General features: G+C 42.5%; 1 protein-coding gene across 1 annotated transcript; it reads left to right on the top strand.

The window, feature by feature from the left end:
- Nucleotides 1-27,470: 27,470 nt before the first annotated feature.
- Nucleotides 27,471-139,795, top strand: LOC126184241 (uncharacterized MFS-type transporter C09D4.1-like). The gene is made up of 7 exons (XM_049926611.1): nucleotides 27,471-27,784; nucleotides 43,356-43,586; nucleotides 47,011-47,152; nucleotides 64,994-65,196; nucleotides 67,303-67,406; nucleotides 93,963-94,073; nucleotides 139,507-139,795. Exons 1-7 carry the CDS (start codon nucleotides 27,482-27,484, stop codon nucleotides 139,793-139,795), a joined length of 1,383 nt encoding a protein of 460 aa, XP_049782568.1. The 5' UTR covers nucleotides 27,471-27,481.
- Nucleotides 139,796-144,179: the final 4,384 nt, after the last annotated feature.

The following is a 144,179-nucleotide window of genomic DNA, read 5'->3' as shown; positions in this document are numbered from 1 at the left end:
TGAACAAAAATATAAATATGATATGCACTACATACTACTTCTACCAATACAAATTTTTATACTTTGCTTATCAATTACTTGCTGTAATACAGAAAAGCAGGGTTTGTTTTGCTTGCATATAACAGAACTTAAAGCATGTAGCCAAGAGCAGAAGTACAATATGTACAGAAAGACTATAAGCTCTGGAGAAGGGACAGCACCATGCAGTACTGAGCACATCAACACCAAATTAGCAGCGACAGTGCTAGTTTATCTGAGGGACTGCTAAATGTATCTGCTATCGAGATTCTCAACTAGCAGTGATGAGGAACTTGGCTTTCTCAATAGCAGCACTGTGTGCCTGATATCTCGCGGAAGAGTGAACCACATGGACACAGTTGATTTCGAAGATAGTGACACAGACTAGCGTATTTTTTCAGTTGTGTCCAATAGAAAACTGTATACAGGGTGGTCCACTGACAGTGACCGGGCCAAATATCTCACGACATAAGCGTCAAACGAAAAAACTGCAAAGAACGAAACTCGTCTAGCTTGTAGGGGTAAACCAGATGGCGCTATGGTTGGCCCACTAGATGGCGCTGCCATAGGTCAAACGGATATCAACTGCCTTTTTTAAAATATGAACCCCTATTTTTATTACATTTCGTGCAGTACGTAAAGAAATATGAATGTTTGGACCACTTTTTTCGTATTGTGATAGATGGCGCTGTAATAGTCACAAACGTATAAGTACGTGGTATCACGTAACATTCCGCCAGTGCGGACGGTATTTGCTTATTGATACATTACCCGTGTTAAAATGGAGCGTTTACCAATTGCGTAAAAGGTCGATATCGTGTTGATGTATGGCTATTGTGATCAAAATGCCCAAGGGGCGTGTGCTATGTATGCTGCTCGGTATCCTGGACGACAACATCCAAGTGTCCGGACCGTTCGCCGGATAGTTACGTTATTTAAGGAAACAGGAAGTGTTCACCCACATGTGAAACGTCAACCACGACCTGCACCAAATGATGATGCCCAAGTAGGTGTTTTAGCTGCTGTCGCGACTAATCCGCACATTAGTAGCAGACAAATTGCGCGAGAATCTGAAATCTACAAAACGTCGGTGTTGAGAATGCTACATCAACATCAATTGCATCCGTACCATATTTCTATGCACCAGTAATTGCATGGCGACGACTTTCAACGTCGTGTACAGTTCTGCCACTGGGCACGAGAGAAATTACGGGACGATGACAGATTTTTTGCACGCGTTCTATTTAGCGACGAAGCGTCATTCACCAACATCGGTAACGTAAACCGGCATAATATGCACTATTAGGCAATGGAAAATCCACGATGGCTGCGAAAAGTGGAACATCAGCGACCTTGGCGGGTTAATGTATGGTGCGGCATTATGGGAGGAAAGATAATTGGCCCCCATTTTATCGATGGCAATCTAAATGGTGCAATGTATGCTGATTTCCTACGTAATGTTCTATCGATGTTACTACAAGATGTTTCACTGCATGACAGAATGGCAATGTACTTCCAACATGATAGATGTCCCGCACATAGCTCGCGTGCGGTTAAAGTGGTATTGAACAGCATATTTCATGACAGGTGGATTGGTCGTCGAAGCACCATACTATGGCCCGCACATTCACCGGATCTGACGTCCCCGAATTTCCTTCTGTGGGGAAAGTTGAAGGATATTTGCCATCGTGATCCACCGACAACGCCTGACAACATGCGTCAGCGCATTGTCAATGCATGTGCGAACATTACGGAAGGCGAACTACTCGCTGTTGAGAGGAATGTCGTTGCACGTGTTGCCAAATGCATTGATGTTGACGGACATCATTTTGAGCATTTATTGCATTAATATGGTATTTACAGGTAATCAAGCTTTAACAGCAAGCGTTCTCAAAAATGATAAGTTCACAAAGGTACATGTATCACATTCGAACAACCGAAATAAAATGTTCAAGCGTACCTACGTTCTGTATTTTAATTTGAAAGACCTACCTGTTGTAATGTTGTTGCTTTAATTTGTTCTGATAGCGGTGCTGATATTCAAGACCATAAAAGTGGGTTAACAGCTATGAGCTATGTGAGGAAGTTAACCTTGCATTACTGTGCAACTGTTTCACCAGGTATACAATCTAGCTTACCAAATTCCCAACCAGACTAACATTAATTATAATCTTTTAGTACTCATCTTACGATAACCGGTGATATATACATAAAAAGACAACTTAAATAAAAGAAATAAATCAGTTTATATTTGGACATTTATTTTAACATTGATCATTGTTCCGTTAAAATTTCAGCATATCAAACTTGATTCATAACTAAATTGGAGCCTTATTTAGGATTGTGAAAATGTGAGTTTGTAATCTTACGGAACACATCAAATGGGGAGCCAAGATTAGGAGACTACATACCACACTTCATTCATAAAATAACACACGAAGAACGTTGAAACATATCCGAGAGGAAATCAACCACAACCAACCGATTCAATTTTCACCCAAAGAAGTTACGTTCGTAGCGCAATCCTGTCCGTCATGAAATTACCACACACTGGTATACTAAATTCATACTAACTCTCTGTGAAATCTTCCCAAAAAGAATAGGTGAAGGCTACTTTGATGCTTACACCACATGCTTCACGTGGTCAACTTGGTTTACTCAAAGAGTGTAACTCCACAATAATTTTGATAATTAAAATAAATTACATTGAAACGCAATTTACAAAAGAAAAACCTCGAACTGGTTACTATCGTCTTACTATTAACCTGATGGGTCAAAGAATTGTATAATCACGTGGTACTGGTCTCACAAAGTACACCCCATGTAGGTTGAACATAAAGAAAAGTTGCTATATTGAAAGATATTGTGAAGACGAGACGTTATAATCTCACGCACATTTGCATTTAAGATTGATGATCTTATTTAGAGTTACTGATCAACACGTGGTTCCACTTTACTCAGAAACCAGTGACAAAGCAACTACTGGAAGATATTCTGAACTTCACACTCGAATTACACTGTGTTGCAATTTAAGATAACAGTAGATATTTTAGAGCTAAACCTGAAATGAAGGTGATTAAATTTTCAGTTAGGCTGAACTTAAGAAATCCATTGTCCTACGGACTTAGCAGACATGCGCTTAGCCGGAGATCTTACCACTTCAGACGCTCGCTGCGGACAGACTGACCTGGGCCCCTCCCGAGCGTGCTTAACAGATACAAACGGAAGTGACTAGAGAGGCAGCTTCCTATACCAACATGACAAGGGACGGACAGGACCATACTAAGAATAGAAACCTCTCTGCTTTTAGTAAGCGTAGCTACCTGTTCCGACGTTGGTCCTACTGTTCTCTAGCAGACAGGCTTGTCTGCTACCATCAAGCACGCAACTAGAAATACATTTGCTCATTCATCCTCTCACACAGAAGGGAAGGGGGATGACAGTATCTTATCATATACAGTATATAAAAAAAAGCGGATGTAGGTTCCGCATGAGACTGTGTGAGATGAATTACAAAAAAACTCTGTTTTAAAGTGTAATAATGTGACAGATCGTTCTTGTTAATGTGTAAAAGTAACACGTTTCACTGCTCAGTCTCCTCCCAGATAGTCAGAAAAACCACAGTAAATTTAGAAGAGGAATTTATGCCATAAATGACAACAGATTTAAGAAATTAACATGAAAGGAATCCAACAGAGACCTTTCATAACCCCAACGCCCCGGGAAAAGACTGTGCAGGGAATTTTTTGGCCATGCTAGGGCATTCTCAAGCAGGCTTCTCACACCCAACATAAACCAAAAATGTAAAGAAAAGGCAAAAGGTCACCAGCTACTTGCTAAAACACAATAATTTCAACACATCTTTAGAGTCTAAAAATTTCAAAGAGAAAAAAACAATCTGTGACACCTATTTAAAAGATAGTGTAGACTTAATTCGGTCATCAAGTAAAAACAATGGTCCCTGTGTCATTAATATGAAAACAATTTCTGATTGTTACCCTCATGGAGTTCACCAGTATTTGCTCATTGCAAGAGCCTACTGATTTTTGTGTGACAGATGGGTTGATTGTTATATCAAGAATATATAATTGATACTGTATACAGTTTTCCCACAAAATGAAGTCCACTGTCGTTTCGATTTTTGAAGGCAGTGCAGCAGTCAAAGCGTGATTGTCTGATGGAAATATCTCAACATGAAACAACCTACTGTTTGCAGTAGAAGATATTCTAAACAGCGTTGAAGACGGTGACTAAATTCATGTGTTTGCACTGTGTGACAACATAAGATGGCAAACGATTTGTGCTGCAAGTCAGAATTATCTGTGATTTAGTCCCTTTGGTTTCCTCTGTAATATATTATAATGTAGTTGTACGCTAAAATTAGAATTACAGAGAGAGAGTGAGTGAGAAGAGAGACAATGTGTGTGTGTGTGTGTGTGTGTGTGTGTGTGATTACGCAATTTCTCTTTTTAGAAACACTATGTATCTTTGAACTTGGCGCCATTTTTATGCAACTCAAATGAAGCTTACGTAATTTCACATTTGCATTGTGACTGGCTATCTCATTTTAATGGCCACTAAAGTGCTACCTCTTAAATGGTTGGAGATGGAAAAGGGAGGGGGCCAGGAAGAGGAGAGGTGGAGGATGGGGTACAAAGCACAGCTGGCCTAGTTCTGTCATCTTGCATTTTTTTAAATTTCCCCACACCACTGCGATGTTGCATTTTTAAATTTCCCATGACCTCCGTCTTGCACATTTTTAATTCACCTCATATCTATCTTCCATTTTTTTTTTAATTTCCTGTCACCGACATCTTGACTTTTTGAATTTTCTGCAAGTGTCATCTTGTAATTTTCGGCGGTTGCAACGCCGAATACTGGCGGAAACTTGCACAGTGTGCTGGAGGATCGATAGATACATTACTTTCTTCGATTTCCAAGTTTCTTAACAACTCTCCATGTTACCTGCTTGTATGTGCTTGCATCATCCGTGAAAAGACAGAGAGCTTAAAAGTCGTGTAACATGTCGCTTATAAATGCTGTGAGCAATAATCATGGCTATACTGTTAGGAACATAATGGTAGCACCATTAGAGTTTCTCACTAAATGGATCGTCCAGTTCGTGTCCCACCGTTATCTATCCCCAGAAGCCTACTGCATCTAATGACCTAGATGTCAATGGAATTTAGGTGTATATAATTGCTTCATACTGTATAAATTTTATTTTAGGTCTGTACCTCATTTTAACATTTCCTCATAGTGAACACTTTTTGATAACTTCGATCATTTAAAATTGATAAATGGTCCAAATTAACTCTCAATGAAAATGGAAGCGTTGTGTATCTTGCTGTCATAAGGACAAAACATCAAAATATCTCTGCCCATCTTGCGAAGAGTGAAACAGGGAGGTGGTTTTATGGCTCCTGTGATCCCAGGCATTACGCAGGCGACTACTAGCGCTCTGCAAACAATGGTGGCAGATAAAGAGGATTTCCTCGTACGAAATTCGCTTCTTACTCTCAGCGGCCTCGTTCGGTGATGACTAAAGTTCACGTCTGACATAGTCATATGACATAGGCTGCAAGGACCTGATTACTAGTGACAAACAAAACGATGCATTTACTCACAATACTTCCCAGAAGCTCTGGTAGAACGAAATAACACTAAAGCACACTTTTACTGTAACACAACACAAAAATAGTTTGATGCGACTGTGGGTCAAAGGAATATGTGGGAGTATAAAGGCTAAGTTAGATTAAATAAGACACACAGAGTAAATTACAGACCACCATCTGCGACACTTCGTCCGGTAGGTATAGCGCGATATACGGTATCCAATTCTATGCAAGTCCCATAATGTAGCCCTAAATTCAAATGTAGATATAGCTACAGAACCACATATACCTACGATGGTGGTCTGCTGTCCAAAGTTATAACACCATAAAAATTACGTACTGATTTCGGAGAAGGGAGAGTACGAGTCACATTAAGTCTAGAGTAGCAATCATTGCAGAACGAAGGGAAGTAATATCAATATAGAATTACTCAACTGCAGAGCGTCAAAGGAAAGATCCAAAACGTAGACTCACTCATAAAATGAAATAATGTCCACATACTACCATGTACAGAAAGCTGAAACCAGAAGTGAACAGCAACAAAATTCTAAATTCGGGCTGGAATGCCTCTCTCAAAGATAGGCTAGACACCGATTGTGAAGACATGTCTGAAGACGTAAATAATGCGATACTGTGTAGTGAGGCTAGAAGAGATTCTGAATTTGAAAGAATTTGGATGAAGGTTAATGTGAAGGGTGGAGGAAATATGGTAAGTGCATGCTTTTGGAGGCACTTGAGTCAGAAACAGTAGCTACAGAACAATTCAAAGAAAACTAGTGGGATGTCACGTGTAATAGTAGTGTTAAAGTATTACAAGGAGATTTCAACTTACCAGCTATAGATCGCGAGTCTCAAATGATAGGGCGGTAGTAGGAACAGGGACTCGTGTCACATTGTTCAAAATGCCTTATCTGAAAACTGCCTTGAGAAATTAATGAAACAACCAAATTGTTAGGGTAACGTCGTAAACCTGCCTATAAACAGACACGATAATTTGTGTTCAGTGAACGTAGGCCAGGGAATCCGTTATCATAATGCTGTTATGGCGTCATCGACTACGGGCGTTGATAGAAATGTTAATGAAGGGAGACTTTTTGCTTTTTAAGAGGCCTCAAGAAAATGATTTCGTATCATCTTAACGGGTAACACGAACAAAAATTCAAAAGTACTGTGCGCTTTGGACGTGTATCTGTCGCGAAAAGTTGAGAACGATGATAAAGACTAGCTGTGGTCCAACACTCTAGTTAGAAGATTGTACCGGAAGCAAAGAAAGCCTCATCACAGGATTAAACGTAGCAAAAATATTGACAGTCGAAAACTGAACGAAGCCAAAATGGTAAAGTTGACACGAAATCTGTGGACATCATACGAATGTACAAAAGACCTGGATTTATAAACATCGGATTGCACAGGAAGAGTTCATCCAGCTGCGTGGAAAACACAAGTTACGTAATCTGAATTTTAAGGTTATAACCCATTCTTCTCTGTACTATTAATACACTGCTTTAAAGCAATAGATTGGTCTGATTAAGGTGCCGTCGAATTTACAAATACGATATGGCCTACACAGTAGAAGATGGTTATAAATGGCTGATGAGAAAGAGTCTTTCTCGAGTCTGTCATATGAAAAATTTAATTTGTTAAATGATTAATAGATAAAAAGAAGTGAAATTGTAGTCAATATACCCAAAGAATTAAAATGGAAACAATTATTAAAAGGCAGTTTTTCTGAAAATATTGTCTCTCTAGTCATTTGAAACCGTCCCTATTCATGTCTGAAATGAAGCCATATCAGGACCCTTTCATGTACTACTTGTCAGGAATTTTTAATTTACGTTCATTTAACCCAGCAGGTTATACTGTTGCTGTTTGCTTTAGATGAATAATAGGCGGAAGAAGATTGCCTACGGAATCACTGCGTATTGATTTCATTTTACTAAATTTCACATCAGCATCCTGTGCTATCCTTTCAACATATTTCCCATCAAGAATAACTTCCATAAGGTGTGGAGAAATTAGTAATAGGACGTCTGTTTGTAACTAGAGACTCAGGATAACTGTTCTTATTCTCTCTATGTAGAGGCTCAGTAAGTCTGAGATGAGTTTTATTTTTTGCACCTGGTCTGGGCCCTGTGCTGGCTGTAAGGAACGAACTTGTCACCCCTTAAAAAGTACGCTCTGTGATTGGTTAAGTAAAGTCCTATGCAGGAAACCGTGAAAAGTGCCACCGACTTTTCTGTTCGAATTTTCGGCGGGAGCAAGGGATTGTCTTTGGCAGTTTGTTGGTGTTCACCAGATTCGGTGAGCACCTGGTAGCACCAGGGCGTTTTGATGATTGGCCAGCTAACGTCGCCCCCCCTCCCCCCCTCCCCCCCTCCCCCCCCTGTAAAGTAGCGCTGGTCAAGTTACGATTAACGTTGGTTTCTAAGAAGTTTGAAGAGAACACTTACGCTGTGACGGCGAGGAGATTAAGAGGTGCTCTCATGTGTGATCCTAGTATACGTTCATTTTGGTTAGGTCCAGCTCAACTACTCCATAATTCGATGTAGATGTTCATTCAGTTACATAAATTCAACCTCCAAGAGTGTTAATATTCTTTGGGAACATGAGCAGAGATGGATTTTCTAAGCTGAGTTGCTTTTCCGTTTCTTTGCAAGGTATGAATGCAGTCTCATGGACCTGACTGTTACAGAGTTTTAAACTGAGTAGAATGAATACCAAGATCGATATTTAAATTTACGGATGACGACTTTAACGATTTTTTCTGTTTGTTCTGGAGTGAATAAGCTGTAGGTCAACTCTTAACACTGCCACACTGGTTTTCTAAGCCAGTTTTTAAGCACTAGGAATGCATGCAAGTCAAGGGAGACATTAGTAGTTTGAGAACCTGTCAGGGCTATTAGAACCTTCACCAGTATGGTGAATTTCATGTCCAGGAAATTTTCGTTCACCCATGATGGCTTTCCCTATTGATTGTGTCTTTTCCTCCTGTAATTTAGCTATATAATCTATGTAAATGCTGAGATTCTTCATGTGTTTAGAGCTGATAATATTACCTAGTGTATCCTTGTAATGATCCTTTGCCAATGCTAATATTTATTGGAAGGCCACTACTTTTAAGGAACCGTAGCGATAAGTTTGTTCTATTTTTGGTAGATGGTGAGTGAGTTTTTTAGAGGAAACTTAAAAGGCAGTAAATGTTAAATCTCATGGAAAGTAATTCATTTATCAATTTATCATCCCTCCCCCCTCACCCTCTGCCCCCCCCCCCCCCCCCGCCTCCCACGTGCATTCCGCCAATTTCCCACATCCTCTGTAAGATCACTAAAGCGGACGTCACGAACCTACAGGTAATCTCACCGTCCTGCAGCATTGCTAGTTAGTGGTAATTTCAAATGTTAGTAAAAGTTTTGAAAAAATATTAGACATCTCTATTTTTAGCCTAGAATATGATGGGGTACTTTCCAAAAACAAATTTCTTGCCAGCTGCTACGAGAAAAACTAACATTGTAAGAAATATTGAAGATTTTTTTTTACTTGAATTTGTGGAAAAACAGAACTACTGAGATATTTGGACTAAAAATACTATGAGCATTGACAAAGTTTATAGATTCATGTGATGTATATTCTATCGTGAAAACATGAAAGTATTCCGAGAAAAAAATAAAATACCTTGAAAGGTTTCAAACTGTTCCGCCAGTGTTACCTAAAATGTCGTCGCTGATGAATTTGCGTTCTGTTGAACTCTGTAGAAAATTCCAGCGAGAAGGTTGTTAAGAAAACTATGAAATTAATTTTGGTAACATCTGAGACATCGTTATTGTATCATGTTACTTATGAACGCATTTTATTTATGAGAGACTCCGTGCACGACATCGCCCGAGTACTTGTATGCCATCGCCTGGATTTTAGTTCCGACGGCTCGCTTTAATACCACCGACAGTATTCCCTACCTCTGGAAAATATTTTAGTTGCTGCTCTTACTGACCCTTGGTCAATGCACCCATCACACAAATCACCGATGTACGATATACAAAAGAAACTGCAGGTACTTTCAGCCCAATATTCCCGTTGACGTTGAGCAAAATATACTTTTGTGTGTGGTTTTATGAAATCGAATTTTTTTGAAGTGTGCAATAACACAATTGTCCACAGCACTCATTAAATGCATTTTATACAAAACTTTGTTCTTAGTGTTGCAATATTATGTATTCCATTAAAATTTTTGCCCGTCATTACACTTTCGGAATCGGTATAAAGTGGGGGGAGAAGACAAAAAACGGACGTCTCTGAGCCAGAATAGTTTATTTTTCGCGTAGATCACACTGTACTTTTCTAGCAGCCGGACACTATGGCGTAGTACCGACAATTTCTATGCACTAACTTTTTGTCAAAATCTTCAAATTCCGTAATTTCTTTTTAATTTATATTCCTTTCTTTGAGAATCAAAACATGTACTCACATTTAGAGATTCTTCCAATGTAACTGCACTGTTAGCACAGAATACAGTGGATTCGGGGATACGATAAGGTTTTTTGTGAACGGTTTTGTGAAATTTATATTATTCCTGGCTTTGTCACTGCTGGTCAGATCAGTAAAAAATCTTCAATACGTTTCATACGGCAGTTTTAGATTGTTTTAGAATGTCTTTTCGCCTTTTACGCACACCGACCGAAGCAGAGCTACACGTAGGCCCTTGCTTCTGCGTTTCCCTCACTACCAAACATGTCTATGCACCGTTCCGCGGAAGACAAACCATACGTGAAAGCACAATATCGCACGGAAACGCAGAACATTTGGCTAGCACTGACCTCCTGCCTGTTGTGGCAAACAAGCAATGCGGCGGACGAATCACAGCGCTTACCGCCGGCAGACTGCAGGGAGCGCGTGTGTTCTTGAGGTGTCAAATTTCGTGAAGCCCGCTCGGCCACTCTAGTTACGACAATGCCTGCTTGAGAACTGAATAGAGAAGTCTGATACAATCCACTCTCTTTCGTCTCGTGTTAAATCATAATCCAAATTCCGTTGCGTTTGTAACGTAATTTACTGGGTCATACTCTTTTCACGATTTCATGTGTCATTGCACGTCAGTAGAATTAGGAAATGAAGTACTTTAGCTGCAATAAGTCCGCGGGATATGGTAAAAAGGTAAATAAGTAACGAATAGTAGAAATTAGATTATAAAAGAAGTATATGAACATCTTTTAGTGCGTCAGATCTAAGATGGCTATGAGGCAACAATAAAATCTATGAAACAATGGTCCTCCCTCAGTGAAATCTATCATGATTTCTTTTAGAAGTAGTGGTAAAATATGAGGTTAGTTACAAAGTTTTGTCTGTAGACCCATAAAGAGGAGTATCTCAGTGTTGTGCAAAATTTCTAAAAACAAATAAAATCAAACTTCATTAATTAATCAATATAATGATTGTCATAAACATGTAATTATACACATATAAAAGTAAATTAATTAATTTCTAGGTCAGTGTTGTCGAAAAATATCAAGTAAAAACTCTTTACAATCTCTTCTACACTCAGCTAGTGCATTACACCAAACTGACTACGTACGATATTATAACATGTGCTTCAATTCATTCCGCTAAAATATTCGTTGTTTAAAACTAAGGAACTGGCTACCAATTCCTTCTTAAAGCTCTCCTTAAATCGTATTTTAAAAGTAACTAAAGCTCTTATAATTTTTGGCAACTCATTTAAAATTTGTGTTTTTGAATCATGGAAACCTTTATGGACTAACTACCTTTTAGTGTTTACGTAGAATGTTCTTATTCCCAGCACTGATTTTGTGAAATATGTTGTTGACTGATATTATATCTCATTGAGGAATAGGTGTACTAAGAGGCTGCAGTCAGCACACCTGATTCTTTCTATAGGATTCCGCAGCACGTGTAACACTAGTGTGCTGTGACACAAACTAATGTTACCCTCTGAGAGGATTTGGGAATTTTGACCGCATGTTTGTCTAACGGATAAGGGTATCGGACTGCAATTTTGAATATATTGGAATTAATAGAAAAACTAAACAGGCTTTAACTTTGGGGTTAATGAAAGTGGTAAAATTCATATACGAATGAAAAATCGAACGGTCGCCAGGCCAATTAGGCACATTAATTTGAAAATATATGTCTAAGAAAATTGAATAACACATAGGATACAAACTGACACAGGGCACTCTGAGCTATCTATAGCAGCAGTCACCAATAATGTACATACTAGTAATCATAGAAAGAAAAATCGTACCAAACTCACACTAATAAGAGCTACTCTTAATATTGTTACTTAGATCAGTACTGAAATGTTCCTGCAAGAAGTGCAGAACTAAAATTGGCCAGGATGGGCTTCTGACTTAACTGACATATAAACACCACCATTAAAATAAGTAATACCACACTCATACTGTTTGTACTCCAATTTATAGAAATATATCAGATTTCCTTAGTAGTAATAATAGTCCATTTATCTTTTTAATATGTTTAGAATATGATGGGGACTCATAAACTAGTATGGTGTCACTAGTCAAGCTCTAAGATTACTTCAGTAGCAAAGACTAATTCAAACAAAATTAACCCTCAGCTTCTCTTGGAATAGTTTATATTTTTACTTTTCAAGGCAAATTATTCAACACTGCGCTCAATTAACTTCATAAATTCGTTCATGATAGTAATCAAATCTAAATTAAGTTTCAAATGAGTATAGCTTAATGGCCTTTTTTTCCTCACCTTTGAAGCTGGTATTTAGACAGTAACATTTACGTAATCTGGCACAGTACTTTTGAAATAAGCTGAGAGTACTTTAGCAAAATTCTAACTTACTTCACTTTTGTTGATCCGTGCACATTTGACAATGATAAATAAATCATTAGTTTATTTGAAATAGGATACTCGGTTTTATAAACACTTAGGAGGGGACCCTGCATAGGTTCATGATCAGGATAGAAGATACGCTCCCAAACACAGTTTTATAGCATTTGGATTATTATTAAAACACTCACACGAATTAACTGGTCCATGCTCTGATACATGTCTTTTGCATGAAGTTGGTGGAGCAGTGGTGAAGTTGTCATGGCAAGCGACGTGGCAGCTAACTGTACTTACTGTTCATCATGTTTGAATGCTCTATAAAATTTCTTCTTGGCGACGGTTATTCAACTTATTAGAGTCATTCTTTATTGCCGAGCGTACCAAGCAACAGCCAAATCCACATCCGAGGCAAAATTCCATGCAAATCTGCCTCCAATTGCCTCCCTTGGCACCGTCTATGTGTACCGTGCAACAGCTAGCCACTGACTCCGTACTGTTCATACCAAGGAGCTGCCCAGTTCGACTGCCAAAACCACCTTTTACATCGCGCCGTGCCACTTCCGTTGTGGAAGGACTTCACTTCATCTTTTACATTTTACAATACATGTGCCCTAGCATGAACCAGCTTCCAATACACATTGTTTATCTTATAAACTTACACAAATTATAAAATTTCATTATTTTAAACAATCATTTATCTTTTTCCATATATAAATTACAAACTTTCATATATACATTACAAACTTTAAACTGTCAGAAATCAGTGACCTTAACTAACAAAGAATAAACACTTCATAATTGTTGATACACAGATACATAATATAAACCTACTTCTAATCGATACATGTGTTACACACGGTCTTTAATTCATACCACAAGTAATTTCTATTAACGTTTTTTGATTAAAAAGCTTTTGCTTATGCTGATAAGTTACTCATAAATACCGTAATGATTTCCCTTACAGTGTTGCCACACGAATGATATGTTCTGCAACACAGAATTAACATGATAATGGAAGAGAATGCCATATTAAACTCTCAACTTTCATTGTCAGCGCCTCGAATTTCTTTCACAGTTGGTCCCTGAAGGGGAAACTATTTGCTGGGAGCTCAACGATCAGTTAAAACTCTATGCCAGGTCAGGATTCGAAACTAAATCACTATTCATTACGGACAGTGCTGTCCCTGGTGAACTATATTAGTATCCTGTACGATGGACTAAAACGTCACCTCTAAACTAGGAATCTCCATAAAACATCACACAGCACTGGTGAATAGTTTACACCTACGAGTGAAAATATATCCTGCAAAGTGGCTGCAACAGACCCTGATGTTAACAGCAGGGCGGATTATATTTCTAAAGGTAGAGGCGAATGATAGGGAGGAGAAAAATTAGATTTCGAAGTCCCATCAGTATCGAGATAAACAGAGATGAAGTACAATATTGCGTGACACGTCAGAATGTGTCCCAGTTTTGAAGAGTTCCGCGCGTCTCCCTGCCCCAGTTTACTGCAGCCTATGAATTTAATAGTCCTCTGGACGCCTTCCTGTCGAATAGCAGTGAATGGCGATAGCTAGTCTCTTCCAGACTGCGACGTCGCTATACTTCAGAGGCGGGGCAGTGTTACTCATTATTGTCCACTACAGCAATTCGAGATGCTTGACAACTTGTCGCGACGTGAAAGCAAACCTCATACGCTCCACGCCTCTGTCCTGGTGTCCTGTGAGGAGGAGCCTTACGACTTGAAACGCATTTTAGTTAAGCTCGATAAAAATATGTGAAGAAATGCCTTGAGGCCAGTTGCAAGAAACATCCCGTTATTCACCTAAGGTTATTCACTCCAATCACAGGAATATTATTCACTGTGACTAGACTGGCATATTAAATACGCTCGTTCCTGAAAAACCTGAGGCAAGCAACTGAGTTACAGAAGGTGCATTGTTGGAGATAGAGCTCTCCTGGCGTCGCGAGGAATGGAATAGTTCGACGTGTCTCATGACTCCGATGTCTTCCGTCCGGTACTCGGCGAGACAGTCGAGCACGGGATGGGAAAGACGGGAATCTGATAGCCGCCAGATCCTGTGCGTCCCAGCCATTCGACATCACATCCATGGTCTTACATGAAACTGGATAAAATGTAACAACAGCAGCACCATAGTTCAACTACTGTGGTTAAGAAGGTGTTGATAAAGGGGTCATCGTCGGCTATCGGAGATTCTAAAACGGGATAGACGACCCATAGCACGGAAAACTACTCGATAGTTCAATAATGAAAAACAGCCGTCAGTGACCAGCCGTTATACCCCGATCCACTTTCTCACTGTGCTGCACAGAAGCCTCAACCGTCCACGTATACTTCCGCTCACCACGCATCCCAGCACACAATTCGCATGGGTGCAAAAGAACCGCCATTTGCACCTACTATCAATCGAAAAATATCATTCTGATCAAGTAACTACGGTGGCCACGCGGGATTAGCCGAGCGGTCTCAGGCGCCGCAGATATGGAGTGTGCGGCTGGTCCCGTCGGAGGTTCGAGTCCTCCCTCGGGCGTGGTTGTGTGTGTTTGTCCTTAGGATAATTTAGGTTAAGTAGTGTGTAAGGATAGGGACTGATGACCTTATCAGTTAAGTCCCATAAGATTTCACACACGTTTGAATATTTTTGAGCTACGGTGGCATACGGCAATGACGGATTGCAAGTACACCTAAAACAAGACAAGGTGATACATCGCAAATTAACCACCTTGGTATTAGTACTATTACTGCACAGAGTAATACGGGTACCAAGTTATAAAATTTGTAATGGAGTTCAGCCACCTTGACGTAAGGTAGGCTGGTTACACCACGATTAGCGGCGGACCAAGAAGCACGGTAATGCAAGACAGACGGGCAGCACAGTCTGCAACTCTGCAGTAGCTGAGTGAGAGAGAGCACACGCAGCGGGAAAACAGATGAGGACAGTGACTAAGCAAAATAACATGAACGCTCGTTCGCGCGGCTGGATGCCGCAAGAAGCAACAGACACTGCTAGGGAAAACACTGAGACCAATTTAACTAGCTGCTAAGAGAGAATTAAAGAAAGGGTAGCAGAATAACGAGGTCACATGCAGTCGTCGCTATTAAACCGCACGTCACAGAACTACGGAGAGCTCTTTAAATATCGGAGCCCCAGATCCAAGTAGACGAGAACGGTTCAGATCAATGGGAACTGTGGAATCCATGTGAAGACATTCTGATCCATAACCGTACTGTTTTAGTGAGTCTTGTCTCAGTTCAACCAACGCAGTATCAGCCAGCCGTGGAGTGAACTCCACTGATGAACTTCATGCTGTGTCACACCAACCACTACTGATGGGAGAGCTGATGAAGTACCAGTAGTAGTGCAGTACCAGATTCTGTACTCTCCGAGTGTGGGACGGAAGACGACGACCAGGGATTCTGGTGGACCACTATCCGGTACGCCTAAGCGTATGCGGGTGCGGGGCCTACCAGGCTGGCAGTACTGGGTTCAACGCCTGTCGCCTACACCACACCGCGGATGGGGTGGTCCAGGGAAGAAGAGGCACGGGGTGGGATCGAGTACACTCCCTCAGCCGGTAGCAGCCATCCATGCTGTACCAGGCTGGGCTAAACATCTGTATCGACGCAAGAGCAACGACGTATTGCTAGGACGCAGGCGCAAGGACTGGCGCAGCGTCCGACACCGAGAGTCTGTCCGTGACCAGGGCAGGAGGCAACTACGGCCAACTGTGCAGCACCCTTTGTAAAATTGTCGCAATAAACAGGTCACTGAATAATCATGTTTTCTTCGCGCCACGAGCGTTTCCAGACGATTCCTGACATCGCGCACAAGCGTCATCCGCTCGGCCCCTCTGTAAATTTGCGTCAGAAGTGTCGACTCCGTTATTTTCACCTGGAGGTTGGGCATCGGAGGTGCTCCGCCTCAACGATTGCCATAGATCAATGTAGCGAGAATCCAGACGTCGCAAGAGCAACTGTAACGTGGTGAGCATCATAAAACAGTTTTCCTTTCATGGTGGCTATGTCACGTGTTGAGTTTGTAGAAGGAATATGTTGTCATCATTTCAGTAATATGTGGATATGAGATGGTGGAAATAATAATTACGCCAGCCGGTGTGACAGAGCGGTTCTATGCGCTTCAGTCCGGAACCGCGCGACTGCTACGGTCGCAGGTTCGAATCCTGCCTCGGGCGTGGATGTGTGTGATGTCCTTACGTTAGTTAGGTTTAAGTATTTCTAAGTTTTAGGGGACTGATGACCTCAAATCTTAAGTCTCGTAGTGCTCAGAGCCATTTGAATTATTTGAAATAATAATTCTACGTAATAGTATTTGTAAACTGTGTTCATTAGCATGTGTCAAGCTGGTTTAAGCCATATGAGTTGTGTCAGTGACTGGGTCACGTGTAAGTGTCAGCGTTAAGGTGTGTAAGAAGTTTGATCTAGGGTGGCTAAAGGGTCGAGTGGACCGTAATTCATTGTTATTTACGGATTATAGTATTAACATTGTTGTCTGTTCTGTGTGTACTGTCACACGTATCTGTTACGTATTGAGGTTTAGAAGATAGTAGTACATTGCACTAGAATGCCAGACACAAGGTCGGTTTCTACCAGTGAGGCAACAGCCGAATTAGCAGATCAAGTATCACATTTGCTAGAAGAGAATGTACAGTAGAGAGTGCGTCATGAGGAATTAATGGCACAATTAGAGGCTTTGCACAAAATTCACAGCCAGGTTCGGGTGAAACAAAATCTTCAGTAGGGCAGTGTCACTTTGCAATAGATTCTTCTTTAGCTCTCTTGATTACACCTTTCTCTGGGACGACAACTGAGGATGTCACGTTATTTATTAGTTATGTCTTGGCTACAGCCAGAATGTGTAATTGGTCAGATGAGGTTCTGTTACGGATGGCTAATATATGCCTTGTTGGTGTAGCGAAGACGTACGTCATGTATCATGAAACACTTGGTAAAGCAACTTCATTTAAGCAATAAATTGAAGGTTTGCGGCAGAGGTACCGTAAACAGAATAGTCCTAGGTTTTTTAGAGAACAGTTGAGTGGGTTAACACAGAATGTAAATGAAACAGTAGAAAATTTTTCAGACCGAATACGTAGGCTGAACACTCATACATAAGAATTAATGGGAAATCCAGACGCTGATTGCGATATCCTGCGGGAATTTGAGAATAAGGATTTAGATGTGGTTTTTTAGGGGTATTCCTGCGGAATTTTCACGACGAGTTAGGATAGGAGATCCGGATGATTTAACTGCATCATTGCGTATTGCCACCAATTTGCAGAAAGTAGATAGTGTGACGCGAGGACCCACAGATAAAAGGTTGTTTGTTACAGAGAAAACTGCTGTCGTTGTGGAAACAAGGGACATGTCAGAGCACAATGCAACCAGGTACATTGCTTCGGGTGTTGGCATTTTGGGCATAAAGTGAATGAATGTAGGAGTAGAAAGCGGAATGGCAGGAACAAACGGCAGAACGCGTTAAACCGCACCGGGAATGTTTCGTCCGTCGGAAAGCATTCCCACGAAATAAAAATACTGCAGAATTTATGGCAGAGATGGATTGTTGTTTCATGGGAATTATAAATAGTAAGAAGTATAAATTTTTGGGCGATACATCTAACATTCTGCGTGGTTTCTGTTTGTTTTAAGTCGTGTCTCCCTACCACTTTCGCGCAACGACGCTCTGAGCGTGTTTTTAAGGGAATTGACTAGTTTGAACCTGGGACCTGTGGCTGGTAAGGAGACGCCAGACCACACATGACATGTAGAGTTCAGAAGAGTTCAGTGAGACTAGCGATGATATAACCAAATACTTAATGATTTCTATATCTACATCTACATCTACATTTATACTCCGCAAGCCACCCAACGGTGTGTGGAGGAGGGCACTTTACGTGCCACTGTCATTATCTCCCTTTTCTGTTCCAGTCGCGTATGGTTCGCGGGAAGAACGACTGTCTGAAAGCCTCCGTGCGCGCTCGAATATCTCTAATTTTACATTCGTGATCTCCTCGGGAGGTACTAGTAGGGGGAAGCGTCAGCTCCACTGCACTCCCTGTAAAAGAATCTTAATACTAACTAAATTTAGTGGAAGGGGTTCAAGGCTTTCCTATTTTTAGTTAGCTGGTAAAATAACGTCAAAAAAGCAGTTAAGTTTACCATTGGAAATTTTATTCTACTCACAAAACATTATTTATAAATTGCACTATTGATAAAAGGAAATGTTTTAATACAGGATGATAAAAACCAACTGCGTTCAACAAAAATGTGAACGAATATTCCCTGAATGGGTTTCCAAGTTCTACAATGGATTGAAGGATGACCTATGCCATATCACATCTATAATCTAGGTTTAAATTAAGTTTCACAAAAGAGAAAACTATCAAAATGGTCTACAATGACCCTCAATTATCTTTAATTACTTATCTAACTTGTCGTAAATTACAGTGGCTGATGTGGCTTCTCAATAATTATATAACAGAAAAATCATTGTGTTTCAGATTTTAACTTACATAGCAAATATGAATACCATGAGCTTCAATTGACGATCAACACTAATATTACGTAAAAAGGGGATGTAACAGATGAGACTTCTGCAGTTCTGAGTGAAGCCTTATGTGCGCAAAAATGCGGCATCACGTGCGTTCATTATCTTGTCGGTGTTTGTCAGGGGGCGGCGGCCGGCGCAGCTCCATGCATCTCGCCATCTCGGAAGCAACTCTTTTCTAACTTCTCCTTACTACAATATACCGAAGTTGGTTTAAAAAAAAGCTATCTGGCTGTGTTTTCATCTGACCAATCAGGGTCTCAATATTAACCTTAAGCTCCGCCCACAAAAATTCTGTCTATCCAATGAGAAACGTTATACTTTTCGTGGTGGGGCAATATTTTTAAAGTTTGCAACGTAACAGAGACGCGAAAAGGCTCACGCTAAAACTTGCAGCTGGTGTGGCCCTTTTAGTGTTATCACAAGATCTATACTGTTCTTCTGGAGGGCTCTATCTTTTAACATGGGCTGGGGGGTAGTCCTGGCGGTTACTTTTCGTGGTGGGGCAATGTTTTTTAGGTTTGCAACGTAACAGAGACGCGAAAAAGTCTCACGCTAAAACTTGCAGCTGGTGTGGCCCTTTTAGTGTTATCACAAGATCTATACTGTTCTTCTGGAGGGCTCTAGCTTTTAACATGGCCTGGGGGGTGGTCCTGGTGGTTAGCTGGCGACGTGGGTGTCCGTCCCTTATCGTAGGGCCTTCTAGCTTAACACTGTTCGGCTCTCAGCTTCTGTTCTCGTTTCTCCCCTCGGAACTGCGCCTGTCTCTCGGTGGGAAGGTATGACATGCATTTAGGCATTCTTGTGTTAGTCTATGGTATTCCATTTGCTCACTCGTTACTCGTATTACTTTGGTTAATTTAATGTCACGATTTATTCGGACCTATGTGACATACTACTGGATTTGCTTATCATGTCAGGGTTTTCATGGAAGGTGTTGGATTTGCTTGACACCTTACATACAGGCGCAAATATTTCTGTGGTTAATCTAGGACCTCGTGGGTAGGAGAAGATTGGCGACTCGAAGGTATAATCTACGTGGAGTAGGAGACAATGTTGTGGCGCCATTAGGGGCAACACGACTCGTTTTTCATATTGGAAATACGGATTCTGTGAGCAAATTTAAGTACTGCCGTCTGTGGGACAAGGTTATTCGGTGATTCTTGGGCTTGATTTCCTGGATAGGCATAATACTAAAATTAATGTTTAGCAGCACACAGTGGAAATTGGCGAAAACTTGTTTTCAATGGGTACGACAGCTGTAAGTGTTACAATGTCGCAAAGTGCCCCGTTACGTAAGGTGTTGCCAAATGAACTGCGTACAAATGCATTAAGGATAGTTACGCATGAAATAGTACATGCTGGTACAGGGAAGTTAGTTTGGGCATCGGTAGACGCCGATGTTCCACAGGAAAGATTGTGTGTGGTTGAGCCACTGCAGAACAATGAGATATTGGATGAAATGCATTGTTATATAAGGAGGAGTCTTGCGTGCATATCAGATGTTAATGGGGAACTGATGATTCCGGTTAACGTGGATAATCTCGGGGCAGATGAAGTGGATCTCTCGAAAGGCTTACTTGTAGCGAACTTAGACGTACTCGACAAAGAGGATATTGATGGATCACACGGTGTGTGAGTGTGAAATCTTATGAGACTTAACTGCTAAAGTCATCAGTCCCTAACAAGGGAACCTCCCCATCGCACCCCCCTCAGATTTAGTTATAAATTGACACAGTGGATAGGCCTTCAAAAACTGAACACAGATAAATCGAGAAAACAGGAAGAAGTTGTGTGGAACTATGAAAAAATAAACAAAATATACAAACTGAGTAGTCCATGTCCAAGATATGCAACATCAAGGACAATGAGAGCCGAGGAGCGCCGTGGTCCCGTGGTTAGAGTGAGCAGCTGCGGAACGAGAGGTTCTTGGTTCGAGTGTTCCCTCGAGTGAAAATTTTGCTTTCTTTATTTTCGCAAAGTTGCGATCTGTCACTGTAATAAGTTTAGTATCTGTGTTTTGCGACCGCACCGCAAAACCGTGCGATTAGTAGATGAAAGTACGTGCCTCTCCAGTAGGAACCGAAAATAATTGATCGCAAGGTCATAGGTCAACACAGGAAAACACGTCTGATATATTCTATACGACACTGGTGACGGCATGTGCGTCACATGAAAGGAATATGTTGTCGACCCACGTAACTTGCACACCTGGCGAATGGTTAAAAAAATTCTTCTACCTTGCCCAATTTAGGTTTTCTTGTGGATGTGATAATCACTCCCAAAAAAGTGATGGGAACATAAGAGTTTGTCACATAAACTGCAACAAATTAATGCAAGAGTTTCACAGTCGCACAGTTTTCCCTGTGCTCTGTCAAAACATATGTTTTTTACGTTTTCAAATGTTTCCGTGCGTAGACCGTCAAATCCTGCATATGTCGAAGCAAATCTGAACATGTCCTGGAATTTTGGAGAGCGAAGTTGATTATGTGTGAGTGCCTGAACTTTGATAATTGTGTAAAAATAAAAAATTAAATTTTTTACTCGAGGGAAGACTTGAACCAGGGACCGCTCGTTCCGCAGCTGCTCGCGCTAACCACGGGACCACGGCCCTCATAAGCCTACGTTCTCCTTGATGTTACCTACATTGCGCATAGACTACTCAGTTTGTATATTTTGCTTATTTTTTTCGTAGTTCCACACAAGTTCTTCCTGTTTTCTCGATTGATCTGTGTTCAGTTTTTCAAGGCCTATCCCTGTGCCAACTTATAACTAAATCTGAGGGGGGTGCGATGGAGAGGTGCCGTTGTAAGCTTACACACTACTTAACCTAAATTATCCTAAGGACAAACACACACACACATGCCCGAGGGAGGACTCGAACCTCCGCCGGGACCAGCCGCACAGTCCATGACTGCAGCGCCACAGACCGCTCGGCTAATCCCGCGCATCACACGGTGATCATGGCGTCAAACAATCTGTTAATGCAGATATACTACGGAACAAGGTTAGTCACATGAAGGATGGAGAATGGGAAGGCATGGAAGCTTTATTGTTGCAGTATATAGATTTATTTGATTCGAATGGTCCACTACCAACAACACTTATCACACAGCATCGTATTCCAATAGGGGATAAATCGCCAGTGTATAAAAAGCTGTACAGGATTACAAAGCATCTACAACCAATAGTAGAAGAGTTCATTGACCAGCAGCTGCGTGAAGGTATCATAGAACATAGCGATAGTGCTTGGTCCAGCAATATAGTCGTGGTCTCCAAAAAATCAGTTGACGGTACAAGAAAGTATAGACTTTTTTGCGACTGTCCATTTTTAAATGCATGAACTACAACGGATGCATATCGAATTCCTAGCGTTAATGATACGTTAGACAACCTAGGAAATTGTAAGTATTTTTCAACGATAGACCTTCGAATCGGTTACCACCAGATGATAGGCATAAGACTCCGTTCACAGTCATTTCTGGACATTACCAATATCGGTGAATGACGTTTGGTTTGAAGAATGCTTCTGCTACTTTTCAAAGGTTACTGGATGATGTCCTTCGTGGTTCAAAACTCAAAATTCGTTTGGTCTACCTGGTGATGTAATATTACATTCAAAAACAATGGAAGAACACATTAAAAGTTTAAATAAAGTGTTTAGTAGGTTAAGAGCAGCACGTCTTACTTTAAGTGTAGAGAAATGCCATTTTGCACAAACCTAAGTAACGTATCTATGTCATATTATTACAAGAGATGGAGTCAAAACAGATCCTAGGCTTGCATCAGCCATACGTGATTTTCCAGCGCCAAAGACTACTAAGCAATTGCAATCTTATCTTGGTTTGTGTAATTACTACTTTAAATTTGTAAAGGGTTTTGCTCAAATCGTACGACCATTAACCAGGTTGCCTAAGAAAGGAGTTGGTTTCCAATGGTCACCACAGTGTGAAGAGGCTTTCGAGATACTTAAGAAAATTTTTATGTCAGATCTTGTGTTAGTGTTTCCTGATTTTGAACGTGGTTTCATATTGGCACATAACGCATCTAATATCGCGTTGGGTTGTGTATTAAGTCAAAATACAGGTGGAAATGAATGTCCAGTGGCGTATGCTTCCACGCAGTTAAATAAAGCAGAAACAAATTATTCCACAACAGAGAAGGAAATGCTAGCTGTCATTTACGGAATTTCATACTTTCGTTGTTATTTGTATGGTCGGAAATTCAAAGTCGTTGCGGACCATGCTTCTCTCAGATGGTAAGTACGGTTAATGGATCCATCAAGCCGATTGGCGAGATGGGCACTGAAATTAAATGAATTAGACTAGAGATTGAAAATACCGCTTCAGTTGTAAATTTCTTTTATTATCAAGACCGGTTTCGGGCTCTCATAAGCCAATCATCAGGTGTCTCAACAGTTCTGTGGCCACCGAGCGCCACGGTGGACGTGTAATGTGAGCGGTTTGCTTCCTATGAGCGCAGAACTCCCTATTCTGCGCTCATAGGTAGCAAACCGCTCCTAGTACACGTCCACCATGGCGCTCGGGGGCCACAGCACAGTTGCGACACATGATGATGGGCTTATGAGAGCCCGAAACCGTCGTGATAATAAAAGAAATTTACAACTGAAGGGGTATTTTCAACCTCTAGTATAATGCCCAGTTGTGAATGTTCGTCCAACAGGATAATTTGTAAATGAAAGTCGATTATGAAGTGATTCATAAATTGGAAGCTTCAAATAAAAATGCTGACGCGCTAAGCAGAAAGGTTGCAGCTTTACACGTAATAGATTTTGATCGGATGGACAGGATAAAGTCACAACTAGCTGACAGAGAGTGTGCATTGTTTTGCATACAGCCACAGTTTGAAATACAAGAACTACAAAGTGCGGACCACGCGTTGTCATTCCTGCAGTGCTGAGACAGGAAGTGTTCTGTCAGGCTCATGACCATGTATTATCAGGTGACGGAGGTAAACGTACAACAGATCGACGAGTAGCTGAAAGATTCTGGCAGAAGACACATCACAATGATGTAGCGCAATATGTAAAAAACCTGTGTTCCATGTGTGCAACTATTGGATTTAAGTCATCAAAAGATTGAGTTACAACGACTACCTGAAGAAGATAGACCATATTCTTTTTTAGGGTTAGAGATTCTGGGACCTTTTAACAAAACACCTGCTGGGAACAAATTTGTTTTAACAATTTTGGGTCATTTTCACGGTATTTGGTTATTTTAGCTACTCCTGATCAGAAGACTAGTACAGTAGCACAGGCAGTAGTGAACAATTGGCTACTGAAGTATGGTATACCTGAAACTGTTATTACAGTCCATGGAAAACATTTTGTATTTGAACTGCTGAAACAACTATGTCAGTTATTACAAATTAAGAATTTATGTACCAGTCCATTTCATCCACAAGAAATTGGGTGAACTGAACGAGTTCACCGTACGTTATCTAAAATGTCGAGCCACTGCACTGACTCACAGCATTTAAACTGGTATGACTACTTTAACCTAATCGTCTGTGCCTACATGCAAAAGTTTATTCTGGAACGGGTCTCTCGCCATACGAAGTTGTATATGGTAGGAAAATACCATCACCTTTCCATGTGCTGCTACATAAACTGGATCCACAATGTGAACCAGTGAAAGAATTTGCAAAAAAGGTTAAAAGAAATTAGGAAAATGGTGAAATACGACAATACAAAAGTGTTAGAAAAACAAGAGTGTACTGGGCAAAGAGCAAGTTAACTGCCACAGTACAGAATAGGACAATGGGTATTGTTAACTAATCCTTATACTCTAATAGGCAAAACTAAGAAATTTTTGACTAAGTATCAAGGACCGTACCAAGTTGTTGAAATGACTTTGCCGGTCAACGCAAAATTGCAGTTACCAACAAGAACTTCGATAGTGCATGTCAATCAAGTCAAACCATTTAAGGGTGTAGTTGACGCCTTGTCGCAAATCTCTTCAAACAATCCCGAAAGATCAGATCATGATGATGAGGATGAAGTTTGGTTTTGGGGCGTTCAACTATGCGGCCATCAGCGCCCATACAAAGTCCAATTTTTACATAGTCCAATTTTTTTTGCACAGTCCAATCTAGTTACCATCGCGGACGATAATGATGAAATGATGAGGACAATACAGACACCCAATACCGGGCAGAGAATATCCCCAACCCGGCCGGGAATCGAACCCAGGACCCCGTGATCCAGCGGCAGCGACGCTAGCCACTAGACCACGAGCTGCGGACCTGAAACGTCAGAAGGACGAAAGAAGAAACTACCTAAGAAGGATATACCTTATTCACCTACATCTAGGGGTAAGTAAAGTAGGATTCTCCAGTGTAATCCAAGTATCATGATAGTTGTTACGTTAGTATGATTTTTTCTTCTATTATACTGTTATGTCTTTAGTTAGTTCTTTAAAGGAGGGAGGGGAGTGATGATGCTTAACTTTCTCTCAGGTTACGTGCCGAGATGCTGGCTAGAAAAATTCTTCTGTGCGTATCACTGCTATAGGCTTAATGACACAAAGGAGATATAATACAGAATCAACCCCTACAGAATGGTATCCTGTTCGTTAGAAAAGTAGATGCCCTACTAACAAGCCACAATTGGATAATTGAGTTTGAATTTGGTGTTTGGGGCGTGAGCAATGAAGTGAGAAGACTACAAGACAGGTTTGTTGCACCACAGAGAGAGGTGGATAGAGAAGGACTGTTGGAGGATATGAAAAGTGAGAACCAGGAGTTGTAACTCTCGTATGAAAAACTGAGGACTCAATTGCAACAGCTACACGAAATGGTACCGTGAGCATCAGTACCAAAGAAGCGAGGTTGGTTAGATGCAGGAGGAAAGCTGTTAAAAATGGTATTTGGGACAGAAGATAATGAGGATATAGAGAGCATCCGCAGTAAGATTCAGAGTGTACAAGAATTAGAGAGGATATGAGAACAAAAGTAAAATTGCACACGACGCAAATAGGGAATGGAATATTGAGGAAGTATTAGAGAGTATCACAATGTGAAACGACTGGAGCTAGTGACTGAATCAGAGTCGAATAACGCTAAACAGGTTCACCTGTAAAGAGAAGAACAAAACGGCTGATAGAGCTGATTGGATTCAGGACCTGGAAAGACCACACTACATTAACGCTGCAACAAAACAAATAATCTTCTTTGGTTCTGTTTAAAATAACAAGCACAAGATAGACAGTCTAGTTCGAAAGAAACAAGAAGAAGGAAAACAGTCCTTATAAGTGCGCGTAGAGGATGATGGGACAGATTTATTTGAGGTGCAGTTTACGATGTACTCGTACATCTGCGACAAGATTTCAAGTTCAAAATTATGATGTATTTAACTAAATAGAAGTCCTTATAAATGACATTACAGATACAATTTTGAAAACATATTACTCGAAATTGTGGTGCAATAAAGAATCAGAGACCTAGGACGGTTTTGCTTCAGATGCTCAAACGGTAAGCCATCTGAATGCATCAAAATTGTTTGACGCCATAAATAAGTCTGAAAATAGAGCAAGCCTTGTCCTTGAAGGTTTTAGGATAGAAAATACTCGGCAAGAAGTTGAGAGCGAAGCATTTCGTCGATTGCGAAGTCTTTAGAGACGAAGCATTAACACAGAGGGAACACAAAGACGTCTTAACGAAGGTACTCTTCCAGCAGTCGTCTGAAGGGATTTGAGGAAACCACGAAAAACCTAAACCAGGGTGTCCACAAGGGATCTCAACCCTAAACTTCCCGAATACAAGCCCAAAGTCTCTAGAACTGCGTCATGCCACCTTCAGTACTAACCTCTATTGTATGTAAAGGAAATTAGAGCAGCAATTTGAGTAAGAGTAGAAAACTGGCTAAACTTAACTAAATTAGATATGTGGTCGCCACTAACGCACTGGGCACGAGTTGTGGCACATTCAGTATGCCATCTGACTATCTAAATAGCGAACAGATTCTGGTTTCCGTGATAAGGTTTAATGACTGCGTATAGTGACCTTGTATTTGTGTGCTCGAGCTGAGAAACAGAAGCGGAACGTCTTATGGGTTTGCTGTGTAGCTCAGTAGTAAAGAACTTCACGAAAATCAGTAAAGTATTTCACTAAGTCTTAGATTACAACTGCCTGCTGAAGTAAAATCCAGCATGTGCTCTCCCAGTGACTTATTAATCTATGCCAACACCGAAGCATTGTCTTTCTGTCGTATATATGAATGAATGACACTTGCGCTGTTTACTTTTCAAGACCGCCACCTACTTTGGGGAGAATTGTACGGAGATTCCTGGGCACACATCACGTGCTACCTCTTTCGGTTGAGAAGGTGGGGCAGCTGGGACAATGTAGTTAAAAGCGGTTGTGGCTTTGCAGAAGGATTCATTATCTCATAACCACACAGGGCTTCTGCGTGAGAGAGCGGCGACGATGGCACTGAAAGGTGACTATACAGGGATTCATGCCCATGGCAAGGCAGCTGAACAGCTGCAACCGGTTGACGATGAACAGCAGACGAGAGTTAAGGTCTACCGCCGACGATGGTTAATGCTTCTGATGTACGTTCTGTTCTCCATGTCCAACAACTGGCAATGGATGCAGTACACAATAGTCGGAAACGTTGTTCGAAAATATTACAATGTGGACAATTTCGCTGTCGACTGGACGTCTGTCATATACATGCTGGCGTCCGTCCCTTTCATCTTCCCTGCGTCTCTCTTCATCAGTAAGAAGGTACGTAGTCGGAGTTATATTTAGTCAGTACGCCATACTGAAAAACTGTGACTCAATTTTGTTAATGTTGGTTGAAAAATTTCAACTGGGCATGCTAATGAAACGAGGTAATTTTTCCTTTAGTGTACATAACTACTTTCTGTGTGCTCATTTTCTAGCACAAGTCACTCGATGCTATTTCAATAACTGCACTGATTTCCTGTAGCGTGTAGTGCCGTGTTTATCTTGCTGAGAGACAGAAAGGAGAAAGAATAACCCGGTGTCAACATATGGACTACTCTCGGATGGTAACATGGAGGACACAGAGCTTAATCTGCCGGAATGATCGACATCAGACGTGTCATATTCCGTCATTAGATGAGATTCTGCAGAGAGGTATGGCAGCTAACTCAGGGCAATGACATACAGTCTGTTGTTGACAATCAGGATGTCACCAACTCTTGTCCCTTTACCATCTCTACACTGATGGTGAAAATTCTTCTGCCACCGGTATTAGAAACTGCTACATGGGACGGAAGATACCACACTAGCACACGTTAATGACATAGTTTACAAGACGAGTAACCTTAGTTCAAATCTGTTACAAGGTAGCTGGGTATGCCCAGGTATGTATATATTCCAGTCTTCTAGTGGTCCATCTCCTCCTCCCACCCTCTGTCCCCACGTTATAACCATTGCCTGCTCTTCGAATATGGGGTGTCTAGGAAACCGGCTTCTCGGATCGCTAGACAACAATTCAAGCAAATCGTATTAATGACTTTTATTACGAAAAGTAGATGACAATACTTAACTTTGTGTTAAACAGATGCGCCGCAAGCAAAGGGCGACAGACAAAATAAACACTGTTCCTCTGTATATACAATTCCTTAGTCGCTGATCTTGAAGTGCCTAATCTTGATGTTACTGCAGAACCGGCGCGACCAGTCGGCGCGGCGCTTATGTCCTCTTCACACAGACGCCGCTGCCGTCCAGGAGAGGGGTCGGTCAGCGTGCAGTTGACTTCACAGCCACGTCTTCTCCACAGCCCTCTCTGCTCTCTCGTTTCCGACAGACGTGCCGGAGCTTAACTTTACGCTGTAACAGGATATTAGGTGGAGTTACTCTCTACACTGACAACTGAGTTAGAGAAATTATGAAAAATCTTCACCGATACAAGTGACTTCGAAGTGATTAAGACGAGGGACTCGCGTTCGGGACATGCAAAGTTCAAATATTTTTCGGTAATACGGATTTAGATTTTTATAGTTTACATAAATCATATCAGGTAAATACAAGGATGGCCTTTTCCTGGCCAGTCCTTCTCCACAGGAGTTACCGCCCAGTCTACAGGGTGTCCCAGCTATCTTGTCCACCCAAAATATCTCTGGAACAATAACAGCTATTGGAAAACGACTTTCACCGGTATCAATGTAGGGCTGGGGCCCATGAATGTAAATATTTGGAAACATTCTAAAACGAAAGCATATGTGTTTTTTAACACAAACTTATGTTTTTTAAATGGACCTCCTATATTTTTTCTTCAGCAATCCATAGCATGACAAAGCACATACACAATGGAGTTGATTGCATTGCAATATTCCCATTACATCCCGAGATACTAAGACGCGAAGTTGACGCTTGAAACACCCGACGTGCGCTGCTAGCGCACGTCCTGAGGCTCTGGCGTGAACCCCATGCTGCCCGTAATCGCGATATGATTGACACGCGTATTATTTGTTTCGGACCTCTTGATAAGTATGGAAGTGTGATTACGCATGTCAATCACATCGCGATTACGGGCAACATGGGGTTCACGCCTTAGCCTCAGGACGTGCGCTACCAGCGCATGTCGGGTGTTTCAAGCGTCAAATTCACGTCTTAATATCTCGGGATGTAATGGGAATATTGCGATGCAATCAACGCCATTGTGTATGTGAACTGTTCGGATTTTAGGTGCAAAAACAGTCTCCCTCGTTCGGATTTTATGTGCAAAAACAGTCGCCTTCAAATAACTGCGGACTTTAGCCTAAGATAAGTTTTAACCATTTGAAAAAAATCTTGCTTCGTTAGGAGGTTTCTGAAGTGCGTCATTTCTATACCTTAAACCTGTATTAATCGGTTCAAACTTTGCAAGAAGGTAGATAAATTCAAAAGAAAATTTTTTATCCAGTAAATAAGATTTATACGTTGTCGAGATATGATGATTTAAAGTCGAGCTAAATGTACCATGTAACATTATTCTCACGTGAACTGAATGCGCGGAAACGGTTTAACGTGCGTCAAATAAATAAAAAAAAATGAATTCTTGAGATAAAGTTGAAAACTCTCTTTCAAAAAAGTAGCTTCATTTGGATTTTAAGTGCAAAAAACATGTTTTGTGAGTTTTTCTTACTCACGCCGCTTCTGTGTTTCAGACTTCTGCGAATCGAAACAAATTTTGTAAGAAGGCAGAAAGACACATGTAATTAACGGTCGTAATCTTGTTTTCTGAAGGCTTTATCCGTTCCTACGATACAGCTTTCCAAATTTGGACATAAAATGCACGTAAAATGCGATTTGACGCGAATCGTACGCGCTGAGATGTTTTAAAGTGATAAAAATAATAATAAAAATATGTTCTTACAGTAACTGTAAGAAACGGTGGCAAAAAGTTTTCATCGTTCGGCTTTTACATGCGAAAAACCACGCCTTTGAACATGAAACAGTGTTTCGTAGAAAAGCGTTACAAATTAAGCGCTGCATTTGGATATAATTTTAAAAAATGGTTATTGTATTTGATTATTGTTTCGTTGCTAATACGTTAAAAATTTCATTCAGCAGTCGCTTAAAATATCGAAAAATCTTTGGACTTGCAAAACAATGCATGCACCAAACCAAAATAATGTTCAGCCCCATATAAAATGATACACTGTTCGATCGAGCATTTAAAGCTTTATAGATGATCACTCAGAAAATTTAAACTAACCAGAAAATTACTATAAAAGTAATTATCAGACAAAAGGTCGCCTTATTTCTAACCAACAGAAAATGTTTTACTGCATTTTCTTCAAAAAATAGTATGCTATCTCGTTGAAAATTTATTTTTGAACAAAACAAGCTTAAGTTCGTCGGTTTTCATACAGGATTGAATAGTTGATCGTATCTTGTAGTGAATACATTGTTTCATAGTTCTTCTGCTTATTTCAGCCAATCATACTCATACTTAATTCGGCTTGGTTGTTGCAACATTTCGCACCAAAATAATTCACGTCAATTTTTTATGGTGATGGTTTCTTAAGATTCAATTTTTATAATTTGACACTTTAAACAAACATTATCAAGAATTTGAAGATAAGAAATAATTACAAGCTGTATGCTTTTCAATAGTTTACTATTTGTTGCGCGAAACATTCATCTTGAGATATAGTAAACTTTTAAGTAATTTTATCTACGCAATACGGTCGAATCGTAAGTTTATCTACCCGATATAAACTATTTACATACATTATTATCATCAACTCCGCACAGTATTTAATATTTCGTTCAGTATCGTATCTTTTTTTGTGCACTGTATTAAGTATTTACGGTTGTTTTCCGTACGTTTGTGTATACAGTCTCGTGCATATATGAATAAAACGTGTGTAACTATAAAACGAAAAAATTAAAAAACAATAAGAAATTAAACACAACAAAAAATTAAAAATGTAAAACAAAAATAATAAAAACTGGAGAATTAGAAAAAAATTAAAGTAAATAAAACAAAAAACCTCCTGTTGGTATGTGAGCTTGATGTAGTGAGGCTTGTGCACTCTGAGGACACAGAAACCTATACTGGACAGGTTCAACCATACCAGGCAAGTATCGACTGGCATGGACAGTACCCATTTCATGTGCCAGGCTGGAAACGGTGACGCGAAATGTGCGGAGCCACTCTAGCTAAATATCTGTTCAAATTAGATCCCTGCCATTCATGAAACTTAATACTGTAGTCTGCAACATAGCTGTCTGTTGATAAGAACCTCTAGTGAGTGTATTTAGATTTTGCATCTGATACTTTTGTATCTAACAGTGATTCGGATTTCTTGCTTAGCCCAAGTACCGACACAGAAGTAAGATACCCAAGGTTCATATCACAGCATAGGACGCCCCTGCCCCCGCGGGCATGGCGTGTGAGCGAGACCCACGAGAAAGAAACGACAGCACGTGATACTGCAAGTCTTACAAGTGCCAGCAGTCATCTCTAGAAGGGATCGAGCAATTATTTTAGACGAGTTTAATAATTCTTAACTGCGCATTTAAATGTATACAAGCTCTCGATAGCACACGACTAAGTTAAGACCTTTAGTGGCTACCTTTTGATTGGCATATTGAGTTCCTATGGGCCTGCACGGAGCCGAGCGTTCAAGAATTATGGCGGACAAGGCGACTAGTGTGACGTCACAGGTTCGTTGCGCGACACATATTTTTAGTTGGCCCCTCGTGTGTGCCTATCTACTGACGCGAGAGTTCCTGTAAATACCGCAGCCCCGCATTTGTCCGGCAGTTCTCGCTATTCTCTGAAGTGGTCGATATGCACCATTGACAGTAGAGTGATTCATCTGCCCTGTGTTTACATTTTTTTGATTCGCATCGCTCCCTGAACTGTTTTCACTCCCTTACGTTGACTTCCGCCACTTTCTGGACATTTCCTCTGGCTGCCCATTCACTTAGTGAACTCTACTGACGTCTACCACAGGAATCACCTGTTTGTTCCACCGGTCTCTGCGTCACCGCCAGTTCAAGTGATCGTAAACCGTGTTTACCTATGCAGAGCAAGGCAGAAAAGTGGCGACGAGGACTTGCTCACTGTGAAACCATTTAGTGTGAGGCATGCATCCTGAATTCCTAAATATATGGCAGCAGCAATTGCAGCAGTAGTTGCAGCAGCAGCAGCAACAGCAGAACAGGAGTGAGAATTCCAGCAACAACAACTGGAATTGCTCTTACAGCTACCACAAAACCAATAACAGTCTGCAAGCTGCAGCATGTCGCCCCATCCCTCCCCCCCCCCCTCCCCGTGCCTCCCTCCACCACTCAATCATTCGCTTGCTCCGACGAGGCAAACTGGAGTTCGGAAGTTTATTTACGTGCTTCACCGCCAGTGACAGTGATCGTAAGCGATGTTATAACTATGTAGAGTATGACAGAAAAGATGTTATTGGACTGTTTGTATTAGCCCACAGCAAAGTTAACATTATGAAACTTACTTTGACAGTTCGAGATCGCTGCACTTCCTACATCGTTTGCTATGCCTGTTGTTGTGGTGTATCCATAAGAATACAAACAGAAGAACCTTTTTTTTTACATTGTTCAAAGAAAATATGACTTCGGCTTTGTACTTCACAATATGCAAAGTACACTTTTACGTGTAGCAGCAAACCACAATACTGTTTCGCTTGATTATTGTAACAGAACACTTTGCTAGAATTTAATCATTTCTCAGGTAAGGTAGGAAGTGTATTATTAAACAATACAAACTGAATTTCTGTGAGTTCACCTCCTGATTAAAACTGAGCATGAACAGAGTTGAACTAAAGCAGGGTGCGTTATAATTAATTTCGAAAAGCGATACGGGTGGAATCATACTATGACAGTAGCTAAAACGTTCGGGTAATTATGTGTCCGCAGACAATCCAGTTGGGATATATTTGCGAACATGGGCTTACGATCCACTACTGACTTCAGTATAAAATTATTTCCTAATGACTACACATGTGTTTGAAACGTAAACTTTTCGATTAAATTCTCATCTAAATGGTCTCAGATTTCACGTATGAACACGCCAAGAAGACAAGGATGATATCATTCGCAGACCACGTGCATAAATCTGAGTTACAAGACGCCAACAGAGACAGTTTTCATCTGTCGTTCCTGTTAGAGTTGAGGAGAAGCGTGGGCTTATAACTTGGGTGGAACCAAGCCAACCGCCGAAAAAAAGGCCAATGGTTTTCGGTGCCAAAGAAGAGGCCACTTCCAAACGGCCACTGTTTGGGAGCTGATGAGTCGCAACTGCATTTTCCGTGAAAGATGAGCCTCTGCTTGAAAAGTGATCAAATTCATCGTAACTTCCAACATCTAGTTATTACCGTTTAGAAGTTTTTAGATGATGACAAACGCTTGTTGAATTTCTGAGAACATCCACATCACCCCCAAACTATAGCGGAGTCTGCTCGCTTCCGTAATCCACGTTGTATCATGCGTGCAAATTCTCCGTGCGTAGCAAAGCCCTGCCGCGATTTTTCGTCTGACGTCTCCCAAACGCATCGAATAGAATGGAATTTAGCACACTTCAACAATTATTGTTTCAGTATTCAGTGTTCAAACACCATTTCTCAGTCATGATTCGATGGGTATTGCAGTCAGCTTCTGATTACAGTTGTGCCGATGAATTATTACTCTAGCTCATTATCGGACTGAGCTAGCAAGATTGATAGCTTATCAAATACCATCCCATGTGTGAAGGGAATTTTATGTTTTCTTCTCATAAGATATTCTCCATGTAAAATTCTTTAACAATGTACACAGTTCCTGTTAATCAAAATTGTTCACAGTTCTTTAGCCATGACCAGCCCAACAGTAGATTGTGTGTTGCTCTCCACATGCACCTGGCACAGTGAATTAACCTGGGGTTAATTACCTCCTAAGAGTTAAAATTAAGTTTTCTGACCGGTAAAAACAAAAGGGTACCATTACGTTTCGGTACGAAACTAAATTATTTTTAAGTTGTCATTACTATTATCCCTATTTTGTAAGATTGTAATATTGACTGATTATGTTAGTCACGAATAACTACATTTTTTAAAAAAGTATTAGCAATAACGTGTGAGACAGTGAGGTGGAAATTACAGCTTATGAAACGAATGTATGAGCACCTTCTTCACATAGTCCACCTAGCACACACTTTCTCTGTGCGATGCATTTATGACAGTAAAACTGAGACATGTGCATCACACTTATTTAAATATTTCATGAAACAGCCTTGTCCGAGTTGTAAGTGGTTCTTGCAGTGGATCAAACCTTATTTCATTATTCATTTCACAACAAATAATTATTTAAATAAAAATAAATTTTTAATGTGCCCAGTTTTTAAACTGGACTAAAAATACAAATTAATTTCCCCTACCTCCATACATATTCCTAATCCCATAAATGTAGTTTCGAATATTTCTGAGTGTGAACTTCTGAGACTTAAAGACGTGTAAGGCTTAAAATGAACAACGTGAGACACGTGTAATAGAAAACTGTAAGGAGGCGAACTATTCATGCATCAGCTAGTAAGTAGTGTAATATTACAGAGATGAACTATCCATGTATCAGTTATGTATTGCATGCGACCAACGTTCCTCTTTTTAAATCTTACAAGTATTTTCATAGCTATTAAAAACACAGAACCGTAAATTTTCAGGGCTATCTGTATGGGGTTAGGAATCTGTATGGGACCAGGATAAATTTTTATACGTTTCAACCCATTTTAAAAATGTGGTATATAGAAAATTTATTTTTATTTAAATAATTACTTTCTGCCTTTGAACCGTGTGTGTGAGTTTCCAATGGATTTTAAACGTGTTGATGAGATTATAAGAAAGACAAATGTTAAGTCTGAGGTTTGTGTCGGTGTCCTTTCACTTGATAATTTCTGAAATAGAATAATGGTGTATCTACATGCTGATGATATATCAATCTACTTCATTGTTATTTTCCCAAAAATAAAATAAAGAAGGAAGCAAAATTAATTAAAATTTTTTATAATATTTTTATTTCAATACTCAGCTCAATATCCTGCCCCACTCTCTTTGTCCATCACCTCCTCTCCTTTTCTTTGTCTATTACCTCTTCCCTCCTCTCTCTGATCATCTCCCACTCCCCCCTCTCTTTCTGTTCATCTTCTCCTCCACCTCTCTCTGTCCATCTTATCCTCTCCTCTCTTCCCATTTGTCTCCTTCTCCTCCACTCCCTATCAATCCTTACCCCTGTCTCTTAATATCTGCTCCTCAACCCTCTCTCTGACCATCTCAGCCTTCCCTTTCACACTATTCATCTCCTCCTCCCTCAGCTCTCTGCTCAGCTGTGCCTGTACGCAAGTATGCCCACTGAAACGCATTTCGATACCACCCATACAACTTACTGGTCTTGTGGAGCACCCTAGATGTCAGGCTTTACCAAAGTCTTCCACACCCACCTCTACCGAACAGACAGACAGGAATGCGACTTAAAAAAAAAACGTGGTAAAAATAACCGAACAGCACAACACAATAGTAACTATCTAATGGCTACTATATTTCTGTAGGGTCGACACAGTAATAATATTATTACTATTATTATCATTGCTGGCAGCTATCATACACAAAGCATTGGAAATTTGAAGTCTTCCAATTTCCACCCGTTCAGCAGTAAGGAGTCTAGGAATCAAGTGATTTGAAAACTAAATGTAGAGCACCAATTTCAACTTGATTGATGAGATGAGATGGGATGAGAGAGTGATGATAGTATGGCATTGTTGGCCGGGAGGCCCCATGTGGGGGAGTTCGGCTGCCGTATTGCAAGTCCTCTTTAGTTGACGCCACATCGGCGACTTGCGAGTCAATGATGATGATAACGATGATGGACACACAACACTCAGTCCACTGCCAGGAATCTAACCCGGGCCCCCTGCGTGGTAAGCGGTAACGCTACCGCTACGCTACAGAGGCGGACAACTTGATTGATTTTAAATAGGGACGCAAGCTTTGGGTGAAACAACTGTCGCTAGGGTGAGGAGAGATGCAGAGGAAACATGTTTTGTAACAAGTGCTTACCATAGTGAGGATAGTTATCATAGTTATCTTTTTTTTCTGAGGCGTTGCAGGTAGCACTCACGATGCGCTCAGAATTGCTTCATCATTTAATAATAAAAATATTCTTAGAAATAAGCATTACCAGCACCAGTTGTCTCATTGCCTCATTAGTTCATGGCTTAATTAAGACGTGTGGACACCAAATGTAATTTATCTTTCGCCATTTCAAAAGTAAAAGGTTTCAAATAAAATTCATTTTCATTCTAAAGTTTAGTTAGGCCCTACCGTTGATGATGGTCAGGGGATGGGGGTTGATAGCTAATACTTGAGTGAACTCAGAAGTAATGATCTCAGAAAGGCTGGGTGCCACTGAGTTAGCAGCTCTGGAATCGATACACGGTTACAATATTGCTGTCCAACCTTGGAAGTAGTATCGAAGGAATGCCCTTGGTCCAGAGCACGTCTGTAAGTAAAATTTTGGTTACCGTGAGCGGTTACTCTTGCTGAACAATTCTGGAGTAATGGTTCAAATGGCTCTGAGCACTATGGGACTCAACTGCTGTGGTCATAAGTCCCCTAGAACTTAGAACTACTTAAACCAAACTAACCTAAGTACATCACACACATCCATGCCCGAGGCAGGATTCGAACCTGCGACCGTAGCGGTCGTGCGGTTCCAGACTGTAGCGCCCTTAATCGCTCGGCCACTCCAGCCGGCGCAATTCTGGAGTACATTAATATGGCATCCGTGTATGATCTGTTTATTTCAATTAGCCACACCAGCACAACCGGTCGAAATAAATGTTGAGTAATGGACTACACTCCTGGAAATTGAAATAAGAACACCGTGAATTCATTGTCCCAGGAAGGGGAAACTTTATTGACACATTCCTGGGGTCAGATACATCACATGATCACACTGACAGAACCACAGGCACATAGACACAGGCAACAGAGCATGCACAATGTCGGCACTAGTACAGTGTATATCCACCTTTCGCAGCAATGCAGGCTGCTATTCTCCCATGGAGACGATCGTAGAGATGCTGGATGTAGTCCTGTGGAACGGCTTGCCATGCCATTTCCACCTGGCGCCTCAGTTGGACCAGCATTCGTGCTGGACGTGCAGACCGCGTGAGACGACGCTTCATCCAGTCCCAAACATGCTCAATGGGGGACAGATCCGGAGATCTTGCTGGTCAGGGTAGTTGACTTACACCTTCTAGAGCATGTTGGGTGGCACGGGATACATGCGGACTTGCATTGTCCTGTTGGAACAGCAAGTTCCCTTGCCGGTCTAGGAATGGTAGAACGATGGGTTCGATGACGGTTTGGATGTACCGTGCACTATTCAGTGTCCCCTCGACGATCACCAGTGGTGTACGGCCAGTGTAGGAGATCGCTCCCCACACCATGATGCCGGGTGTTGGCCCTGTGTGCCTCGGTCGTATGCAGTCCTGATTGTGGCGCTCACCTGCACGGCGCCAAACACGCATACGACCATCATTGGCACCAAGGCAGAAGCGACTCTCATCGCTGAAGACGACACGTCTCCATTCGTCCCTCCATTCACGCCTGTCGCGACACCACTGGAGGCGGGCTGCACGATGTTGGGGCGTGAGCGGAAGACAGCCTAACGGTGTGCGGGACCGTAGCCCAGCTTCATGGAGACGGTTGCGAATGGTCCTCGCCGATACCCCAGGAGCAACAGTGTCCCTAATTTGCTGGGAAGTGGCGGTGCGGTCCCCTACGGCACTGCGTAGGATCCTACGGTCTTGGCGTGCATCCGTGCGTCGCTGCGGTCCGGTCCCAGGTCGACGGGCACGTGCACCTTCCGCCGACCACTGGCGACAACATTGATGTACTGTGGAGACCTCACGCCCCACGTGTTGAGCAATTTGGCGGTACGTCCACCCGGCCTCCCGCATGCCCACTATACGCCCTCGCTCAAAGTCCGTCAACTGCACATACGGTTCACGTCCACGCTGTTGCGGCATGCTACCAGTGTTAAAGACTGCGATGGAGCTCCGTATGCCACGGCAAACTGGCTGACACTGACGGCGGCGGTGCACAAATGCTGCGCAGCTAGCGCCATTCGACGGCCAACACCGCGGTTCCTGGTGTGTCCGCTGTGCCGTGCGTGTGATCATTGCTTGTACAGCCCTCTCGCAGTGTCCGGAGCAAGTATGGTGGGTCTGACACACCGGTGTCAATGTGTTCTTTTTTCCATTTCCAGGAGTGTATTAATTAATTTAAAGCGGAGACCGACAGGAAGGGTACTGTCACTTTTCCTGTAAATTCGTCTGAATTTCTAGAGTCTACATCACACTGAACCATACAATGAATGTATGTCTGCAATTCCTATAACGACCAGCCGGCCGTTGTGGCCAAGCGGTTCTAGGCGCTTCAGTTTAGAACCGCGCGACCGCCACGGTCGCAGTTTCGAATCCTGCCTCCGGCATGGATGTGTGTGATGTCCTTAGGTTAGTTAGGTTTAAGTAGTTCTAAGTTCTAGGGGACTGATGACCTCAGATGTTAAGTCCCATAGCGCTCAGAGCCATTTGAACCTGCAACGACTTGGACAATCAGTCGTGAAGTGTAAACAGTGTAGAACTCCACCGTGGACGTACCTAAGACGATTCTGTATTGTTATCCAAGGAGGCGCTACCAACATCACTGTGCAGTCGTGTTATGAAACATAAGCGCTTTACAAACATGTACCTCACGCGTATAGCTCACTGGAAACCTCGGACCACCTGAAATATTCGTTTCCTACCATTGGTTCCTTACCTCAAAATACTCCACTTACGATCAAATCCAGCGATACTTACTATATCGAGCTTGTTCTGCTGTTTTTCAGTTCCACGCGCATTAAATCAGTCATTTTCGCATCCTTGTGGCTACAAAGGAGCGGATAACAGCTCGCTGTTCTTGTACGATGCACACTGACAGCGGCGCGACCGTGCTGCATGCACTACTACGTAGGCACATGGAGCTCGATTACGTGACACAGCTATACCGAATTGTTGAGGAGCCATCATCAATCCCACAACGTAATATTTCGTTGTGTCTAAATCCTCCTGGAAGTAATAATAAAATTCCAATTATTTAATAATACCCCATCAGTTCAGAAAGTTTCGAGAAAAATTAAGAAGGTATTAATGCCCGAAGTGTTCTACAGTCTCCCACAACTTTGATTACAACGCACAGTAAGTTTTTCAATTGGTGCGTCACACTGGCTTGAATGTCATTCATGTTGTCCAAGTTTTTGATCCTTCATGTGAATTTCTGCACTTCGTTATTTAGCAGAAGGTTCTTACTGATAACACTACATCTTGTACCCGTGATGAGTTTTGCCAGAAAAGAACTGCCCGCTATTTGCAGTTCAGGCTAGTCACGGCATGAGTCCACGCGTCGATGATTTTGTTTGGGAGTCAGGGTGTGTGGGACAAACTTCGCACACACTTTTCTCTTCTTGAAGATAGTCTAGAGAACGTTGTGAACACTTAATTTTTGCTCCACTGCAATTTGTTAGCAACTACGTTGACACACGACCACCGCACTTCCAGTAATTAACACTGCCTAATTACAACTGACTGGTCGAATGTGCATCTGCTGTTTACTGCTGTTAGTCTAAGCTGCCACTGTAGCTGCTGTACTGACGTCACTGGTACGCCATGAATAAAATCAGTATCGAAACATTTTGGACGGATAGTGTACATCCCATTTTATTTTTATTACATTTCAAAGCGAACCGAAGACCCGGCCGTAACAGGAACTAACTTGGTCGCCTGACTAGATACAGTCACATTCTGGTTCAGCGGTATGCTTCGTTGTACTTGTAGTGTAAGCACGTAAAGTGATGGCGAAAGAGCCTTCGCGACAGCTTTCTGCTAATGTCGTTAAATGGGTTAAAGAAGATAAGGAGGAAGGAGTGACAATACTGACGAGAAAGGTACTTATGGTAAAGCTGAATAAATCGATGTTATGGCAGAAAGGACACGGTAATAAGTGGAGTAGGACTCAAGTATCTACCGCAAAGAACAAGGAACAAAGAGCACACAATAAGTATCCCATTTACTTTATGGACAAATGTGTTATTAGACAGCGAATTCTACAATATCATGAACAATACAAAGGAATACTAGCTGTCCGTAAACTTTACAGCTTTTGTCATTCTGTTTTCAAAATTACTTCGAACAGATGTTAAAAAAGGAATCATCACATATTAACGAGGCGATATAGTTTAAAAAAATATTGCGTTAAGTTTATACGAATAATGAAGCGTCAGAGTTAAAGCATTCAGTGGCTTCTTCAAACGAAATATAGTTTCATATTCATTAAACTCTGAATAAATTTTGTCACAACGATAGTATCCGAAAAGTATTGGTCAGTACTTCAGTGTCGTGCTATGCAGAGTATAGGTCTACAGACGTGTGGAGTGTGAGGTGTAAGACTGCTGGTCTGTACACTGTAACAGTCTCCTCTCCCTGTTTTTAGGGCATAAACTTGACGTTGCTAGTCAAGTCTACAGTTCACTTTGCCAGGTACTTGTTTCTGTTGCATTTATGAGTGGTGTAGCTAGTATACAACTTCCCAAACAGACTGTTGTCGCCTTATGGCTGCCTACTGTATTAACACTCTTGACTGAACTCGCAAGGCTCGCCCCCTTGCAGTTACTATTCACGTCACAATATATTTCTTCACCACTCACTGCTCTCGTCACCTGACCTTCTTCCTAAGGTGCGTATGAATTTGTAAGCCGAGTGGCTCACAAGCGGCTCGCGTGCACCATTCTCCCAAGCGTGTACGTTGCTCGTGAGCTGCTTGGCTTGAGCCACCAGATGTTGGTTTCTCCGGTGAGCACAAAGGGGCGATCGAGCTTACTGTGAAAACGTCACATGAAATGAAGGAATCTCTTAACGAGGAGTGAATGTACACTGCCTGCCAAAAAAGTTATACACCAAGAAGAAGAGGAGGAAACGAAATGAAACTTCACGGGTTAAGAAGGTTTGTGATTTTATTACAGTGATTGCAAAATCGAGCCTCTATGACTTGGTCGCATGCACTGATTCAGTTGGGAAGCTTGTCATAAAGCCCTTGTATCCTCTCCTGAGATAAGCTAGCCCATAACTATTTTAGGTGTACTGGGACGGTGTTGATGTCCGCGCTTGTCCCACACATGTTGTATCGGACACAGATCTGGGAATCTTGCTGGCCACTAGAGTACCTCAACATCATGCAGACCGTCCATAGACACACATTTCTTATGTGGACGAACATCGTCCTGTTGAAAAGTCGCATCTGAATACTGTCACATGAGAGATGACACATAAGCACACAGGATGTCCTTGACGTACCGTTGTGGTGTCATAATCCCTCAATTCAAAAATGTTCAAATGTGTGTGAAATCTTATGGGACTTAACTGCTAAGGTCATCAGTCGCTAAGCTTACACACTACTTAACCTAAGTTATTCTAAGGACAAACACACACACCCATGCCCGAGGGAGGACTGGAACTTCCACCGGGACCAGCCACACAGTCCATGACTGTAGCGCCTTAGACCGCTCGGAATCCCTCAGTTACTGCTAGCCGGTGGCTCCCCACACCATGATGACAGAAGTAAAACCGCTGTGCCTCTTCAAAACATTGGAAAAACAGGACCAGGTCGGCACCATACCCGCCACCGGTGGCTGTTTGGGATAGTACAGGATCACGATTCGTCTATCAACACAGTGTAATGCCATTCATCAACAGTCCATACTTCCCTGTCGTGGCGTCATTCGAATTGCAACCGTGTGTGTTGTGGTGTTAATGGCAGCCTACTCGTCGGACGGCAGTTCCCTAGGCCGGCTACTGCTAGTCTCCGATCAATAGAGCGGGAAGGCAGAATGTAGCAAGGAGTCCATTACTTGTTCTAGGGTTTCTAGGGACACCTGTGGAAGGGTTACTATATGCTTGGTGCACAATACGGTCATCCGTCCTTGTGGTAGTCAGACGTGGTCGACTGGAACCTTGACAAGAAAATGCCTGCCCTCAAATTCCTAAGCAGTCCAACATCGGACCGCTGTTACCTTCGAATGCCCCAGAAGTCTGGATATTGCACGATTCGACCAGCCAGCCAAATGGGGACCAACAATGAGGCCCCTTTCAAACACTGCAAGTATCTGATAACGCTGTCCGCTGTCTCATACGAGTACACGGCATTTCCATGTAATCCACAGTGATCAATCAATATTTGACGTTATTCATGCGCCTTATATTCCCCCATTGGACATGGAAACAACAGTAACAGTGAACAACAGTAATGCAATATCTGTCAGGATAATTTCAACTCTAATAATTTAACTACCCGACGATGGCGTGTACATGTTCGAAGTTACTTACATTGACGGCTGTCCGCCTCCATAGCTGAGTGGCCAGCGTAGGTGACTGCCAAGGTGAGGGCAAGCGTTCGATTCCCAGACTGCCAAGGCTTTTCGCTTGGTGGTTGGCTTGGTACAGGATTCGCTCAACCTCATGATGCCAGTTGAGGAACAACATGATTGAGATGCAGCGGCTCCAAGGTCTGGAATGTCGGAAAAACGACAGGGAGAGCGGTGTACTGACCACAGGTCCCTCCATACCGCATCTACAAGACGCTGCATGGTGGAGGATGACGGGCGGACGGTAGACATCCTTTGGGCCTATAGAGCGAGGAGTAGGAACTCTATTTGTTACTGTAGCTTGAAAAACGGAGCTCTACGTTAGTCTCTCATACTAGGGGTTGTGCTTTTGGAAGCTGCATATGGATTGCAGGGTCTGTGGTTGTGCCTGGCGGTGGGATCTGCACTAAACGCGGCGGGCACGTGGCTCAAGGCTGTGGAGGCGGCAGGGGCGGTGGCGCGTTTCTGGCTGCTGTTCGCTGGCCAGACGCTGGGAGCCATCGCCCAGGCCTTCATGCTGCCCGTGCCACCCGCGCTCGCCTTCATCTGGTTCGGCCCCAAGGAGGTCTCCACTGCCTGTTCGCTCGGCGTCTTCGGCTACCAGGTAAACCTCTCCTTACAACAGAAATGGCGCAGTTCTAAGACACCGGACTCGCATTCTAGAGGACGCCGGTTAAGACGAATTCAGATTTTCCTTATCTTTCCTACACAGCTTAAGGCGAATTTCGTGTTAGTAATTTTGAAAAGGTGAGAATGTGTTCCGTCCCTAATGATCTCGACATAGACTCGACATTCAAACCTAATCCTCCTCCCTACCTTCATTTCTAATCCGAGATCTTAGGAACTGGGGTGAAATCGTAAATACAAGTCGCTGTACGGACCCGTTATTTGAAATGCGCGATACTTACCGTAGATTTAACATATTACATTCATCCGGAATGTGCTTGTATTCTAACTTTTCTTGACCTACTTTTTTTGTCCAGGCCACCTAACTCATTGGGTTTCTAATTAGTTATTTCTCTTTTTAAAAGGGCTTTGGTCGGTACGTGCACACATCATATAGTGATCTAAAAGATGTCAAAAACGTACCAAAAAAAAATTGTTCAAATGACTCTGAGCACTATGCGACTTAACTTCTGAGGTTATCAGTCGCCTAGAACTTAGAACTAATTAAATCTAACTAACCTAAAGACATCACACACATCCATGCCCGAGGCAGGATGCGAACCTGCGACCGGAGCGGTCGCTCGGCTCCAGACTGTAGCGCCTAGAACCGCACGGCCACTCCGGCCGGCCAAAAACGTACAATTACAAGAAATATTAATTACATAATTACTAATAATTTGTAAAAAGAACTTGCGGGAATGCGACCGGGCTACGTCTTCGATAACTGCCGCTATTTCAACATAAGGACACGCCATAACTTTCCAAGACACATGCAAAGAGAGAGCGGTGTGTAAAGAAATTTAACCGTCGGTACGCGGGACTGCGCCGACCGAGAACCATAATACGGCATATGTAGAAAGACAACACGCAAACCGTTAACAACTAATGCCACCACACAACGGGTGAGCAAGTAGAATTAACTCTATCCCCATGTTGATTGACCTGCTCTCTATCTGGCTACACAACAGACGGGAAAGGTAATGCTACTTGCTCACCTTCTGGTAATTAATATTTACTATCGACAACTTCTGATGCAGTTCATACTTGGTTCTGTATTAGGGTCAGTTGTTCTCGGTGTGTGTATGTGCAAGGGGTTGGCCAAAAACCGGGAACACTGCGAGAAATTCATGTTTGAACACAAATGCAGATGCTAGGAAAACCTGCGGGTCACGCTGTTGCATTTGACGACAAACGGCTCCTGTGCAGTGTCCACAATACACGTGCCAGTAGTGGTCAGAACAGTATTCTGTGTAGTATGAGTGCATTATGTCCGAGCTAAGTGTGTTCACACGTGAGCAAACTGTTGGTGCTCGTTTGGTGGGTGCTTCCGTAACCAAGCTAGCCGAAATGTCTGGTGTTCGAAGTGGCACCTCAAAAAAAAAAAAAAAGTATGCTGATGGGGGGGGGGGGGGGCGCGGCCCTCAACTGGGCCGTCATCAGCGCCCGTACAAAGTCCCAATATTTTTACACAGTCCAACTTTTGTACATAGTCCAATCTAGCCTCAGCCACAAATGATGATATTGATGATGAAATGATGAGGACAACACAAACACCCAGCCCCGGGCAGAGAAAATCCCCAACCCAGGACCCCGCAATCCAGAGTTAGCAACGCTAGCCATTAGACCACGAACTGCGGACGCGAAAGATAAGAGGACGACAGTGGCAAAAGTCACTACAGAACTGAATGTCGCATCGCGAACCTTGTTAGCACCAAAACAACACGAAGGGAGCTCAAGAAGCTGGGAATTGGAGGCGACCTGGAATTCCAAAACTGCACGCTAGTGCTGGAAATGCCCGTGACCGACAAATGTGGTGGGGGAGCCATAAAACCTCGACTATGGGGCAGTGTAAGAGCGTCATTTGGTAAGATGAGTCTTGTTTCATACTATTTCCAACTTCTGGTCCAGTTTACGTCCCAAGAGTGAAACATGGCGGAGGCTGGGTGATTTGTGCAGACATATCGTTGTATTACATGGGCCCCACGGTTATTCTGTAACGTCGCATTACCACTTAGGATTATGTGACCGTGTTGGCTGATAAGGCCCATCCCACTGTACAATATTGGTTCCCCATTGGTGACGCTATGTTCCAAGATGATAGAGCCCCTGTTCACACAGCTCTCAATATTATTAAACCCATGTCATCTGCTATGGAGGGAAGGATGCGTGATCGCTACCCACCTCTATCATCGTTAGCTGAACTTGCCATTAATTTGCCTTAAGAACGGTATAAGATTCCCTTGAAAACCGTATAGGACGTGTTATTAACCATTTGCAGACGACTGGAATCTGTTTTGAGCGCCAACGATGTTTTCATGTACCGTACTAGGCATCGGAATGTGTTGTTTTTGTATTGTTTCCGTATTAATTATCGTCCACTCCTTCTCTCTCTCTCTCTCTCTCTCTCTCTCTCTCTGTGTGTGTGTGTGTGTGTGTGTGTGTGTGTGTGTGTGTGTTTTCTGTCTTTCGGCACATGCCGTATAATGGTTTTTGGTAGGTATTACCTCACCTGCTAAGGGTTTAAATTTCCTTGCACTGCAATCTCTCGTTGCATTTGTTTCTTGAAAATGACACTGTCTTCACCTGTCGAAATATTAGCTGTTGTCGAAGAAATCACGCTTCTGCATTCCCGTAAGTTGTTCCAACGTTTTATACTCCGGGAGTAACTCAGTTGTCATACTCATAACCTATTTATTTTGTTTCACACTTCTACTATCATATTTTAAAAAAGTAAAAATACCCGAACACTACCTACATTGCTCAATCATAGAAGATATTTATGAGTGTTCTGAAGGTATAAATTGCCTACATTCACGCCAACGGAGATTTTGCTTGAAGATTAGTAACTTTTTTACAATTATTGTTGATGAACATGAGAGGTTACAAGCGGTATATTTTGCCATAATAGATAACTTACTGTGAGGTATATAGTGGTCGGGGAGTTTCTTGTAATACATTATTAACAGTAGGCTACTGTAAACAGAGATTGTATCCTATTAACGTTGATGTTGATTATTGTTTTAGTAGTAAGCGAACAGCTAAGTGATTATTTAAGATCGTTATTTGTGAGTGTCACACTGTGCGTTACCACAAATCTTAGCATAGGCTGCAGTTGCACCGTTGTTGGAGAAGACGTCGATGTAGAGTATAGAGGTTGCCTTCGATGAACAGTGAAGTGGACAGCATCAACCATGCATCTCTTGCCGTGCTGCTATAGTCATCTTTACTACCACCTACATTGTTCACACATAGCCTGAGTGGCTAGAGTAACACCTAGCCCAAAGGTACTTTTAGACCCTATCTCATATAATGAATGCAACCTGCCAAAGCTCGGGAAACTGGAAATATACCTCGTGTTTCAGATAGGGGTGGCTACAAGCTTGCTGGTGAATCCTCTGCTGGTGCGGGACCACGAGAACATTGAGGACATAGGGCACGATCTCCGCGTGTCTGCCTACGGCGTGGCCGCAGCAGCAACCGCTATCCTGCTACTCATTTTGTTCTGTGAGTGGAACTTCATTTTGTAAACACTCTAACATATATTCTTTATTGTATTATTTTATCATTTTCATTTAATGGCACATTTACTCTTTGTTTTGCCTGTGTAACTCAGTCGCCCTTCCTCCGGAAATTTCTTACTTGATGTTTTAGTTCTAGGTAATTGACGTGAAAACACATTGTTCAGAGATGAAACTCTTGCATATTGATGCTGTTTTGGTCTTCAGTCCGAATACTTGTTTTAAGCAGCTGCAGTAGCCTGTGCTGTAAATTCTTTTCATCTCTGAGTAACTCGCGCAACCTAGATCAGTCTGGATCTGCCTACTGCAGTCAAGCCTTGCTCTCCTACAATATTTAACACCCGTCCCGCCACTCCCATCCGTTCGCCCGCTCTCTCCACTCATTCCCCTCGCCCCCCCCCCCACACACACACACATTTCTCCATTACCAAATTGACGATTCCTTGATACCTCAGAATGTGTCCTGTCAACCGATCCCTTTCTTTTATTAAGGTTATGCCTCAAAATTTTTCTCTCTCCCATTCGAATAATGTCTCTTCATTAGTTATCAGACGCATACATGTAATCTTCGTCATGCTTCTATAGCCTCACATTTCAAAAACTTCTATTCTCTTCTCGTCTGAACTGTTCAGCGTCTACTTTCACTGCCGCACAGCGCTACACTCCAGCAGAAACCTTCCGGAAATGATTCCTAACAATTAATTCAATATAAACACATTTTTCTAGTCTAGAAATACATTTCTTGTTATTACTAATCTGCATTTTCTATACTCTGTACTTGGACCATGGTCAGTTATTTTGCTGCCCAAATTGTGAAACTCATGTCTCATTTCCTAATCTAATTTTCTCAGCATCGCCTGCCTTACTTCACTTGGTTCTATTACATTTGTTTTAGTTTAGTTGATATTTATCTTATAACCTTTTTCCCGATACCATCCATTCCGTTGCACTGATCTTGGAAGATAACAATATCATAAGAAATCCTCAAAGTTTTTATTTCTTGTCTCTGAACCTTAATTCCCTTTCCAGATATCTCCATGATTTACTTTAATGCTCACTCAACGTACAAGTGAAGAAACATCAGATAATAGACTACAAACATATCTCACTCCCTTCTCTAGTGCTGCTTGTCTTTCATGTTCTTCCACTCCTGTAACTGCAGTTTGGTTTCGGTACAATTTGTAGATAACCCTTCGCTAGCTGTATGTGATCTCTGCTACCTACAGAATTTTGACGTGTGTATTCCAGCCAACTTTGTCAAAAGCTTTTTCTTCATGTAAAAATGATATAAACGTAGGTTTGCCTTTCTCCAGTCCTCTAAGATAAGTCACAGCGTCAGTATTACCTCGCAAGTTCTTACATTTCTCCGGGACGCATACTGATCTTCTCCGAGGTCGGCTTCTACCAGTTTTTGATTTTTTCTGTAGCTAATTGGTGTCAGCGTTTTGAAATCATTACTTATTAAACTAATTGTTCGGCTATATTCACACTTGTTAGCATGAGCCTTCTTTGTAATGGGGAATATTATACTCAATTTGACGCCTGGAGGTTGTTTACTTCTCTCATAAAGATGAAATAGTTTTATCATAGTCCGTACAGCCAAGGCTCTAATTAATGAGAGAATGTTATCTACACCAAGTGCCTTGTATCGACTTAGGTCTTACAGTGCTTACAGTATCATCTCCATCTATTTTCCCTTCCCTTTGCATAGTATTGTCTACAAGTTCGTTTCCTTTGTGTGTCCCTTTTTTCTTAGAAATGGCTTACCATCTGAGCTCTTTCCCATTGGTATGCATGCTTCTACAGCGTTGCATTTTTCTTCCACTTCTGCTTCGGTTGCTCTCAAATTCGTGAATATATTTATTTTTTCTTGTAACAAGAAAACAGACCGTTTTGACACAAATATTTCTGCTTATAACTTTATTTCATAATTACCCTCTACAACCTGTCGAATATGATTTCACGGACACCCTGTACACGTGTTGGTTTCTTGGATGCAAAAGTAAATAAGTTTAAAGGATGACATGTCATAAGTTTCTAGTCCACTAAAAACGGATTACTACACGGTCCTGTCACATTAATGTGACCGCCGCCTGTGTTTGACGTCAACGTGCAATAACCACTCACAGACGACTGGTGGCAGCCGGTAGAGGCTGTTCATGGGACATGGAAAACAGCGCAGTTGTAATGTGGAGAGGGAAATATTTATCTATTGTCCGATAGGATATGATTATTGGCTTTCGGGCCAAGGGTGGAAGCATTTCCAAAACGGCTAAGTCTGTAAACTGTTCGTGTGCCGCCGTGGTTAAAGTATACTGACCTCTCGATTATGTTGTATAAATTTTCAACAGGCCTCATGTCTGGCAATCTGGGTGGGCAAATCATTCGCTCGAATTGGCCAGGAAGTTCTTCAAACCAGTCGTGAACAGTTGTGGCCCAGTGACAGGGTGCATCGTCGTTTGGGAACATGTGGTCCATGAATGGCTGCAAATGGTCTCCAAGTGGCCGAACTTAACCATTTCCAGCCAATTATAGGTTCAGTTGGACCAGAGGACCCAGTCCAATCCATATAAACACAGCTTATCCCTATATGGAGCCACGGTCAGCTTGCACAGTGTCTTGTTGACAACATGGGCCGTGACTTCGTCACGTTTGCGTCACACTCGAACTGTACCATCAGCTCTTACCAACTGAAATCGGGACTCATCTGACAAGGCCACGGTTCACCTACCAGTCGTCCAACCGATATGGTAACGAGTCCAGGGGAGGCGCTACAGGTGATGTCGTGCTATAGCAAAGGTACTCGCGTCGATCGTCTGCTACTAGCCCATAAAAGCCCAATTTCGCCGCACTATCCTAACAGATACAATTGCCGTACGTCCCACATTCATTTCTGCCGTTATTTCACGCAGTGTTGCTTGTCTGATAGCAATGAAAGCTCTACGCAAACACCGCTGCTCTCGGTCGCTAAGTGAAAGCCGCCGGCTACTTTGTGCGTGGTGAGAGGTAATTCCTGAAATTTCGTACTCTCGGCACGCTCTTGATACTGTTAATTTTTGAATATTGAATTCTCTAACGATTTCCGAAATAGATCGTGTGGTGTCACCGCCAGACACCACACTTGCTAGGTGGTAGCTTTAAATCGGCCGCGGTCCATTAGTACATGTCGGACCCACGTGTCGCCACTGTCAGTAATTGCAGACCGAGCGCCACCACACGGCAGGTCTAGAGAGACGTACTAGCACTCGCCCCAGTTGTACGACGACTTTGCTAGCGACTACACTGACGAAGCCTTTCTCTCATTTGCCGAGAGACAGTTAGAATAGCCTTCAGCTAAGTCCATGGCTACGACCTAGCAAGGCGCCATTAGCCTTACAGTGCTTGTATTTAAAGAGTCTCACTTGTATCATCAAGAATGCTGTATACAAATGATGGATTAAAGTTAAGTATTCCAGCAGCTACGTACTTTTCTTTATAGCATTCATTACGTATCCTGTTCCAGACCTCACGCCAGTCTGCGTTAGATTATAGCGTGCATTTCGGCCTCCTCTAACTACAAGGTGTTGGCACATCTGCCAACACATCAGAATGTCCTATGCGTCTGTCTTCAACTACCATTCCGAGTTCAAAGTCTGTTAATTCTCGTCGGGCGGCCATAATCACGTCGGGAACCTATTCAAATGAATCATCTGAGTACAAATGACAGCTGCGCAAATGCACTGGCATTTTATACTGTAGCTTGTGTACGCTATGTTACCAACATCTGTATTATGTGCATATCGCTATCCCATGACTTCTGTCAATTCACTGTATAGCATGTATGACGAAATGGCGTTATCCAGAACCGGTGCCGAGGTTAACTATGGTGTACCACGGGCCATAAATAACAAGGGTGAACGACGGTAGCGGAGATGTTTACGGCCGAATGGACATGAACCGTTGAGGAACTGCCTGCCCGGATGAACCAAGGGCTACCAACAGCGTCTCCTAACGGCCATTCAGCGAACGTTTCTGTGTATGGGCCTCCGCAGCAGCCGCCTGGCCAATGCTCCCATGCGGACTGCTGTTCATCGGCGACAGAGGCTGGAATTTGCGTGCTAATATGGCAACCGGACGTCCACTGAGTGGCAACAGGTGGCCTTTTCAGATGAATCACGTTTTATGCTCCTTGGACAGATGAAAGCAGACACCCAGCAACAAGCACTGGAGGGTTCCAAGCAGAAAGAGGGGCGTTACGGTTTGAGGATTGTTTTCGTGGCATTCCCTCGGTGATTTCGTCATTTTGAAAGCCACAATGGATCAACAAAAGTATTCGATTATCTTTGGGATTCATTTCCGCCCCTAAATGCGGTTTGTTTTTCTTTGGCACGATGGCATCTATCAGCAGGACAATGCAACGTGTCACACAGCTTACAGTGTACGTACGTGGTTCGAAGAGCCCAGGATGAGTGTACCGTACCTCCATGGTCATCAGACTCCCTGGATTTAAACCCAATCGAGAATTTGTGGGACCACTTCGATCGGGCAGTTCGCGCCATGGATCCTCGAACGAGAACAGCTGGCCACAGCACTGAGCCGGCATGGCTCCACATCACTGTCGGTACCTTCCAGAATCTCACTGATACTCTTCCTACACGTCTCGCTGCGGTCGGCGCTGCAAAAGGTGGTATTCAGGTTTATGACAGGCGGTCACATTAATGTGACCGCACAGTGTAGCTCACCTCATAGAGGCTGACACGAGCTTGTCGTGTTTCGAAGAAATCATTTTGGCAAGTGAGTGAAATGTTTTTAGAAAACTACGAAACAGTCAATATTATTGGTGGGCAAAACAAGTCTTGAATGCACATCCTGTGGTGTAACCAGAGAGAATTTAGCTTCATTTCTAAACAAATAAACATTTCTAAATAAATAAAACCGAAAAGAGGCGCCATTTATACTTCGTGACAGTTCTTATTTATTGAAATTACTAACTTGGCTTTGGCCACGTATTTATCTATTCCAAACTTCTATTGGCCCACTTCCTTCCACTTCCTCTCTCTCTCTCTCTCTCTCCATCTCTTCCTCCTCCCTGTCTCGTCTATCTCCTGCTCCCCTCTCTCTCTGTTCCTCTCTTCCTCCACCTGTCTCTGTCTGTCCACCTCCTCATGCTCTTCGCTGTGCCCACCATCCCCTCCCTTTCTTTGTCCATCTCCCTTTCCAACTCTCTCGCCTATGGCCTACTCCAGCCCCTCCCTGTCCGTCTTCTCCTCCCCCCTATCTCGTCCGGGCCTCTTCCCCCTCTCTCTGCCTACCTTCTCCTACACCCCGTCTCTGTCTATCATCTCGTTATCCCCCACCATCCCAATCGGAGGTTTGTGTTTTTTTTCCCACAGTATTTACTCCAAGATTGTAAGTAACATGTGTACTAAGTTTAGTAGAAATCGATCAATGGGTCTAGGAGGTGATGCTGACTAGGAGGTGATGCTGAACATATCTCTACGTGACACAGATTGCACGTATACAGTATACTTTGATTCTCTTCTGTTTTACATCATTCGACTCCAAAGAGGAAGGTCAGTTTGTTGAGTTATTCAGCTATGTGACTTGATCTTAAATCCAGAAACACGCTGACAAAATTGTTAGCTCGCTGCAGTGCTCATTCTCGGGTCCTAGTTGACACACTGAACAGCACAAATAAGAAACAAAACGGAATTCATACATTTAAAATTATTCAAGTCAACTAAATACAGGAAACAAATAGAAACCGGTCATTTCCGAACATTTTTAAGTCGCCTCTTCTCATACAAACCCCCAACCAATCGGTAGTGGGGAAGCATAATCCTACAGTATTTTTATACGAATACTAAGTCATGTACCTAACAAATATGGTTGAAAATGCTACATGTGTTCCTGAGTTATGCTTCAATGTTACCTCCATTTTATTGCGACCCCTATGGGGAATAGGTGGTTCTTAAGCCCACATTATTTCTTTCCAGGCAGCAAGTAACCAGTAAACCCCGACTGTTTAAAGCGCCTAACTTCCATGTGTAACACAGCTTCTAACTTCTGATTATAAATGACTTAATGTGGCAAATATTTGACGTTAAACATATAAAAGGGAAAAAGCTTAAGAAAGGTTTGAAATTATGTTCAAAGCTAGTTGCAAGTAGCTACTCATTATTAAACACTGGATGAGTTTAGTATCGATAATTCGCTCTCCGTTTTACGAAAATCCAGTTCTTCATGTATTTCAATGTTTATGCCGTCATATCTCCCGAACTATGGGTCGTAAAATGGTATAATTTTGCAGTTACATTTAGTGGTATATGTGGATACTGTCTGCAAAATATGTTAGGAATAAAGTTAGTAGTAAAGAAGTAATAAATTAAAAAAACAGTCCGTTGCGACAGCGTTACTGCATGAAAATCGAAAATGCAGTAAGCTATAAACTTTCTTGTTCAAATGGCTCTGAGCACTATGGGACTTAACTTCTGAGGTCATCAGTCCCCTAGAAACTTAGAACTACTTAAACCTAACTAACCTAAGGACATCACACACATCCATGCCCGAGGCAGGATTCGAACCTGCGATCGTAGCAGACCCGCGGTTCCGGACTGCAGCGACTAGAACCGCACGGCCACCACGGCCGGCTATAAACTTTCTTCTTTCGTCTATTTGTGTCGAGTATCAGCAAGGAAAAGTTACATAAAGATTTGAAACTGTGTTGAGTTTGCTGCAGTTCTCTAAGTGCTCTCATTCTCAAACACATGAATGTACTTCGGGTATTTGCGTGCCGTGAGCTACGATTCTTTTCAGCCCCATTCCCATCACTTTGGGAGGTAGGTGGTTCTTACCTCCAGAGTGTTTCTTTCCAGATAACAAGTGAAATATGTACCAAGTTTGGCTGAAATCGGTCCAACAGTTTAGGAGGATATGTTAAAAAATACGTTCATGTTTATGTAGATTACATACATATTTATAAAATGTAAGGAGTACTTCAGTTATTACTACCCATTTACATTAGTCTTCGAATAATACAGAATGAGCTCACCCAATGGTGTAATGAAACTCTGGACACACACCTGGGAGGAGTGAAGTGGAAATCCCGCAGGGGCGCTCTGATTGAGGGTTCTCGTAGTTCCCAAGGCTCAAGTTGGCTGGTTTCCTTAAAAAGAGCCAGCCTCTACTAATTTCCTCAAACTTGTCCTTTCTGAGCTTGTGTTAAGTCTCTAATTACCTTGAAGTAGCGGAAACCTATAAATTATAGCCTTCCTTCATATTTCGGAATAGCTGCCATGACTTCTATAACTGGGCATTATTGTTGTTGTGTTGGCAGAAGAGCTAACACCGTGTTACTAGTGGAGGCCGAAATGCACGCGTTTTAGCTCACGCAGGCTGGCGTGAGGAGGCAAGAACTATACTGACGTAAGGTAATATTATCTGTTCAGAATACATTCATAGTAACTGAATATGGCGCCTTACTAGATCGTAGCAAATGACGTAGCTGAAGGCTATGCTAAACTGTAATCTCTGCAAGTGAGAGCGTAGGTAGACAGTGACCCATCGCTAGCAAAGTCGGCTGTACAACTGAGGCGAGTGCTAGGGAGTCTCTCTGGACTAGACCTGCCGTGTGGCGGCGCTCGGTCTGCAATCACTGATAGTGGCGACACGCGGGTCCGACGTATACTAACGCACCGCGGCCGATTTAAAGGCTACCACCTAGCAAGTGTGGTGTCTGGCGGTGACACCACAATAATTGTTGTTAGTGATTGTGTCACATGAAAGATCCAACAGAAACAATATGAAACGAGAGAGATTGCCGGTGATCTGAGTTTATCACCGCATACGCTCCTATTCTCACCAGCTAGTTGAATGAATTACGTGTAATATCACACTGGTTCGACAAAGGACTAAAACGGTGTTCAAGTTATGAATAAAGGAAATAAGTATGATGAGATCGTGAAGCTGAAAAAATTAACATATGTTACGATTGAAGTTATATTTTGTTGATCGAATTTACCGGTAACAAATCTGGCACCACGCCTCTGAACTGTTTCGATGTCTTACTTTAATCCATACTGGTGGGAGTCCCAAACGCTCGAGTTGTACTCAAGAATGGGACCCACTGATCTTCAAAATATGCTCTTTTTTATAGATGAGCTAAGCTTTCTTAAAATAAATCGAACTCGACCGTTCACCTTACCTACTACGATACTTAAGTTCAAATGGTTCAAATGGTTCTGAGCACTATGGGACTCAACTGCTGAGGTCATTAGTCCCCTAGAACTTAGAACTAGTTAAACCTAACTAACCTAGTGACATCACAAACAACCATGCCCGAGGCAGGATTCGAACCTGCGACCGTAGCGGTCTTGCGGTTCCAGGCTGCAGCGCCTTTAACCGCACGGCCACTTCGGCCGGCGATACTTAAGTGCCCGTTCCTTTTCGCATCGCTCTGCAACGGCACGCCTAGATATTTGATCGATGTGACGTGGCAAGCAGCACACCAAAAATGCTGTGTTCGAATATTAAAGGATTATTTTCCCTGCTCATTAGCGTTCTCTACATTGAGGGCAAGCAGATATCCATCACACTAAATAGAAATTCTGGGAGTTATCCTGCATCCTTCTACAGTTACTCAACTTCGACACATTCTCGTACACCACAGCATCATCAGCAAACAACCGCAGATAGCTGCCCACCCCAGCCACTTGATCATCTACACTGAAGCGCCAAAGAAACTGGTATAGGCTTGCATATTCAAATGCAGAGATAAGTGAAAAGGCAGAATACGGCACTGCGTCGGTACGGCCAAACTTTCAGGAAACATTCCTCACACACAAAGAAAGGAAATATGTTATGTGGACATGTGTCCGAAAACGCTTACTTTAAATGTTAGAGCTCATTTTATTACTTCTCTTCAAATCACATTAATCATGGAATGGAAACACACAGCAACACAACGTACCAGCGTAACTTCAAACACTTTGTTACAGGAAATGTTCCAAATGTCCTCCGTTAGCGAGGATACATGCATCCACCCTCCGTCTCATGGAATCCCTGATGCGCTGATGCAGCCCTGGAGAATGGCGTATTGTATCACAGCCCTCCACAATACAAGCACGAAGAGTCTCTACATCTGGTACCGGGGTTGCGTAGACAAGAGGTTTCAAATGCCCCCATAAATGAAAGTCAAGAGGGTTGAGGTCAGGAGAGCGTGGATGCCATGGAATTGGTCCGCCTCTACCAATCTATCGGTCATCGAATCTGTTGTTGAGAAGCGTACGAACACTTCGACTGAAATGTGCAGCAGCTCCATCGAGCATGAACCACATGTTGTGTCGTACTTGTAAAGGCACATGTTCTAGCAGCACAGGTAGAGTATCCCGTATGAAATCATGATAACGTGCTCCATTGAGCGTAGGTGGAAGAACATGGGGCCCAGTCAAGACATCACCAACAATGCCTGCCCAAACGTTCACAGAAAATCTGTGTTGATGACGTGATTGCACAATTGCGTGCAGATTTGATTTTCGTCAGCCCACACATGTTGATTGTGAAAATTTACAATTTGATCACGTTGGAATGAAGCCTCATCCGTAAAGAAAACATCTGCACTGAAATTAGGATTGACACATTGTTGGATGAACCATTCGCAGAAGTGTACCCGTGGAGGCCAATCAGCTGCTGATAGTGCCTGCACACGCTGTACATGGTACGGAAACAACTGGTTCTCCTGTAGCACTCTCCATACAGTGACGTGCTCAACGTTACCTTGTACAGCAGCAACTTCTCTGACGCTGACATTAGGGTTATCGTCAACCGCACGAAGAATTGCCTCGTCCATTGCAGGTGTCCTCGTCGTTCTAGGTCTTCCCCAGTCGCGAGTCATAGGCTGGAATGTTCCGTGCTCCCTAAGACGCCGATCAATTGCTTCGAACGTCTTCCTGTCGGGACACCTTCGTTCTGGTAATCTGTCTCGATACAAACGTACCGCGCCACGGCTATTGCTCCGTGCTAATCCATACATCAAATGGGCATCTGCCAACTCCGCATTTGTAAACATTGCACTGACTGTAAAACCACGTTCGTGATGAACACTAACCTGTTGATGCTACGTACTGATGTGCTTGATGCTAGTACTGTAGAGCAATCAGTCGCATGTCAACACAAGCACCGAAGTCAACATTACCTTCCTTCAACTGGGCCAACTGGCGGGGAATCGAGGAAGTACAGTACATACTGACGAAACTAAAATGACCTCTAGCATGGAAATTAAGCGTTTCCGGACGCATGTCCACATAACATCTTTTCTTTATTTGTGTGTGAGGAATGTTTCCTGAAAGTTTGGCCGTACCTTTTTGTAACACCCTGTATAAGACAACAAGTGTCTGGCGCAGTTGTTGGACCAGTTACTGGTGCGACAATGGCAGGTCATCAAGAATTAAGTGAGTTTGAACATGGCGTTATAGTCGGCGGACGAGAGATGGGACACAGCGTCTCCAAGGTAGTGATGAAGTGGGGCTTTTCCCGAACGACCAATTCACGAGTGTACCGTGGATATCAGGAATCCGCTAAAACATCAAATCTCTGACATCTCTGTAGTCGCAAAAAGATCCTGCAAGAACGGGACCAACGACGATTGGAGAGAATCGTTCAACGTGACAGAACTGTAACCATACAATGTAAGCTTTCACGGCCGGTATTGTCTTCACTTAAAACTTCCGGGCTGATAGGCCGTGGTCGAAGTATAAAACACTCTCCTGACGTTTCGTCTCCGACTGCGGGAGACATCCTCGGAGGTAAAGCGGCGAACTGCGAAGAGAACTCGACGAAGCGCTGATTATATAGGCAGTACAGAGGGCGCCACAGTCGATATTGTGGCATTATTCCGACACTGCCTCACCACAACCTACTTTCAATACAATAATGACTTTTATGAACAGATTGACGGTGTGGATATGGGCAGTCCTCTCAGTCCTGCTGTGGCTAACTTATTTATGGAGACTTTTGAACAACGGGCGTTGCAGGCTGCCAGTAAGAGACCAGCCAGATGGTATCGCTACGTCGATGACACGTTCGTAGTATGGACACACGGAGCAGAGGAGTTGGATGCCTTCCTGACACATTTAAACAGCATTAATCCGAAAATCCAATTCGCTATGGAGACGGAAAGGAATGGGCAATTGAACTTCCTGGATGTGTCTGTGATTAAACGACGGGACGGAACGTTGGGCCATAAGGTGCATAGAAAGCCCACACATACTGATCGTTATCTACACAAAGAATCAAACCACCACCCTAGACAAAAAACAGGTGTAATGAAAACTTTGGTAGACAGGGCGTACAAACTAGCCCGCATCCCGTGGTCGTGCGGTAGCGTTCTCGCTTCCCACGCCCGGGTTCCCGGGTTCGATTCCCGGCGGGGTCAGGGATTTTCTCTGCCTCGTGATGGCTGGGTGTTGTGTGCTGTCCTTAGGTTAGTTAGGTTTAAGTAGTTCTAAGTTGTAGGGGACTGATGACCATAGATGTTAAGTCCCATAGTGCTCAGAGCCATTTTGAACCAGTCATCGCTTATGAATAAAAAAAAATAAAAAAAACAGGGCGTACAAACTTTGTGAACCTGTTTATTTAAAAGATGAGATTGAACATCTACGGTCAACGTTCGTGAAGAATGGCTATTCTAGCAAGGATATAGATCGAGCACTTCGCTCTAGGCAGAGAATCAGGAGTAACGACGAACAACAGTCGTCCAAGGGCAAAGTTTTTCTTCCGTTCATTAGTAAGGTCACAGACCGCATTGGGAAAGTTTTAGGCAAGTATGGGGTGGAAACTATTTTCAGACCCACCAGAAAAATAAAAGAATTTTTAAGGTCGGCAAAAGATGCACGAGACCCTTTGACTACACCGGGGGTATATAAAATTCCTTGTAGTTGTGGACAGGTTTATATCGGTACCACAAAGAGAAGTGTGAACACCCGTCTTGTTGAACATAAGAGGAATTTCCGCCTGGGTCACACGGATAAATCGGCCGTAGCGGAACATGTTTACCAGGAAGGTGATCATGAAATAAAATTCAGCGAGACGAGCGTCATATCAAAAACCTCGCATTATTATGCACGCTTGTATAGAGAGGCTATCGAGATTGATAAACATCGTAATAATTTTAACAGGAAAGACGAAGGTGTTAAACTGGATAAAATTTGGATGCCAGCGTTGCACCGCAAGCGTGACGATCGATTACTTTCAATCGAGAATGTTGGCATTACCAGAGACAATCTCATAGCCGACGCCACGTGATCGACTGTGGCGCCCTCTGTACTGCCTATATAATCAGCGCTTCGTCGAGTTCTCTTCGCAGTTCGCCGCTTTACCTCCGAGGATGTCTCCCGCAGTCGGAGACGAAATGTCAGGAGAGTGTTTCATACTTCGACCACGGCCTATCAGCTCGGAAGTTTTAAGTGAAGAGAACTGTAACCCTTCCGCAAATTGTTGTAGATTACAATGACGGGCTATCAGCAAGTGTCAATGTGCGAACCATTCAGCGAAATATCATCGAAATGGACTCTCGGAGCCGAAGGCCCACTCGAGTACCCTTGATGATTGCATAACACAAAGCTTTACGTATCGCCTGGGTGCGTCAACACCGACATTGGACTGTTGATGACTGGAAACCTGTTGCCTGGTCGGACGAGTCTCGTTTCAAATTGTATCGAAAGGATGGACGTGTACGGGTATGAAGACAACCTCAAGAAACCATGGGCCCTGCATGTCAGCAGGAGACTCTTCAAGCTGCTGGAAGCTTTTTAATGACGTGGGGCGTGTGTAATTGTAGCGATGTGTGCTCCCTGATACGTCTAGATACAACTCTGCCAGATGACAAGTACGTAAGCATCTTACCTGATCACCTGCATCAATTCATGTCCACTGTGCATTCCGACGGACGTGGGCAATTCCAGCAGGACAGTGCCACACCCTACACGTCCAGAATTGACAGAGTGGCTCTAGGAACACTCTTCTGAGCTTAAACACTCCCGCTGGCCACGCATCTCCGCAGACATGAACATTATTGAGTATATCTGGGATGCCTTGCAACGTGCTGTGCAGAAGAGATCTCCACCCACTCGTACTCTTACGGATTTACGGACAGCCCTGCTGGATTCGTGGTGTCGGTTCCATCCAGCATTATTTCACACATTAGTCGAGTCCGTGCCACCTCGCGTTGCGGCACTTCTTCGTGCTCGCGTGCCTTACGCCATATTAGGCAGGTGTACCAGTTTCATTGGCTCTTCTGTGTATGTGTATAGAAAATAACAGCGGTTCCATTACACTTCCTGGGGCAGTCCTGACGATACCCTTGTCTCTGACGAACACTCGCCGTCGTGGACAACATACTGGGTTCTGTTACTTAAGAAGTCTTCGAGCCACTCACATGTTTGGGAACCCACTCCGTATGCTCGTACCTTCGCTAGCAAAATGGAATCCGTATGTTGCCCTTCATCCATGGTTCACAGAGCAAACTGAATTTCGCACGAGCGATGCTCTCTAAATCCGTGCTGATTTGTAGACAGAAGCTTTTCTGTCTCCAGGAAAATTATTATATTAGAACTTAGAATATGCTCAGGAATTCAGCAGCAAACCGATGTTAATGATATTGGTCTACAATTGTGAGGGTTCATTCTTTTACCTATCTTATATAAAGGAGTGCCTGCTCTTTTTTCCAGCCACATGGAATTTTGCGAAGGGTGAGAGAGAGATTCGCGATAAATGCAAGCTACGTAAGGGGCCAGTGCCGTAGAGAACTCACTGTAAAACCGAATTAGGACTCCGCCCGGTCCTGTTGACTTACATATTTTCAACTCTTTCGGTTGCTACTCTACGCCAGGGATGCCTATTACTATCTTGTCCATGCAGTAGTTGGTGCAACGGTCAAAGGGTGGTATGTCTGTACGATCCTCCTGGGTGAATGATTTCTTAAACTCGAATTTTGAAACGTCAACTTTTCTTTTGCTGTCTTCGACTACGCACACCAGACTGATCGACGAGTGACTGGATTTAGCAGGAGATTATGATATAGCAAGAAATCGGCACGTTTTTAGCGTTGGAATAAATGGGAATAAAACCAGATGTAGTGCTATAGATGAAAAGCGCGTGGCTGTAGAGAGAACAATGCGTGAAGCCTTCAACGACTGCTGCAGCACAATATTGTCGGAAGATCTGACACAAAACTCAAAGAAATTCTGGTAGTACGTAAACCCCACTGACAAATATTCCTTAACAAACGAAAACCCAGGAATATTGCCCCAGTTTCAGTCTCCTACCACTGACAAGATGAGCGAAATAGATATTAGTGTCAGTGACGTTGATAATCAGCTGAAATTGTTGAATTTCAACAAAGCCCCAGGGCCCGATAGAATCCGTGTCAGCTTCTATACCGAATTTGCAGCTGAGTTAGCCTCTCTGTTAACCATAATCTATCGTAAATCTCACGATTATAAAACAGTACCTAGTAGCTGGAAGAAAACACAGGTCACACCCAACTACAAGAAGTGTGTCAGAAGTTATCCACAAAGCTACTGTCCAATACCCTCGTCATCCATTTGTTGCAGATACTTAGAACATATTCTGAGCTCAAATAGAATAAGATATCTCTAAGATAATGACATCCTCCATGCCAATTGGCATGGATTTCGCAAACATCGATCATTTAACCCAAATCTCACTTTTCTTAGATGGATCAAAGCAGTCAGATAGATGCAGTGTTTCTTAATTTCCGAAAAGCAGTTGACTCGGTACCACACCTGCGCTTATTAACAAAAGAACGATCGTGGTTCCGTAAACTTTCCTGCGTAATAATTGGTTGTATTCATTTCGGGTCTCCAGCCGGAACATATCGTCATTTGGACACAATATTTCGACGGTCCACCTGGCCACCATCTTCAGCTGAGTAGGCCGTCGTACTAACCCGCCGGAACTGAAATCAAACACTCCGCGGCGGCTCCCTTATACACCGCGCGTGAGCGAACGTAACTGCCCTCTAGCGCAAGGCACAACAGCACACCAGTGGTGAAAGTTCCCGGAACGATAAATCGATATCAAAGGCGATTGACAGCTTTTGATGACCGAAACAAGGACCGTTGTTTTTTAATGTCAAGCAGAGCAGGGTTCCAACTCTTACTTAAAGGATACACCTTATCTCTGTTTATAATATTGTCATAGAGCCGGATTTCAATGGCTTCTTTCACTACACAGCCCCAATGCCGTGACACAGGGGCAACCACTTGTGTCTCATCGTACAACATTTTATGTCCTTCAGTAAGACAATGTTCCGCCACTGCAGTTTTTTCTGACTGAAATAAATGCGTGTGGCGATGATGTTCCACGCAACGATCCTGAACCGTACGAATCGTTTGTCCAATATAGGCTTTTCCGCAATGGCAGGGAATCTTGTAGACCCCGCTCTTTCTCAAACACAAATCATCCTTCACTGAGCCCAGTAGAGCTCTGGTTTTAGCTGGCGTACGGAATACACTTTTAATATCAAATTTCTTTAAAATTCTTCGTACTTTTGAAGATATGCTCCCCGCAAAAGGTAGGAATGCCACCAATTTGCTCGTATCTTCTGTTAGTTCCTTCGAAGGTCCAATCTGTAGAGCACGGTGGATCTGATTGTCAGTATAGCCTTTCTGCTTGAACATAGCTTTTAGATGATCTAGTTCTTGTGTTAAACTATCTGCATCTGAAATGGCGTAAGCTCTTTTTTCCAACTCAGTGGTGTCCAAGGTACCGCTGTTGTGCCTTGTGTTAGAGCACAGTTATATTCGCGCACGCGCGGTGGACCCACGGTCGGTGTATGAAGGAGTCGCCGCGGCATGTTTGATTTCAATTCCGGCGAGTTAGTGCGAGGGCCTATTCACCTGAAGATGGCGTCTAGGTGGGCCACCGAAATATTGTGTCCAGATGACAATATGTTCCGGCTGGAAACCCACCATGACTACAATCAAAAGAACGATCGGCGCGAGGGGTAGTCGCGTGGTCTAGGGTGTCTTGTCACGGTCCGCGCGGCTGCCCCCGTCAGAGGTTCGAGTCCTCCCTCGGGCATGGGTGTGTGTGTCGTCCTTAGCGTAATTTACTTTAAGGTAGATTAAATAGTGCGTAAGTTTAGGGACCGATGACCTCAGTGGTTTGGTCCCATAAGACCTTACCACAAAAAAAAACCCGATCGTATGGGGTATCAAGGGAAATATATGACCAGATTGAGGAATTTTTGGTAGGAAAGACGCAAGAAGTTGTCATGGATGTGGAGTCATCGAAAGATGTAGAAATAACTTCGCGGGTGTGCCCCAGGGAAGTGTGTTAAGTTCCTTGCTGTTCATGTTGTATATTAATGAACTTGCAGACAATATTAATAGTAACCTCTACCTTTTTGCAGATGGTACAGTTATCTATAATGAAGTACAGTACGAATGAAGCAGCACAAATATTCTGTCAGATCTTGAAAACATTTCGAAGTGGTGGAAAGATTGGCAAAATGCTTTAAATGTTCAGAAATGTAGAATTGTGCACTTCACAAAACGAAGAAACCTAATATTCTATTACTATAATTTCAGTGAGTCACAGCTGCAGTCCGTCAACTCATGCAAATACCTGGATATAGTACTCTGTAGGGACATGATATGGAACGATCACACAGATTCAACTGCGGATAAAGCAGGTAGCAGACTTCGGTTAACTGGTAGAATACTAGGGAAATACAATGCGTTTACAAAGCAGATTGCTTACGAATCACTCGCACAATCTGTCCTATAATACTGCTCTAGTGTGTGGGACCCGCACAAAATAGGACTGACAGGAGAGATTTAACGTAAATAAAGAAGGTCACCACGATTGGTCACAGGTTTGTTTGATCCGCGAGAGAGTGTCACAGAGATGTTGAAGGAACGGAACTGGCAGACTCTTGGAGGTAGTCGTAAACTATCTTGAGAAAGCCTTCTTACAAGGTTTCACGAACTGGCTTTAAATGGAGACTCTAGAAATATACTACAAATCCCCTACATATCGCTCCCATAGGGATGACGAGGACAATATTAGAGTAACTAGAGCGCGTAAAAGGACGTTATACAGCCATTCTTCCCATGTTCCAATGGTGAATGGAACGAAAAGAAGCCCTGATAACTGGTAATATGAGATGTATCCTCTACCATGCACTGCACAGTGGTTTTTAGAGTATGGATATTGATGTAGATGTACAATCTCTTCAGCGTCGTCAGTGGGAGAATCTAGTCAAGCTGCACAAGAACTTTCTGTAGGAATAATCTCAACATTCATCTGAAGGAGAAATAGTGGAATTTAGGATGGCCAGATAGGGATTTGATCCTATTTCCCGCGGAGTGCTGCGCTTTCCTTAAATCTGTTCAGAAGATTGCAGACTTGTCACATTTAGAAACGTCACGGTCGTTGAGCTATTCTTCGGTTTATGGTTGGCTCGATGTCAATGGACTCTTATCCTCTGACTTACCTTTCTTCCTCTGAGCATATTACGTGATAAATCTTTACCATTATGCTATTTATCACATCGTTGTGTAAAAGCTGTCGCAACTGTAAAGCAGAGGGAAGGAAGGGAAAAGTGAAGGAAAGGAACGTCGGCAATACTGAGGAAGACCTCGTATCAGCAGATACGGGACGAATAAATACTTACAGACGTAAGTGAAGAAAATTCTCCATTTAATGTGAGCCATTAAAGAATAGATCCATGAAAAAAATTTCCGTGTCGACCCTATAAAGACTAGGAGGAGAGCGATATTAGATATAACGAACAGAGAGCATGTAGTGTTTCACTGATTTTCAGTTTTCAGGAGCAGGCCACCAACTCCGCCGAGCAGCGCGGCGCTTGATCGAGCCAACGCGGCGCCGGACAGGATGCTGTCCGTCGTGCGTCGCCTGCTACACATGTGCAACTTCCTCGTCCTGCTTTCGGCCTTCAGCTTAAGCTACGCTGTGCTCAACGCCTTCGCCACGCTCCTTAACCCTGTCATTCTGACTTATTACGAGGTCAGTAACTTTCCTGCGTTTTCCTTAGTGGGAATAGGGGAAAGAGTTCAATAAAATCTTCCTAAAACCTCTGGCCTTCTAACCTTATCACAACCACGTCTCTACCTTTCCCAACATATCTAGTAACTCTATACTGATTACAAGGGAAGTCTTACAAGTATGTAATCCGAAATTATCATACGATGCACCCTATCACACTATAGGTCATTGACCCGCACTTCCCATCTACAGCATCTTTCTAGAACATCCAACCATGCCACTCAGACCACTTCCATTAGGCGTTCCTTAGAATGAAACACTTTAAAATCTGTTTATGTCGGGCACTGCTAAAGGTAGAAAACTGATTTGCGAAATAAATTATGGAATCGCTTCCTTCTCGAATACAAAAACATTCCTATAAGCCGTGTATAACAAACAATATCCTGTGTATTGCTAAGATGAAAATGAGATTTCACTGGAATAGAGGTCAAAAATTCTAAATAAAATGGGGACTAGGCTTCGTTATTTACATAATAAAAGGAACAACATGTCCATGTCAGTTTCAGAATAGAAGATGGTATGCGTGGGGATAACGTATATCAGGGGTTCCAGATGTTTATTATTTTCAGTTAGAACCCTTTTTGTTTCGTAACTGCAGTATTAAATTTGGTGTTAATATTAGGTCTCCTAAAACCAAAATGGCCCTCTCCTACTCTGCTCTCAGTTTTTTGTTCATTTCTATGATAAATTACTGTTGTGAGTATTTGTTCAATGTTGGGGTGTAATACTGCCATATATCGTACATAAGGGCAAGAGATAGTCAGGGAATTAAAGAAAACTCCTTCGCTTTAACAATGTGACCCTAAGTTGATTGTGAGGTAATTTTCACATCTGTCCACTTTTTCTGTCTTTGGAAGCATAATCACCACATTCTTTTGAAAATCTATTGGAACTTCCCTAGTTTCATAAATTTAACTCGAGAGCTTGTATAGTTCTTGTACCACCCTGTGACTTACTGGTCAATTTTTATCTCAAGTTAATTAATTTTCGGCAATCAGACTGTTAAATTAGTAGCAGAGCTCACATCCTTTGGTCGTATTGGCTTCTAACAATGACCGTGTGTCCTAATGAATTCGGCAACGGTTAACATCATTATTATGGGTATGTATACTCTTACTGTCTGGGAAAATACTGGATAGTAACAGTTCAAGTTACATGACGCTTTTGGAGATTATTATCAAATACCATTCACTATGGTTCCTAGCTCTTTCATCCATACTGTTGAAATCACGTTTAAAACTTTCACACACGGAAGTCAATTACCAGCAATAAATTCTTCCAGTTGTATGAAATAATTTACGTAAGATACAGTCTGCGTAAATCACTCGCTATATCATTTCGTCTCTCTCCTGTTGCTAACTGATGTACATCCATTAAATATCTTTACCCCGACTACACGCTTGGAGTCCATACTCCGGCCCAAGACTCGACAGACTCCTATCGGCCTATCGGGCGCACAAGCCGTGCTGCAGTTCAAGAGACTAACGATGGAAAATAAGGTACACTGCCCTTAGCTACGGTGAGTGGTACGCTTACGCCTTGAGACGTTCGCTATTATTTCATCACTGTCTGGGCATTTGTCACTTCGAATTTCATGCATAGTTTTTTGAAATTCACAAATAAGTAGTAAATCTTCTCCCTATCGTCTCCAGCGCTGTGCATTCATTTTCTGTTTGACTAATTTCTTCTGGTCAACTACAAAGTTATTCCAAGTGAGGGAGTTAATAATGACGTATTAGGAAACTACGGTAAATAAAGCTCAAAGATGGGAATGGAATTAAAGATAGACCTGTTGCTTCAACAATGGCTGTTTAAAACTTCTTCCGCCTCATGGACAATGTCCCTGCATTACTGGTTCCTCTTCTCCGGGTATCTTTCAGATTTCAAGTCCTACTACCTTGTAACTTCTGCGACAAAATTCCTCGCAGCTCTCGGCACTAATATAATCTTTCACAATGTGAAATGAGTGAGTAACAGAGGTTGACGTTTGTGTGAATTTTCAGTTCAATAGAAATTCTCGCACTCAGCACATGTACTTTTTATGTTGTTCATCCCGTTTCGTTTCAGAATGGTGAAGAGTTCGCTGGCACCGTGGGGCTTGTGCTCATCATCGGAGGAACAGTGGGAGCCGTCATCTGTGGATTCATCTTGGACAGAACCCGCAGATTCAGGTGGCTCACATCAGCAACAGCCATTACTTAATTCAGAAGCGTTTCTTAACCCCATTTTCAGTACTTTTGTGTCCATGTGTGCATGTACAGAACGTGTTTCGATTACAGTGAGGTGACAAAGGTCATCGGATAGCGATATGCACGTATACAGGTGCGGTAGTATCGCGTACACAAGGTTCAAAAATGGTTCAAATGGCTCTGAGCACTATGGGACTCAACTGCTGAGGTCATTAGTCCCCTAGAACTTAGAACTAGTTAAACCTAACTAACCTAAGGACATCACAAACATCCATGCCCTAGGCAGGATTCGAACCTGCGACCGTAGCGGTCTTGCGGCTCCAGACTGCAGCGCCTTTAACCGCACGGCCACTTCGGCCGGCTCGTACACAACGTATAAAAGGGTAGTGCATCGGCGGAGCTGTCATTTGCACTCGGGTGATACATATGAAAAGGTTTCCGACTTCATTATGACCGCACGACAGGAATTAACAGACTCTGAACACGGAATGGTAGTTGGAGCTAGAGCATGGGATACTCCATTTCGTAAATCGTTTGGGAATTCAGTATCCCAAGATCCACAGTGTCAAGAGAGCGCCGAGAATAGCAAATTTCAGGCATTACCTCTCACCACGGCCAACACAGTGGCCGACAGTTTTTACTTAACAACTGAGAGCAATGGCGTTTGCGTAGAGTTGTCAGTGCTAACAGACAAGCAACACGGAGCGAAATAACCGCTAAAGTTAGTGTGGGACGTACGAACAACGTACCCGTTGGGAACGTATGGCAGAATTTCGCGTTTATGGGCTATGGCAGCAGGTGGCCGAGGCGACTTCCTTTGGTAACAGCACGACATCGCCTGCAGTGCCTCCCCTGTGCTCGTGACCATATCGGCTGGACCCCCCACATGACAGGAAAACAGTGGCCTGGTGAGATGATGCCCGATTTCAGTTGGTAAAAGCTGATGGTACGGTTCTAGTGTGACACAGATCCCACAAAGCCATGGACCCAAATTGTCAACAAGGCACTGTACAAGCTAGTGGTGGCTCCAGAATATTATGGGCTGTGGTTACATCGAATGAACTAGGTCCTCTGGTCTAACTGAAAACATCATCGGCTGCAAATGGCTATGTTCGACTACCTGAAAATCATTTGCAGCCATTTATCGACTTCATATTTCCTAAGAACGACTGGGTTTTACGGACGACAATGCGCCATGCCACCGGACCACAATATCCTGATTGGTTTGAAGAACATTCTGGACAATTGGAGAGAATGATTTGGCCACACAGTTCATCAGAGATGAATCCCATCGAACATTTATGGGAGATAATCGAGAGGTCAGTTCGTGCAAGAAATCCTATACCGGCAACACTTTCGCAATTATGGACGACTGTAGAGGCAGCATGACTCAATATTCCTGAAGGGGATTGCAATTACTTGTTGAGTCCATGCCCCATGGCACATCTTGTTGCGCCACTGTACCGGGCAAAAGGCGGTCCGACACGCTGTTGGGAGGTATCCCATGACTTTTGTCACCTGAATGTAAGTGTGTGTGTGTTTGCATCGTTTTAGTAAATCTCGTGATAATCCTGCTGTCGTGTGTTACTTTTTATAAACCAAATAGTGTTGCGTAGCTCTCAGAATTTCCTTTTTCTGTGTGGTATCCGTATGTTAATACGTATGTTAATACACACACAAAGGAAGCAGATTGAAAGCATGCTGTACGCCAGAGTAAGTCGGTTGCCGAAGATTATCCATACGCTATCTGATGCTGAAGCACACAGTGTCAGCCAGGTGGGTAGTCCTTCTTGTACACGTTAACTTATATACTGGTGTGTACGATAGGGAGGCTACACGCTGAATTTCATTAAAAAAAATACTTGGGAGGAGCCTTATATTTCCAATCTAGAGGAAATGGGTGGTATACAGTGCGCCCACTTTCGTCCTTGTGCGCCACAATACAGAGAGAGTGAGCTGTTCGTAGCGTCCATCATATTACATACACGGCTCCAGATATCGAAACGAGTTTTTCGCAAATAAAAGCGTTCAAAGAAGGGAACGTTTTTCCATTTGGCTAATATGCGAAACTCCCTTATCTATCTCGATTTTAGAGTTACTACATTTTTTTCAATGGAATAATGTATTCTTTCACTAGAAGCTGGTAGCTCGTGAAAAGAGAATGTATGAGTTTTTTCGGGAACATAAGTGAAGAAATTTCACGTTTGCTTTTATTTCATCCTGACAATGAGCTTTTCCATAAGCTATTGACCTGTAGGGTTGTCAGTTGCTTGTACAGGGTGGCAGTTACTGAACTATATGATATAAAATCGTCATAACTTCTGAACGGTTTGCGTTAAGACGTTCGAACTGTATGCCTGATGGGAATTAGCATGTGCCTGCATGGTTTGGTTTAGCGACGAAGCTCACTTTCATTTGGATGAGTTCGTCAATAAGCAATATTTTCACATTTAGGGAGCTGAGAATCCGCATTTAGTGATCGTGAATTCGCTTCATCCTCAACAGGTGACTGTGTGGTGTGAAATGTCCAGTCACGGAATAATCGGTGCGATATTCCTTGAGCCGGCCGGTGTGGCTGTGCGGTTCTAAGCGCTTCAGTTTGGAACCGCGTGACCGCTACGGTCGCAGGTTCGAATCCTGCCTCGGGCATGGATGTGTGTGATGTCCTTAGGTTAGTTAGTTCTAAGTTCTAGGGGACTGATGACCTCAGTAGTTAAGTCCCATAGTGCTCAGAGCCATTTGAACCATTCGATATTCCTTGATGGCACCGTGACTACCGAACGGTACGTGAAAGTTTTGGAACATGATTTCATTCGCATTATCCAAAGTGATCCTGATTCGGACAAGATGTGGTTCATGCAAGCAGGAGAGTGTTTAATGCCTCAGAGGAGCACTTTGGGGACCGCGTTCTGGCTCTGGGATGCCCAGAGGCCGCTGGCATGGGCTTCGATTGGCCACCATATTCTCCGGACCTGAACACATTCGGATCCTTTTTCTGGGATATATTAAAGAAAAGGTGTACAAAATAACCCCAAAATCATTGCTGAGCTGAAAATATCCATTCAGGAGGTCACTGACAGCATCGATATTCCGACACTTCAGAGTATGATGCAAAATTTCGCTATTCGTCTACGCTACATCATCACCAATAATGGCAGGCATATGGAACATGTCATGACCTAAATCCGAATATTAGTAATGACTTTTAAATGTTGAATAAAGTGTGTGCACGCCATAGTTTGTAATTAATTTGCATCTTTTTTAATGTAGTTCAATAATTGTCACCCTATACATTACGTGTCAGGATTTCGATACAACTGCAATTGCATTAGCATGTTCTTAAGGCGCTGCGATTGGCTAAAAAAAGTACAATTAAAATCCTGAAAAGAGAAACGTAGGAGTTACTCGTCACCGACGCTTCTTTGACGAAAAAAAAGGGTAACAAGCCTGGGGATTAAGTATCAGCACTTCTGTTGCAAGCTCATCTATGTGTACACCATACTCTGCTAGCCACCTAACGGTGTGTGGCCGGAGGTACTTCTGGTACCGTTAACCGATCCCTCCTTCCCCGTTATACTCGCGAATGGCGAGTGGGAAGAATGATTGTGGGTAAGCCTCTGTATTAGCTCTAATTTCTCAAGTTTTCTCGTCGTGATCATTTCGTGAGATGTATGTGGTAGGAAGTAACTGTTGTCCGACTCTTCCCGGAAAGTGCTCTCTCGAAATTTCAAGAATAAACCTCTCCGTGATGCACGGCCTCTTCCTTGTAACGTCTGCCACTGAAGTTTATTGAGCATCTCTGTAACACTCTCGCACTGACTAAACGAACGCGCGAAGAAATGCGCCATTCTTCATTGGATGTTCTGTATCTCCACTATCAGTCCTGTCTGATAAGAATTCCAGATTGATGAACAATACCTAAAAATCGTTCGAAAAAGCACCTTGTACGTTATTTCCTACATGAATGAGTTAAATTTTCTTAAGATTCTTCCTACGAATCTCAGTCTGGCGCCTGCCTTTCTACTGTTTGTTTCAAGTGGTTATTCACTTAAGGTCGCTCTGGATAGTAGGTACTCTACGGTAGATCTTGTTTCTAGCAATTCGTCATCAACAGTGTAGTTGTACAGTATTCGTCATCAACAGTGTAGTTGTACAGTAGTGGATTTTTTTTCGTACGTAAGCGCAGTATGTCACATTTATTAACGTTCAGTGTCAACTGCCAGAACCTGCACCATTAATCATCCTCTATGGATCATTCTGCATATCGATACTGTCTTCTGGCGTTGATACTTTCTTATAGATATATATCTGCGAACATTTTTCAAGAGCTTCTTACGCTTTCTACTAGACCATTTATATACATATACAGTAACGGTCCCATCACACTTCCTTGGAAATTACATCTGTCGATTTTGTTCCGTTAAGAGTAACGTACTGAGATCTATGTGCAAGGAAGGCCTGAAACCAGTCGCAAATCTGGTCCGATACTCGGTAAGCTCGTATTTTTTTCACTAAACCGCGGTGCCAGACGGTGTCCAATGCCTTCCACAAGTCAAAGAACGCGACATCGACATGGGCGCCGTTGTCTATAGCGCTATGGATCTCATAGAGAAACAGAGCGAGCTGAGTTTCATAAAATCTGTTTGCAAAATCCATGTTGATTTTTAAAGAGGAGATTTTTGTTCTCCAAAAAGCAGTAATTCTTGAGCATAAAACTTGTTCCATAACTCTACGACATATTGACGTCAGTGATATGGCCCGACCCTTCTCGAAATCTAGAATTATCTGCGCATTTTTCCATTCCTTGCTGCAGCAATCTACGATAAATTGCTGCTAGACGAGGAGCAAGTTCTATCGCATAATTTTTGTAGAATCTTCTAGGTATCTCACCCGGTCCACTACTAAACGATTGTAGTTACTTTTCTGTTCCCCATCGGCTATCTCAGTATCTGCCATTTCGACGTACGTGCGTTGGTTGAAAGGAGGGACCGTTTTTCCGTGGTGAAACAATTTCGCAAGGCCGTATTCAGTATTTCGGCCTTTTGTCTGTTATGTTCCGTTTCGGTGCCAGCATGGTCACTGTTTGAATGTTTCGAACCGCTCACTGATTTTATGTAAAACTACGAGGTGCGGCTAGAAAAAAACCGGACTGATGCTGGAAAAAAACATTTATTTACAATTATTTACAATTTCATGTTATCTCCTTCAATGTACTCTCCTCCTCGGTCTCTACACCGCTCCATACGAATTTTCCAGTGTTCATAGCAATGCTGTAGATCATTTTCGGTAAGTCCATACATTACTTCCGTCGCTTTTTCTTTTACTGCTTCAACAGTCTCAACTCTAGTTCCTTTCAAAGCTGACTTGACTTTAGGGAAAAGAAAAAAGTCACAGGGGGCCAAATCAGGTGAGTAGGGTGGATGATCTAAGATGGGAATGTTGTGTTTTGCCAAAAACGTCTTCATTGACAACGCACTGTGAGCTGGGGCATTGTCTTGGTGAAGGATCCATGACTTTTTCTCTCCACAAATCGTTCCGTTTTCTCCGTACTCGCTCACGTAGGGTAGCCAGGACGCTAATGTAGTAATGCTGATTCACTGTTTGTCCCTCTGGTACCCAATCAATGTGCACAATCCCTTTGATGTCAAAAAAAAAAAAAAAAAACAATCATCATTGCCTTGAATTTCGATTTTGACATTCGTGCTTTTTTTTGTCGTGGAGAACCAGGAGTTTTCCAATGCATCGATTGGCGTTTAGTTTCGGGATCGTAAGTAAAAAACCACGATTCATCGCAAGTAATAACATTTTGTAAGAAGCTGGGATCACTTTCAATGTTTTCCAGGATGTCAGAACAAATCATTCTTCGGCGTTCCTTCTGTTCAATTGTGAGACACTTTGGAACCATTTTTGAACACACTTTGTTCATGTTGAAACTTTCATGAAGAATCTGCCTAACACTTTCCTTGTCAACTCCTGTTAACTCAGACACTGCTCTGATTGTTAAACGGCGATCTTGTCGAACAAGTTTACCGATTTTTTCAATGTTTCATCAGTTTTTGCTGACAATGGTCTGCCAGTGCGAGTGTAATCACTGGTGTCTTCGCGGCCATCTTTAAATCGTTTAAACCACTCAAACACTTGTGTTCGCGATAAACAATCATCGCTGTACACTTGTTGTAACATTACAAACGTTTCACTTGCAGATTTTCCTAGTTTGAAAAAAATTTGATATTAACACGCTGTTCTTTCTGTACACTCAACATTTTCCGACGCACAGACAAAACGTCAACTACTTAAAACAGACGCCACGGGCAGACTGAGTGCAGGAGGCAGATGAAACTCGAGCAGTAGGCGGAGCGAGAGTCACGTGACAGGCCACGCGACTTTCAGCCTTATTGAATTCGTTTTATTGTTTCACCAGTACTAGTCCGGTTTTTTTCTAGCCACACCTCGTATAACCTCTTAGGGTTTTTACTCATATCGGTTGACAAAATTTTACTTTAAAAGTCATTGAACGCTCCTCTCATTGCTCTCCTTACGCTCATATTCGCCTCTCTCAGCTTTTGTTTGTCAGCTGAGTTTTGATTTCTTTTGAATCTGTGACGAAGCTGTCTTTGTTTACGTAGAACTTTTGATGGATCTTTCCAATCCCTTAAGGCTTTCTCGAAATATACTTGTCTAAGACATATTGAACGATACTTCTGTTTTTTTTCATATTTACTCCACAACTTAGTCATCAGCACTAAATATTTGATGCTGACCACTCAGATATTCTGAAATTTGTATCCTGCCGCTCTTGCTAAGCAAAAATATTTTCCCACCTTTCTAAATATTCCTTATAAAACCCATAGTCATATTTGCTACCACAGCTTTATGATCACTGCGGTCTTCCTCTCCGTTGACTAACTCGGTAAGTTCAGGTCCATTTGTTCCCAGGAGCTCTAAGACGTTACTTTCATGACTTGGTTCTCTAATTATCCGCTCGAAGTAATTTTCGGACAAGACATTCAGAGGAGCGCCAGACGAATTCCTGTCTCTGGTACCAGTTTTGATAGTATGACTCCTCCAATCTGTATCTGCCAAGTTGAAGTCACTTCCTATTACAACGGCATGATTAGCATTTTATTAACGATCTTCTGCAAGATCTCTCTAAAGTACTCTACCACTAAATCTTCTGTCCCAGGCAGTCAATAAAAGCATCCGGTTGCCATTTTTGACCAACGTTCGACGCTTAACTTCACCTAAATTAATTCGCACTCGGAACCCGTGATGACCTCGCTAGATGTTGTCGAGTTTTTTACTGCAGTAAATTTACACCCACCATTGGCGAATAACCTAGCTCTACGATAAATATTCCAACCTGAACTTAGGATTTCGTTATTATCCGCTTCCGGTTGCAGCCAACTTTCTGTTACTTATACTGTTTCGAAATAATCCTTTAATCCAGTACAGTTTATTTTTAATAAAGGAAACTTAAAATATCTACAAGTCCGAATTATTAGAATAAATTTCAACTTAAGCTAAAACGTTCGTAAGATGGCTGAATTTTCTCATAACTAGCTAATTGGCTTTTTAAAAATCATTTGAGAAAGACTACAAAGTCAACGGTGTACTGGTGATACTGCTGCTCCTTGACTGGTGGACTATCCAGCGTTCTCTGTGTGCACGTGCAGGCAGGTACGTTTAACTGTGCTGGACGGTGCGGGGAGTCGCCATGCCGCTTTTCTTTGTTTTCTCACACTAACGCTTAGAGCACTAGCTTGTGAAGCAGGATGAGTTAACATCGGTACGTATCCAAGCATAGTATGAACGACCACTGGTCTAGAAAACTGGAAATATTGGATGTAGTTTTAGGTTGTTTCCCCTATCCATTTAGATGAATTAGAGGATGGTTCACGTACTCTTTATCCGTAGCACGTCATGCAAAATCTGTTCAAATACATACTCGGCGATAGCAGAATAACGCTGACCACAATGAGCAGAGAGGATGGCTCGTAAATTACGATTTCTCTAACCCGTATCAGCTTGCTCTCTTCATCGGTCCTGAAACCCCGCTCCACTGTGAGCGCACTTGTGTGTATTTCGGTAAAGTTGTATGATATCTGCTGATTTCCTGTGCACAATGATCCATTACGTTAGTTGATGAGACTTTGAGCGATATTTGTTGCAAGAGCCGTAGAAAAGTAATGTTATTTGGTGAAGAGCAAATGATGTCTAAGCTACCTTATGTCCTTTTAGTTTTGTTTATTTAAAACGGGTTCAACCGTTCGTCGGTTCGTTGGGTTCTACCATGATCAGCGATTCTACCTGGCTTGTTGCATCTGTGTCAGGCTACAAACTCGAAGGTCTTGGGTTCAACGGTTCGTCAGTTCGTTGAATTTTTCCTGTGTTTCACCTTTGGTAATGATTTGGATGCAGAGTGTTTCACAATTCATGTTACACACTTCTAGAGGTTGTAGAGGGACTTAGTAGATCAAGTTTTACTTAGGAACCCATGTACAGGAACGGTTTGTTTTCATTTTACAGGGAAAACAAGATGTACAAATTTTACTCCTATTTACTGTTTTCGATATGACGACCTCTACGTTCGGTGCTCACAGTATATCTGCGCAGTAAGTTCCCATAAATAGTTCAAATGACTCTGAGCACTATGGGACTTAACATCTATGGTCACCAGTCCCCTAGAACTTTGAACTACTTAAACCTAACCAACCCAAGGACATCACACAACACCCAGTCATCACGAGTTCCCATAAACTCTGTCAAACATGTGCTGCATGGTTAATCACTTCTGCCACAGCAGTGATCTGTGCAACGAGATTTTCCTCCACTGGACAGGGATCTCGTAAACAGGACTCTTCGTGTGACCTCAGAAGAAAAAGTCCAAAGGGATTAAATCTGGGGATCTTGGTGACCAAGCATGTGGTCCACTTCGAGTGATCCACCTGTCCCCGGAGACTACGTTCAGATTTTTTCGGACTTGAACTGCAGAATGGATAGCCGCTCCATCATGCTGGAACCACAATGCGTGCCGAGTGTCCAGTGGCACATCTTCCAAAAATTCCACCGTCACTTGTTGCAGGAATATCAAGTACTTGGCACCTATTAGGGGGGTCGGATGGACGGAGGGCCCAATCACACGACCGTCGTAGATTGTGTCGAAGGTGTGCTGAAATCTTCGTGTACATGTGGCTTTGGAGTTTCCTTGGTCCCAAATGTGGCTATTTCGGTGATTTAAAACACCTTCCCTGTTGAAATGCCCTTCGTCGACGAACAAACTTTGCTTTGGCATCTGAGGTTCACCCGTAAAACGGTGTGAAAACCAAAACCAATTACAGAAATTGACATGTGGTACAAAATCCGCCTGGAGCATAGCGTGCACCTTCTGAGGGTGATATAAGTGGAGTTGCTGTCCTTGCCAAGCACACCAGAGAGGCGCGTGAGACACATGCAAGTAATGTGCAACGGCTCGAGTACTGGTCGATGGGTTATCTTCAGTTTGATGAAGCAGTTCCTCGTCCAATATGACACTTCGCCGCCTTCTTGGAGCACCAGAGTTTGCTCTATCGCTTATGAATTTCCCGCCTTCCGCAGCCGTTGTTCTACGCTAGTAAACGTGGGATGAGACGGAATCACAGGATTTGGAAAGTACTCATACTACAGAAACTGAGGTTTCCTTTCATTACGGCGAGCTTCATAGTAAATTAACAAAATGTTGGTGTGCTCTGCGAACGTGTACTCAGGCATCCTTTTACTACAGTACTAGTCACCGTAATGTCAACAGACGCATCACCAGGAAGCACGAAAACAAGGCAGATGGAAACGAACAAATCACGTGACATCGTGTCACTGTACCATCAACTTGAATGTGGGTAGCCTACCACGACAGGCGAACTGCGTAAGAAACATCTAGCGTGCCATTAAGTAGTTCTTGATTTCCTGGTAACATAGAAACGAACAGTTTCCGTACATGGGTTCCTATGTAAAACTTGATCTACTAGACCCCTCTACAATCTCTAGAGGTGTGTAACATGAGTCGCGAAACACCCTGTATGTGAAATATTGCCCCTTGTTTTAAGTCCCTCTACTATCTCTAGAGGTGTGTAACATGAGTCGCGAAACACCCTGTATGTGAAATATTGCGCCTTGTTTAAAGTCCGCGTTTAGCTGTAGCCTCCCTACAACAGGCTGGGTAAGTCAGCACAGTAGTCGGAGGAAGACGACGGCACCTCCAAGAGATTTATACCTAGTCTAGGACTGGTTTTCAAAAGAACCTACAGATTTAGGACGACATAATCTTCTTTTACTTTAAAGCTGAAGCTCCAGTACTGCTTATTCAAGACATCTGCATATATACAATTCGTCTGTTAATCATGTACACTTATTGTGTAATTGTCGTGACATATGTGCAGTCATCACTTTGACATACAACGTTTATTTCCATGTCAAGGCAATGCTCACTTATCTCTCGGAGAGAGAGAATTCATATATCGCTGAAGCCATGTAACTTTTACGAGAAACTAGTTTAAAAGAATTTAGACTGTAAACTTTTTCAGGGGTTTTACGTGAAGTTTGATAAAAGTAAGAAAACAATACTAGCAAATAACGTTTAATGTTGGTACGTGATGAGTACTCAGAAGTTTCAGATGGCATAATGTTGTCATCAAAAGACAAAGACAAGTTTGCTCTTCCATTCTTTCAGAAGAATCATTCGCGTAGATTGCTTTATTGGATGATTTTATTTTCACCTACGTTTATAATATAATTTTCCCTTTATGGACATTATTTCTCCTTCGCTGTCCTCTGTACTCTCTTAACGAATCATCTGAGCATAGTACTCAATAATGTTACCTTTCTCATTCCTGCGGAAAGGGCAGATCGTAGTTGTTATAGTGTCCTGATAAGCTCTCGAATCATAGTAGGAAGTATCACTCATTGGCGCACTATGTAGTCCAGTGCCTTCCATGGTTGCAACCTCTGGACGGCGAATTTGTATTTATAGATTGTTAACACAACCCATATATGATACGCTCATACCAGTGTGGGCAATTTAGAATAGTGTAGCAGCAGTAGGTTTAGAAGTAGGTATTGTTGTAGTTAGTCGGCAAACGTCGAGTTATTCTGGGGCTGCCAGTAACATGTATAGTAATATAAGTTGGAAGTTGTTCACTTGGAATTTGAGTTAATTCCTTTTATTTTTTTAAATCAATTCTTATTTTCAATTTTCTGCTTTTTTCTTACATTAATATTACAATGGTTGTTGTCAACGTTATTTATTACTGTACATGAAATATAAATCATTGCATGTCACTATGATTATTGAGTATGTATGACCTGTTTAGAGTGTCTATATAACGGGTCAAAATTCGTGACGATATATTGAAATTGTGAAAGAAAACGGAACGACAAGCATTTAACCATCTGGCCATTTTTGTTTGTTCGGTCTACCTCAGATTAGATTAGATTAGATTAGATTAATACTAGTACCATGGATCATGAATACGATATTTTGTAATTATGTGGAACGAGTCAGATTTTCCAATACATGACATATTTAAGTTAATTTAACAACATACTTAAGTTAATATAACAACTTTTTCATTTTTTTAAATATATTTTTTTTTTTTTTTTAAATTTATATCTAAAAATTCCTCTATGGAGTAGAAGGAGTTGTCATTCAGAAATTCTTTTAATTTCTTCTTAAATACTTGTTGGTTATCTGTCAGACTTTTGATACTATTTGGTAAGTGACCAAAGACTTTAGTGCCAGTATAATTCACCCCTTTCTGTGCCAAAGTTAGATTTAATCTTGAATAGTGAAGATCATCCTTTCTCCTAGTATTGTAGTTATGCACACTGCTATTACTTTTGAATTGGGTTTGGTTGTTAATAACAAATTTCATAAGAGAGTATATATACTGAGAAGCTACTGTGAATATCCCTAGATCCTTAAATAAATGTCTGCAGGATGATCTTTGGTGGACTCCAGCTATTATTCTGATTACACGCTTTTGTGCAATAAATACTTTATTCCTCAGTGATGAATTACCCCAAAATATGATGTCATATGAAAGCAACGAGTGAAAATAGGCGTAGTAAGCTAATTTACTAAGATGTTTATCACCAAAATTTGCAATGACCCTTATTGCATAAGTAGCTGAACTCAAACGTTTCAGCAGATCATCAATGTGTTTCTTCCAATTTAATCTCTCATCAATGGACACACCTAAAAATTTGGAATATTCTACCTTAGCTATATGCTTCTGATTAAGGTCTATATTTATTAATGGCGTCATACCATTCACTGTACAGAACTGTATGTACTGTGTCTTAACAAAATTCAGTGAGAGTCCGTTTACAAGGAACCACTTAGTAATTTTCTGAAAGACAGTATTGACATTTTCATCAGTTAATTCTTGTTTGTCAGGTGTGATTACTATACTTGTATCATCAGCAAAGAGAACTAACTTTGCCTCTTCATGAATATAGAATGGCAAGTCATTAATATATATTAAGAACAACAAAGGACCCAAGACTGGCCCTTGTGGAACCCCATTCTTGATAGTTGCCCAGTTTGAGGAATGTGCTGATCTTTGCATATTATGAGAACTACTTATTTCAACTTTCTGCACTCTTCCAGTTAGGTACGAATTAAACCATTTGTGCACTGTCCCACTCATGCCACAATACTTGAGCTTGTCTAGCAGGATTTCATGATTTACACAATCAAAAGCCTTTGAGAGATCACAAAAAATCCCAATGGGTGGTGTTCGGTTATTCAGATCATTCAAAATTTGATTGGTGAAAGCATATATGGCATTTTCTGTTGAAAAACCTTTCTGGAAACCAAACTGACATTTTGTTAGTACTTCATTGTTACAGATATGTGAAGCTACTCTTGAATACATTACTTTCTCAAAAATTTTGGATAAAGCTGTTAGAAGGGAGATTGGACGGTAATTGTTGACATCAGATCTATCCCCCTTTTTATGCAAAGGTATAACAATAGCATATTTCAGTCTATCAGGGAAAATGCCCTGTTCCAGAGAGCTATTACACAGGTGGCTGAGAATCTTACTTATCTGTTGAGAACAAGCTTTTAGTATTTTGCTGGAAATGCCATCAATTCCATGTGAGTTTTTGCTTTTAAGCAAGTTTATTATTTTCCTAATTTCAGAGGGAGAAGTGGGTGAGATTTCAATTGTATCAAATTGCATAGGTATGGCCTCTTCCATTAACAGCCTAGCATCTTCTAATGAACACCTGGATCCTACTATATCCACAACATTTAGAAAATGATTATTAAAAATATTTTCAACTTCTGGCTTTTTGTTCGTAAAGTTTTCATTCAATTTGATGGTAATACTGTCTTTCTGTGCTCTTGGTTGACCTGTTTCTCTTTTAATAATATTCCAAATTGTTTTAATTTTATTATCAGAGTTGCTGATTTCAGACATGATACACATACTTCTGGATTTTTTAATAACTTTTCTTAATATAACACAGTAGTTTTTATAATTTTTGATAGTTTCTGGGTCACTACTCTTTCTTGCTGTCAGATACATTTCCCTTTTCCGGTTACAAGATATTTTTATACCCTTAGTAAGCCATGGTTTGTTACAAGGTTTCTTACGAGTATATTTAACTATTTTCTTGTGGAAGCAGTTTTCAAATTCATTTACAAAAATGTCATGAAATAAATTATATTTTAAATTGGCATCAGGTTCACGGTACACCTCATCCCAGTCTAACTGCTGTAGGCTTTCCCTGAAATTTGCAATTGTTAAATCGTTGACTGAACGTACTACTTTGGAGGACTGTTTAGTATTGCTGAATGGAGCTATGTCATATATTGTAACTAGCTGTGCACCATGATCAGAAAGACCATTCTCAACAGGCTGAGCATTTATCTGGTTAAACTTATCTTGGTCTATAAAGAAGTTATCTATCAGTGAGCTGCTATCCTTTACCACCCGAGTAGGAAAATCAATAACGGGTGTCAAATTGAAAGAACCGAGTAATACTTCAAGGTCATTTTTCCTATTACCCTACATTGAAGTCCCCACAAATAATAATTTGCTTCCCCCTGTCTGACAGATAGCACAACAAGGAGTCCAAATTTTTCAGAAATAGATGAAAATTTCCTGATGGGGACCTATATACAGTTACAATTATAAATGTGCCTTTATTTAATTTAAGCTCACAGGCACATGCTTCTATATGTTTCTCTACACAAAACTTTTTTGTTTCTATACTTTTTGCACAATGATAACTTTTGACATATATGGCAACTCCTGCTTTGTCCATATTTTCTCTCATTACATGTGCAGAGAGCATTTACCTTATCCATATCAGTAACAATGTGATGCTCAGACAGGCATAGTATATCTATTTCATCCTCAGCTTCTAAATCTTCTAAAAAAACCAGTACCTCATCTATTTTATTCTTTAAACTCCCAATATTTTGATGAAATATACTTACATTATTTCTAATTATACTTTTATGAGAACCTTTCCTTATTCTAACATTTGCAGTACTCTCCTGTCTGAGTTTCTCATTGTGCTTAGGCCTAGTTGCTATACCAGTGGTCACATGGTGTTCAGAGAGGCAGAATATGTCAACTGGGTTGGGTGACTTTAATTCATCAATGGAATTACCTAGGACTGAGATACAACTTGGTGGAGACAAAATTTCTGGTGATTGGTGAACATTTATAATTGACAGCTGTGATTGGTGATCCAATGTGCTAGAATTGTGCTGTTTAATTTCTTTCCTAAACGGAAGATTTGTTTCAATCCTGACCTCTTGTAGAACTTGACATCTTTCTGTCTTACCTATCCTAAAATAGGTGCTGCTCCAACACCCGTAACCACTGGTATTTTACCATTCATGGCAGTGCCTCCCCCCTTAAATTTCCTGCTATTACCCCAGCCAGTTTCCCCTTCTCTTTCCTGTTGAGATGTAGGCCGTGCCTGGTATAGTCCCACCTACTGAGAGAATCAACAGGAACCACACCAATATGAGCCCCCGCACCCGACCCAAGCAGCCGTTCCAACTCCAAATTAACTCCTCCCAACAGAAGAGTTCAAATGAGGCCGGTCATGGCGTCTCAGGACAGATACAAATTCAACATTGGTGTGTCTCGATGCCGACGCAATCTTTACCAGGTCACACTCTATACTGTACCCAGGATCTCTGTCGAGGATATGGTAATTACTCTCCATCGCAACTGGTCTGGTGAATGTCGCACTGATCCCATTCTATCAGCATGGCTCTCACAGAGGTTTACTTTCATGGTATCAACTGTCGATTTATTACCAGGTTAGAGGTCGCGGCTGTGACTTGTAGCGAGGCGAAGTACAGTGGAGCGGTAAGCGGATGCCTGGTAGACGTCTATCGTACTGAACATCACTGTTAACCCATTCATTTTTTGTTGATCAGCTACGATAGTCGTGATGATGTGGCCTCACAGAGGTGGCTCGCTGTGCAGACTAGAGACTGCTGGCAGCAAAGGACAAGGCACACAGAGGTGCACAGAGTAACGCCATGGACCCTGTGTTGATGCTATGGCTCACGGCAGTAGCTGTGTGCCTAGACGAGGAGAGGCAGGCAGGAAGAAGTTTTTCTGCATGGTCTATGGCGGCTGGATAGCTACATGGCTCCACGTTCGAATGGTAGACCTCCAGGATAGCAGGCCGGCAGTGGCTGAAGTAGATCCACAGGTGACCCACTGACCCACTGATTGCAGGGTGTAAAGTCTACTGCATTGTACCCAGCTCGAGCAGCAGGACTGCAACTAGCAGTGGGAGAGTCCGGAGGTGGAGACTGTTTGATCCATGTACACTTGAAGACTTCCAGACCGTCGTAGGTCCCCCCTCGGAGCTGGTGGCTGTCACACTGCAATACCTCTGACTAGAAATGAGAAGTATTTATATAGGCTTCACCTATCCTTGTTTTGCTAAGGCATTGGCTTCTATGACATAAGTCATAACAGGACCATGGATCGATTGTGAAGCAATCAAATCACCTAAGCCACATTGGCTCTACTTTTCTGCTGCGATGACGATATCACATTTTTGGTCCTCCTGCTGTGTCGAGCTATGTGGTACCTGCTCAGTGCCTCGGGGGCAGCAGTTGCCATGTCAGCAGATAGCCCCTGACGTAACTTCTCCTAGGCGGGACGAACTGATACGTTTTCACAGCGTCTTCCGTTTTCTGTCGAAGGTGTCTGAATTTTCATCACCCATGGCCAGTAAATTATTTGCGGAACAACACCAGACATGAAGTTGTCTGCTATGTTCAAATGATGCTAGTGGACTGCAACACTCTGGTCTTCTTGTGGGGAACTTCTGCAGCACTAGGAAGGTAATAACAAACTCAAGGTTGGCGGGATTGGTTTCGCATTTTCATGACTTTTGGCTATTTTTCCCTAATTTATGAAAGCCTTGGTGTATGCTGCAGATGATGGATATATGCGTGCTCCATAATCGGTCTCTCTCTCTTTTTTTCTTTAACCAAATTCGTTCATTCATTCTCTTATTCCCTCACATAGCGTGTCCCGTAAATACTATCATGAAGGAGAGTCTTCATGGATGTGGAATGAGTCAAGTTATACCTTAACAGACAGAAGCAGCATCTGCTGGCTACTATTGTAAAGTATTCTAATAACAAATTATGACTAGCGCTAATCTGCACAAACTAATGATGACTTTATATGTTTATATTAAGAGCAGAACAGATACTTTGAAAACTGCCACTGCTCTTCCTCCTATACTACTCAGCTGCTAATACTTCAGAAAAAGCATTTATGTAACTTCACACAGACCCACTGCTCTTCCTCCTATACTACTCAGCTGCTAATACTTCAAACAAAGCATTTATGTAACTTCACACAGACCAGTTTCAGCTTTCTCTATACTGGAAAACTTAGGCTATCTTTAATATAAGTATTAGAATTAGGTGTGGAATAATATTCTTGAGTCCAAGTGTTCTGATAAATTGTAGAAGGAATGGCTAATGAAAAATATTTTTGTTCGAGTCTCGGTCGGGCACACAGTTTTAATCTGCCAGGAAGTTTCATATCAGCGCACACTCCGCTGCAGAGTGAAAATCTCATTCTGGAAACATCCCCCAGGCTGTGGCTAAGCCATGTCTCCGCAATATCCTTTCTTCCAGGAGTGCTAGTTCTGCAAGGTTCGCAGGAGAGCTTCTGGAAAGTTTGGAAGGTAGGAGGCGAGGTACTGGCAGAAGTAAAGCTGTGAGTACCGGGCGTGAGTCGTTATTTTTACATTGTTTTTAAATATTTGTGTTTTTAAATTTTTCTCCCTAATGTCCTCTGGCATCCTATGAAAACATTTTGCAATAGAATACAAAAGCCCTTTCTGAATCCCAGAGAAAAATGCATAATTTATATGGAAATTATTTCTGTTCCTAGTATTGTGATTGTGAATTACTGAGTTCATCCTAAATACACGGTTGTTTTTAACAAAAAATAACATATGGGAGTGTATGAATTGGCATGTAAGTGTAAGATGCCCCAGGTTCCTGAAGAGGCCTCAGCAATATGTCCGCTCAGCAACTTTGCAGAATATTCTTATAGCAAGCTTCTGTGGAATAACTATTGTTTTCACCTTAGCTGCAATGTCCCAGAACATTCTGTCATACTACAGAACTGTGTGCAGCCAATCTTGTCGGCAGGTCAACACAATGAGACAGATTTCTGAGTGCAAAGCAGGCATAATTGAACTTTTTATTATTTTACACACATGCTGGTATCACCTCAGTTTATGTGAGTTTGTGTCAATGCCCAGGAATTAAAAAATGGAGTCTCATCCAGTGTACATATGCGCATTGACCTCTACTTCTGGTACCTGTAAGCCATTTTCTTTTTTCTGGAATTGCGTAATACGAGTTTCTGTTATACACACATCAAAAAAATTTTGCATCACCTCTGTTCCGAGAGTTTCGGAACCTGTACAGAATATTGGAATAGAGATCAACATATCATCATTTCCATCATTTTTATTGCTCATGAAAACCACACATAACGTGTTGTACTACCGTACAGCGAGACCTTCAGAGGTGGTGGTCCAGATTGCTGTACACACCGGTACCTCTAATACCCAGTAGCACGTCCTCGTGCATTGATGCATGCCTGTATTCGTCGTGGCATGCTATCCACAAGTTCATCATGGCACTGTTGGTCCAGATTGTCTCACTCCTCAATGGCGATTCGGAGTAGATTCCTCAGAGTGGTTGGTGGGTAACGTCGTCCATAAACAGCCCTTTTCAATCTATCCCAGGCATGTTCGATAGGGTTCATGTGTGGAGAACATGCTGGAAACTCTAGTCGAGCGATGTCGTTATCCTGATCGATGGGGGCGCGAACTGTCGTCCATGAAGACGACTGCCACGCCAATATGCTGCCGATATGATTGTACTATCGGTCGGAGGATGGCATTCACGTACTGTACAGCCGTTACGGCGCCTTCCATGACCACCAGCGGCGTATGTCGGTCCCACATAATGCCCATCTTGCTGCACTCGCTGGACGGTGTGTCTGTGGCATTCAGTCTGACCGGGTTGCCTCCAAACACGCCTCCGACGATTGTTTCGTTGAAGGAATATACGACACTTATCGGTGAAGAGAACGTGATGTGAATCCTGAGTGGTCCAATCGGCATGTTGTTGTGCCCATCTATACCACGCTGCATGGTGTCGAAGTAGCAAAGATGGACCTTGACATGGACGTCAGGAGTGAAGTTGTCCATCATGCAGCCTATTGCGCACAGTGTGAGTCGTAACGCGACGGCCTGTGGCTATACGAAACGCACTATTCAACATGGTGGAGTTGCTGTCAGGGTTACACCGAGCCATAATCCATATGTAGCGGTCACCCGCTGTAGTAGTAGCCCTAGGGCGGCCTGAGCAAGGCATGTTATCGACAGTTCCTGTCTCACTGTATCTCCTCCATGTCAGAACAACATCGCTTTGGTTCACTCCTAGACACCTTGACACTTGCCTTGTTGAGAGCCCTTCCTGGCACAAAGTAATAACGCGGACACCATCGAACCGCGGTATTGACCGTCTAGGCATGGTTGAACTACAGACAACACAAGCCATGTACCTCCTTCATGGAGGAATGACTGGAACTGATCGGCTGTCGGACCCCCTCCATCTAATAGACGCTGCTCATGCATGGTTGTTTACATCTTTGGGCGGGTTTAGTGACATCTCTGAACAGTGAAAGGGAATGGGTCTGTGATACAACATCCACAGTAAACGTCTTTCTTCAATAGTTCTAGGAACTGGGGTGATGCAAAACTTTTTTTGATGTGTGTATTGTTCTTCTTGCTGTGTGTGTTAAGAATGTGAATTGCGCCTTTTATCAATGTACATGCATCATCAGTAAACATTAAAGTTTTTGAAGAGTCCTCGAATGTTCCAGGTAAATCAGTTATGTAGACCAAGAACGGGTGTGGGTGAAGCACTGAACCCTGTGGCACATCGTATTTCCTATTGTTAAGATAGGGTTACTGCCATGAAAGGGGAAGCTCTTTCATACCATATCATTTTAGATTACTTAACAGAATTTAATGATCCACATCATCAAAGGCTTTGGCCAGGTCACAAAAAAATCCAAAGTGGTATTATTTCTTGCTTAGTTCCACTACAATTTAGTTCGTGAAATCATAAATTTCATATATTGCCTTCTCAGTAAAGAAGCCTTCACGAAAGCCAAACTGAACTGTTGTTAAGATGTTCTTCTGAAAATGACGATTCAGTATTCTGTGGCAGTCTTTTTCGAGAATACGGGAAGAAGGGATATCAATAGATGATTTGAGGTCAGTTGCTTATCCAAAGTTTTGCGTATTGTTATTACTATCTCATACTTAAGTCTTCCAGGAAATATACCTGGATTCGTCGACTGGTTACAAAATTAACTCAAGGATGGAGCTACCAAGTCTGCATCTACATCTTCACAGACACTCCGCAAGCCACCTTTGGATGCATGGCGCAGAGTACCTTGTACCATGCTTCTCATTTCCCCTCCTGTTCCACTTGCAAATAGAGCTAGGGAAAAATGACTGTCTGTACACTTCCTTATAAGCCCTAATTTCTCGTGTCTTACCGTCTTGTTCCTTACGCGCGATATTTGTTGGCAGTATCAGAATCGTTCGGCAGTCAGCTTAAAATGCCGGTTCTTTAAATTTTCTCAATAGTTTTTTTTTTCGAAAAGAACGCCGTCTTCCCTGTGGGGATTCCCGCTTGAGTTCCCGAAGCACCGCCTTAATACTTAGGTTTTGTTCGAACCCACCGGTAACAAATCTAGCAGCCCTCCGAATTGCTTCGATGTCTTCCTTCAATCCGACATGGCACGGATCCCAAACACTCTAGCATTGCTCGAGAATAGGTCACAGCAGCGTCCTATATGCGGTCGCCTTTGCAGGTGAACCACTCTTTCCTAAAATTCTCCAGTAAACCGAAGTCGACCAATTGCCTTCCGTACCACAGTTTTCACATGCTCGTTCGACGTCATATCGCTTTGCAACGTTACGTCCAGATATTTAAACGACTTGACTCTGTCAGGCTGGAACTAGTGATACTGTATCCGAACATTACAGGTTTGTTCTTCCTACTCATCCGCATTAACTTACGCTCTTCCACATTTAGGGTTTGCTGCAATTCATCATACCAATTGGAATCTTTGTCTAAGTCGTCTTGTATCTTCCTGCAGTCACTCATCTTCGCCACCTTTCCGTATACCACGGCATCATCAGCAAACAACCACAGATTGCTGCCCACCCGGTCCGCCAAATCATTTATGTATGTAGAGAACAACAGCGGTCCTATCACACTTCCATTGGGCACTCCTGACAAAACCCTTGTCTCTGATGATCACTCACCGTCGAGGACAACATACTGTGTTCTATTATGTAAAAATGTTCGAGCCACTCACATATCTGTGAACTTATTCCATATGGTCGTACCATCGTTAGCAGCCTGCAATGGGGCACCGTGTCAAATGCTGTCCAGAAACCTAGAAATGTGGAATCTGCCTGTTGTCCTTCATCCGTAGTTCTCAGTATATCATATGAGAAAAGGGCAAGCTGAGTTTCGTCTGAGCGATGCTTTCTAAAACCATGCTGATTTGTGGGCATAAGTTTCTTAACCTCAACAAAGTTTATTATATTCGATCTGAGAATGAGTTCGAAGATACTGCAGCAAACAAAAGTTAGGGATATTGGTCTGTAATTTTGCTGGTCCGTTCTTTTACCTTTCTTATACACTAGTCACCTGCGCTTTTTCCAGTCGCTTGGGACAGTGTGCTGGGCGAGAGACGCATGATAAATGCAAGCAAGGTAAGGGCCCAATGCTGTAAAGTACTCTTTGTAAAATCGAACTGGAATCGATCCGGACCTATTGATTTATTTGTTGTCAATTCTTTAAGTTGCTTCTCTACGCCATTTATGCTTATTTCTATGTCGTCCGTACGGGAGTCTGTCCGATGGTCAAATGACGGTATGTTTGTACGGTTCTCCCGTGTGAACGATTTCTTGAACGAGAAATTGAAGACTTCGGCTTTCGGTTTACTATCTTCAACTGCCACACCAGACTGAGCAACAAGGGACTGAACAGATTCCCTAGACTCTCTTTGTGACTTTACATACGATCAGAATTTTTTCGGGTTTCCTGCCACATGTATTGCTAAGGTACGACAATGGTAGTTTTTGTATGCTTCGTGTATAGATCTTTACGCAGACGCACGACCCGCCACTAACCTTCGCTTGCCGTCATTTGTGTGTCACTTTTTGAACATAGAGTGCAGCAGTCTCTCTTCCTCAGCATCCGCCGAATTTCCTTATTAAACCATGGTGGGTCTTTTTCATCCTTTATCCACTTACTAGAAACATAAGTCACCAGTCCACGATTTACAATCTGCTTGAACTTTGCCCATACTTCCTCTATATCCATCTTGCTGGAACTAAATAACGCCATTTCACTGTCTAAGTAAGATGTTAATAACTGGTTATTTGCTCTACCTAGCAGAAATACTCTTCTGGCCTTCTTGACTGAACTATTAATTTTCGTAATCATAGTTGCTATAATGACATCATGATCACTAATCCCCGTTCCTATAGTGACATTGTCAATAAGGTCCGGCCTATTTGTAGCTACAAGGTCTAAGATATCTCCATTGCGTGTGGTCTGCCGAGCTGGCTACTGAGGACAATTTTCAGAAAACGTGTTCAAAAGTATTTCGCACGACCGTCTGTCTGTCCCCCCCGCAATGAATCCATGGGCATCCCAGTGTATAAGCGGCAGGTTAAAGTCGCCTCCAACTAGTACTGCATAATCTGGGTATTTACGCGCTATGTGCCATACACTCTTTGAATTACTCTAGAACTGCGATAGAGGATTCACGTGGCCGGTAAAAACATCCAACAATTAACTTAGTTTCACCTACGTCTGTTGTATGCCACCAGACGAGTTCACTGTCACACTCAACTTCGACCTCAATGGAGAAAATATTTTTGTCAACTGCAATGAAAACTCCCCCTCCTATAGCTTTTAATATGCCTTTCCGATATATGCTCCACGATCCACTAAATATCTTAGAGCTTTCCAAGTCGTGTTTCAGCCAGCTCCCAGTACCAAGAATAATTTCAGCGCGAGAAATTTCCTGGATCGCAGTAAATTTGAGAACTTCATTACGAATACTTCGACAGTTTATTAATAAAATTGTGACAGTCGAAGTGTCTTTATTCTGAACGCCGTTTGACTTCCCTTGCTGTGAAGACAGAGCAAAATTTTAGTAATTTTGATTCTATACCATCATAGCTAGAATATTTACTACTTTTTAGTGACTTAATGATTTTTGTGTTCTATCTGGTAGACGATTCGGCTGTAACGATGTCTGCTGGTGGAGTATGCACTGCCTGTCTAAGTAATTTTATTGGATTTGGTTTCGATGGACCATTTTTCGTCCTCATGTTATCGGCTACAGTTAGAATGAACTCAGAGAATTCGGTAGCTAATGATCTGAGTGTCATACCACGTGTCTCGCTGCTACTGTCATCTGGGAGTTTAAGGTCATTCTCGTTGCCGAGTTTATTCGTTTCGTGCCTGATAATATTCCAAATTGTCTTCCCCTTGTCCTTGAAGTTTTGATTTTTTGGGAAATGTACCTGTGAAACTTCCGGGCAGATTAAAACTGTGTGCCCGACCGAGACTCGAACTCGGGACCTTTGCCTTTCGCGGGCAAGTGCTCTACCATCTGAGCTACCGAAGCACGACTCACGCCCGGTCCCCACAGCTTTACTTCTGCCAGTATCTCGTCTCCTACCTTCCAGACTTTACAGAAGCTCACAAAGGATACTGCGGAGACATGGCTTAGCCACAGCCTGGGGGATGTTTCCAGAATGAGATTTTCACTCTGCAGCGGAGTGTGCGCTCATATGAAACCGGGCGTGAGCCGTGCTTCGGTAGCGCACATGGTAGAGCACTTGCCCGCGAAAGGCAAAGGTCCCGAGTTCGAGTCTCGGTCGGGCACACAGGTTTAATCAGTCAGGAAGTTTCATATCAGCGCACACTCCGCTGAGTGAAAATCTCATTCTGGAAATGTACCTGTATTTGCCTTATTGATCACACGTTGAAGAATTTACATTATTTGTAATGTATTCTTAAGCCTTGAATAGAGTTAATCCTTTGCATTAAGTAAAACTCTCTGTTCCTTCTTTCAGCTTTCATTGTAAATATCATTGACCCGTTGCAAAGGAAAACCTTAATAAGATTTTTAGGAAACGTTTAAATTTCTCATCTACTGTGTGTCCGTGGTAAATATATCCCTTTTTCATACTATAAATTTTTCTGAATAGTGTAACTTAGACAGCACTTACAATTATATGAAATTTTCCTTTCCTTTATTGCTGTAATTAGAGTCACATAAACCATTTATTATGGTCCTCACACCTATTTTATTAAAAATAATTGGATTTAGCTTAAACTATCAATCCATGTTGCACTGTGTCCGTCTGTTCTTGTTGGGAATGTTATTGTGGGAGTCAAATCGAAGATGGACATCAGTAACTCTAGATACCTTCGGTCAGGATTATCAGAGGTGAAATGTACATTGTACACTCCACGTGCAGTCACTTTCCAATTACTTATACTAAGTCTTATTCGTACTCCATCTAATTGCTTAATGAAGTTTAAAACATTTCCTGTTGGGGACCTACATACATTCAGAACTATTGTCTTGTATGTTAATCAGTCTATTACTTATGTACAGCACTCAAATAGTTGTTCTGTGTAATATTCACTGAGATCTATTCCCTGGGATTTTATTCCATTTTATATGTATCCTTATTTTACATCCGCTCTAATGTGATACTAACTTGTATTCATCCAGAAGCACCTGTTATATTTCTTTAACTTCCATAGGATGTTCTTTTATGCATAGCACACCTATAGAAACACTTTTACATTTTTCAATAAAAAATGGTACAAATGGCTCTGAGCACTATGGGACTTAACATCTATGGTCATCAGTCCCCTAGAACTTAGAGCTACTTAAACCCAGCTAACCTAAGGACAGCAGACAACACCAGTCATCACGAGGTAGAGAAAATCCCTGACCCCGCCGGGAATCGAACCCGGGAACCAGAGAGTGGGAAGCGAGAACTCTACCGCACCACCACGAGCTGCGGACGTATTTTTCAATATCCTGTAGTGACACGACAAGTTCATTGTTCTTATTGATCATGATTCTTATGTTTGATGGAAAAGTGCAAATGTATTATGATTAATAGCCTTTGTTCTGTCCAAGCTGCAGTATTTTGTTTCTTCCTTTAGTGTTACAAATGTGTATCTAGTTATTCGTTAGCTCTGTCTTATGGAAACATTTAGCTTAAAAAAGGCCTAATAAAAAAGCTGGAAATCACAAGGATTGAACATATCTGGTTATATTGAATGCTTCTGGAAATTAGTCGTGCTAGTAATCTCTTTCCGGAAACTTCAGATGTAGACTTAGAACTACTTAAACCTAGCTAACCTAAGGACAGCACACAACACCCAGTCATCATGAGGCAGAGAAAATTCCTGTTTGGTGTGTCTGTATGAGGGGCGATTTTTTGATCATACCCACGTGCGACAGCCGTAGTCTAGTGAGTGACTGATGAAGCTCTGCATTTACACATTCGACGGAGCGCTTCATCCATTCAGGGTTCGTCATAGCGCTCAGAGGGTGACAAAATCTTCGCATTGGTGTGAGGAGCATTCCCAGCGATGCGCCTGATGTCTTCTTCAATTGCATAGTTCAGTTTATGACCCAAACTTTTTCTGACGCCCTGAATAACCCTTATACGATCTTCTTTACCGAGATATTTCCTCAGAGAACCTCAATCATAGCTGAAATTGCTGAGCCCTGCACTTAGTTGAAAACGCTAAGTACCTCGTATTCCATGCCCAGGCAATTACCTATGATTTTGGACGTTCCCTTCCCATGGCTACTCCCTTGCAGAAGGATCATAACGACATTTTTAGTCCTCTGACTGCTACTAACCTTGGCTTACAACTTTTCCCCTATTTCGTCAGAGTGTTCTTGACTCCTTGGGTTGTCACAGCACTTTGGCCTACAGTCTCCAAAGCACTAAAGCAGTTGCCTGATCAGGCCGATTTCATCACGGCCAAGTCATCTGTTCTATTCCTAACTTTACTGCTGCCAACTGCAGCTCTCAGCTCATCTAATTCTGCCTGCGTTACGGCCTGATCAGCTTTGAGTTTCAAAATGAGCTGCCCTTTCCCCACAGAGTGACAGGCACAATTACGACAGCGCCAAGGATGTTGGAGATTCCTCCATCCAAACTAGTTGTTTGACAGCACCCAACATGAAAAAAAAAGTAGCCAATCATCGTACTGTCAACCGTCTCACTACCCTGCGGCAGTTTCCAGACTTGGGCCTTCTCAGTCTGCCATCATTACCCGTGGAGGAAAACGTCTCACATGCTCCACCAATCGGTATGTAGTGTATTTTCTGTGCCGTGTATTTTCGTGTTTTATCCTCTTCACTATATGTGTAATATTAAGCTGGGAGTCACCCTGTCATTTACATCCTCGACTGCGGCGAACGGAATAAAAACAACTAAACTGAGTGTTGCCACAGCCCGACGGTCTTCAAATTGGCGTGCGAATTTGTTCAGCGTTTGGCTCACATTCGTTTATAATCTCATGTCCTGAGTGTTACGCTAGCTTCTTGTTTGTTTGTTTATTATTTTTAATTTTTATCCCTTAGTTGTAAAATTTTGTTGATTAGTTACCTACGTGTGCTCATGCAAGCCACCACTGATCTAGTGTCGCAGGTTCTAGTCATGCCATGAAAACATCAGTCCTTAGTACTTGTAATACACAGTTTTACCTCCGGTAGCGGCCGTGCGTAGTTCTTAAAACTGGATGATACCTTTCCGCTCACATAGGTAAAAATCCATGTCGTAAATAGTATAAATTAAATTTGAGACGTGAACGTGTTTTGTGTACAGGGAAACGGTTCTGGTGGTATACGCTCTGTTCCTGGCATCGCTGGCCTCTTTCGCGGTGGTCGTGCACCTCGGGAATCGCGCCTTGGTCTACGCAGTCATCTCCGTAATGGGGTAAGAACTTAAAAACAATCCGTATTTTCAATTTTCTCATTGCAAAACCATTAAAAGCAGAGCACAACTGTTTCCTCCAACCTCAAGTACTTCTATCATTTCTTACCATTCGGCCCATGCCTTTCTCCATTCTCCCTGCACTCATAACCATTGAAATTTAACTCTAAAGAGTTTTTGTTTCAGTGGGGTACTCGCAGACTTGTCCACGTCTTTTGGCAAATCACTATCATTCTCTCCTCATTTGTTCCACTACAGATGACTTGTGTCAGATCCAACGCAAATTCTCAATTAAAAAATCGTTGTACTAAAACCGAGTGAGGTGACTTCTGGAGGACGACAGTCCATCTGTGCATCTGGCCAAGCAGAATTAGGTTTTCCGCGGTTTTCCTAAGCCGGCCGGAGTGGCCGAGCGGTTCTAGGCGCTTCAGTCTGGAACCGCGCGACCGCTACTGTCGCAGTTTCGAATCCTGCCTCGGGCATGGATGTGTGTGATGTCCTTAGGTTAGTTAGGTTTAAGTAGTTCTAAGTTCTAGGGGACTGATGACCTCAGATGTTAAGTCCCATAGTGATCAGAGCCATTTGAAGCATTTTTTGGTTTTCCTAAATGGCTCCAGGTAAATTCTAGTACGGCTGCTTTGAAAGAGCGCAGCTACTGTGTTGCTCCATGCATTTTACTTAATTATATATCGACAATGGCAGTCGAACTGAGGGATATTTGCTATTTTGACCATTTCAGTCATTCCGTAGTAAACATTCTGGAAGAGGAGAGTTCATGTTCCAGTGCAGACATCTTGAGCTCAGTTCCAATGGTTTCTTAAAATCAATTCTGGTGAATGCCTCAATGGTAGCTACAAGAATTCTCGTCTGTTTTCTCAAAAATCTCGTTGTCAACTGTACGTTAAATTCTATCCGTTCGTGTTATTAAGAAATTAATTCACTCCGTAGACCTACTTCCTCAGTTCAACTAGTTACAAAAATAACTGCAATATAACAAGTAAAAGTATAAATATAAAGAAAAGGAAGTCGTAATGAATGTAGCTGTATTTTTGTCGAGTATATCAAGCGAATCCCCACATACGCAACGACTGAAGAATACGAAGAGTTTAATTTGATTTTCTTCGATCGCGAATCTGTGTGGAAAACAAGAAATCGTGAATTTTTTAAAATATCATTTAAAAGGCTTCGTGACACATAGAGGATGATGACCATTTTCGAAATGAATCGATGTGCATATCTGCCGCACACGAACTGGCAATGACTCCTATGGCTTGAACAACGCTAACCATCGTTTCCAGTAATATTTCATCGACCTGTCATTTCATGTTGCCTGACACTACTGTGAGATGAGGCAGATTGTTGGAGATGTCCACCCGTCCTAACTGCGAACCGATATCTACCAGCTACTCATTTCAGGTCCGATATTCTCCACGTGATACTTATGGAAACAAACGGAAATCTTTGACTGACATTTACATAGTTCTTCTATTTATATTTTTTTCACAGAAGCCCGTAATGCTTTAGAACATACACTTCGGCGTACTCTGCAGATATATGCCTCGAATTGTATCGTAATGGCACTGAATGAGAGAACTGCAGAGCATCTGTCACAGTACACGTAACTATCAGAATTTCCATCCTATTTAGTCACAACTGAAAATGTTTCGCAAACAGTACTACATGTACCGTCTTTCATAATGAGAATACATTCTTAGGAATGTAGTCTAGCTTTCGCACTTCTTTTGGGCTCACAATCGCCCATCATGATCCTACGGCAGACAATTGAACCATCGGATAAGCTGTTCAAGCGACTGCACGGACATCTGCATCTACATGACTATTCTGCAACTGACGAAAATGCTTCAAATGGCTCTGAGCACTATGGGACTTAACTGCTGTGGTCATCAGTCCACTAGAACTTAGAACTACTTAAACCTAACTAACCTAAGGACATCACACACATCCATGTCCGAGGCAGGATTCGAACCTGTGACCGTAGCGGCCGCGCGGTTCCAGACTGAAGCGCCTAGAACCGCTCGGCCACTCCGGCCGGCTGCAACTCACACTCATGTGCTTTGCAGAGGGTTCATAGAACCACTTTCAGACTATTTCTCGACCGTCTCGCTTTTGAGTAGCATATAGAAAAAATGAACACCTAAACCTTTCGATGCAAGATCTCACTTCTCTTATTCTAGTACGTTGATTATTCCCCCTTACGTAGGTGGAAGTCAACAAAATATTGTCTTGGTCAAAGGTGAAAGTCGGTGATTGAGTTTTCTTGAAAAAATCTTGCCGCAACGAAAAAGGCCTGTATTTAATGATTGCCACTCCAACTCTTGTGTCATAGCCGTGACACTCCTCCCCTATTTCGCGATTATACAAAACCAGCTGCCATTCTCTAAAGTTTTTAGATGTCCTTCGTCAATCGTATTTAGTAACAATCCCATGCTGCAACAGTCCAGAAGAGGAAGGATAAGTGTAGTGTAGGCAATAGCTTTAGTAAATCTTTTTCATTGTCTAAGTATTATGCCAATAAACGTGGTCTCCCCCACAATATTTTCTATGTGATGGTTCCAACTTAAGTTGTTCGTAATTGCAGCCAAGATCGTCCGGTATTTTTATTTTATTCCACAATGACCTGTTTCGACAGGATCTTGCCGTCATCATCGGGTCTTTGGAAAATTCTTATTAACATTCATTCATGGCACCAAAACAACGAGAACATTTTCCACTCATTGGAAATAAAATACCAAACGATCTTGGCTGCAGAAGATTTCCCTCTTCACCAATGAAAGATTGCTCCCTAAGATCGAATGCAACCTATATTGCTCGTAATTGCAATCGCGATGTGTTTAGTTGAATCGAAAACCTTTAAATTTGAGTGATTTATAGTGTGACTTAATTTAACGATTCTTTTGAGTGCTCATGAAGAGGACTTTACACTTCCGTATTTTTTAGGGCCAACTGCCACTTTCTGCACAATTCAGATATTTTGCATAAATCAATTTGAAATTCGTTTTCGTCATCATATATATTTACTAGACGGTAAATGACAACATCTTCTGCAAACAATCAAAAAGCGCTATTCACGTTTTCTCCAAAATCGTTTGGATAGACTGCAAACAGTAGGGGACTCTAAACCCTTCCCTCGGAAACCCTCGATTTGACAAAAGTTTCATAAACGACTCTCCATTAATTATTAGGAACTATGAACTTTCTGACAAGAAATCATGAATCCAGTCGCACACTTCAGACGATACTCCATAGGCATGCAGTTTTATTGGAAGCCGATTCTGAGGAGCGGTGTCAAAAGCTTTCGAGAAATTTTGAAATACTGCTACCGTACGAATATCTTTCGGGTAGGTGCCCTTACTACAAACGTGTTGCTTGGAAACAAATAGTTTCTGCTAAGAAACTGTCCTGTAGAATTTACTTCGCTAACCCCCAGCTGCAACTGAAAGAATTATAGATTGAAAGTTAGCTGGAAGTTTTCGTTCGTAGGGTCTCTGAATACATAGTTGGCTTTTTAAGCTTCGGCTACGCTAATGTCTGGGAGACTACCAAACGTATTTTGTCATGAATCGAAGTTCATTCAGCTTAAGTTTTAAATTAAAGTCCATATCACCAAAACAGTCGAAAATCGCACGTTCCGACCACCCGCACATAATCGCAGTAAGTTTTTGAAGTTCAGGCTAGTTCCTGTAACCTGAACTATCCTAAGTTCACAAATCGAAATATTTCAAAGTATTCGCTACCGACACACGTGAATATCACTAAATCTCCGTTTCAACACTTAGGGAGTTTCGGACACTATCGAGACGCGAGCCAGACGTCGATAATATGTACGTGTTGCTTCCTTTAAGTCCCAAGGTCGACTGATCCCAACTGTTCGCAAATAAATTAGCCGACGAGTATTTAAGCTTTCGATCTGTCGTGAGTCAAGATCATATAAGACCATACATGTCCACTTTCAGAGCATACTTAGAAACTATTAATTTTTACACATTCTGTTATACATGCAAATTTCTCGGCTTCCCACTGCTCTTTTATAGTTTTTTCGTACGTCAAATATTTTGTTCAATAATAGAGATTTTGCTATGGTAGAGGCTACTTTACACTGTGTTTTTGCTAACAAAAGCAAATAAAACTAAATACATTTATACTTCACAATTCTGCCGCTTCTTTCAATATTTTATTAATAATTGTGATAAAAATCCGTGTTATTACGCACGGTATGCACATTACAGTCTGTAACTTAAAACATGTAATTTTTATAAGAAACCTATTCTGATATTCTGATAGTGTTCGATGAACCCCATACGTAGACAGCTTTTGAAAGTCTCGCAAGGCATTATCAAGATATTAATTTTCAAAGATCATTACAGTAACAAAATCTTTGACATTAAGTAACTTAAGGATTACTTTTAGATCGTAGGCGCGTTTTCGCCCACGCACTCGTCTTATTTTTGACTTTATAGCTATGTTACTAGCTTCTCAATAACTAGTGGGATTCAGTTTTATTGAATTTGGTCTGATTTAATATTTATGCTTGTCACTCAGTTCAGCCATCGCGGTTTCCCCCTCCACGTTTTTCACCAACGGCTGAAACGCGTGGGCTTTTCCCGATCATGCGCCGAACATGAGTTCACCTGCACGCTGTTCTGAAGACACGATATTTCTCATACGCAGAGTGTCCACCAGTCACTGAAACTCGTAAGTCCCGCCAACCATCGACGACACTGCATTACTAGAGATGGCGGATATGGCTGAAACAACCGTTTTTTGGCTACACCGGTACTTTTCGTCTCAAGTCAATTGAAAAGACTGCCTACAATACGCTTGTCGTCCTCTTTTAGAATACCAGATCCTTACCAGATAGGATTGACGGAGCACATCGAAAATGTTCAAAGAAGAGCAGCACATTTTGTATTATCGCAAAACAAGGGAGAGTGTCATTGAAATGATACAGCATTTGGGGTACATCAGTAGCAGGATAAGGGCGGCGTCGCCCCACTGAGCAATGCTGCCAAATGTATTCAAGATGGTGGATCCAATATGGTGACGATAGAAGTGAGAACGTCGAAATAAGTACATGGTGGGAAGTTCAAATTTTGGCAGGAAAATAAGTGAATTAGGCTATCTCCACTAACCTAACCCAGTCCCCTCCCCCCCCCCCTCTCCACCCCTACCTAAGAAAATGGTGGGAAGTTCAAATTTTGGTGGGAGAAAAGGTCAATTGGGCCACCTCCACTAACCTCAGAAAAGGGCAGGAAGAAACGTCACTTGGGCTACCTCCACTATCCTAAGTCATCCAGCCACCACCTCTTCCTTGGAATTGGTGGGGAAACGACTCAGCCTGTGCTGGACAGGATGGAAGTAAGTCTCTATTTTGCATGCAGTGCCTATTTAAACAATTTCAGTTCTCACAGGCAGTAGCTCCATCCAGTGTGCTGATCATGAGTCCAAATGACCTAGTACACAGTACTGCCACCAGAGGGCGCTGTCCTCCCATGGCGGTCTGGGTAAAAACGGCAGGAAAAGGACTCAGTCTGTGTTCAGCTGATGGAGAGAGGAAGGAGTGTACTTTACTTATTTTGGAACACTTTATTTAGGGATGGATGTTATGTAGTTCATTTATTACATAGGTACAAAATACGCCCTCTGACATACCTGGGGTCATGCTACATAGCCTACAGACCTGCAAACTACTCGTAAATCACCGAAATAATGCATTACACTGACGTGCAGACACAAAAACAACTCATAAATTGTCAAAATAATGCATGTAATGCGCTCTGATGACACACTCATTAATTGTAAACTGTCGAAATAATGTAGTACAATGATGTACAGATACGAAAACAACCCGTCAATTGTCAAAATAATGCTTGTAAAACGCTATCCAAATACGCTCATTAGTTGCAAACTTTCGAAATAAAGCATTTTACAGCCTACAGACCTGCAAACTACTAATAAAATTGTCAAAATACTGCTTCTAAAACGCTATGCAAGCACAGTTACTAATTGTAAACTGTCGAAGTAATGCAGTGCACAAACAGTCATTGCATGTGCGAGGGCTATTCGGAAAGTAAGGAAAGATATAAAGCATTTCACAGCCTACAGACCTGCAAACTACTCATATGTTGTTGCTGTGGTCTTCAGTCCTGAGACTGGTTAGATGCAGCTCTCCATGCTAATCTATCCTGTGCAAGCTTCTTAATCCCCCAGTACCTACTGCAGCCTACATCCTTCTGAATCTGCTTAGTGTATTCATCTCTTGGTCTCCCTCTACGATTTTTACCCTCCACGCTGCCATCCAATGCTAAATTTGTGATCCCTTGATGCCTCAGGACATGTCCTACCAACCGATCCCTTCTTCTAGTCAAGTTGTACCACAAACTTCTCTTCTCCCCAATCCTATTCAATACCTCCTCATTAGTTACATGATCTACCCAGCTAATCTTCAACATTCTTCTGTAGCACCACATTTCGAAAGCTTCTATTCTCTTCTCGTCCAAACTATTTATTGTACATATTTCACTTCCATACATGGCTACACTCCATACAAATACTTTCAGAAATGACTTCCTGACACTTAAATCTATACTCGATGTTAACAAATTTCTCTTCTTCAGAAATGCTTTCCTTGCCATTGCCAGTCTACATTTTATATCCTCTCTACATCTACCATCATCTCCCCAAATAGCAAAACTCCTTTACTACTTTAAGTGTCTCATTTCCTAATCTAATTCCCACAGCATCACCCGACTTAATTCGACTACATTCCATTATCCTCGTTTTGCTTTTGTTGATGTTCATCTTATATCCTTCTTTCAAGACACTGTCCATTCCGTTCAACTGCTCTTCCAAGTCCTTTGCTGTCTATGACAGAATTACAATGTCATCGGCGAACCTCAAAGTTTTTATTTCTTCTCCCTGGATTTTAATACCTACTCCAAATTTTTCATTTGTTTCCTTTACTGCTTGCTCAATATACAGATTGAATAACATCGGGGAGAGGCTACAACCCTGTCTCACTCACTTCCCAACCACTGCTTCCCTTTCATGTCCCTCGACTCTTATAACTGCCATCTAGTTTCTGTACAAATTGTAAATAGCCTTTCGCTCCCTGTATTTTACCGCTGCCACCTTCAGAATTTGAAAGAGAGTATTCCAGTCAACATTGTCAAAAGCTTTCTCTAAGTCTACAAATGCTAGAAACGTAGGTTTGCCTTTCCTTAATCTTTCTTCTGAAATAAGTCGTAGGGTCAGTATTGCCTCACGTGTTCCAACATTTCTACGGAATACGAACTGATCTTCCCCGGGGTCAGCTTCTACCAGTTTTTCCATTCGTCTAAAAATAATTCGTGTTAGTATTTTGCAGCTGTGACTTATTAAACTGATAGTTCGGTAATTTTCATATCTTTCAACACTTGCTTTCTTTGGGATTGTAATTATTATATTCTTCTTGAAGTCTGAGGGTATTTCGCCTGTCTCGTACATCTTGCTCACCAGATGGTAGAGTTTTGTCAGGACTGGCTCTCCCAAGGCCGTCAGTAGTTCTAATGGAATGTTGTCTACTCCCGGGGCCTTGTTTCGACTCAGGTCTTTCAGTGCTCTGTCAAACTCTTCACGCAGTATCCTATCTCCCATTTCATCTTCATCTACATTCTCTCCCATTTCCATAATACTGTCCCCTTGTATAGACCCTCTATATACTCCTTCCACCTACTGCTTTCCCTTCTTTGCTAAGAACTGGGTTTCCATCTGAGCTCTTGATATTGATACAAGTGGCTCTCTTTCCTCCAAAGGTCTCTTTAATTTTCCTGTAGGCAGTATCTACCTTGCCCCTAGTGAGATAAGCCTCTACATCCTTACATTTGTACTCTAGCCATCTCTGCTTAGCCATTTTGCACTTCCTGTCGATCTGATTTTTGAGACGTTTGTATTCCTGTTTGCCTGCTTCATTTACTGCGTTTTTATATTTTCTCCTTTCATCAATTAAATTCAATATTTCTTCTGTGACCCAAGGATTTCTGCTCGCCCTCGTCTTTTTACCTACTTGATCCTCTGCTGCCTTTGTAACACTACCTCCCTGTCGGACGTGCGTTAGCTCAATAAAGCCTGTACTGTAATAAGTTCACGGGCTTCACCTTGTAAACAAGGATTTAGTACATAAGTTGACCGCGTGTACCTAATGGAAGCAATTCGGACTTATATTCAGTCAGTAACTACAGTGATGTGTCAAGCAAATGTGAAGTATAATTACGCGTTCGCATGGACAAGAAGTACACACAGTAGATATTGCCAATGATTAATAATACGGTCGCCAGCCTAATTAGGCATTGAGTGAGTTTTTCCTTGTACAAGTGTGTGCATGTACAAGCTTAATGACACGTAGTAATGTTGCGTTTTATAGCAAAATTTAGAACCAGAAAGAATCTACTGAACTAAGGTTTTCTTCTTTTGTACTAATTTTGTACGAGCTAAAATTACACAACACCACACAGCAATGATTACTACGAGCTGCACTTTGTATATTGATCAGACTGAAATCGGGCATAGATTACCCTAGAATCAGCAATTTTGAAAACACACATACAATGTCACTATTAAAATTGGAAAAAACACTAATACACTTAGGTTTAACATAGAAATTAATTTTACTATTCAATTCTGATCAGTACACTTCAAAATGTGCAAGAATAGGCAAGAGAAAGGGGGGGCCCTGAAACCGTTACGGTCGTTATGCTGAAACTAGTTAGTCCTGAAGGTACATTAACACTCAAAATTATCAACCTATGGATTACTATTCTTTTGTCACGCTTCTGGAGTAATTGACTAACATTCTTTCAGTCTCAAATGAATTAAATAACATTGCTAGCTCAATTCAAAATTTATCTTTCAATTTAATCACACTGATATTCTTTACTAACATTTACATTTGCACTCCTATCCTTGAACGTCTTTATAGCATAAATTGGTCTGCAGATAATTTAGTACTAACTGTAACTTTCAATTCAGGATACTCGGGTTGCACAATATAAGGTAAGGACCCTGTCTAGGTCAATGATAAGGATAAGTGACGGCTAAGGCAATTCTGGTAAAAGTCACGTTATTATTGAACAGTCAGAACAGTTTCAACACTGGTCCACACAGATACACTTCTAAAGATGAAATAAATGTTTGACCTGTGCAAGTCGGTGCGGCGGATGGCGGGCAGCGAGATAGCGGGCAGCACAGCACACATACAAGCACGGCTAAGGCTCTCACAGTATCGGCACTTTCATTCTTCTTGGCGTCGTAATCTTTCCAGTTTTGTGCCAGAGAATATAGCCATGCTAAGTAGTCGTCGGAATCGGCCCATCCGAGGCTCAATGGAATCCACTTTTCCTAGATAGCCTCCTCGGTACAGCACTAGTTCCTCTGACCGATGCCCAACTCCGACTGTAAGACTGAGCCCGTTGTGCCGATCCGCGCCAGTGTGCGTTTTCCCGCGCTCGCCAGCATCCACCTTTTCCCGCGCCCCTACAGGTAGGGTATTCACCACAGGTTTTCTACTACACATATTCTAATGCATTACCTACGTATGGACCAAGTGTTTAAATTACAATTTACACATTTTACAATAGTTTTAACATTAAATACATTTTCCTTTGGTTATCAAATTGCTTAAAATCTAACATAAGTAATGACATTCATTTCAAAAGTTGTGTACAGTTTCTTTAACATGACACGAAAAGAAAAAAATCTAAAATAATATTTACATTATTTCACATAAATTCAGAAAGGAACATTTATCTAAATGCATAAAGAAAAAAATTATTATAGGTACATTATTGTTACACATGCCCCTGTTTCCAGAAAATTTTCTTAAGTCCATATTTTATGGGAACACTAAATTTAACAATAATACACTGGTTCTGAATCTTTACGTAAAAGTTCAAGAAGATTTACACTACATATTTCCTTCCACTCACTGTATATAGGTTCATATTATTTTAATATATTAAGACCAATATCTTGTTATTTACTTAAGTGCCTTTTGCACAGTCCAACTTCCCTTCATAACATTACTAAAATAGCAATTTAATCATTTTTTTCCCAAATTTCTTAAAGAAATAATTTAAAATTCTGGAATACACACATTTAACTACAAAAAGAAATGCATATTTCGTATACACTATAGGATAATTTGTCGCTGCTTGCTTTGAATAGCAGTCCAGTTCTTAATTTATTAAACAAAACACACCCACAAAATTTTCAGAAATTATTTACACATATTTGCTGCCTATTATGTGGATTTGGGCAGTCCATTTCACTTCATATTGTCACATCCTCTGGATTACATTTACTATTTACCATCAACTATTTATCTGCCCTCATTGGTATTTGGCAGTCCTTCATATTCTGGTTCATACACTGCCCATTTTCATTTTAGACAGTTCCATCTTTTATCTGGCTGAAAGCATTTATCCTTTCCTTTCAGTCCTTTCCTCCATACATTTTTATAGTTACAGTACAATTGGTAATCTGAAACTCACATAACTACATTAGCACACTTTCAAGATTATACAGACATTTACAAAGAATAGTTACATTTGAAATAACTTGGGTTCAGCATAAAATACAGCATAATTACTCGTTTCTGGGAACATACAGTTTCAGATCCACTATATTTCTTACACCTAAAGGTCTTTTGGATTTTGGGTAGATTAGGTAGTAAGCATTTTCGTGTGGAATGTTCTGTATTATATATGGTCCATTATAGATATATTTAAATTTTGAAATTTCATGGTTTAGTTCACTAGATTTTTCGTGGGTTTTCAGAAGAACATGATCTCCAATTTTAAATTTTGAAACTTTTAGATTCTTATCGTGTCTTCTAGATCTAGATTCGGCTCTTTGCCTTGCCCTTTTTATTACCAACTCTTTCTTTTGATTCAATCCCAAACTTGTACAAGGTGGAAACTCTAATTTTTCTTCAATTAAACTTTTACTACTTTTATCTAACAAAATTTCTTCCGGTGGGAACCCCGTAGTTTCATGATGTAATGTGTTCATGACATTCTCAAAATCCGATATGAATCTGCCCCAGGCTCTAATTCAACAAAACAATAATTCACTTTCAGACAACATTGAGTTATAGTAATAATAAAGTCATGCATAATACTAATAATATATACAAATACAGTATCCTGCCCCTGCTCGTCTCTTTATTAACAAGGCAGTCTATTATGGTTCATAAAACAGTCACTCAAGTCTGGTGGCTTCTTAGGCCTCTGGAGTTCAAAGTCTTTGCTTACTTGAACTCTTCGCAAAATAAACACTGAGTCGTCAGGCGGCTCTTTCTTTCTTTGTTCGGTCTCAACATCTGGATTCTGTTTTGACACTTCGTCATTGTTAGGTACAACATCGCAATTAACTACATCCCTATTAATTTCACTAATTTTTTCATACCCTCTTTCGGTAAAAGTATATTCACTTTCTTTTACCCCGAAAAATTCATCTTCACTAGAGTTATCACTACTCTCTTCCTCAACACCAGATTCATTTAAGTACGCTACTTTTGCACAACAGGGAAAGCTAGTATATTCAATTTTGTCCGTATTAGCGTATCTTTCATCATCTGAACTATCGTCGGAATCCGACCATTCCGGATCGCTATCAGGTTCTAACATAAAGGCTTTTCTGAGACAGGCACTAAGTTCCTCCTCGGTATTGTCGTCAGGCTTAGATTTTAATTCAATCTCCTCTTTTGGCGAAACGGCCTCATCATCAGCTTTATTTACATCTACTGTGACTTCATATTCGGTGTAATCCTCGTGGACTTTAATTACTTTCATGTAATCATCTGCCCCTTCTCCACGGTGCCTCTCGGTAGCAGCTTGCACTATTGGCGGATTGTTAGCAGAAGTTATTTCTTCGTCAATGCTGAGGAATTCATCCTCCAAATCCTTCCTATCATTAACCTTCCCCTTATCGGCAGCACGCGTACTTTTCGCGGCGCTATTTATTCTCCCTTCTTCAAATTTGGGCCACGTCACTATATTGACGCCCCTATCATTTCCCTTTTTATTAACTAATTTCTTCGCCTCATATTCTTTCTTAATATCCTCCCACTCACATTGCTTTAGGCCCTTGTACAGATCGTCGATCTGCACACGCCAATCATTTACTTCTGCTAATTCTTTATCTCCCTTTACCACATTGCGAACACTGCTAACCGCAACTCCCTGTGTATTCACAGTCTCATCTATTGTTTCCTTTGCCACGGAATTATCACTCGTAAAATTTTCATTATCTCTTACGGCTACGTTCGCACCTACTGCTGCCGGATTGCTAGCGGCTTCTCTCTGAACAGATGTTCCGCTAGGCTGGGCCGTTGCCCTCTGATGCTCCACTCGCCCGTTAATCTGGAGTATGCAGTGCGGCCAATATGACTCATGCTGGCTCGCACCTGACGCTTGTCTCGCCACTACATGTTGCGTCGCTTCACGCCTGTCTCTAACCTGTCTCATTACATTGCGGTCGGTCCGGTATCTTTTCTTAAATCGGGGCCGGTATGTATTGTCCGCTTCCGTTTGGCCCGCAACGTTCGCGGAAATTAGTTTCCCGCGTCGTTATTATTTTGCGCGGTGTACTCTCGACCGCGACCTGGATAACTTCCTCTGCCTCTTCCTCTGCCTCTTCCTCTCTGTATTACATTGACGCGAAATCCGTCGCCGTCATTTCTTTCGTCATTGTGTCGGGTATTATGGTTGCCAAAATTTTGATAATTGGCACGACTTGCGCGCCAATGGTCTTCGTCTTCGACCCTTTCCAGAAATGCTTGGAAGCTACGATGGTTGCTTCCTACATACCTCTTTGAATCTTCTGGGAGCTTTTTATACAGTTCCCAGATAATTTCTGAATCTGATCTCCGGCCTCTTAAATGTGTCAATTTCCGGTACCAATATTCACAGAAATCTTTCAAAGAATTCCTGCCTCTGTTATCATGCTGTTTGGCCATGATAAATTCGCGCCATAAATGGTCCTGCTTTTGTTCAGACCAATATTCTTCGGTAAATTTTTGCCTAAATTCTTCGAACGTCATTCGTTCGGTATTTAAATTTATTCCCCAGCGCTTAGCGTCACCTGCTAAGGCGCTAATTACTACATTTATCTTTTCCTGATCAGACAAGTGCTCAGGAAATACTCTCTCGCAATTTTTGATAAAGTCTAACGGATGCCACCCGTTATGTTTCTTGGCTGGATCGAAGCGTTCCTCGCCTTCTAACAGCTTCGTAATTGGTGCGCCATTACAGACCACACCAGGCCTATCTTTAATTTTGCTCTCTAGATCGAAAATTTTGCCTTGAATTTTCGTACAATTTTGAACACATCCGGTTACTTTTTCACCTAATTCTTTTTCAGTGTCTACAACTACCTTTTTCAACTGAGATATTCCGTGTTGACATTCGTTTACGATCTCAGTTTTAAGACCGAAAACTTTTTCGTCTACCTTAGTTTCAACCAGAGGTTCTACTTTCTCTTGTATGTTGAGAATTTCAACATCGAATCTACTGTTAATGTTACCGATTTCCTCCTGCATAGTATCCATATTTTTGTTAATAGTATCAATTTCAAATTTCAGAGTATTTACCACAGAACTTAAATTACCTACTTTTTGTTCTACTTGTTCTATTTGTTTACTAATTTTAATTCCCTGTCCTTCAACCTGTGCTTTAATTTGATCACTTTGGGTTTTTAGCTGCTCGTTTTGTGTTTTTAGCTGCTCATCAACATGTGTTTTTAGCTGATTAACCTGATTACCAACTTGTTTTTGAAGTTGCTCATTCTGTGTTTTAAGTTGCTCAGTCTGTCCTGCAATTTGTTTGGTTAATTGTTCTAATAGATCGTTCATGCTCAAAATTTTTACACTGTTTTGTTCTACGTAATCCGTGTGTTCCGAACCTACTTCAAAAGTTTCTTTCGGTTCTTTCTTTATCTGCGGTGAATCAAATATGTCAGTGGATTCGTTCACGTACCCACTATCATCTACAAAGTCACCCTCTTCTTCCCGTTTTGTCCCTTGCTGTGTTCGAGGCGATCGCGACATTTCAATCTGTTCATTGACGTGTTCATGGTATTGTATGTACGCCAATTGTCTTCCGCTAACGCCATCTGTTATCTGGCCGCGTAGACTCCTGCTACTGCTAGCCGCATTCTCCATTTCGCTCGGCACATCTACCCTGTCCCCGTTCCTGTCCATATTGAATGCCAATCACACCACACTATTTTACTTGACTCACACTGCAGTTTAATTTACTGAACTTTATTGCTATTCGTGCCACTGAACATCCACTGTTCGGTCTTTAGTTTATAACCGACAACAACTGGATGTCCTGTCACCGGGAAGCCACTTGTTACAAGTCGGTAACACTACCTCCCTGTCGGACGTGCGTTAGCTCAATAAAGCCTGTACTGTAATAAGTTCACGGGCTTCACCTTGTAAACAAGGATTTAGTACATAAGTTGACCGCGTGTACCTAATGGAAGCAATTCGGACTTATATTCAGTCAGTAACTACAGTGATGTGTCAAGCAAATGTGAAGTATAATTACGCGTTCGCATGGACAAGAAGTACACACAGTAGATATTGCCAATGATTAATAATACGGTCGCCAGCCTAATTAGGCATTGAGTGAGTTTTTCCTTGTACAAGTGTGTGCATGTACAAGCTTAATGACACGTAGTAATGTTGCGTTTTATAGCAAAATTTAGAACCAGAAAGAATCTACTGAACTAAGGTTTTCTTCTTTTGTACTAATTTTGTACGAGCTAAAATTACACAACACCACACAGCAATGATTACTACGAGCTGCACTTTGTATATTGATCAGACTGAAATCGGGCATAGATTACCCTAGAATCAGCAATTTTGAAAACACACATACAATGTCACTATTAAAATTGGAAAAAACACTAATACACTTAGGTTTAACATAGAAATTAATTTTACTATTCAATTCTGATCAGTACACTTCAAAATGTGCAAGAATAGGCAAGAGAAAGGGGGGGCCCTGAAACCGTTACGGTCGTTATGCTGAAACTAGTTAGTCCTGAAGGTACATTAACACTCAAAATTATCAACCTATGGATTACTATTCTTTTGTCACGCTTCTGGAGTAATTGACTAACATTCTTTCAGTCTCAAATGAATTAAATAACATTGCTAGCTCAATTCAAAATTTATCTTTCAATTTAATCACACTGATATTCTTTACTAACATTTACATTTGCACTCCTATCCTTGAACGTCTTTATAGCATAAATTGGTCTGCAGATAATTTAGTACTAACTGTAACTTTCAATTCAGGATACTCGGGTTGCACAATATAAGGTAAGGACCCTGTCTAGGTCAATGATAAGGATAAGTGACGGCTAAGGCAATTCTGGTAAAAGTCACGTTATTATTGAACAGTCAGAACAGTTTCAACACTGGTCCACACAGATACACTTCTAAAGATGAAATAAATGTTTGACCTGTGCAAGTCGGTGCGGCGGATGGCGGGCAGCGAGATAGCGGGCAGCACAGCACACATACAAGCACGGCTAAGGCTCTCACAGTATCGGCACTTTCATTCTTCTTGGCGTCGTAATCTTTCCAGTTTTGTGCCAGAGAATATAGCCATGCTAAGTAGTCGTCGGAATCGGCCCATCCGAGGCTCAATGGAATCCACTTTTCCTAGATAGCCTCCTCGGTACAGCACTAGTTCCTCTGACCGATGCCCAACTCCGACTGTAAGACTGAGCCCGTTGTGCCGATCCGCGCCAGTGTGCGTTTTCCCGCGCTCGCCAGCATCCACCTTTTCCCGCGCCCCTACAGGTAGGGTATTCACCACAGGTTTTCTACTACACATATTCTAATGCATTACCTACGTATGGACCAAGTGTTTAAATTACAATTTACACATTTTACAATAGTTTTAACATTAAATACATTTTCCTTTGGTTATCAAATTGCTTAAAATCTAACATAAGTAATGACATTCATTTCAAAAGTTGTGTACAGTTTCTTTAACATGACACGAAAAGAAAAAAATCTAAAATAATATTTACATTATTTCACATAAATTCAGAAAGGAACATTTATCTAAATGCATAAAGAAAAAAATTATTATAGGTACATTATTGTTACACCTTCACTACTTCATCTCTCAGAGCTACCCATTCTTTTTTTACTGTATTTCTTTCCCCCATTCCTGTCAGTTGTTCCCTTATGCTGTCCCTGAAACTCTGTACAACCTCTGGTTTAGTCAGTTTATCCAGGTCCATCTCCTTAAATTCCCACCTTTTTGCAGTTTCTTCAGTTTTAATCTACAGTTCATAACCAATAGATTGTGATCAGAGTCCACATCTGCCCCTGGAAATGTCCTACAATTTAAAACCTGTTTCCTAAATCTCTGTCTTACCATTATATAATCTATCTGATACCTTTTAGTATCTCCATTATTCTTCCATGTATACAACCTTCTTTTATGATTCTTGAACCAGGTGTTAGCTATGATTAAGTGCAAAATTCTAACAGACAGCTTCCTCTTTCATTTCTTAGCCCCAATCCATATTCACCTATTATGTTTCCTTCTCTCCCTTTTCCTACTCTCGAATTCCAGTCACCCATGACTATTAAATTTTCGTCTCCCTTCACTACCTGAATAATTTCTTTTATCCCATCATACATTTCTTCAATTTCTTCGTCATCTGCAGAGCTAGTTGGCATATAAACTTGTACTACTGTAGTAGGCATGGGCTTCGTGTCTATCTTGGCCATTATAATACGTTCACTATGCTGTTTGTAGTAGCTTACCCACACTCCTATTTTTTTATTCATTATTAAACCTACTCCTGCATTACCCCTATTTGATTTTGTATTTATAACCCTGTATTCACCTGACCAGAAGTCTTGTTCCTCCTGCCACCGAACTTCACTAATTCCCACTATATCTAACTTAATCCTATCCATTTCCCTTTTTAAATTTTCTAACCTACCTGCCCGATTAAGGGATCTGACATTCCACGCTCCGATCCGCAGAACGCCAGTTTTCTTTCTCCTGATAACGACGTCCTGTTGAGTAGTCCCCGCCCGGAGATCCGAATGGGGGACTATTTTACCTCCGGAATATTTTACCCAAGAGGACGCCATCATCATTTAACCATACAGTAAAGCTGCATGCCCTCGGGAAAAATTACTGCTGTAGTTTCCCCTTGCTTTTAGCCGTACCGTAGGTGCAACCACAACGGAGGGGTATCTGTTGAGAGGCCAGACAAACGTGTGGTTCCTGAAGAGGGGCAGCAGCCTTTTCAGTAGTTGCAGGGGAAACAGTCTGGGTGATTGACTGATCTGGCCTTGTAACATTAACCAAAACGGCCTTGCTGTTGTGGTACTGCGAACTACTCATAAAATTGTCAAAATACTGCTTCTAAAACGCTATGCAAGTACGGTTACTAATTGTAAACTGTCGAAGTAATGTAGTGCACAAACACTCATTGCATGCGCGAGGGCCATTCGGAAAGTAAGGAAAGATAGATCACGAAATATAACCACAGTGAAAATCAAAACTGTTTTATTTGCAATGGTTAGCTACAAGTTCCAGCTCCTTCTCTACGCAGTTGCCGCTCAGACTTAGACATTTATCGTAGCGTTGTACCAACTTTTCAATTCCTTCTTTATAGAAGAAAGCCGCCAGTGCCTTTCGATCATTTTCTACTCTGGACTGCAGCTCGTTGTCTGTGACAAAATATTGTCATCATAGCCAGAGGTTTATTTGAGCAGAGATGAACCTCAGAGATACCAATTATGGGCTGTATTGTGGGTGATCAAACACTGCCAATCGAAAGCGCTACAGAAGCATTTTCATTTCCCATGCAGAGTACGGCTGACAATTGTCGTGTAGAACGAACCACATGACAGTTACGTTATGTGGATTGCATAGCCCCAGGCGAAATCTTTCGTCATGCCCTCATTCTTAGCGGGGAGATGCTGATTTCTAGCCATCTTTACGTTCTCACTGTGAGCTCAGAACTGAAAAGAACGACATGATGCGATCGACAGGGTTACTAGACACGGTGCCGAACGCATCTGTGCAAAGCTTCATCACATTTTCACTGTATTTTCCATTTCGCGAATGACCGTTCCTTACTTTCCGAGCCGGCCGGGGTGGCCGAGCGGTTCTAGGTGCTACAAAAAAAATGGTTCAAATGGCTCTGAGCGCTATGGGACTTAACATCTGAGGTCATCAGTCCCCTAGCACTTAGAACTACTTAAACCTAACTAGCCTAAGGACATCACACACATCCATGCCCGAGGCAGGATTCGAACCTGCGACCGTAGCGGTCGCGCGGTTCCAGACTGTAGCGCTTAGAATCGCACGGCCACCACGGCCGGCCTGTAGGTGCTACAGTCTGGAACCGTGCGACCGCTACGGTCGCAGGTTCGAATCCTGCCTCAGGCATGGATGTGTGTGATGTCCTTAGGTTAGTTCGGTTTAAGTAGTTCTAAGTTCTAGGGGACTGATGACCTTAGAAGTTAAGTCCCATAGCGCTCTGAGCCATTTGAACCATTTTTTTGTAGCATCTAGAACCGGTCGGCCACGCCGGCCATTTGAGCCATTTTACTTTCCGAAAAACCCTCGTAACATGCTGTTCTGCTCCATGTCACCCACCTACTTCCATTAACAAAAAATGTACGCAAATTAATTATGGAAATTAACTAAATCGATATCCTTCACATGTGTGGCGTAGCTTTTAAATTTCCTAGCATCTTATTGGTGGGGAAAATCGATGGAATATAGTTTACACAAAAGATAATTAATAAAAAACACATCCCGCTACCATGCCAATGTTCGCGAATTCACACACTCGCCTTGCAGATCCAGCCAGATGCGAGACACAGTAGGAGAGACGAACGCTGCAGCACAAGCCACCGCACTCACGCCGCTATCGCCTGCAGCCAGCACGTAAAAGGCATGTCTACATACAGGTCTACAGTTAGAGTTCTTCGGGTGTTACACTGATGTCTCATGTCTACGTAAATAACAGCCGAGTTCCCCTCTGGAGACGCTATATAAATATTTTGCAATGCTTCCCAGAATAATACCGGGCGGATTTTACCTGGCGATCCCAACGGGACACCCAGTCCCACGTGCAAGACGTGTCGGACTGTGCGTTCATGTTTGACGTTGCTGCCGCAATGATGCATAGAATTTGTACCTGCAGTCCAGCGAAGACCAAATTGCTACCTCAAGCGCAGCTAAAAGGTTGTCAGTGTTATACTGGCGTTACATGTCTATGTAAATAAGAGCCAAGTCTCCCTCTGGATGCGCTATAGAAATCTATTGCAGTGCTTTCAGAAACTGTTAAAGAAAATAGTCCAGAATAACACCGAATGCATTCTTCCTGATGCTCCAAACGACAGAGCCCGTTGATCACATATCAGCCTTTCATGGAAATCGTAAAGTGTCGCAGAAATAGTTAATGATCGCTTTTGTTGTTGTTATTGTTGTTGTTGTAAGAGCTTTAGTGATGTCTCAGCTTGTATGCATGCAAATTCTTGCCCTAAGAGGAGCTGTCTACAAAATAGCTCAGAATAACACCGAATGCATTCTTTCTGATGGTGCTAACGAGACATCCACGCTACCCTTCCTGAAAATCGTGATGTCCTGCTTTCAGCAAACGCCTCTGAATTGGTAAACGTTCTCACGGTTATGTAGAGGCTCCTATGTGCCACCACAAAGAATGTCTTGTGAATGAATCGAGCATTCTGATTGGCACATGCTGAATTTACCACGCCAAATCACTGCTACTGCCAGCATGGGAGCACTGTCTCCCATTTTTTTCTGCAGACGAGACTTTCAGCAGCAAAAATATTATGTACATATCGCCATATTGCACTGACAGTGGTCTATACATCGTCAAATCCGGGAAGACACTCCGTCAATTACACTGCTTTGCCACTGGGGATGGAAGGTTGAATATTTCAGCGTGAAACCGATCTCCACGTACCATGTCGATGTAATTACCACACAATTCGTATCCTGCGCGATACAAAATCACCACATCTGCATCCTGCATATAGATATCTACCACCAGACACTAGTACATATACCACAAAGACTGTTGTACAAAGGCTGGGTCAGTACCCGTCGGCACAAAGGCGTCACTGTTTCTGGCCCCGACCTGCTTGGTTTCTACACAAATCCCCAGACTCTGGGATTACAAGAACAAATTTATTTTCACATGGATTACCAGAATATCATACCATTTTCGCGATACTTCTCGACATCAAGCGCATAGTAATATCGCTTGCATATCAGTATCGCTTACACAGTATAATTCCGAAGATATAGACTGGAAATTACTTCTCTAGAAACCCAAACCTTTAGCGAGGTGCGGCGTACTGTAAACTGCTAACTAACTAGAAACGTATCCCGTCTGCAAACATCTTTACGTGAAAACTCGAAAAACTAGAGGAATCAGGTATTTCCACTTGTGGATACTGATGTCGGTGATATAACAGATTTCAATTCATCCTTATAATTTGCAAAGTCAGCTGAGGTGTTTGTCACGTCTAGAGAACTAGAAAACGTGTCTTCCACCTGTCTTTCACCTACTAGATGTGCACACCACAATAGCTGAGGTGTTTGTCACGTCTAGAAAACTAGAAAACGTGTCTTCCACCTGTCTTTCACCTACTAGATGTGCACACTACAATCGATGTTCTCTCAACAAAATGGAGGTGATAAATGTGCAGACGCAGCCGATCGGACAATTTACATAGGAGGGAATAATGGTCCAGCGCAAACACATGTCCATATTGAATCTTCTCAGATTTCCATGTAGAACATACATGAACACAAAGACTGTCCAACACATACTGAGTATTAGTTCGCTATTCAACCGTCTAGAGGGCGACACAGTTAGGTCAGCTCCATTCCGGTAACCCAACTGATTCTCCCAATCGGACGGCTAATGCCATTAGTGGGAAACGTGTGTCATTCCCGCCACAGGCCACCGACGCCGCGCGCCTTGTACCCATGGACAGAATCGTCCTAAGAAACCGGCTACATATATATTCGATCACTGCACTTACAATTAAATATTACCATTGCGGTCTCAATTGGAAGACATTCGATAATGAGCGAAATACCGAAAAAACGCTCAGTTGACGGCAGTGGCTCTGGAAATAGAGATATTTGTACCATTCTTATGAATTGACATACTTTTCCCTTTGCTATCAAAGTATTCCACGTCAAATCCATACCTTCCTTACTATGTGCTCCATTCCTCTGTCGCGTATTGGCTATAAAATCGAAACTTCAGTTTCATTACTAAGATGATTTTCTAAGTTAGCGATAGGTGTTTCTGAGGCACTGCTATCCCCGTGTATACATCTGCTTGACAGAGGATCTTTTACAGAGTTAGCGGCGGCATGATGTGTAATTTGACACGTCAGATGTCCTTGTAAGAGGTATTCTCCGTACTAACGATCATTTTATATAGGACTGATGTGGGCATAGTATAATTTCTGAACCGTAATCGGATGTGAACAGTGGACGCTGTACGTCTTTGGAAAGCTATATTGTGCATGTATCACACAGAGTTCACGTTTTAAGGATGTTTTTTTTTCATTTTACAGCTTGTTACCACAGTTTATCGTGGAGAAACCTCCAAGAAGGATGTGTTTCATGCGCTGGAAATATATTTCTTACAGTGGGATATTAATAGCGCTGCATTCTACACAACTAATAGGTTGTAAACTGAAGTGATCTAACATTCTAGCCAGTTTTAAGTGCAGAAGCGTGTTGCCTTAGGAGTGTGTGGGCTTATATTCTCTCTTACCAATACATTCCTGGTAATGATCCCAAATACTAGAACAAAACTTTAGAATTGATTGTGTAGTTGATATACGTAAAATGCTTCAAACTGCATCCATCTGCAGCTCCAGCATACATAAAAACCGCCCGTTTCTTGTTCTTCTTAACTGTCTGCCATTACATCACAACACTTTCAAATCTACTATTAGACATCGATAAGGGGTGCTGACCTTCTCGACATGGGCGCAGCTGGAGAAATCTTGTGCACTTGGATGGGTGCGGACTCTGCAAGCTCCATTCATTCACGAGATGCAGAATGTAGCGGTCTACTAACAGTCAGCTGCAGATTAAATCGATTTTCTTTTTTTTTTTTTTTTTAATGGTTCAAATGGCTCTGAGCACTATGGGACTCAACTGCTGTGGTCATAAGTCCCCTAGAACTTAGAACTACTTAAACCTAACTAACCTAAGGACAGCACACAACACCCAGCCATCAGCAGATTAAATCGGTAACGGTGCTGCAGGACGGGTTGTCAAAGATAGTGCGAGGGGGTCTTTCAGCCTCTATCTTTAACCTAAGACTGTGAAAATGCCCTTTGACTCCCATCCGCATAGAAACAGGTCGTAAATTATGCACTATACTCATGGTGTTAGAAATATGTAGATTGCTGTCTGGTATACTTTGATGATGTGTATGTTGGAGATTTAACAATGAATGGACGTGCTGCACAGTCATCTATCTACATTTGCAATGGTACTCGCAAAGTAGAGGAGTCGCAATTTAGCGATGATACTGAAATTGGGAAGCAAATGGTTCAATGGCTGCGAGCACTATGGGACTTAACGTCTAAGGTTATCAGTCCCCTACAACTTAGAACTACTTAAACCTAACTAATCTAAGGACATCACACACATCCATGCCCGAGGCAGGATTCGAACATGCGACCGCAGCGGTCACGCGGTTCCAGACTGTAACGCCTAGAACCGCACGGCCACCCCGGCCGGCCTTGGGAAGCATGCTGTTACATTATTGGTCACTGTTGAAATTACTTTCAAATTTCCAAAATTGTTCGCACTATCAACTGCGATGCTTACTATTACAATATATCGATGGTGTCTTTTCCATCTGTTCCATCCACTGGTACACTGTTGATTGCCACATAATGATTGACTGACATCGATTGTTTGAGATGGAGAAAGAATCTTGGTGGAGGGGCGACACTTTCTGGAGGCGGCTAGCACTGAAACAGTGAACACATACGTGATTTCAGTATGAGGAATCAATCGAAACGGAACACAGACTCATCAGCTGTCCTGTCACTGTGACAGATGAGTTTAAATGTAAAGGCCTTAATCACCTTTGGACAGCAGTTTGGGAACGCTCCACAACACCACAAAACTACTCCAGTTTCATTACGTCGTAACTGTCTTTTATTCAAAATCATCCAGTGTGTGTGTGTATTATGGTAGTAGCAGCAGCAACATTATTTACACTGTGCGACGTCTAATTTTCTGTGGGACTTAACATCTGTGGTCATCAGTCCCCTAGAACTTAATACTACTTAAACCTAACTAACCTAAGGACACCACACACATCCATGCCCGAGGCAGGATTCGAACCTGCGACCGTAGCGGTCACGCGGTTCCAGACTGAAGCGCCTACAACCGCACGGCCACGCCGGCCGGCTGATGGGACGGTATAGCAATGACAGACTGTTGGGATGATAGACATGAATGGACCCTGAGGCACACAGATCTGCTTCGGACTGCAGTACCTGTATGATGTTGAGTCTTCCTAATTTTTCCGATAAGAAACACCACTGTAACTATTCATACTGTCTTTATACTACCCCGTGTTGGAGGAGCGGGTTTCCTTCGGCGCTGACCTTACACATAATACAATGTTGGTGGAGCTACGACATTTTCCCATTTCCATCGAATGGTCAAAACACGGTCCTATCGAACTAACTCAGCGTAGCCTGTTTCTACATGGGTTGGAGAAGGTGGTAGATATAGCTCTCTCTGACTTCTGCTCACTTCCGACTTAAATGGGAATTATCACATGTGCAAATCTGCAGGGATGGCAGCAGTTGCAAGAGGCACAGTGACTGCCTAGAAAGCCACGTTGGAATTTTACTGTAACTGACAGGTTTGAAAAAGGTGACTCGTTTCGAGATATGAGAGTACCGTGAATATGATTCACTAGTGCTTGTGATCATTAAATGACTTCTTCATAGGATCCAACGCAGGTATGTGGTTGAATGGAAAGACTTGTGTTCCAAATTACAGACATCATTTCTACTGGAAAGCGTAGCACTAGGGATCTGGAAAGCTGCTGTACATTTCTTATGACCTCAATCAGCATACCATCTACTGTTTGTGATCCTTCTTAATCAACCATCGCCTATAACCCAGTGGAAATATCACAGAACCTCTGACGTGGCACCGAAACAGAATGCGTTAAAAATATTGGAGAAATATTTAGTGGCGGTAAGAGGGAGTTGCAAATTACAGCTTCATACCACGTGCCTTAGCCGAATCACTTTCTAAATTCGGTGATTTTATTTCGTGCTTAAACCCATTGGCGATATGTAACCGAACTGTTGATCTGATAATATACACGCAAGCAGTTACCGTCTGTATTAAGTGCCGCGGTATTTCTCTGTACAAACTACTTCATTCAGACGTAATGCCATACCTCGATTTATAAGGCTTGTATAGAGTTTAACACGGATATCGTTAGCGATACTTGTAAGCACCTATAAAATCAAGATCGCATGTGACAGTAACATAGTTGTCGCGATCTTGTTATTAACACCTGACACCCTGTAACACTGTTCTGTCTCTCTTTCAAAGACACTGTGGTACCACTCGCAAGAAAAAATAATGAAACATGTCCACTAATCGCTGATTTTCGCCGGCCAAGGTGGCCGAGCGGTTCTACGCGCTTAAGTCCGGAACCGCGCGACTGCTACGGTTCATCTACATCTACATCTACATCTACATCCATACTCCGCAAGCCATCTGACGGTGTGTGGCGGAGGGTACCTTGTGTACCTCTATCGGTTCTCCCTTCTATTCCAGTCTCGTATTGTTCGTGGAAAGAAGGATTGTCGGTATGCCTCTGTGTGGGCTCTAATCTCTCTGATTTTATCCTCATGGTCTCTTCGCGAGATATACGTAGGAGGGAGCAATATACTGCTTGACTCTTCGGTGAAGGTATGTTCTCGAAACTTTGACAAAAGCCCGTACCGAGCTACTGAGCGTCTCTCCTGCAGAGTCTTCCACTGGAGTTTATCTATCATCTCCGTAACGCTTTCGCGATTACTAAATGTTCCTGTAACGAAGCGCGCTACTCTCCGTCGGATCTTCTCTATATCTTCTATCAACCCTATCTGGTACGGATCCCACACTGCTGAGCAGTATTCAAGCAGTGGGCGAACAAGCGTACTGTAACCTACTTCCTTCGTTTTCGGATTGCATTTCCCTAGGATTCTTCCAATGAATCTCAGTCTGGCATCTGCTTTACCGACGATCAACATTATATGATCATTCCATTTTAAATCACTCCTAATGCGTACTCCCAGATAATTTATGGTATTAACTGCTTCCAGTTGCTGACCTGCTATTTTGTAGCTAAATGATAAAGGATCTATCTTTCTGTGTATTCGCAGCACATTACACTTGTCTACATTGAGATTCAATTGCCATTCCCTGCATCATGCGTCAATTCGCTGCAGATCCTCCTGCATTTCAGTACAATTTTCCATTGTTACAACCTCTCGATACACCACAGCATCATCTGCAAAAAGCCTCAATGAACTTCCGATGTAATCCACCAGGTCATTTATGTATATTGTGAATAGCAACGGTCCTATGACACTCCCCTGCGGCACACCTAATATCACTCTTACTTCGGAAGACTTCTCTCCATTGAGAATGACATGCTGCGTCCTGTTATCTAGGAACTCCTCAATCCAATCACACAATTGGTCTGATAGTCCATATGCTCTTACTTTGTTCATTAAACGACTGTGGGGAACTGTATCGAACGCCTTGCGGAAGTCAAGAAACACGGCATCTACCTGTGAACCCGTGTCTATGGCCCTCTGAGTCTCGTGGACGAATAGCGCGAGCTGGGTTTCACATGACCGTCTTTTTCGAAACCCATGCTGATTCCTACAGAGTAGATTTCTAGTCTCCAGAAAAGTCATTATACTCGAACACACTGCCGTGGGCATCGATGTGTGTTATGTCCATAGGTTAGTTAGGTTTAAGTAGTTCTAAGTTCTAGGGGACTGATGACCTCAGATGTTAAGTCCCATAGTGCTCAGAGCCATTTGAACCGTTTGAACCGCTGATTTTCGCTCAGTATTGTTTCGTATCGCCAGCAATCAGTTATTGGCGAAGTATTATACTTAGTAGTGTGGAATGCGTAATAGGTTCACCTTGAGAATCAGGCTCATAATATATATATATATATATATATATATATATATATATATATATATATATATATGTGTGTGTGTGTGTGTGTGTGTGTGTGTGTGTGTCTGTGTGTGTGTGTGTGTGTTTGCATGTGTGTTCTGACAAATGCAAAGAAAACGACTGTGCGCAATCGTAAGGAAGGCATGGATTTGACGTCCAGTACTGTGATAGCAAAGGCAAAAGCATGTCAAGTCATAAGAATGGTACAGATATCTCTATTTCCAGAGCCGCTGCTGTCTGCAGGGCATTTTTCGAGTATTTCGCTCATCATCGAATGTCTTCCAATTGAGACTGCAATGGTAATATTTAATTGTAAATGCAGTGATCGAATACATATGTATCCGGTTTTCTAGGACGATTCTGTCTATGAGTGCATGGCGCGCGACGTCGGTGGCCTGTGCTGGGAATGACTATTGTTTCCCGCTAATGGCATTAGTCGTCCAAATGGAAGGCTCAGTTGGGGTACAGGAATGTAGCTGACCTCACTGTGTCGCCCTCTAGACGGTTGAATACCGAACTAAAATTCAGTATGTGTTGGACAGCTTTCGTGATCATGTCCGTGAAAATCTGAGAAGATTCAATATGGACATGTGTTTGCGCTGGACCATTATTCCCTCCCATGTAAATTGTCCGATCGACGGCGTCTGCACATTTATCACCTCCATTTGGTTGAGAGAACATCGATTGTGGTGTGCACATCTAGCAGACGAAAGACAGGTGGAGGACACGTTTGCTAGTTCTCTAGACGTAACAAACAACTTAGTTGACTTTGCAAATTATAAGGATGATTTGGAATCTGTTATATCACCGACATCAGTATCCACAAGTGGAAATACCTGATTCCTCTATTTTTTCTAGTTTTCACGTAAAGATCTTTGCAGATGCCATACGTTTCTAGTTAGTTAGCAGTTTACAGTACGCCGCACCTCGCTAAAGTTTTTGGTTTCTAGAGAAGTAATTTCCAGTCTATATCTTCGGAATTATGTTGCGTAAGCGATACTGATATGCAAGCGATATTACTATGCGCTTAATATCGGGAAGTATGGCGAAAATGGTATGATATTCTGGTAATCCATGTGAAAATAAATTTGTTCTTGTAATCCCAGAGTCTGGGGATTTGTGTAGAAACCAAGCAGGTCGAGGCCAGAAACAGTGACGCCTTTGTGCTGAGGGGTACTGACTCAGCCTTTGTACAACAGTCTTTGTGGTATATGTACTAGTGTCTGGTGGTAGATAGCTATATGCAGGATGCAGGTGTGGTGATTTTGTATGGCGCAGGATACGAATTGTGTGTTAATTACATCGATATGGTACATGGAGATCGGTATCACGCTGAAATATTCAAGCTTCTGTCCTCAGTGGCAAAGCAGTGTAACTGTCGAAGTGTTTTCCCGTATTTGACGATGTGTAGACAACTTTTGCAAGGTTTAACTGTCAGTCCAATATGGCGATATGTACAAAATATTTTTGCTGCTGAAAGTCTCGTCTGTAGGGAAAAATGGGAGACAGTGCTCCCATACTGGCAGTAGCAGTAATTTGGCGTAGTAAATTCAGCAAGTGCCAATCAGAATGCTCGATTCAATCGCAAGACATTCTTTGTGGTGGCACATAGGGGCCTCTACATAGCGGTGAGAACGTTTACCATTTCAGATGCGTTTGTTGAAAGCAGGACATCACGATTTCCAGGAAGGTTAGCACGGGATGTCTCGTTAGCACCATCAGAAAGAATGCATTCGGTGTTATTCTGGACTATTTTCGTTAACAGTTTCTGAAAGCACTGCAAAAGATTTCTATAGCGCATCCAGAGGGAGACTTGGCTCTTATTTACATAGGCCTGTGGCGTCAGTATAACACTGACAATCTTTTAGCTGCGCTTGAGGTGGCAATTAGGTCTTCGTTGGACTGCAGGTACAAATGCTATGCATCATTGCGGCAGCAACGTTAAACATGAACGCACAGTCCGACACGTCTTGCACGTGGGACTGGGTGTCCTGTTAGGATCGCCAGGTAAAATCCGCGCGGTATTATTCTGGGAAGCATTGCAAAATATTTATATAGCGTGTCCAGAGGGGAACTTGACTGTTATTTACATAGACATGAGACATCAATGTAAAACTCGAAGAACTCTAACTGTAGACCTGTAAACAGACATGGCTGCAGGCGGTAGCAGACTGAGAGCAGTGGCTCATGCCTCGTCGTTCATCTCTATGGCAGTGACTCGCATCTGACTGGCCCTGCAAAGCACGTGTGCGGAGTTGGCAGCATCTGCGTCGGGTGTCGGGTGGCGGTATGTTTTTTATTAGTTATCTTTTGTGTAAAATATATTCTATAGATTTCCCCCACCAATAGGCTGCTGGGAAATAAAGAAACTTCCCCACACATGAGAAGGATAGCTTTTTTATTAATATGCATAATTAATTTGCATACATCTGTTGTATCAACGTGGTGTTAGTGGTGCAATAGTTAGGGGGATGGGGTGAGTGGGTTGGTGACATGGAGCAGAACAACAGGTTAAGTGCAGAACACTAAAAGCATTTTTACATGCAATGAGTGTTTGTGCACTGCATTATTTCGACAGTTTTCAAGTAGTAAGCGTATTTGTATAGTGGTTTACAAGCATTATTTTGACAATTTACGAGTTTTTTTCGTTCCTGTTCATCAGTGTACTGCATTATTTCGCTGATACATAAGTAGTTTGCAGGTCTGTATGCTATGTAGTATGACCTCAAGCATGTCAGAGCGAGTATTTTGTATCTATGTAATAAATGAACTAAGTGAAATCCATCCATAAATAAATTGTTCCAAAATAAATAAGGTATATTTCTTCCTGTCTCCATCATCTGGTCACCAACTCATTCCTTTTCCCGCCATTTTTCCCCAGACCGCCATGGGAGGACAGTGTCCTCTTGTGGCAGTACTGGGTACTAGCTCAGTTAGTCTCTGGGCCTCATGGTAAACATACTGGATGGAGCTACTGCCTGTGACAACTAAAATTGTTTAAATAAACACTGCATGCAAAATAAAGAATTATGTCCATCCTATCCAGCACAGGCTGTGTCGTTTTTCCTCCAGTTCCAAGGAAGAGATGGTGGTCGGATGACTTAGGTTATTGGAGGTAGCCCAAGTGGCATTTTTTCCACCATTTTCTTAGTTTAGTGGATGTGGCCCAACTGACATTTTTTTTCCTACCAAAATTGAACTTCCCGCCATTTTTTGCGGAGGTGGAAGAGAGGGGAGGGGGGAGGCAAGGAGAGGGGTTAGGTTAGTGGAGGTAGCCTAATTGACCTACTTCCCCACAAAAATTTGAACTTTCTGCCATTACGTCATTGCGACATTGCCACATCTTGCCATCTTGGGCCCACCATCTTTAATAAATTTGGCAACAATGCAGAGTAGTGTGACCCCATCCTTGCCCTGCTACTGACATCATTAAAGGCTTTTTTCGTGGCAGCGGAATCATCTCACGAAATTCTAACAACTAACTTTCTCCTCCGAATGCGAAAATATTTTGTTGACACCGACTTACATAGAGAGAAACGATCACCGTGACAAAATAAGGGAAATCAGAGCTCGTACAGAAAGATATAGGTGTTCGTTCTTTCCGCATGCTGTATGAGATCGTAATAATAGAGAATTGTGAAGGTGGTTCGATGAAACCTCTGCCAGGCACTTAAATGTGATTTGCAGAGTATCCATGTAGATGTGGATGTAGATGTAGAAGTTTAACATGACCCTTCAAACCACTAAAAATTACTGGTTTCCGAAATAATAGATTTTCGGTCTTATTGTCACTTGCAGTAATAAACATAAATTTCAAACAAACATTAAAAAAGTATAATGAAGGTGAAGCTGTAGGAGCTCACGATCGATATGAGCTTGAGGGGCAGCAGAAATAGATTTCATGATCTGCAGCAAAGATTGCGAAGGTGAAGGAGACGATCCTAGTGACACCGACAGCGAAAAACCGCTAGATGACTGCCTCCCTACAGCGTCACTTTTGTATGGTATCAGTTTTTCACCCTGAAATAACCAAAAAATTAAGGGATCAATTATTACACCAAGTTTAAAGCACGTCAACGAAGTTATAGATATATCGATCAAATTTACCTTCACTTCTTAGGAAGACTGTGGATTTTTCTATTGCTACCGCACTTCGTAAAATGGTATCATTCTGCAATACAACTAATGTCTGAGCCGACGACGATAGCGAGAAACTACCGCATAGACCAAGTGGGAGGCAAGTCTTCCACATTGCACGTACGTGCGTACAAGCTAAACAGATCACGCCACACGGCAACAGGTACGTTATTGTCTCTGTAATGCTGTACCGCTTCTTAAGCTACGTGTCTGTTGCTTGTTTTTAACTGCAGGCATTGTTATTAAAATAGGGTTCATGGCTTTTCCAATTTCTGGAATGACCCAATATTTTAAAGAAATTGAAGTTTTACAAATAAATGTTAGTGGCTTTTATAAGGGTTGTATTTTAAAAACAAAAATTTTCACACTGCTGCTATGATAAATTGATATGCTGGTTTTTTTACTCGAATTTTAGTAAAAAATGTGAAGTCCTGTTATAACAGAGACGAAACAAATATCGAAAAATACCGACTATTCAGAACTAAAATACCGGTATCGGTTTTAACCGGTCGTTTTTCCCATTCCTACGCGATTCTTGCGCGGCCTCTAAGATCTCAGCGCAAGAAGGTCCGCACGCCTCCGTGATTGTCAAAACATACTATAGCCCAGACGCCTGTTCCTCACATCGCAAAAAGATGCCGTGTCTGCCTTTTTAAGTTTTCAGTCATTCTTATAGGTATATACCCTCACAATGCGGAATCAAGTTGAGATCCTTTGCCGATAGCACTTATTACCTAGTATGTCCGCCCCGATAGCTGAGTGGTCAGCGTGATGGATTGCCGTCCTACGGGCCCGGGTTCGATTCCCGGCTGGGAGGGAGATTTTCTCCGCTCAGGGACAGGGCGTTGTGTTGTCTTCATCATCATTTCATCCCCATCCGGCTCGCAGGTCGCCCAATGTGGTGTCGAATGTAATAAGACCTGCACGAAGGCGGTCGGACCTGCCCCGCAAGGGGCCTCCTGGCCAATGGCGCCAAACGCTCATTTCCATTACATAGTGTGAAAACACAGCCATTTGTATTTCAAAAGAACGATAATTTCTGAATCCATGCTGGTTATGTATCACAAGGTAATTTTCTTCGAGGCATTTCACAATGTTCTAGCCGGCAACTGTGGCTGAGCGGTTCTAGGCGCTTCAGTCCGGAACCGCGCTGCTGCTACGGTCGCAAGTTCGAATCCAGTCTGGGGAATGGATGTGTGAGATGTCCTTAGGATAGTTAGGTTTAAGTAGTTTAAAGTCTAGGGGACTGATGACCTCAGATGTTAAGTCCCATAGTGCTCGGAGCCATTTGAACAATGTGATAACACGGTGTGGCCGACGCAACGTTCCAGTCTTTAGGTACAGATCTTTTGTCGAACAAACAGTTGTTAATGACTGGTAAAGAGCGATCGATTTCATCACCATACTGTGAAAGAAACGTAATTGGTATACAATCTTAGCTGGGAGACTTGCTTATACACTCCTGGAAATTGAAATAAGAACACCGTGAATTCATTGTCCCAGGAAGGGGAAACTTTATTGACACATTCCTGGGGTCAGATACATCACATCATCACACTGACAGAACCACAGGCACATAGACACAGGCAACAGAGCATGCACAACGTCGGCACTAGTACAGTGTATATCCACCTTTCGCAGCAATGCAGGCTGCTATTCTCCCATGGAGACGATCGTAGAGATGCTGGATGTAGTCCTGTGGAACGGCTTGCCATGCCATTTCCACCTGGCGCCTCAGTTGGACCAGCGTTCGTGCTGGACGTGCAGACCGCGTGAGACGACGCTTCATCCAGTCCCAAACATGCTCAATTGGGGACAGATCCGGAGATCTTGCTGGCCAGGGTAGTTGACTTACACCTTCTAGAGCACGTTGGGTGGCACGGGATACATGCGGACGTGCATTGTCCTGTTGGAACAGCAAGTTCCCTTGCCGGTCTAGGAATGGTAGAACGATGGGTTCGATGACGGTTTGGATGTACCGTGCACTATTCAGTGTCCCCTCGACGATCACCAGTGGTGTACGGCCAGTGTAGGAGATCGCTCCCCACACCATGATGCCGGGTGTTGGCCCTGCGTGCCTCGGTCGTATGCAGTCCTGATTGTGGCGCTCACCTGCACGGCGCCAAACACGCATACGACCATCATTGGCACCAAGGCAGAAGCGACTCTCATCGCTGAAGACGACACGTCTCCATTCGTCCCTCCATTCACGCCTGTCGCGACACCACTGGAGGCGGGCTGCACGATGTTGGGGCGTGAGCGGAAGACGGCCTAACGGTGTGCGGGACCGTAGCCCAGCTTCATGGAGACGGTTGCGAATGGTCCTCGCCGATACCCCAGGAGCAACAGTGTCCCTATTTTGCTGGGAAGTGGCGGTGCGGTCCCCTACGGCACTGCGTAGGATCCTACGGTCTTGGCGTGCATCCGTGCGTCGCTGCGGTCCGGTCCCAGGTCGACGGGCACGTGCACCTTCCGCCGACCACTGGCGACAACATCGATGTACTGTGGAGACCTCACGCCCCACGTGTTGAGCAATTGGGCGGTACGTCCACCCGGCCTCCCGCATGCCCACTATACGCCCTCGCTCAAAGTCCGTCAACTGCACATACGGTTCACGTCCACGCTGTCGCGGCATGCTACCAGTGTTAAAGACTGCGATGGAGCTCCGTATGCCACGGCAAACTGGCTGACACTGACGGCGGCGGTGCACAAATGCTGCGCAGCTAGCGCCATTCGACGGCCAACACCGCGGTTCCTGGTGTGTCCGCTGTGCCGTGCGTGTGATCATTGCTTGTACAGCCCTCTCGCAGTGTCCGGAGCAAGTATGGTGGGTTTGACACACCGGTGTCAATGTGTTCTTTCTTCCATTTCCAGGGGTGTATTAGGTGACTTACGTTCCTTTACCACAACGAGGGTATCTGCTGTATTTCTGTGGAACTACACGGTTAGACAAAAATAAGGGAAAACCGCGAGACGTCCATGCTTGAACATAAATGCAGCACCTGTGCCGTGTCTCAGAACCTTCCAAGTGGCAGTCGAGGTCAGCATAATTTTCTCCGTAGTTGTGAGTGCATTATGTCGGAACTACGTGAATTAGAAAATGGGCTACGTCTTGATGTTCGCATGATGGGTCCTTCCGTAAACAAGAGAGCAGAAGTGTTTGGGGTTTCAAGAGGCACTGTAAGTCACAACGCGGATGAAGGTGTATGATCGTGACGACCGGTTATTCAAGAGGATTGTGACCAAAAATAAGAGGACGACAATTTCAAAAGTCACTGTAGGACGAATGTCGCACTCGCGAACCTTGTGATTACCAAAACAATACGGAGGGAGCTCCATAACCACGGCATTTAAAGGGAGAACCGAATTCCAAAGCACTCAGTAGTGATGAAAATGTCCGCAACACTAAAATATGATGATAAAGACATAAAACGTGGTCTGTGGAGCAATGGAAGAAGGCAGTTTGGTCGAATGACTCTTACTTCACACTGTTTCCAACTTCTGGCCGAGTTTACATCCCAAAAGTGAAACGTGAAGGGGGTTCGGTGATGATTTGAGTAGCTATACAGTGGTTTTCCAACGGCACTCTTCGCAGTCGCTTTACAACCAAGCATCACGTGACCATTTTGACTGATCATGTCCATTCCAAGGTAAAATGTTTGTTCACTATTGATGATGCTATTTTCCAAGACGACGGGGCCCCTGGTCACACAGCTGGCATAGTCAAGGACTGGTTTTGTGAGCGTGAGGATGAACTGTCGCCTCTCCTCCGACCATAACAATCACAGATCCCAATATCTTGAACCTTCTTAGTCTACTTTGGAGAAAAGGCGACGTGATAGCTATCCACCTCCATCATTATTACCTGATCTTGCCACTATTTTGCAGGAGGAATAGTATATGATTCATTTGAAAACCATACAGAATCTGTATACATTCATTCCGAGACAACTAGAAGTTGTTTTCAATGCCAACAGGTTTCCTAGACCCTAACAGTCATGGAAACGTTTTGCGCTTTTGGTGTTTCCATACTTCTTTGCAACCCCTGTATAAGTGCTTCGAAACAGCAAGCGCAGTGCAATTCGAGCGAACATAAGCTCTAGACGTAGAACAATATTGTACCCCTGACAGAGGTGCTCCTGTACAGACGTGCTCCTGTACAATGCACAGAACGGAATGTCGGTTTGGGGAGCAACTTCCCATGCGGCTAGTTTCCACTATCTTGCTACTACAAGAATCATTAAAACATTTGTGTCATGAACAGTATACTAAAAATCCTGAACAGTGGGGTTTGAGCATGATGCTGAGGGGGAGATGGCGCTACAAGTCTAGTTTTTTATGTTTTTCTAGAATATCTCGAAACCTTCGGCTTTTAGTGAAAATATTTCCCACAACTAAATTAAACTGCCTTAAGTATCCTACAAAAAAGGACCCCTTCGTTTCTCCTCTAGGACTGACAGTTCCCGCTTTGCAGGGGCTGGATAAATCTCAATTTATTAAAAATAGTGTTTTAATGGTATAAAATTAACGTTTATTGTTAAATGAAGTGGGTGAAGAACAAATATTAAACGTGTTTAGGACATATAAGTGCAAGAGCATATTAAGAGAAAAATTGCGTTATTGAGTAGTTACAGGGTGGAGAGGGTGACGGAGACTGTGGAGAGTTGATATGCGAGGGATGGCAGGTCGTGATTTTGCGGCCATGCAGTTCCTTTATAGATCTGTGAACCGCAGAGCGAGCATGTGAGTCCCCACTCACTCTAGTTACTAAATCACAAAAAACAACTATAGGGTATTTCACAAAGTTATATCAACCCTTCCGCAGTTCGCATTATGAATCACTGGAGACTGGAGATGCAGTGTGCAGACACTTCCGGTGTCGGGTGGCGAGGGGGGGGGGGAGAGGGGGGGAGGGTTGGTGGGGTGTATTTGCACGAATGTGTTAACACTATATTGAATACAGATATGAATTGCGAAGTGGAATTAGATTACTAACAAAAGAGAAGCTAATGGACAGTTTAATCTCTGCACACTGTTCTAGACTGCTTGAGGGAAAATTGATTCTTAGTCATCCTGTACGGCAACTATAGTGTCCTTCCAGGAAAGGCAACTTCCCCTTCAACAAGTGCCGTTCACTTTTCAGTTTACAGACAGACTGTCCAGTTCTCTTATGTGAGTAGACAAAAAAAACTTCACTGAGCTTATCTTTATACAGTAAGATATTTTCAGTTTATTAAATTAGTAATTATTTTAGTTGTTAAATGAACATTTATATAAAATACGTTCCTATGAACATGTCTGAGAAATGTTTAATTTTAACTGTAATTTTGTGAGTGACTTGTGTAGTATTGGTGAGAAAGGGATTGGACTGGTAAATTTGGCGTCTTTCTGCTGTTGTTGACAGCATATTGCTAAGCCATGTACTTGTGTTGTAGTCACTTGCTGGTGAATTAATGGATGACCACAAAGTTGCTACACTTCTCTCACCATTAACTGTGTTACTAGTAGACTATAACAATCTCATCAGTTCACGAATTGATGGCACTTACACTGAGTGGAGTCACTTGCCACATTTCCACAGAATATCTTGCAAGATGGGTATTAGTATGTTTGATGGAATAGGACTGATCATGTTAAAATCTAGAATGGCAGTTGCACTAATGATGGACTCATGTTGAAATATCTGAAGTTCCATAACACCAAGGCAACCTGCTCCTGTTATAGAGCCAGCTAATGGTCTCTCCTCAGATGTTGGGGTGATGCATTTTCTACCTCTCATTCTGCGAAAAGTATTCCAGCCACTGATAGTGGAGTCAATGAAATCAACATTGTTGAATACATTTTGCCAACACATTACATTACAGAAGTTCTTAAATCTGGCAGACAGCTGATAGCTCCTGCTGTGGAGCATTTTAACACAATAGCTCATGTAACAATAGCAAATAAATACTCACTTAGTAAGCTGAAAATAGCTCAATTATGTAAACACTAGTTCAGTGAAGTTATTTTGTTTACATGGGAAAAATAGACAAGAAATGTTGCCATACAACATGACTAAGAATCAATTTTCCCTCCAGCAGTGTGGAACAGTGTGGAGAGATTTACGTAGATTATGCCATTATGCGTTTATTACGTTAGTGTTATTAATAATTAATATATGTATTCCATACCGTGTTGAAGCATATTGTGGAAAATAAACAGACCTGGGCATGTCTGTACATTCAGTCACTTCCCAGGCGAACTGCGGAAGTGTGAAATACCTTGCAGCTGCTTTTAGTGATGTAGTGAGGTAGACAGAATGGGGAATCGCCTGGTCGCTGTTCAGTTTGCAGACTTAAGGAGGAGGGAACTGCATGAAAACTATCTGGCGACCTCCCTGCCGTCATGCCTCTAACCTCGACCCCTCTCTTTCCACACCGTTACCCACTCAGAACAGAATTTATCCCTTAATACGGTTATCCTACACTTAGATGTGGTACACACATTTAACATTTGTTCTTAATCTAGTTCATTTACCATTAAACATCAATTTCATGCCATTAAAACACTATTTTTAATAATCTGCGATATTTCCATCACCTGCATCCTGGGAACTATTACTTCTAGAGAAAAATGAAGAGGACGTTTTTTGTAGGACGTTTGATGCATTTTAATTCAGTAATGGGAAACATGTTCGATAGAAACCGCCGCTTTAGAGATATTCAGGAAAAACATAAAGAAGTGATCTTTACAAGAGCCCCCCCCCACCCCCACTCTCACCTCACCGGTGAGGATTTTTAGTGTGTTGTTCAGTACTCTTCCCCTACTACTGTACAACAATTCGCAACTACACGAATTTTTTTCCTCTAGTGGGCAGCGTATACAACCTGCTCATGACCGCGAAGCTAGATTTGAAAGAACGTGATGCAGAGGGTGTAGTTTAGGCAGGAGACGGTTCTGTGATGGTTTTGTGTGTTCATCATATCATGAGTTCTCATTCAGATCACCGTAAAGATTAACCGGGGTATTTATTTCAACATTTTTGATAACTAAGTATTGCCTTTTGTTCTACAGCTTCATGAAGAGTATGTTGAGGACACTCCCATCTTCCATGATGACAACAGCAATGTTCACACTACTGCATGCATACGTTCGTTGTTTGATGAACATTCAGGCACCTTATCAGACCACCATGGGCCCTCTAAATAACTCGATCTGAATCTCATAGAAAATGCCTCGGATTATTAGAAACAGTGGGTGAAACGTTGCAGTCAACAATCCCGAAATACGGTAGCTACACAGGATCTAGTCATCAGTGAGTAGCTTAAACTAGTTATGGCATACTGTAAGAACCTTGTGGACTTTTTTCCTCCTGAAATTGAGGTCAGTGTCTAGACTTTAGGCATTATACAGTAACACAGTATTGGCATGATGTCTCCTGGGGGTGCGTGCGGTTGAGGGGCGGGGGGGGGGGGGGGGGGGAGGGAAGGAGAGGAATAGTTTTTTGTCTAGTGTGCTTATTTGGGGTGGCTTTAGCTGCCTCACTTCATTTATGATGTTCCTACATGGCCACTGTTCGGTTATAGTTAGTACAGGGTAATTCAAAAAGAAAGCACAGATTTCTGTTGTTTACCACAGACAAACTAGAAGGTGGGGCCAATAGAAGTGGCCTGGAGAACAGAGTTCCAGGTCACAAAGAAACACGGCAGAGGAAAGGAAGTACGGTAGTAACCTGACAACAGCAAATGTTGAAAATGATCACCATCTATCTCTTGACACTTCTGGGTAACAACGTAAGAATTTGACGGTCACAAAATCCTGGCGTCGTCGTCAAACATGACCCACCGAAACTGAATGTGTCTTGTGTCGTTTCTGTTCACAAAGTTTTTGGACATTTCTTTTCAGCGGAGGAAACAATGACAGGGATGTCATACTGCATATGCTGCAAAATTGATTGATTCCTCAAATTCACGAATATTTCAGTGACTTCATTATTATGCACGAGGGCCCCCCACCTTACTTTCAACTTGAGGTGCAATGTTATCTTAACAACACCATCCCACAACGTTGTATTGGAAGAGGTGTACAACAAGATCTGGTTCAATGTTTTTGGCCTCCCACTTCACCAGTCCTCACACCTTGCAATTTTTTTCTTCAGGGCTACATAAAAGACAGAGTCTTTGTCCTTTCTATGGCAGCTACTCTTCAAGATCTGAGAAATCGAATTGTTGAAGCTGTTGATTCAATTACCAGGACCTGTTGATTTGGGTGTGGAATGAAATGGACTGCCGTTTCGATGTTTCTCGAGCAACTCACGGCGATCACGTTGAGTCTATGGTACAGTGTCTGTAAGAACATAAAACTTTGAACCTTCCATTATCCAGTGACATGCGCAATGTGTTTCTATCTTTCACAGTTTGTCTGCAATAAACAATTGAAATCTGTTCTTTCTTTAAATGGGAACATTTTAGGTTAGGCTTTACCATGACTGTTACTGACATCGAATGAAACAACAATTTCACCATTACCAGTCACTGTTTATTTATATCCGCAACGCGTTTCGAAGGCTTAAACCTCCATCATTAGGTGGATTTACCTGTGTTAGTATGATACATGAGTGTGTTGTTACGATTTTGGGGTAACTTGTGGCACTGTCTAGTGAAGAAACAGAATCAGTATTTCACAACATGGTTTTCGAGAGGTTTTTGACTAAACTCTAAGCTTATATCTAAAGACGAAAATAGAATACCTCCAGTGGTCACAGACTCGTTTCTCTGACGTAACACATCACATGTAAAGTGTCATATTTTGTTAGCAAAATAAAAATTTGACAATTTACATGTGATGTTTTACGGCAGAGAAAAGAGTCTGTGACCGCTGGAAGTACTCTGTTTTACTTGTTTTATTTTCAACTTTCGATATAACCTTACATTTTAGTAAAAAATTTCCCCAAAACCATGTTCTGAAATAGTGTTCCTGTTTCTATACTAAACAGTTATTGCAAAACCGTAACACAACACATACATATGTCATACTAACATATGTAAATTCACCTGATGATGGAGGTTTAAACCTTCGAAACGGTTGATGGTTATAAATAAATTGTGACTGATAATAGTAAACTTATTGTTTATGTTCTTTCTGAATCAATTCCGCGCGCTATACGAGATTGGAATAATAGAGAATTGTGAAGGTGGTTCGATGAACCCTCTGTCAGGCACTTGAATGTGATTTGCAGAGTATCCATGTAGATGTAGACAGCAATAGATAGATTCATACCGCATAAGACAATAAGAGACAGGACTGATCCACAATGGTACACAAAACACGTCAGAACATTGTTGCAGAAGAAACGAATAAAGCATGCCAAATGCAGAAGAACGCAAAATCCCTGAGACTGGCTAAGTTTCACGGAAGCTCGAAATTTAGTGCGAACGTCAATGCGAGATGTTTTTAATAGTTTCCACAATGAAATATTGTCTCAAATATGGTAGAAAACCCTAAGAGATTCCGGCCATAAGTAGACTACACCAGTGGCAAAAAACAGTCAATACCGTCACTGCGCGATAGCGATGGAAATGTTACCGATGATGGTGCCACTAAAGCGGAGTTACTAAATACAGTTTTCCATAATTCCTTTGCCAAAGAAGACGAAGTAAATATTCTAGAATTCAAAACCAGAACAGCTGTTAGCATGAGTGACATAAAAGTAGATATCTTAGGTGTTGCAAAACAACTCAAATCACATAAGAAAGGCAAGTCTTCCGGTCCAGATGGTATACCAATCAGGTTCCTCTCAGAGTATGCAGACACAAAAGCGTCTTTCTTAGCACTTGACGAAAGGTGTGTTCCTAAAGACTGGAAAGCGGCACAGGTCACACCTATATTCAATAAAGGAAATAGGAGTAACCCATTGAATTACGGACCCATATCACTGACCTCAATTTGCAGTAGGAGTTTGGAGAATATACGGTATTCGAACATTATGAATCGCCTTGAAGAAAATGACTTATTGATATATAACCAACACGAATTCAGAAAACATCGTTCTTGTGCAACACAGATAGCTCTTTATTCCCATGAAATAATGAGAGCTGTCGACAAGGGATCTCAGATCGATTCCATATTCCTAGATTTCCAGAAGGCTTTTGATACCGTTCCTCACAAGTGACTACTAATCAAATTGTGTGCATATGGAGTATCGTCTCAGTTGAGTGACTGGATTTGTGATTTTCTCTCACAGAGGTCACAGTTGGTAATGATAGACGATAAATCGCCGAGTAGAACAGAAGTGATATCTGGCGTTCTGCAAGGTAGTGTCATAGGCCCTCTGCTGTTGCTGATTTATATAAATGATCTACGTAGGTGATAATCTGAGCAGCCCCCTTAGATTGTTTACAGATTACGCTGTAATTTACCGTCTAGTAAAATCAACAGACGATCAATTCCAATTACAAAATGATCTAGAGAGAATTTCTGTATGGTGCGAAAAGTGGCAATTGGCACTAAACAAAGAAAAGTGCGAGGTCATCTAAATGGGTACTAAAAGAAATCCGATAAATTTTGGGTATACGATAAATCGCACAAATCTAAGGGCTGTCAGTTCGACTAAATACCTAGTAACTACAATTACGAGCAACTTAAATTGGAAAGACCACATAGATAATATTGTGGGGAAGGTGAAATTGTTGGCAGAACGCTTAGAAGATGCGACAAACCCACTAAAGAGACTGCCTACATTACACTTGTCCGTCCTCTGCTGGAATATTGCTGCGCGGTATGGGATTCTTACCAGGTAGGATTGAAGGAGGACATCGAAAAAGTGCAAAGAAGGGCAGATCGTTTCGTGTTATGGCGCAATAGGGGTGAGTGTGTCACTGATACGATACGGGAGTTGGGGTGGCAGTCACTGAAACAAAGGCAGTTTTCTTTACGGTGAGATCTACACTCCTGGAAATGGAAAAAAGAACACATTGACACCGGTGTGTCAGACCCACCATACTTGCTCCGGACACTGCGAGAGGGCTGTACAAGCAATGATCACACGCACGGCACAGCGGACACACCAGGAACCGCGGTGTTGGCCGTCGAATGGCGCTAGCTGCGCAGCATTTGTGCACCGCCGCCGTCAGTGTGAGCCAGTTTGCCGTGGCATACGGAGCTCCATCGCAGTCTTTAACACTGGTAGCATGCCGCGACAGCGTGGACGTGAACCGTATGTGCAGTTGACGGACTTTGAGCGAGGGCGTATAGTGGGCATGCGGGAGGCCGGGTGGACGTACCGCCGAATTGCTCAACACGTGGGGCGTGAGGTCTCCACAGTACATCGATGTTGTCGCCAGTGGTCGGCGGAAGGTGCACGTGCCCGTCGACCTGGGACCGGACCGCAGCGACGCACGGATGCACGCCAAGACCGTAGGATCCTACGCAGTGCCGTAGGGGACCGCACCGCCACTTCCCAGCAAATTAGGGACACTGTTGCTCCTGGGGTATCGGCGAGGACCATTCGCAACCGTCTCCATGAAGCTGGGCTACGGTCCCGCACACCGTTAGGCCGTCTTCCGCTCGCGCCCCAACATCGTGCAGCCCGCCTCCAGTGGTGTCGCGACAGGCGTGAATGGAGGGACGAATGGAGACGTGTCGTCTTCAGCGATGAGAGTCGCTTCTGCCTTGGTGCCAATGATGGTCGTATGCGTGTTTGGCGCCGTGCAGGTGAGCGCCACAATCAGGACTGCATACGACCGAGGCACACAGGGCCAACACCCGGCATCATGGTGTGGGGAGCGATCTCCTACACTGGCCGTACACCACTGGTGATCGTCGAGGGGACACTGAATAGTGCACGGTACATCCAAACCGTCATCGAACCCATCGTTCTACCATTCCTAGACCGGCAAGGGAACTTGCTGTTCCAACAGGACAATGCACGTCCGCATGTATCCCGTGCCGCCCAACGTGCTCTAGAAGGTGTAAGTCAACTACCCTGGCCAACAAGATCTCCGGATCTGTCCCCCATTGAGCAAGTTTGGGACTGGATGAAGCGTCGTCTCACGCGGTCTGCACGTCCAGCACGAACGCTGGTCCAACTGAGGCGCCAGGTGGAAATGGCATGGCAAGCCGTTCCACAGGACTACATCCAGCATCTCTACGATCGTCTCCATGGGAGAATAGCAGCCTGCATTGCTGCGAAAGGTGGATATACACTGTACTAGTGCCGACATTGTGCATGCTCTGTTGCCTGTGTCTATGTGCCTGTGGTTCTGTCAGTGTGATCATGTGATGTATCTGACCCCAGGAATGTGTCAATAAAGTTTCCCCTTCCTGGGACAATGAATTCACGGTGTTCTTATTTCAATTTCCAGGAGTGTATTTAGGAAATTTCAATCACCAACTTTCTCCTCCGATTGCGTAAATATTTTGTTGATACCCACCTACGTAGGGACAAATGATCATCATAATAAAATAAGAGAAATCAGATCTCGAACGGAAAGATTTAGGTGTTCCTTTTTCCCATGAGCATTTCGAGAGTGGAATCGTAGAGAAGTAGTATGAAAATGGTTCGATAAACCCTTTGCCAGGCACGTCTACATCTACATCTACATTTATGCTCCGCAAGCCACCCAACGGTGTGTGGCGGAGGGCACTTTACGTGCCACTGTCATTACCTCCCTCTTCTGTTCCAGTCGCGTATGGTTCGCGGGAAGAACGATTGCCGGAAAGCCTCCGTGCGCGCTCGAATCTCTCTAATTTTACATTCGTGATCTCCTCGGGAGGTATAAGTAGGGGGAAGCAATATATTTGATACCTCATCCAGAAACGCACCCTCTCGAAACCTGGACAGCAAGCTACACCGTGATGCAGAGCGCCTCTCTTGCAGAGTCTGCCACTTGAGTTTGCTAAACATCTCCGTAACGCTATCACGCTTACCAAATAACCGTGTGACGAAACGCGCCGTTCTTCTTTGGATCTACTCTATCTCCTCCGTCAAACCGGTACGGATCCCACACTGATGAGCAATACTCAAGTATAGGTCGAATGAGTGTTTTGTAAGCCACCTCCTTTGTTGATGAACTACATTTTCTAAGGACTCTCCCAATGAATCTCAACCTGGTACCCGCCTTACCAACAATTAATTTTATATGATCATTCCACTTCAAATCGTTCGCACGCATACTCCCAGATATTTTACAGAAGTAACTGCTACCAGTGTTTGTCCCGCTATCATATAATCATACAATAAAGGATCCTTCTTTCTATGTATTCGCAATACATTACATTTGTCTATGTTAAGGGTCAGTTTCCACTCCCTGCACCAAGTGCCTATCCGTTGCAGATCTTCCTGCATTTCGCTACAATTTTCTAATGCTGCAACTTCTCTGTATACTACAGCATCATCAGCGAAAAGCCGCACGGAACTTCCGACACTATCTACTAGGTCATTTATACAGGGTGTTACAAAAAGGTACGGCCAAACTTTCAGGAAACATTCCTCACACACAAATAAAGAAAAGATGTTATGTGGACATGTGTCCGGAAACGCTTGATTTCCATATTAGAGCTCATTTTAGTTTCTTCCACCTACGCTCAATGGAGCACGTTATCATGATTTCATACGGGATACTCTACCTGTGCTGCTAGAACATGTGCCTTTACAAGTACGACCCAACATGTGGTTCATGCACGATGGAGCTCCTGCACATTTCAGTCGAAGTGTTCGTACGCTTCTCAACAACAGATTCGGTGACCGATGGATTGGTAGAGGAGGAACCAATTCCATGGCCTCCACGCTCTCCTGACCTCAACCCTCTTGACTTTCATTTATGGGGGCATTTGAAAGCTCTTGTGTACGCAACCCCGGTACCAAATGTAGAGACTCTTCGTGCTCGTATTGTGGACGGCTGTGATACAATACGCCATTCTCCAGGGCTGCATCAGCTCATCAGGGATTCCATGCGACGCAGGGTGGATGCATGTATCCTCGCTAACGGAGGACATTTTGAACATTTCCTGTAACAAAGTGTTTGAAGTCACGCTGGTACGTTGTGTTGCTGTGTGTTTCCATTCCATGATTAATGTGATTTGAAGAGAAGTAATACAATGAGCTCTAACATGGAAAGTAAGATTTCCGTACACATGTCCACATAACATATTTTCTTTCTTTGTGTGTGAGGAATATTTCCTGAAAGTTTGGCCGTACCTTTTTGTAACACCCTGTATATATTGTGAAAAGCAATGGTCCCATAACATTCCCCTGTCGCACGCCAGAGGTTACTTTAACGTCTGTAGCCGTCTCTCCATTGAGAACAACATGCTGTGTTCTGTTTGCTAAAAACTCTTCAATCCAGCCACACAGCTGGTCTGATATTCCGTAGGCTCTTACTTTGTTTATCAGGCGACAGTGCGGAACTGTATCTAACGCCTTCCGGAAGTCAAGGAAAATAGCATCTACCTGGGAGCCTGTATCTAATATTTTCTGGGTCTCACGAACAAATAAAGCGAGTTGGGTCTCACACGATCGCTGTTTCCGGAATCCATGTTGATTCCTACAGAGTAGATTCTGGGTTTCCAGAAACGACATGATACGCGAACAAAAAACACGTTCTAAAATTCTACAACAGATCGACGTCAGAGATATAGGTCTATAGTTTTGCGCATCTGCTCGACAACCTTCTTGAAGACTGGAACTACCTGCGCTCTTTTCCAATCATTTTGAACCTTCCGTTCCCCTAGAGACTTGTGGTACACGGCTGTTAGAAGGGGGGCAAATTCTTTCGCGTACTCTGTGTAGAATCGAATTGGTATCCCGTCAGGTGCAGTGGACTTTCCTCTGTTGAGCGATTCCAGCTACTTCTCTATTCCTTGGACACTAATTTCGATGAGTAAGAGTGAATTGCAGAGTAACAGTGTAGATGTAGATGTAGGTGTAGAATCTGTACGTATAGAAACTCGTTGATGTAAGACGAGTGTGTGCGCAGGTTGGCGTCCGGAGGATTCATCCCGGTGGCGATGGAGTTCGCAGCGGAGCTGACGTACCCCGAGCCGGAGAGCGTGTCGGCGGCGTTCCTGACGGCGGCGGGTCAGAGCGCGGGCGTGCCCGTCACGCTGCTGCACGGCTGGCTGCTGGAGGCGGCGGGCCACGGCTGGGCGCACGCCGCCCTCTGCGCGCAGCTCGCCGCCGGGCTGCTGCTCACCGCCTGCGTCCGCCCGGACCTGCGCCGCACGCGCGCCTACCAGCGCCGGCCGCCGCACACGCTCGTTCAATAAATGCTCACACCCTACAGCGTACTGTCTCCTCCTTCGCGCTATAAATACCTCTCGTACCCTCGTCGGAGTAGTGCATCTGAATGCAGAGCAGTAATTGGCAACAATATCCTATGTGCTGTGCACTGAGGTGACAAAAATCGTGGGACAGCGATAAGCACATATGTATAGATGGAGGTAGTATCACGCACACGAGGTACAAAAGGGCAGTGCGTGGGCGGGGCTTTTGTTCTCAGGTGATTCATGTGAAAAGGTTTCTGACGTGATTATGGCCGCACGACGGTAATTGACAGACTTTGGACGCGGAATGGCACACTACTGGCCATTAAAATTGCTACACCAAGAAGAAATGCAGATGATAAACTGGTATTCATTGGAAAAATATGTTATACTAGAACTGACATGTGATTACATTTTCACGCAATTTTGGTGCATAGATCCTGAGAAATCAGTACCCAGAATAACCACCTCTGGCCGCAATAACGGCCTTGATACGCCTGGACATTGAGTCAAACAGAGCTTGCATGGCGTGTACAGGTACAGTTGCCCATGCAGCTTCAACACGATACCACAGTTCATCAAGAGTAGTGACTGCCGTATTATGACGAGCCAGTTGCTCGACCACCATTGAGCAGACGTTTCCAATTGGTGAGAGATCTGGAGAATGTGCTGGCAGGTCAGCAGTCGAACATTTTCTGTATCCAGAAAGGCCCGTACAGGACCTGCAACATGCGGTCGTGCATTATCCTGCTGAAATATAGGATTTCGCAGGGATCGAATGAAGGGTAGAGCCAAGGGTCGTAACACATCTGAAACGTAACGTCCACTGTTCAAAGAGCCGTCAATACGAACAAGAGGTGACCGAGACGTGTAACCAATGGCACCCCATACCATCACGCCGGGTGATACGCTAGTATGGCGATGACGAATACACGCTTCCAATGTGCGTTCACCGCGATGTCGCCAAACACGGATGCGACCATCATGACGCTGTAAAAAGAACCTGGATTCATCCGAAAAAATGACGTTTTGCCATTCGTGCACCCAGATTCGTCGTTGAGTACACCATCGCAGGCGCTCCTGTCTGTGATGCAGCGTCAAGGGTAACCGCAGCCATATTCTCCGAGCTGATAGTCCATGCTGCTGCAAACGTCGTCAAACTGTTTGTGCAGATGGTTGTTGTCTTGCAAACGTCCCCATCTGTTGACTCAGGGAGCCGGCCGTGGTGGCCGAGCGGTTGTAGGGGCTACAGTCTGGATCCGCGAGACCGCTACGGTCGCAGGTTGGAATCCTGCCTCGGGTATGGATGTGTGTGATGTCCTTAGGTTTGTTAGGTTTAAGTAGTTCTAAGTTCTGGGGGACTGATGACCTCAGAAGTTAAGTCCCATAGTGCTCAGAGCCATTTAAACCATTTTTTGACTCAGGGATCGAGACGTGGCTGCACGATCTGTTGCAGCCATGTGGATAAGATGCCTGTCATCTCGACTGCTAGTGATACGAGGCCGTTGGGATCCAGCACGGCGTTCCGTATTACCCTCCTGAACCCACCTATTCCATATTCTGCTAGCAGTCATTTGATCTCGACCAACGCGAGCAGCAATGTCGCGATACGATAAACCGCAATCGCGATAGGCTACAATCCGACCTTTATCAAAGTCGGAAACGTGATGGTACGCATTTCTCCTCCTTACGCGAGGCATGACAACAACGTTTCACCAGGCAACGGCAGTTAACTGCTGTTTGTGTATGAGAAATCGGTTGGAAACTTTCTTCATGTCAGCACGTTGTAGGTGTCGCTACCGGCGCCAACCTTGTGTGAATGCTCTGAAAAGCTAATCATTTGCATATCACAGCATCTTCTTCCTGTCGGTTAAATTTCTCGTCTGTAGCACGTCTTCTTCGTTGTGTAGCAATTTTAATGGCCAGTAGTGTAGTTTGAGTTAGATGCATAGGTCATTCCATTTCGGAAAACGCCATGGAAGTCACCACTCCGATGTCCATAGTGTCAAGAGTGTGCCGACATATGAAATTTCAGACATTACGACTCATCACGGACAACCCAATGGTCGACGGCCTTCACTTAACGACCGAGAGGAACAACGTTTGTTGTTTAGAGTTGTCATTGCTAACAGACAAGCAACATCGCATCAAAAAACCGCAGAACTCAATGTGAGGCGACGATGAACGTATCCGTTAGGGCAGTGTGGCGAAATTTGGCGTCAATAGGCTATAGCAACAGACGACCGACTTGAGTACCTTTGCTAATAGCACGATATCACCTGTAGCGCCTCTGCTGGGTTCTTGACCATATCGTTTGGACCCTAGACGACTGGAAAAATATGGCCTGATCAGGTAAGTCTCAATTTCAGTTGGTAAGAACTGGTGGTAGGGTTCGAGCGTGGCGTAGAATCCACGAAACCGCTCTGATAGTGGCTCCATAATGGTGTGGCCTGTGCTTACATGGAATGGACTTGGTCCTCTTGTCCAAATGAACCGATCATTAACTGGAAATGGTTACGTTCGGCCACTTGGAGACTATTTGTAGCCATTCATTGGACTTCATGTTTCCAGACAACTATGTCATGTCAACGATCCACAGCTGCTCGCAGTTTGTTTGAAGAACTTCCTGGACAATTCGAGCGAATTATTTGGCCACCAAGATCGCCCGACCTGAGTCCCGTCAAACATTTATGGGATATAATGGACACGTCAATACTGCACCGGTACCACTTCCGCCACTATGGACGGCTATAGAGACAGTGTGGCTCAATATTTCTGCAGAGGATTTCCAACGATCGTTGAGTCAATGCTATCTCAAGTTGCTGAACTACGCCGGGCAAAAGGAGGTCCGACACCTTATTAGGAGGTATCCTATGACTTTTGTCATATCATGTAAATAACAAGTATCTGAGAATTCACAGTTTCTTAACAACACGATGTATGCATTATTTCAATACTGGCCAAAGCTGTGCGTCATCTGTTTATCAATATGCGTACCTAGAGTTCTATCATTGAAATAACATTTTATTTCGACTGTTATAATGATGTTCCGACAGTTATGATTGTCTCGGTATAACTGGTAAAATATCAATTAACACTACGTGCCATCCGCTGGTGTAAATTCATATTTGAGTCTCGCGGTAATGATCCTATAAATGAAAACACTGACAATACGTCATTCGTACTACCATAGAAACAGCACGATGTTTCGAATGTTAAAACGTAATCGTGACTATAAAAATAATATTCCGACTGTTATAATGTTATTTGTGCAGTTGTGTCTAGATAACAATTTTGGAAATTTGTGGTAAGATCTTACGGGACCAAACTGCTGAGGTCATCGGTCCCTAAGCTTACACACTTCAACTAACTTTCGCTAAGGACAACACACACAACCATGCCCGAGGGAGGACTAGAACCTCCGACGGGGGAGCCGCGCGAACCGTGACAGGATGCCTCATACCGCGAGGCTACTCCGCGCGGCGTCTAGATAGCAGCTACATATAGAGTTAACGCTACGTACCACCTGTTATTGTAAATTAGTACTTACAAAAACTTTGGAATTCATGCTGCAAACGGCGGTTGACCACATAAAAACGGTTTCTATAGCCTCTGCCTCGTACTTCCGGCTATCAATGTTTAAGTGCTAAAACGAAAACTCCAAACTAGGTGACGTAACACTTACCCGAATTTTCAAATGGTTCAAATGGCTCTGAGCACTATGCGACTTAACTGCTATGGTCTTCAGTCGCCTAGAACTTAGAACTAATTAAACCTAACTAACCTAAGGACATCACACACATCCATGCCCGAGGCCGGATTCGAACCTGCGACCGTAGCGGTCACTCGGTTCCAGACTGTAGCCCCCAGAACCGCACGGCCACTCCGGCCGGCCCGAGTTTTCAAGAAAAGATTATTTCATGAAACTATTAGCACTCATTAACCCATTGCACATACAAACTGGGAAATAAAGTTTGTTGTTTTATAAATAAAAAAAATTGTTCTACGAATAACTTTGTTCGAAAAAAAGGTATTCAGAAAGCATGGTATGTTACTGACAACAGTAATCCAAATGATACTTTATTTCTTTCAGTTTGTATATTACAGAAAATCACATTTTTAATATATTACAGACATGACATTTTTATTTTTCAAAGCATCATTCACTCAGTTCATATAATTGTTAAGTGTTATGTTGACAGAGCAATATATACTCTGCTTCAGCGTAAATATTATACTACGGTTATTTATAAACTGATGACTCACAAACAAACCATTTGTCACGCTCTTCAACAGCAAAATGATTCTTTGTCGCAGAAATAATTTTTCTGCTTGTGCAAATATTTTATTCTAAACAACCTAAATGTAAGCTACACATAGCCTACAG

This window comes from Schistocerca cancellata, chromosome 4, assembly GCF_023864275.1.
Source record: "Schistocerca cancellata isolate TAMUIC-IGC-003103 chromosome 4, iqSchCanc2.1, whole genome shotgun sequence".
NCBI lineage: Eukaryota > Metazoa > Arthropoda > Insecta > Orthoptera > Acrididae > Schistocerca > Schistocerca cancellata.
This window is presented reverse-complemented; position numbering and strand designations above follow the sequence as displayed.

What these genes read in the sequence shown, in the direction of transcription:
- LOC126184241 (XM_049926611.1), top strand. Translation starts at nt 27,482, where the DNA reads ATGGCACTGAAAGGTGACTATACAGGGATTCATGCCCATGGCAAGGCA. An exon ending in TCATTCTGACTTATTACGAG is followed by an intron (nt 65,197 to 67,302) that starts GTCAGTAACTTT and finishes GTTTCGTTTCAG; the next exon opens with AATGGTGAAGAGTTCGCTGG. An exon ending in GCAGTCATCTCCGTAATGGG is followed by an intron (nt 94,074 to 139,506) that starts GTAAGAACTTAA and finishes GTGTGTGCGCAG; the next exon opens with GTTGGCGTCCGGAGGATTCA.